Source organism: Crinia signifera, chromosome 4 (genome assembly GCF_055691185.1).
Source record: "Crinia signifera chromosome 4, ASM5569118v1, whole genome shotgun sequence".
NCBI classification, from domain to species: domain Eukaryota; kingdom Metazoa; phylum Chordata; class Amphibia; order Anura; family Myobatrachidae; genus Crinia; species Crinia signifera.
In genome coordinates this window covers 190,610,607-190,735,173 of record NC_139220.1, presented here as the reverse complement: position 1 = coordinate 190,735,173, position 124,567 = coordinate 190,610,607, and the positions used below count along the sequence as shown (strand labels likewise).

At 43.5% G+C, this 124,567-nt stretch overlaps 1 protein-coding gene across 3 annotated transcripts; it reads left to right on the top strand.

Moving 5' to 3' along the window:
* Nucleotides 1–66,697: 66,697 nt before the first annotated feature.
* Nucleotides 66,698–115,769, top strand: LOC146072490 (protocadherin-15-like). Of its 3 annotated transcripts, none has more exons than XM_083179715.1 (17): nucleotides 66,698–66,937; nucleotides 73,961–74,062; nucleotides 76,209–76,417; nucleotides 76,562–76,621; nucleotides 78,870–78,962; nucleotides 81,405–81,491; nucleotides 84,074–84,184; nucleotides 88,161–88,331; nucleotides 90,287–90,377; nucleotides 94,115–94,221; nucleotides 102,606–102,806; nucleotides 103,086–103,217; nucleotides 105,551–105,629; nucleotides 107,878–108,071; nucleotides 112,318–112,338; nucleotides 113,467–113,728; nucleotides 115,105–115,769. In XM_083179715.1, exons 2-17 carry the CDS (start codon nucleotides 74,002–74,004, stop codon nucleotides 115,497–115,499), a joined length of 2,274 nt encoding a protein of 757 aa, XP_083035841.1. In that variant the 5' UTR covers nucleotides 66,698–66,937; nucleotides 73,961–74,001; the 3' UTR covers nucleotides 115,500–115,769. The 3 variants fall into 3 exon arrangements, with proteins under 3 accessions (XP_083035841.1, XP_083035843.1, XP_083035842.1); XM_083179717.1 differs by having other exon boundaries at nucleotides 115,140–115,357; XM_083179716.1 differs by lacking the exon at nucleotides 112,318–112,338 and having other exon boundaries at nucleotides 66,699–66,937.
* Nucleotides 115,770–124,567: the final 8,798 nt, after the last annotated feature.

Here is a 124,567-nt window from a genome sequence, read left to right as displayed (position 1 = left end):
CCTGGTTCCCCGAGCACGTGATTGGATTGAGTGTCCATCGGAGAAGCTGACACACACACGCAGATGGAAGATTTGGGAACAGATAACGGCAGAGATTAATGAAGTAGCGCCACAAGTTCGTGAGACGGACCATGTGAAGAAGAGGCAAGTTGTTTTGTGATACATGTGCCCAGTAATAGCCAAGTAATGATTGAATTGATGCTTAGATGGATTTTGCAAATGGCCCGTGAGGTTGTTACGATACACAGACATTATTGCCATGTTATTTCGTTGAGAGTTAGAGTAGGGTGATTGTGAATGTGTATTGTAACGGTTGATATCATAGTTGCATGTAATATTATCTTTTGGACATTAATCACATGTCGTAATATGTAGCACAGAGCAATGGCTGCAACAGCTAACATCTGGAGTGACATGTATTAATATGTCAACTTACATTGCAGGTGGCAGGACTTCAAAACCAACCTGAAGAGGAAGATGACCAAGCGGTGGGAACACAGCCAGACATCTGGGGCCGGGCCCATGCCATCAGGGCTAGAGCTCACCCCCCTGGAGTTGATGGCCGAGAGCTGTATATCAGTTGAGGAGATCAGGGGGGTGAGCACGATGGATAGCGAGGCCCCAGCTGAAGTGTTTGCGTCTTTTATTGAAGGTAAATATTGGTCATGCCATAACCTTGTGCAAGTAATTATCTTAGAATGTGTCCTAATTGTGTTTATCTTTTTCCACAGACACCCCACCGCTTGGTGACGACTCTGCTCAGGAGGTGGAGGAGTCCGTGCCACCTGGCCCCAGGGGTAGGCCTGTGCAGCAGCAGCCATCGGCCCAAGCCGATTTGGCCGCCTTGGCCAACATGCTTGGGGACATCAACCAGCAGGGAGACTTGGCATCAGAACGGATGCATAGGACCGAGGAGATCCTGGCGAGCTTGGTCAGCACCCAGCAGGCCATCGCTGCGAGCATGCAGGCCATGGCTGAGTCACATCAGGCCATGGCTGCAAGTGCTCAGGTGCTGGCCGAGCAAGCCACCCGCCAAAATGATCTCCTCCTCCACCATAATGAGCTTATGGTGGAGCTGGTTACCAGCAACAGGGTCCTAATGTCATCCGTTTCTGGTGCATTACCACCGGCAACACTCCCTGCTGGCAGGAGGGGTAGACCAGCCAACCCCTCAACATCATCTGCTCCACCTGCCCCAGCATCTGCCCGTGCCAGAAGAGCTGCTGCACAGGCCAAGGAGCCTACCAAGGCCAAACGTGGTCGCAAATGAACTTGTGGCTGCATTAATCTCCACCGTTATGTGGTCCCAAATCTTCCATTGTGCTGTGTGTGTCAGCTTCTTGTGTCCAATCACGTGCTGAGGGTAACCAGATGAGCCCTTGCTTCATATGTCCTTTTTGGTGCCCCTGTTGCCCTCTTTTGCCTGCCATTACTGTCAGCTGTACTTGAAGTGATGGCCATGGTACTATCTTGTGAAGTCCCCGGTTGTGTTCCAAATGATTCTGCTGATGGTGCATATGAGGCAGCTGCAGGTTGGCCTGCTGCAGAAGGGCCAGGTGTAGGTTGCCCTGCTGTAGAATGGTCAGGTGCAGGTTGCCCTGCTGTAGAAGGGCCAGCAGCCTCCTCATTTCCCACTGGCTGCATGTGCAGTGGCACATAGGAGGTGCTGGAGTCCATCTGTGTGCAATTATATTTGTTTTGTATTATTATTTATTTTGGTACATTCCTGCCATGTTGTTTATTTTTTGGATTTTGTATTTTTTGGTCATTGCATCACAGTGGCATTGACTGTGACATGTATAGAAATAAATTTGTTTACTTTACCAAAAATGTGTGGTTTCATGAGTACATGTCGAATACACATGTGTATTGATAGTATTAATATTCAGTCATGTCCATTGTTAGCAGTTTTAAAGTGTCGGACAAGTACAGCATATGTGGGTGATTAGTAAGGTTTCCTTGAAGCAGCAATGGTTTCAATTAAAGCACTGACAAGCGGCCTATTAGTGAGTAATGAGTAAAGGAGTCGATTCTATTGGGTTCAGGTGTTAATGCTTGTAGTCATTAGGCGGTACGTTCGCCTACCGCATGAACGAGTGGTGTCCGCAAAGCAATAGTACACTTGTGGACACCGCACATTTCTGCCCTTTTTGATCGCGTGCATTCGGAGTGGTATCCGAATGTACGCCCCCCAACATAAGTGTACTCCCCCGTGTCCGCCCATGTTTCCGCCCCGTTTTGCCCACTTTGAAACTACGCCCATGTGTCATTCCGCATGACGCCCATAATACGCCCATATTTCCCGACTGATTGCGGGGAACAGTTTTGGACGGGATTTGGCCGAACTGGTACGGAGTCAAGGCGTGGCACATGCGCGTTGCGTTCTCCACGCATGCGCAGACGCCGTAAAGACGCGATCCGAAAGTATGCGGTAAAGTACGCGTCAATCAGAATAAGGGCCATTGTCACAGACATGAAATCACAGATGTCATATTGCAAAATCCCCTGTTAATGTCTGCCTGGACCATTTGGCACCAGATAAGGCATACACATAACTTGAATAGCCATCATTCCCTGTTTTTACCATTACTTTCCAACCCTGAATTCCAAGCTGGACAAGGATCACAGCCTTTTACATTATGGAAAACTAAAGGAATATCACACGTTAGAGCCTTAGTGGATGCGACGGCGTTATCCCCTATGAAAATACAAGATCTAACAAAAAAATACGCACTACCTAAATCTCAGGCATAAGCTATGTATCAGGCTCAACACTATGCTACTTCAGTCCTTAGACATCTCTCAGCTCAAGACCGGACCAATGCCTTAGATAATCTCTTATCTCGGCCTACCTCAGGTAGATGAGCGATATCTACAAATTACCAAATTTTGCACGTACCAAGGGATATTGGCACCATGCATACGGGCATATACGGGCAGTACGGATGGTGTAATGGTTAGCATTACTGCCTCACAGCACTGAGGTCATGGGTTCAATACCCACCATGGCCCTAACTGTGCGGAGTTTGTATATTCTCCCCGTACTTGCGTGGGTTTCCTCCGGGTACTCCGGTTTCCTCCCACAATCCAAAAATATACTGCTAGGCTAATTTGTCTCCCAACAAAATTAACCCAAGAATGTCTGTGTGTGCGTGTACATGTGGTAGGGAATATAGATTGTAAGCTCCACTGGGGCAGGGACTGATGTGAATGGTCAAATATTCTCTGTAAAGCGCTGCGGAATCTGTGTGCGCTATATAAGAAACTGCTAATAAATAATAAATAAATAAATATCCACTTGGTTACAGATCTTCCCTCAATCCACTATTAAACAATTACTACGATCATTTCAATATTCATGGGAGACGCTGCCTTCATCCATGTATAGGGAAATGTTCTACAATATCTTTCATAATGGTTACCTCTCCCGGCACAGACGATATGTAATGGGTATTTCTGACACAGACTCTGCCTAAAGTGTGGCAGACCAGGTGTAACATTTAAACATTCAATGTGGGACCGCCCATTGATTCTCTGTTTTTGGAAACAAGTACAGGGATTCTCGGTGACAAACTTATTGAGTAACCTCCCTTTGACGACCGAATGGGCACTTTTGGGTGCCTTTTCTCCTAATGTTCCAATCTTGCCAGAGAGCAAAAATGCTCATCATATCGGCAGTGGCCCGCAAATGGATTCACGCTGAGCCCCCAACTATCCAATTGTTTAGACTAGAGCAAAACTTTTTTCATGTTTTTCACATGGAGTGGGTGGAGACCTCCCTCCAGAAGGAAAAATACACAGAAAAATTCTTTCAAATATGGGAAGGTTTTATTGATTCACTGTCCTCAGATCTTAAAACACAGATCTACAAATGCTTCCGCTCCACTCAATGGTACGAGACCAGAGTTCTTTTGGGGGATGCCCCGATTGATCTTCCTAGGCCTTGTTCATAGATTACGCAGTGTGATCCTCCAGCCATGTCATGTCCATCTGAACTCATTGTTCCGTGTATTATGACACACTAACAGCCGTGGTTTATCAACTTGCTAATTGAATAATTATCACACTTGTATATTTATATATGTGTATGCAATTCAAAATTGGTATTCTTGTGATGCTCAGTCCTTGAATAAAAATATTTTGAAAAAAATAATAATAATAATATATAGGTGAAGTATCTGAGTTTAAAGCAGGCATGTCCAAACTTTGGCCCTCCAGCTGTTGTGAAATTACACATCCCAGCATGCCTTGCCATAGTTTCAGCATTCCCTAATAGCAAAGGTGTGGCAAGGCATGATGGGACCTGTAGTTTCACAACAGCTTGAGGGCCATAGTTTGGACATGCCTGGTTTAATGCATTTTGCAAACTTGCACGTAATTGAATTCCCCTGTTACTCATTTTATCAATTAAGGTACCAAAAGGAACAATGCATCCAGACACCCAGAATACAGGTTGAGTATCCCTTATCTAAAATGCTCTGGACAACAAGCATTTTGGATGAGGGATTTTTCCGTATTTTGAAATATATTTTTTTTCCATACTTACTTAGTCCCCTGGTGGTGACCCGATGGTCCCCCGATGTCCACGGTGTTCCCTGTCCTTCAGGATCCTCTTCAGCAGCATCTCCAGTCCCAGGGGTGTATCGCTCGAGTGCGCGGGAGCACCAGTGATGTCACCGTCGCGCCCACGCACTCATGCTATGCACCCCTGGGACCAGAGAAGTCGCTGAAGAGGATCCTGAAGGCCATTGTGGACATCGGGGGACAAGGTAAGTATGAAAAAAAGGGTTTAAGGGGGGAAACACCCCCCCCCCCCCCCCAAAAAAAAAATACCAACCCCAAAATATTCAGAAATACCATGGTTTTGGGAATATATCAGTTTTTGGAATACACAGATAAGGGAGACCCGACCTGTACCGACACTAGCATTTTATATAGCCGTTTCTGTTGCTAGTCTGGGTAAAAAGCTAAGGACATGTATATGCTATGGTTGCCCTGTGACATGCATTGTAGCACGCATCACTGTGCTTAATCTGTGACTTTATGCCAATTCTTTTCCAACATATATACTAACCCTATATACCCACTGTAGCTGCATTCTATATGAAAACTTGTATGTGGCTAAGATGAAAATAAGATCTGAAATTCAGGAAAAAGTACAAAAGTATGAGAATTGCTTCCCACAGCGGAACATTTAACCATGCCGTGCCTCATTATATCAGACAAAAAGATAAGGGGTATATGTGTGAGAAGCAGAGGATGCAGGAATCATTTACAACCAGCCTGGTTTTGCCTTGTAAATTATTGCCACTTTAAAAATCATCATGGTTTACCAAGTGTTATACTATATGCCAATAGTTATATTTTGATTTGGGGCCATGCTTATTATTGGCATTGTCATTTGTATGGTGGAAAAGCCATTCATTGTCTTTTTTTTAATTTTTATTATTTTTGGTCTAGAACTGTAGTTTGGTTCACAATCAACCTTTCATAAGGAAATGTGAACAGGGTGTAACATCTGGACCTGCTCTGTCTCCTGTGAAATATCAGATGCTGTGTGGTGGAGAAGGGACTTATGTGAGGTAGGCGAGTAACACTGTAATGTACACTTTGGCTGTGTGCTAGACAATCAACACAAACACAGCTGTGTGTGTACAGAGAAGAGTGACACAGCCTCACACACACATGTCATGACCTAGTCATGTCTTTACAAGTCTAGAGCTGCTGTGTGATAATCTGTATGTGCCTGTGTAACGAAAGAAATCAATGACATTGTGCTCTTTGTGTAAAATGAGTAACTTATTGGTGTGAATAATGTTTTTTTCTAGTAAAGCATTCTGAGTGTGTGCCATAAGCAAGTATTATCCAGGGACAAGATGCAATAGATTTCTATGTAAAAATAACATATAGTTAAAATTACAACCTGAAGTCACTTTAGTTAGTTGATTGTTAAAATATCTAGGAAAAATGCAATAATAGAGGCAAATAAAATAAAACACATAAAAGTAGTATAACCAAGGTTGGAAAACGATGGAACTCTGGCTCATAAAGCAAAACTTACTGTAGGTAGTGATACCAATGTAACCTCCATCTGTTCCCAGTTTGCTCTTAAAATTAAGTATATGTGGTCTGCTGCATGCATACACTGCTTATATGCCATTCATTCAGCAGCTGATGTAGGAGGCAACAGTGGCATTTCTAGGATCCTACAGTACAGTACATATGATTTGCATTGGGGTCCAGAGAGGCCATGTTTCACCTCTGTGTAATAGACAGAGCAGTATTCCTCATGTTTGCTGCAGGTGCCATGTGTGATATACACATATATAAGTGCCACCTAAAGGACTAAAACAGGGGGCATAGGTCCCTAAAGCCCACGCTTGGTCAGCAAATGGACTACCCCGTCCACTTGTGCTATGGACTTTGTCCATGTTCAATAAAGTTGTGTAAGAGAGGGGAAGGAGGGGTTAAAGGCCAGGAGGCGGGGGTTAAGGTAAAGAGCGCGCGGAGTGAAGAGAGAGGAGAAGCAGGGAGTGTGTGGCTGGCGGTACCTGAAGGCAAGGGAGAGCTGGATGATCGGCCGCAGACGGGGACGCCGAGATGGAGTGACGCTGGCGCATCACAAGGTGCCCAGATACAGCGCAACCCAGCACCGCAGGGTAGAAGGAGAGAGGCGCCGAGAGGGGGCGGGACATCTGAAGCGGCAAGAGGAGAGAGACAGCCGGCACCTGAAGCAGCCGCACGCAGAGAGAGGGAGCCGCTGCTGGCGGTGATTGACAGGAGAAGAGCGAGGGGAGCCGCGCTCCCAGACCACTGCCTGAGCCGCGGCAACAGCAATAGGGACGCAAGGCATGCTGTGGAGAGAGTGACAGCAGGCGCCCGCAGCAGAGACCGGCAGAGTTGTGGCCCCCACAAAATGTGAGTAATTGAACCCAAGGGGGCACCCAGCGCACCTTACCCTGCTAGAGGACCACCCACCTACTGTAGAAAAGGATTACATAAAGGATCAGCCTAGTCCCCGCAGAGACCCTTGCATCCCCAAGGACTTGCATATCCCCAGTCACAGAAACCTTGGGCTGTTAAGGAGGGGCCTCCATCTTGAGTTATGTCGCCCCTGCCATACCTCTCTGACAATACAGGGATGAAGAGACTGACTGGGTTGGCTGGAGTTGTTCAGGGAGCACCTGCAGGACATTGATACGCTTAGTACCGGATAACAGCCCTTCAGTCCTTATAGAAGAATTAGTGGAGATTACCGTCCTATAACCAAATTGACTGCTAGTTTATACCCCAAGGACTGGGCTCTATTGGATGCTGACAGGAAGGGGACTGCTGCAGAAAGTGTCAGTTGTTATCCCGTTTGAACAGACCCCTGTGGATTACAAATATTCAGTACAAGTTTATAGTCCAAAAAAGGCACTGACGCTTTGGGATCTCTGCAATAGACTCTAGACTTTTAAGGGGTGATTGAACTTTCCTCTCCCAGGGATTCCATAAGGACTAACGGTGATATCACCCAGGTACAACCAGTGCACTATAAAATATGTATTATTGCGCAATAATAATTCTGTTTATCTTTGTCTATGCACTAGTAATTATCTGTGTTGTTTTGTGCCGATGTGATGCTAAAGTTATATGACGTTGAAGGTGAAGCATAGGCAGTTTTTATAAGATATAGAGGAGAAAGTGATTTATACTATTAGTCGTTTAAATTTGTTAGCTAAGGCCAGGTTAGCCAGCCAGGTAGCGAATTATTTGACTGTCATAATATATTACTTATTGTTCTTGAAAGCGCAGGTTGCCCGATACTGCGCAAATAAAGTGTTAACCCCTTCTGAACCACTCTGAGTCTCCTGCCTCCAATCCTCAACGACACAGAAGAAGCAGTACCATTCGAGCAACAACACCGTAAGAGGAAGCACACCATTATACACCACCTGTGGTTATCACACATGGAGTTTTATTGGGGGGTAAAATGTCCCTGTCACTGGTGGCATACTGGAATATGACTTTTGTTTTTGTTTTTTTGTTATTTTTTCCAATTTTTCTGCTCATGCTCTTCAAGACTTTAACTACTGTTGTAGCGTAATAAATAGTATACTGAGTAAAGTTGAGACTGGATAAGTAACATAGTAAACAAGGTTGAATAAAGACATTTGTTCATCAAGTTCAAACGTTCTGGGGGGGGGGGATTTACTAAGATGGGTGTTCTATTACAGATGGGATGTTGCTATGGGCAACCAATCAGAATCTACTTATTTATTTAGCTCCTTCTAGATGATAATAGATAAAATCTGGTTGCCCATAGCAACATCCCATCTGAAATAGAACTCCCATCTTAGTAAATGTACCTCTAGGTGTGATAACCTCCCCCAGGATTATACACTAGGAATCAATATTTGGTTAACTACTAAGTTGTGTTGGCCATATTTTGCCTGCTGTTCTCTTCACTAGACCGTATTGTATTTGCCACTCTCTGGAAGTGCAGGGGTCTTGTCACTGTCACCTTTTGCTTCTTCTCAAGTCAATTAATGCAGCATAGACCGTATTCAAAGCACTTTACGGTATAAATCACATCTCTGCTGATGTGGGGTTCTGTTTTTACCTCACCGAGTAATATCTCTAAATCTCCCATTTCCAAAAGGTCATGTGATTGTCATAATCCAGTGTATAACAAGTCTATATAAGAAATGAAACAAAAAAAAAATGCAGCAAATATTAGTGCAACAATAGTGTATATCCTAAAAACGCAGGGGTCCAGATGTACTAATCTTGAATAGTTATACAATGGAGAGTAATAAACAAATAGCAAATCAGCTCCTAACTGTCATGTTACTTGGCTGTTTGAAAAATGACAGTTACAAAATGATTGATGGCAGGTTGTTCTTCACTCTCCATTTTATCACATTTCAAGACTAAGGGTGACATTCTATGGGATGAGATCTGCGTTTTTTGGCGTTAATTAGACCACAAAATGGCGATATCGCATTTTTCCTTCAAATCACCAATTTTATGGGATGCGCTAAGGGACTGAAATCGCATATTATGTGCGTTAAGGTATGCGGACTAAAAGTGCGAGATTAATTCGCATTTTTATCGCATCCAGATGTTTTCGTACAGAACAGTATACAACTCGCTTATTTAATGCAATGCGCATTTGCAAATCACATTTTTTAGGTGTCTAATTAACGCACTTATTTCAGACCAGGTTCTGTTTGGCGAAGTAGCCAGAACCCTGCACAGATCGCAATGTTCTGTGCAGGGTTCTGGTGTTAAAAATAAAAAAAACGGTTAAAATAAAAAAAAAACGAGCGCGGGGTCCCCCGCCAGAGTATAACCAGCCCCGGGCTCATTGAGCCGGTGCTGGTGACATAAAATCATGGTCCCCGACAAACCAGCACCAGGCTCAAGGTCCGGCGCTGGTTCCCAAAATACGGGGGACAAAATGACTAGGGGTCCCCCGTATTTTAAAACCCAGCACCGGACACAACCAGCCAGCAGGGTAATGCCACAGCCGGGGGAAACTTATTATATAAGCTCCCGCGGCCAAAGCATTAACCCCCTGGCTGGTCAGCATGGGCAGGGGTCCTGGGGAAGTGGGGACCCCCCCAATGAAGGGATCCCCCCCCTCCAGGACTTACCAGCCCATGCTGATAGTCCGGGGCTGTCCCCGATGCCCCTGGGCGGTGGGCATCGGGCTGATGGATTGTGTAAAAAAAAGAATAAAAACTATTGTTTTTTACTGGCGAACTATGAGTCCCAGCAAGCCTACCCCGCATGCTGGGACTTGGAGAACCACAAGTCCCAGCATGCGGGCCATTAAAGGGCCCGCTGGCACTTGTAGTTCAACAGTACAAAAAATAGTTAACAAAAACACACTGACACACTGTAAAATAAAAGTTTAATACACACATAACACACACACACTGATACTTACCTACCTTGAGCCCGTAGGTCGGTCCCTGGATCCTGGGTCCGGGCTCTGGGGCTCCAGGGCAGAAGAGTCCGGTTCCGGGGCCTTGGTCCTGGTTCCGGGGCTGGTCCTGGGGTTCCGGGGCTCCTGGGCTGAAGAATCCGGGGTCCAGGATCCGAGGTAGTCCCCAGTGGTACCTAAGAAAGCAAATCCTACTCACCTTGTCCCCGGCGACGACCTCGGCATCCTCTCCGGTGACAGCGCTGCTCCCATCTGGTACCCGGCTCGCAGGACTTTGACAGGCGCAGAGATGTTTCTTCCTCTGCGTCTCTGGACAGAATGATTTCTGGCCAATCAGGAGCCGAGAAAGTCGGCTCCTGATTGGCCAGAAATCATTCTGAATACAGACGCCGAGGAAGAAACATCTCTGCGCATCTAGAGCAGAGATGTTCCTTCCTCGGCGTCTCCAGTCAGAATGATTTCTGGCCAATCAGGAGCCGACTTTCTCGGCTCCTGATTGGCCAGAAATCATTCTGTCCAGAGACGCCGAGGAGGAAACATCTCTGCGCCTGTCAAAGTCCTGCGAGCCGGGTACCAGATGGGAGCAGCGCTGTCACCGGAGAGGATGCCGAGGTCGTCGCCGGGGACCAGGTGAGTAGGATTTGCTTCCTTAGATACCCCTGGGGACTACCTCGGATCCTGGACCCCGGATTCTTCAGTCCAGGAGCCCCGGAACCCCAGGACCAGCCCCGGAACCAGGACCAAGGCCCCGGAACCGGACTCTTCTGCCCTGGAGCCCCGGAGTCCGGACCCAGGATCCAGGGACCGACCTACGGGCTCAAGGTAGGTAAGTATCAGTGTGTGTGTGTTATGTGTGTATTAAACTTTTATTTTACAGTGTGTCAGTGTGTTTTTGTTAACTATTTTTTGTACTGTGGAACTACAAGTGCCAGGGGGCCCTTTAATGCCCCGCATGCTGGGACTTGTGGTTCTCCAAGTCCCAACATGCGGGGTAGGCTTGCTGGGACTCATAGTTCGCCAGTAAAAAACAATAGTTTTTATTCTTTTTTTTACACAATCCATCAGCCCAGGGGCATCGGGGACAGCCCCGGACTATCAGCATGGGCAGGACCCCTGCCCATGCTGACCAGCCAGGGGGTTAATGCTTTGGCCGCGGGAGCTTATATAATAAGTTTCCCCCGGCTGTGGCATTACCCTGCTGGCTGGTTGTGTCCGGTGCTGGTTCTTAAAATACGGGGGACCCCTAGTCATTTTGTCCCCGTATTTTGGGAACCAGCGCCGGACCTTGAGCCTGGTGCTGGTTTCATGAAATCAAGGGGACCCCGATTTGTCGGGGACCCTGATTTTATGTCACCAGCACCGGCTCAGTGAGTCCGGGGCTGGTTATACTCGGGCGGGGGACCCCGCGCGCGTTTTTTTTTTTAAACTTTGCGCTTTCCTGCAAACGTGCGATTTTCAGACATGAAAATCGCACATTTTCAGGACTAAAGACAGCGCACCAATTCGCCGCAAATCGCACCTCTTCGCACCTTTTCAGCCTCCAAAACGCATCACATTAAATATGCGAATTATGACTGAAAAGTGCGATTTCAAAAAGTGCGATTTGCGGCGATGTGGTGCGCTAAAAAAAGATGCGCATTTAGGTAAAACCATAGAATGTCACCCTAAAGGTGCTCATACACATTAAAATTATTGCATACAATATTGTATACAATATCGCATCTCATCGCATCTCTCCTACCTCCAAGTCTGTTGTTACCCAGTTTGTTTTATCACTGTCTACTATTGTAAAGCACAACGGAATCTGCTGCGCTATATAAGAAACTGTAAATAAATAATAAATGAGATGAGATCTACAGTAGTACAAAAAGTGTGCTGCACATAATTTTGTACTAGACCTCATCTCATCGCAAAAGGAGATGCAATGAGATGCGATATTGTACACAATATTGTATGCAATAATTGTAACGTGTCTGGGCATTGTTCCCATTGGTGACCCCCAATGTCCAGAAACTGAGGTTCAGCTGTTGTCCTCTGTTCCACCTTGGAATAAAGGGACCAAAGCTGTGTGCCACAGAGGGCGATATAACAAATGCTTTTAAACTGATTTCTATTGTTGCATTATAATATTAAATATCTGATTTAAAAAGGAATGTCTGCCCTATCTTGTTCTTCTGTTCTGTTTCCTCCTGACCAGTAACATTCGGTCAAAGGAATGTCTATGGATTGCATTTGACAGAGAAGGAATAAGAGGAATTCCTGTATTATTATTTCATTGCTATGGACCCCTATTATATGGTGACTAATTCTCAGTCACCATATACCAGCAGATGAATGGTTTTCCCAGTGATGTTGCAGGAGCGCGCCGCAGCACTCACCGCTCATCACCGGAGCATACACACTGGGTGGCTTTGAGCTGTAAGCCACTCAAACCTGCTATTTTGAGCGATTTTCAGTGTCGCCCAGTGTGTATGGGCCTTAAGCTTCAAAAGAGATTAAATGGAGAGTGTTTAAACAACCAACCCATCAGCTACTACCTGACATTTTTCAAACACAGTCTACACTCTTCATTTTATCACTTTTGAAGCTTAGTGCAGTGGGGTTCCTCCGGACTCTTGCGGGGGTGCATTAGGTTGATGGTCCAGGACCAATGCAAATTACTAATGTTCATTGTAATAGCCAAAACTAGTGCTGGTAGCTGCCAATCATGAACTGTGTGGATGAACAGAAGTGAAGCCTGTCCCTCCACACATAATTAAACCTAAGGATGACATATAACAGAATTTATTTAATTTCTTTTATTTTTTTATAAATTTCTCAATAAGAAACTTTTATTCTAGGGGTGCCTTCAAAAAAATTCTGATACTCCAGGGTGCCATGATTTAAAAAGGTTTGGGAACCTCTGGTTTAATGTAACTGGCCCTGATAGAGAGATAAACGACATTGCTTTTTCAAAGGTAACATACAGAATGAACAAAATAGCTTGTAAACCACCTGTAATATAAAGCTGACAGAAGTCAATACTACTAAATATTGCATATAAACGGATGTGGAAATTGGCTATCAGCGATGGAAGGCAATCCACCAGGGTATCGAGTAAATTAAGCATATTTAATATCCCTGATCTCCCGATGCCACAGTTGCAGAAATGCGGGATTGCCACAATCTATCGCTGGTGTATGGGAGGCATTAATGACTGAAGTTGATAACGCCTGTTCTAGAATATTATTTAATGCTGAAGTCACATTTACTATCATGTCAGATACAATATAGCCACAAGTGCAAATTTAATTCAGTTAAATACAAACACCAGTTGTCTTCCCCTTTAGAAATCAAATGCGATTTTTGTTTCTGCCATTGGGCCTGATTCAGAGTCACTCGCAAACATAGGCGAATCTACGGGGTGGTCCGGGGGTGCACCGGACCACCCATTAGCCCATGTTGTAGCTGAGGGATGGGGCTTTCCAACGAGCCCAGCCCCGTGTCTCTAGCCCCCTGGGAACCAGAGATACCGCCAGGCAAAGATGGAATGTTTTCCCTATAGGATAACATGGGACCCCGCTTATTCCGACCCCCACCCAGTTCAACGGCTGCCAGTTCCCCCTTCGGCATCACTGAAGCTCGAGGCTGAACTCAGTCGAACCCAAATCGCCGGGCCTTCAATCTGATACCAGGCTGGATCCATATGGGTTAATTGGTTCCAGAGATATTGAGGTTAAACTGTTTTTTTTTTTCATTTCTTAAATGTCATTTCATGACTGTTTATGTTCTTTGAGGGCAGATTTCTCTGGAACCAAACAGCCCACGGGACCAAAATCATTCGAAGCCAACTCAAAAGTTCTTCAATATGATACTGGTCTCATGTAAATGGGTCAGTTGGTTCCGAAGATATAGCTGGTTGGTTAAAGGGGGGTAGAGAGAGGGGAGTGGTTGTCTCTCCCCCTCACACCAGAAAATGGGACCATATTCCCAGGTAAATCCCTGCATTTTCTGTTGTGAAAGGGGTATTATTTCAAACAACCATGACCTGCAGTACTCTGAATACAGCCGGGCAGCCCTCTACTCTCTGCCCAGCTGTCAATAACTGTCACCCCTGCAGCTTCCGCTCCAATTCTTCTCCCCGCTTTCACCTCAGCCCGCCCCCTTCTTTAATCATGTGGTGCCGCTGCCCGGCGTGCTCAACCGACGTCACACACAACAACAGCTCGCACAATATTTCAAATGTCCACTCTGCTAGAGAGGACACCAGGAGGGTAGTGGGAGCGTGCTCTGCGCTTCGCTCTGCTCCTCTCCCCATAGAAGCAGCTGCACCGTTCTCCATCTCTCCCTGCAGCTGCAGCGAAGGCTCATATAAAAATTTACAGTAGGTGGCACTTTTGGGGGCATTGCTTAAGGGACGCTACAAGTGGCGGTATGTAGGAGCATTACGCATAATGTGTGGCTTAATGTGTAAGGGGCATTACGGTGTGCAGCATCATGTGTAAGGGGCATTATGTGTGCAGCATCATGTGTAAGGGGCATTATGTGTGCAGCATCATGTGTAAGGGACATTATGTGTGCAGCATCATGTGTAATGGGTACTATGGTGCGCGGCATCATGTGTAATGGGTAATATGGTGTGCGGCATCATGTGTAATGGGTACTATGGTGTGCGGCATCATGTGTAATGGATACTATGGTGTGCGGCATCATGTGTAATGGGTACTATGGTGCCATCAAGCAAGAACCCCCTAATAATGAGCACTTAGGTAAGCAGCACTTATGTGGCAAATATGTATTGGGCATTACAGTTTGTTATATAGTATGTAATGGGCATCATGATGTGTGGCACAATGTGTAATGGCCATTATGGTGTGTGGCCTTATGTGTAATTGGCATTATGGCATGTGGCTTTATGTGTAATGGATATTACGGAGTTTGCTAAAATGTGTAATGGGCATTACTGTGTATGGTCTAAAGTGTAATACCACACCCCTTTTTGTGATGCCACGCCTCCTTCCCATGAGGCCACATCCCCTTTTTTCCACGCGGCTACGCCGCGCAACGGTCCCCCTGCTGTTATGTCTAGATCTGGGACCACCCATTACCATAATTCTAGATTCGCCTATGCTCGCAAAGCCATATGCACTGCAGGTGGGGCTGGAGTTACATTTGGGTGATGGTGTTCAAACTGAATTCTTGATTGCAGTGTAAAATAAAGCAGCCAGTATTTACCTTGCACAGAAACAAAATAATTCACTCAACTCTAACTTACTCTGCACATGTTACATCTGCCCCACCTGCAGTGCACATGGTTTGCCCATTAGAGAAAAAACTTGCTTTGAGATAAACTCTGAATCAGGCCCATTGTCTTATTGTTTAAAAAGAAATACCAAAAAGGCTGGCGCTATTATACCTGGCAAAACAAGAGAATTATTTAAAATCTCAGGAGCAATCAACCATTTAACCCACTGCCGCTGTTCTGCGAGGAGTTTGCTCGAACTACCCAAGGGAAAGGTAGATGGACAAGTCACAAATCAAAACTACGCAAGGGTCAAAGGTCAAATGCTAATACACATTTATTAAATTAAGAATATACATGTAATATACCCAAATAATTTATAACATTAAATCATAAAACCTTGGTGGTACCACGCTGGTTAAAAACAAAAAGGATAGGTCAACACATCATGCAAAGCTAACACATTCCTTACAAGTATGGCAGTTAGTAGCACTTTTGAAGTTGTTAATATTGCAGCAGCATTAATTGTTAGTATAGAAATGCATATAATTAGCTGAGTAAGTCCAAGGTTCATATGCAGTTGTAATAAAGTAAATTGAAATGAATGTTCTGGGTTAGTATTTTGATAGACTCTAGCCTGTTCGTTTGTATTGTATTAAGATGCAGTAATTCCATCCAATACCGGCATACAGTTATACTTGATTGTCCTTTATTAGGTCTGGCCAGACATGAATGAAATGGTACCTTAATATTGCCACGGTGTCTCGCTCTCAGCGGCTTTCTCAAAGAGATTGTGTAAGCGTCAGAGTACACAATCTCTTTGAGAAAGCTGCTGAGAGCGAAAAGCTGGTGGAGAAACGCGTCAGGTACATTTCCCTTTCAGTTTGCACTTATCACCAACCGCATCTGACTTCTATTGACCACGGCTCCAGCATCTACAAAGAGCAACTTCTTATAATATATCAGTCACATTAATAATTTATATACAGTGGAAGGGGTATGGATGTTATCAGCCAATCAGATGCAGCTACCAATCATCATTAATGCATATTATGGACACTGGGTTGATCATCTGCAAGAGATGCTGCTACTGATAGACAGTTGTATGCATAAGATGCAATAAAATCATCATACAAATGAAAGTATATGTCTCTTTTTGTGTGAATGCATAGTACCAAAATAAATGTACAGCTCTGCATGTGCGCCAATTCTCCTATGTTACTCAAGGACAGAGTTAAAATAACTCTAATCCTAGTGTATGGTATATTTTACATAGTGCAAAAATATCACATTAAAATAAAAATGTTATTGTATTGACGTTAGTAGAATTATCTGTAGTTTATGTGCGTGGGAGGAAAGAGTGGAGACGAGTAGCTGATAAGAATAACTATTTTCATATGGAAGGAGGATGCAGGTGTTGCTTCCTGACACAACCCTGATCCATGGAAAGCCAGCCAAAAATATTTGTGAAATAGTACACCGTCTAAAGATTTCCTTGATGTGCACTGATGGAGGCTGCTTGTTCACAAGGCTGACACTTTCCTGCTGGTTCGGTTTGAAATCCTGTCAGTCAGGACCAGCTTCAGATTCTAGAGCCCCTAGGCAGCTGCCTAGGGGCTCTAGAATCTGGGGGCACCCCTGAGTCTTAGGGGGAAATTTAATAAGGACAATTACAACCAATCCCCAGTACAAACAGGATCAGCCTTGTTCGGCCTGAAAATATGGCCTGAGAACTAGGCATATTTACTAAGCTGCCGAGTTCTCAGGATTGGTATTTGTCGTGGTCGAAGTCATTCATATTTGGCTGCCAAGTTTTCTGCCACACATTAAATTATCCGTGCATGCGTCATCAAAATTTGGATGGAAAATGTGGTGTATTTTACATTCGTATTTTGAGTCAATTCACAGAGGAATACAGCAGTATGAATGATCGTGAATTACACAATCTGATAGAACTTTATGGCCATTTATGGCCAAGGTCGATAAATGGCCCAGTCATTCCTACAGCCCGAATTAGGCTGAAATTGCCGTTCGTAAAAACAGCAAATCAGCCGAATTAGGCTGATGGTAAATTTTGACGGAAGCCAGGTCCCAGGCATAATTAACATCAAATGGGTACAAATGGGTGCATCTCTGATTCAGAGATGGACACAATGTGCATGCACTGCCCATCTGCTGCTATAGTCTTGTGATGGTGGTCTCAGTCAGGCTTTATTCACATTGATTGACAGTCTTGGGTGTAACGGTGGGTGGCCATTCAAACACAGGCCTGATTAAGGGATCGGTGTCACAGCTTCAGAGCTATTTCTAGATAATCTGGCTCCCAATGAGAACACTTAAAAAGGTAACCCCCCCTTAGAAATTGATAGTAATTCCCCTTGCACCATATTGCACCTCACTCAATAATGCTCCTTACCCTATATTATGCCCCACATAATAGTGATCCTTGGCCCATTTTATACCCAAGCAGTAATGCCCTGGGTCTTCACATCATATTATGCCATCAGTGGTTCCCCCCCACCACCATGGATCTGTGGCCCCAGCACTTCCTGCTCTGAAATGCTATTAAGTGGTTGTTCCAAAATGGCCACAGACTCCTCTAAGATCCTTAACAACTATCTCCTCTGAGGTTACCATTTTCAGAGGGACATTTTCTATTTTTTTTTTTTTAAGGAAGTTTTATTGAATATTTTTACATAAAATATACAGACACCACACACCAAAAAGTATCACACAGCAAAATAAGCAATTTTGGGTACTTAAGTATTATCTGGGCTCCCATGTTAAATGCACCCCATTTTTTCATACCCCTACTATCCAACTACGCATGGAGTTGATTTTATATAGTGTGGCGAGCGCAGCGAGCCACCGTGCCCGAAGCGTGGAGAGCGCAGCGAGCCCCGCGAGGGGACGCAGTCTCATAAGAAAAACGGGAGCCCAGATATTACATAAGTACCCAATTTTGTTGTAAAGGAATAAACTATGATACTAGCAATAAAGTCAACAATGATGTGATGTGTTAAAATTAACAGCGGATTTACGCTTTCAGCTACATCAAATAAAGTGAAAAAGGAGGAAGAGGGGGAGACAGACAATAGGGACACACAAGGGGGGAAAAAAGGTAACTGGTAAGGAAAGCAGCAATGGTACATAAGCATGTGGTATTATGGTGTAATAGTATTAAGTTCCAAGTTAAAGTTTCTGCACAATAGAGTAAAGCTGTGAATAGCTCATAACCTAGTAGCAATTTGCTGAAGCAGGTTCCAGGTGGTATTTTCAAACAATTGCATGACATGGTCTTGAGTGTGTTTATCTAGAACATTTATAAAGAATTTCCATTTTTCATAGAATTTTTCAACTCCTCCTTCAACAGAGGGACATTTTCAATAGTATTCCAAATGGAATATGAGGCAGCTGTTTGAAGCCCTGTAAACTGATAAAGTGGTGAAAATTCGGTGATAAAGTGGAAGGTAATAACGCACCAGCCAATCATCTCCTGTCACTTTTTAAACACAGCAAATTGGCTGGTGCGTTATCACGTTCCACGTTATCACTTTACCATGCTTAATATATATCTGCTCCATGTCTGCAGCACTGCCCGTGGCCACAGGTGCCCCATACGATTCCATGGCTTGCCCAGCCCTAGAAATGGCCCAGCATCTCTTGCAACTGCGATCCCATAAGTAGTTAACTTTGCTTCTGCGTCTTACTTTAGGTGGCCGGTGGGCATACCAGTACAAATAATGGCAGCGGAAACATTGGCATATTTTTGCACAACCACTGTATCATCTATCTATCTATCTATCTATCTATCTATCTATCTATCTATCTATCTATCTATCTATCTATCTATCGAGTGTGAAACCACATATTTATATAACACATGCATAAATACAGAAGGTAGTAGACTAGCTTACGAAGCTTTATCTGTGTGCTGGCTTACTAGTACAAGATAACAGATGTGACAGCATTTGCTACAATCCAGTCTTAATCACTAATAGTTTGGTAAAAATTAATACTACAGTGTACAGAATCTAAAGTAAATGTTATAAGACTGCTTGTCCGAGCAAGTGTTGTTTAGGAATAGTATTGAAGGCCTGCATAGGGCAGTGGTCGGGGAAATGGTGGTACCCAAATGGGGTAAACGCTGCTGAGACACAGCCCGGCATGCATATGAATCTATATGCCTTGCTGTGTCTCAGCAGCGTGACCGTTCCTGCCCGGTCCACTGTACTTCCCTCCTTCTGCTTGCCTGACAGCCGCTCATTACATATGCATAATGCATATGTAATGAGTGGCTGCCCTGCGGGACGTCAAGATGTCAATCCGCTCGGCGCTCGATCAAATATGCACAGGAGGCAGAGTGTAAAGTATGCTGGGGCAGGAAGAGTCTGATGATGCCCGTGTCCCCGCCATTTCCTTCCTTTCAAATCAAGGGGGTAACGTCGGCGTATCTAAATATATTTTGGGGTAAAGTGTAAAACAAAAAATTCCCTGACCCCTGGCATAGGGGCTGATTGGGTGCATTTAAGGTTTTTGTGTTAAAACATATAGGGGACCACATGAAAAAGATTTTAAAATAAAACTGCTTTTGTCTAATTAGCCTTCAATATTAAATTGATGGTCTAGAATTGATGAAATGATAGTCCTGGAGTACCATCAGCTGAAATTGCTCATACAAATGCTGTATAAGCGTCTTGAGTCCTGTTGGAGAAAGTGCGCTATATAAATTAAACTTACTTGCTATATGGGCCAAGTGCAGACTAGGATTTCACTGTGATTTTTACTTTGCTTCTAATAATAGCAGGTCTGGCAGAGTTATTCAGGCTAAAAAGCCAAAAATGACAATAAAATACGGTTAGGGCCTAAATACCAGAATTGCCAGATTCTCAGGCAAGGCCTGAGGGAAATAAATCTGATAATGAAGGAAATATGGAAAAGGCAGATTAAGGGTTGTAGGGTCGGCCAGGTAATGGTTTTGTTCCTGATATCATTTGTTCATTATTATTTGTACTAAACCCACACTATTATTATTTGTACTAAACCCATATTGTCACTAAATCCATATTCTCACTTTAATCATACCTCCCAACAGTCCCGATTTTAGCGGGACAGTCCCGATTATCAGGGCCTGTCCCGCTGTCCCACCCGCGGGCGGCAGTGTCCCGCGGTGTGGGGGGGCTGTTGGGAGTCCCCCCTGTCAGCTGCTAAGCAGCGGGGAATAAACGCTGTGCGCATGCGCACAGCGTCTATTCCTGCAGCCAGGGGGCTGGGGGCATGGCTAGAGGCTCACAGAGCCTCTGGGTCATGCCCCCATAGCGGCAAAATGGGGGCGTGGCCTCGCGGGAAAGCCACGAGTATAGACCACGCCCCAAATTAGGCCACGCCCCCGAACATTTAGACACGCCTGCGGCGCGCAATAGCAGCGTCCCGCCTGCTGGGCTGGTAAAGTTGGGAGGTTTGCTTTAATATTCTTTATTTATTTTATACATAAAAAAAAACACAGATAATAAAATATACATAAGTACAAATACATGACATACATACATTAACATACATTTGCAGGTCAACATAATTAAACTTTTACAAGTTTTACAGTTACAATCAAGTCCATTTTATACCAATTATACCATGGCATCGTTGCTAAGTTTACAATACAATATATTTCAATAATTCATTGGCCTATACAGGTTGAGTATCCCGTATCCGAATATCCGTTATCCGAATTATTCCGAAATTCGGACATTCCAGAAAGTGAAAAAAAATTTTTTTTTTGCTAAAAACTCACTGGGGACATATGTAACAGCATCACTGGGGACATGATATGTAACTGGCACTATATATGTGCAAGACAATGATTGCTTGGCATTCAAATTCAGTGCTGAGATAGTACACACATTTTGTTTCACGTTTTGAAACCTTGTTTTTTGAACAATTAAAATATGTTTGTGTGTATTTTATGTGGTAATAAAATATATTTGTGTGTATGTTATGTGTTTATACAGCATAAATGCAAGATACTTCAAAATACATCATTGAAATATTAAAATATTCCGAAATACGGAATAATCCGTTATCCAAAATTCTCCTGGTCCCGAGCATTTTGGATACGGGATACTCAACCTGTACCTTCCTATCTGACTATCTTTAAATACCATCAGTCCAGTCTGCGTATTGCATACACCTACATTATTCAATACATGAGTGACATTATTTATTCAGGGTGTGTGTCGCGGCCTATCAGTCACAGTGCTCTAACGAAACTGTGCAATTAGTATAGTATATGTATACAATTAATATAATTAATTAGTGCGTGTCCTGTAAATAAATTATTTAAAAATTCAGATATGTTATTTTAAGATTTGTCCAAATTACCAATTTTCATGCATTAATTCTCGCCTGCATTATCGTAGTCGGATTAGCATCCTAGCCCCTTTAATTCCACCCATGTGCACTCACTTATACTTGCGTAAAAAAAATATATATATATATATTTATATTCTAATTATGTGTATATATATATATATATATATATATATATATATATTATTTAGTTTATGCATTTATATATTACTTTAATTACCCAGTGACTGTGATCAATTATATTTATCTATTTTATATAAATTTTGCCACCCCCCTCCCATCTCTAAATTAAATTACACTGACTGGTCTGGTCCCCCATTCTATGAGTCTACCACTGCTTCACCTATTTTATAAAGAATAGTATTGCACCATTTCTTGTATAAAACTTATATATTTTTCATGTCTAATCACATCTCTCACCAGTATTATCCATTTAATTCTTTCTGGTTGACTAGGTGAAAACCAAGTACCTGCTATGACCACATCAGCTAAGGTGATCAAACTAATAATATACAGTTTTTATAAAGTTGTGCTGATTTGTCCCCTCCTAGTCCAAGCCCAAATAAACATGCCCTAGGTCCCAGTTGCACTATGTTGGGGACAGTGGACCTGACATGATTCCATATTTCCTCCCAGAACCTTTGCACTCGAGAACATTCCCAGGTACTTGTGGAGTATCACGGCTCCCATCGTATGGCATCGTATGCCATATGTAGTGTGTATTAAAGTTGTGAAATGCCCCCAAATGCCATTTTTCATAGTGCACCACCCCCACTATCAACGTCAACCCGAAGCGTGGCGAGCGCAGCGAGCCCGCGAGGGGCGGCGGTACGCGTCCTACGACCTTTTCATACCCCCACTATCCACGTCGGCGTGGAGTTGAGAACAGAAAGTGTGGCGAGCGCAGCGAGCCACCGAGCCCGAAGCGTGGCGAGCGGAAGCGGATACCTGTAAAGCCCGCGAGGGGACGCGTATAGCTGTGAAGGTATCCGCGTCCGCTCGCAACGCTTCGGGCTCGGTGGCTCGCTGCGCTCGCCACACTTTCTATTCTCAACTCCACGCCGACGTGGATAGTGGGGGTATGAAAAGGTCGTAGGACGCTTACCGCCGCCACTCGCCACGCTTCAGGTTGACGTTGATAGTGGGGGTGGTGCACTATGAAAAATGGCATTTGGGGGCATTTCACAAGTTTAATACACATTTCAATGCATTTTGATGCATTTCAGTGCAAAATCGGGTGCGATCGCATCGCATGCGATTTGATCGTATGCGATGCGATTTTAGCATACGATCAGCATACGATGAAGGTCGTGGGAGCCGTGATACTCCACAAGTACCCATTCCCATATTAGATGCCACAATCCCGCCCCATCCTGTGCACATTTTGGGCATCTGGTATTGTTACTTATACTAGCCTTATAAAGTAGTAGCGGGGTATGATATGAAGTGGATCTGCTGATACCTAATACAAGATGTAGCATGTCTCATTAAGCCTAATATACTATTCCAATTTTCCATTGATAGCGGCTCTATATCCAACTCCCATTTAATTTTTAACTGATCTAACAAATCAAGATGTTGGTTTACGTTAATTTTAATATATAGTTTAGACACCTGTGCTCTATTACTCATAGTACGTAGCATTGTATTGATAGTTGATGTGGAAATCTCTAAAATATACCCACCAAATTGTTTATATATTGCGTGTCTCAACTGTAAATATCTGAATAAATGATTATTTGATCACTTTGCAATTGAATAAATTACTTAAACTGTCCGTTATTATATAGCTGCCCTATTTCAATTAAACCTTTTTTTTTTTGATGAATATTATCTACAGACAGGCTTTCCAACTCATTATATTTCTTATTAAATCATATGGGAGATTCAGATTCCAGACCTGTCCACTCCCATTGTGTGTGCTAGTCTCCATATCAGAACTACTGTAGCATTGGGTGAATCCCACTTAAGGGATGCCCAGACAACAAAAAGTGTATCGGCAAGCCAACTTCTCGACTTCTCATATATATGACCTATGCTGGAAGTGTATAGCTTTAGACCAACAATCAAGGGGTTTCCTAAAGTTGCAAAATGACTTTCCTGAATTGGACATGAAATTAATGTTGACAGCCTATCAGTCTCTAAATAAAAGCCTAGTGTCTACCTCCTATTTGGAGAGGCACCAAAAGCTTTTGCACAGATCCTATTTCACTCCGAAACTTAAATTCCTCACTGGAGGTGCCCCTGACGCTAACTGCTACAAATATGGTAGTCCAAACGCAGAAAGAGGGGGGGGGGGGGTGAACAATTGCACTGGCAGTGTTTATAAGGAAACCCCTTTTTCAATCAATATTCATAGACTTTATTATGTGGGGTGTGCTGTCACTTCAACAGTAATTTGAGCAATAACAAGGGAAGAGAAGAAAGACTGTTATGTACGTGACGCACTGTTAGGACAAGAAAAAATAATAAAATGTAACCTTTAATTGTTTATTTTAAGATTTGCGACATATAAAAACAATTGCCAAGGAGGCAAAGAGGAAGAAACAAAGTGTTTTTAAAAGAGGGGATATAGATCCTCTCAAATTGAACCCCAATGTCCTGTTCCCAGTGTAATTGCTAGATTAGGTGCGTGTTGCTGTATATCTTACAGTGTGTACCCACTCATGAAATGAACAAATCTGTTACAATTTTCACTTAAGTTACTTTTGTTTAATATTAGTTTATAACACAGATTGCTCCCAAGGACTGTGCAGATAAATTAGGACAGCAAAGTAAATATGTCTGTTTGGTCCTTCTAAACATCAAAAAAGGGTTGCCGCCTAGTATCTGCACAGATATTGCGCAGTGTGTAGCACAGTCTTAAATAATAACAGACTACGGGGCCGGCTGGTAGTACACGTGCCGTATTTCACATCTAAAGTGTACCCGTTAGATCTGATATTGGGAACACAAATCGGCTGTTAGTGTTCTCCACCGTTTGTTTAGTTCCTCTCCGCAGGGAAAGTGGCTTGTACGTATGCCACTGTTCCCGGCTGTGCTGGTAGTGCGTCAGTGTCTGTGGGGAGATCACAGTCAGTGGTGAGGCTGTGATTCTCCAACTCGCAGACCCACGTCATGCTCCGTCACTTGACACTGCGCCTAACAGAGGGACGCACCGGCCGGGTGCTGTATTTGCACTGGCGTGCTGTAATCACATCTGAGTCTTGGGAGACCGTGGTCAGGTTCTGACCCCACAGCTCCTATCAGATGCGCCCTCTGTCAAGTGACGGAGCGCGACGCGGGTCTGCGAGTTGGAGAATCACAGCCTCACCACTGACTGTGATCTCCCCACAGACACCGACGCACTACCAGCACAGCCGGGAACAGTGGCATACGTACAAGCCACTTTCCCTGCGGAGAGGAACTAAACAAACGGCGGAGAACACTAACAGACGATTTGTGTTCCCAATATCAGATCTAACGGGTACACTTTAGATGTGAAATACGGCACGTGTACTACCAGCCGGCCCCGTAGTCTGTTATTATTTAAGACTGTGCTACACACTGCGCAATATCTGTGCAGATACTAGGCGGCAACCCTTTTTTGATGTTTAGAAGGACCAAACAGACATATTTACTTTGCTGTCCTAATTTATCTGCACAGTCCTTGGGAGCAATCTGTGTTATAAACTAATATTAAACAAAAGTAACTTAATTAAGTGAAAATTGTAACAGATTTGTTCATTTCATGAGTGGGTACACACTGTAAGATATACAGCAACACGCACCTAATCTAGCAATTACACCGGGAACAGGACATTGTGGTTCAATTAGAGAGGATCTATATCCCCTCTTTTAAAAACACTTTGTTTCTTCCTCTTTGCCTCCTTGGCAATTGTTTTTATATGTCGCAAATCTTAAAATAAACAATTAAAGGTTACATTTTATTAATTTTTCTTGTCCTAACAGTGCATCACGTACATAACATTCTTTCTTCTCTTCCCTTGTTAGTCCCAACGCAGACCTGGTACACTGTATGTGGAACTGTACCATCGTACAGACTCTTTGGTCTGAATTTCAAGAATATATTAAACTGACCCTTTGTATAGATTTCACCATCTCCCAAGCTTGGATATTCTGGGGACGGTATTCCTCCCCGGACCAGAAAAACTTTTCCCCAGGTACTCGTTTATTACTTGTCAAACTAGCAGCGATGATCAAAAAAACTATCTTGTCAGAATGGATCTCCCCGACACCTCCTCAATGTCCTTGGCCTTGCCTAGAATATCTAATTTGTTCATGATGGATTGGACAGAAATCTCAATCCAAAAAGAAAAAATGACTGCAAAATTTTTTGACACTTGGTTGCCATATATCCACACCCTATCCCCCCCTCTGAAAGCTGCCCTTAGAAAATCTTTCTCCAATACCACTTGGTACCTTACAGAATCTCTGAGTAGGGATCCTCCCTTCTGAAATGTTTGTTGATAATTGCTATATGAATGCACTGTTGTGTTCTAAGTTGTAATGCTGATCACACAAAATGCACTGTCAATTAATTATGTATGTTTCGATCAACTGGTTTTATCACTTTTCTTACTCGCAATGTTTTGTATTTTATTGATTTCCTGTCAATAAAATAAAAAAAAATGTGTATCGGCAACTGCCATACACCTGTTAGAGGCCGCATCAGCGGCGCTTGCCCGGCGCAGCCGGGTCCTGCAGCGCTGGTCCGTCCATTGCTAAGCAGCTGGGATGACGCGTCACTGCCGGTCCCGAACTTCCGGTCCAGGACGGCGTCACGGCAACAGTTGCTAGACGCTCAGCGCATCTCTCCCTGCCAGCAGCACCTCTTCTCCAGTGGTTGCCTAGGTAACGGGGAAGCCAGGCTGGTAATTAGCCAGTACACCTGTGGCAGCATGCAGCTACTCTCTGTTACTAAACAGGGGTGGACACACAGGAAGCAGCCTTTATAAGGGATTCATTTGGGCTGCTCCAATACCAATATAGAAGTGTTTGGAGACTGCTCTGATCATGCAGTTATATCTGGTCCTACTGGTTAACCTCTTGATACCTGAATCCTGGGAAGCTACCTCTGGCTACCTCCAGGCTGCTCATTCCCTTCTCCCCTGCAAGCAAGTACCATCTAGCTTTTATTATACTGTTTATTGGCAGGGAGTTTAGCAGACATTCATTGTTAGCTGTGTGAGGTCAGCTTTGGGCCTGTGCTTAGGCCACACAGTTCCATGTATGTGCAGTATATACCTTAGTTATTACTGTTTGTCCGTGTCTCTATAAATCTGCGTTTGCATTTATTCTTGTTATTAGTCATTGCACCTTGTCTAAGTCTTGCTCATTTTGTCATTGTGCAGTGCCTCAGTTAGCCTGAGTTTATGTATCCCAGTCCTTGATTCTTGTACCCCTTCTTGTCTCGAAGTCATGTTGTTTAGTTTTAAGTTAGTTTCTGTAGGCAGTGTAGTTCCATGCTTGCTGCTCCCTACCTATAGCTGCCTGGGGACCTTGGGGTTAAGTCTACACTGCCACTTGCCGACGTAAGACCAGGCAGCATACAGGTACAGGTAGATGTATACAGTCTTATGGGAAAAGGGCTGTTATTGGCTAGAAGGCTCGCTTGTGTGCTCTGTGGACCTGGGTGGCTACCCAGTCCAGTATCCATAGTGGTCCTGCCCTTTCATCTGTTCCATCACCCTCCAGGCGTTCCCCAGGAAAACCCTGCTAGGGTTCACCATCACTCCCTGGTGCGTGTAACAACACCCCCGTTCTTTTAGAAGAGCTTTTGTTGTTGGATCTATTTCATTATTAACCCATACTGCCAATGCCAGTTGAGAGGCTATATAGTAGTTATTAAGATTTGGTAGGGTGAGCCCTACCTTTTCCTTAGGCTTATATAATGTTCTAATCACCACCCTTGCCTGCTTATTTCTCCATATAAACTATTTCATCATTTTCTCTATGGCTGTGAATACCGTTTTGGGAATATATATTGGTGAGTTTTGCCAGATATAAAGATATTTTGGCTGCACAATCATCTTAAACATATTTTTACGGCCAGTAACTGTAATCTGTAGTTTTCTCCATATATTTATTTTTTCCTTGAACCATGCTGTAATTGGTTCAACATTTAGTTCTACATATTCATTCATATTTGGAGTTATCCACATTCCCAAGTAGTTAAAATTGAGAGTCCATTTTATTGGGTATAGGTCTCGATGCTTCTCGAGTATTTTCCCCAATAATGGAAGCATCCCTGATGGGTTCCTCTCTTATCCAAAGGGTTCTGAGGTGTACCTGTTTATTGACACCCTTGCAGTTGGGGAGGCATATAACAACTGAATCCATTTAATAAAACGTGGTCCAAATCCAAATTTCTGGAGCACCGCCCATAGATAATCCTAGTCAACTGTATCAAAGGCCTTGGCAGCATCCCGGGATACCACAATGCCCCAGAGTCCTGGGTACTGCCCCTATGCAGGTGACAAAATAGACGTCTCAGATTTTGGGTTGTAGTTCTACCTGGCATGAATCCAAATTGACCTGGATGTATTATCGATGCAATAATAGAATTTAATCTGACAGAGCTCATTGTGGACAGTATTTTAACATCTGTATTCAATAATGAAATGGTTCTTTATGAGTCCGGGGAGAGAGGGTTCTTTCCCTTTTTTAATATCAAAATGAACACTGTCTCCACCATTGTAGGAGGGAGAGAACCCCAATCCAGTTAAATAGTTCCGTCAAATAGGGGATAAAATCTCCATATTTCTTATAGACTTCCGAATGGATTTCATCCCTTCCTGGAGACTTAGACATGGGAAGGGAAGAGATAGCTGCCACTACCTCTTCTTTGGTGTAGCAGCATAGAAATATATTTCAAATACTGCCACAACTCCAACTCGGTACACTTATCACCGGACCCATATAGCTCTGCATAATACTGACGAAACACCTCCACTATGTCCTTACCCGTATAGTATATCTTGCCCTGTGAATTCTTAATACTGGAGATAACATTACAACAATTCTCCTCTTTAGCCAGAAAAGTAATTTGTTTACCCCCCATCTCAGATTGACAGTACTGATGGTGTCTACTAAAATATTCCACCCACTCCTCTTTTGCATCTATCATTTTAGTCTTACCACTTAGTAACCTAAAATTCATATATTCCTCATCCAGCTGGTGGAATTTATTTTCTAACTCGTTTTCCTTTATTCTGCTGTTTTACATCTGATTTTTTTTTTTATAAAAGATCCTCTCACCACAGCTTTCATAGCGTCATGTTGTATTTCGAGATTGAGGTACATATTATTATCTTCTACATAGTTTTCCCAATCTGATTTCATTTCCTGGTTTGCATCTACAATGTCTAGCGAGTATGGATTTAATTTCCATGCTCATTTTCCCCTATCCTGGTTCCGATCAATCTTCAAATGTACTGGAGAGTGATCTGAAATTCCCTTGGATAGATGTTCAACTTTAATTATTGCCGGGTCCAATATAGGGGATATCAAGGATAGATCTATTCTAGAAAAAGTGTTGTGCGTGGCTGAATAACAAGAGAACTGAAGAGCTCCTTGATTCCTGATTCTCCATATATTTATCCAGCCTATTTCTGTTATCAGTTTAGAGAAGGCAGTTGGTTGAGTTCTGTCTGGTACAGGTATATGATCTCTACTTGCTTTCCATCTAATAAATTTATTACACATTATATTATTAAAATCCCCCATACACATCACCGGGGTTTCTGGAGTTCCTGAAATAAATACTGTTGCATGCCGCATTACATCATTGTTATATGGGGGAGGGACATAGACCACCATTATATACATAGGCTTTTAAGAAAACAAATCTGCCATATGGGTCAATCATACTAGTTTCTACTTGAAATTTTGTAGATTTCTTTATCAAAACAGCAACGCCTCTGGCATTATTAGTAAATGTTGAGTGAAACATGTGGCCTATCCATGGTTTCTTTAATGCTTTTGTCCTATCCCCATGCAGATGCGTCTCTACCAAACAGTCAATGTCAGCATCATATTTCCTGAGCTGGGACATCACTAAAGATCTTTTTATTTTATTATTAAGTCCCCTGACATTTCGGCTCAGGAAACCCACTTCTTTTAGCCGATCACTCATCTTTATCTGCTAATCCAATCCAGCCAAGATGTTTCATATATATTACTTTAAGCATTAGACATATATTTGTCTCACTTTTTTTGGTGACCTGCCATGCATACACAGGGGTGCCAAGGGGGGGTGGGAGCAGTTACAGTTTACCCGGGCCTGCGCCTGTCAGGGGGGCCCTGGTCTGGACACAAGTTTTTTTTTTATTTGGTGGAAAGTGCGCCGGAGTCAGCTGTTCAGCAGCGGCATTGGAAGTGCGGATGTGGGCAGACGTGGGGGCAGCAGCATCACAGAGGTCCTTCTGAGCGTTGTTCCGCTCTCCGACTCCAGGGCCTGCCACGTGACTTGGGAGTTTACCGTGGCTCAGCAAAAGGAGGATACTTAGAGTAGGTAGTCCCTGGGTGCTGGGAGGAACTGGGTCAGAGAGAGGCCACCTCCCGCGGGAGTACCACACACTCCACAGAATCCAGCCCGCCCCGCTCCCCATATTCCCACCCCAGCAGGTGCCAGTGCCATGTTTCCAGCCCAGTAGTCCCAGACCTGGTTCCCCACCCATGTGCGGCATAACGTATAGTGAGCATTATGGCATATGGTATAATATGTAATGGGTGTTTGACATGTGTAATAGGCATTACGGTGTAAATTTTTGTCCCTGTATCCACCTTGGAAGCAGTGGCGTAACAACAGGTCCACAGAGGAGCTCCGTCCATGGGGGCCCCAGGAAGTTGTTGTACCGGGGCCCAGGATTTCTCTTGGTGGCCCTGTGCATACAACAAACTTAAAAACACATAAACAACATATAACATCCCTCCCAGTATATCCTTAACCCTTAAGGTATACCTATCTCCCAAAACCTTGTCCATTTTACGTATAAATACTATTTTCCCCTATCGGTTTCCATGGCTCTAATAGCACATGGAGACTCCCTCCTTCGTTCCTCCTATTTTCCCTTTCCACTCCTCCCTTGCTAATATTTATATCCCTGAAGAAAAAAAATAGTTACAAAAAATTTACGAATATCCAAGATTACTGTTGCCTACATTGACAATAAATCTGATCCTGTTTCCCAATCAGACTAAAGCCCCCCATACACGGTCCGTTAATCGGATCCGTTGTGTGCTTAAACAGCACACATCGGATCGGATCGCATCCCTAGTGCATGCAGTGTGCATGCACTACGATCCGATCCGATGTATAGCTAGTACAAAAAGTATGTGCAGCACATACTTTTTGTACCGTACTATGTGATGCGCGGGAGCGCGCATCGCATAGTACAAAACGGAGCCATACACAACGGACCGTGTATGGGCTCCTTTAGATTTCTCTCTTCTCTACTGGCGAATACGCAACAGTCTGTCTAGGTGTTATCCACAATCATATTTAACATATCAAAATATTATATGCTTATAAAAGAAAGAAAACAAGGGAAAGATAAGAAGAAAAAAAAATATTTATATCAGAGATACAATTCGGATATATTCCCCCTAGCAGAATCCAGGAAACTGAAAAAACCTCCTTGAGGGTTGCCACCGATTCCTGGAGATTCCCGGAAATCTGGGCAACCCTAGGTACACACCATGACGATATGGCCCAAAATGAGCCAATTTAGATACAATCTCGACCGCTTGTATGTAAATCAGCCACGTTTTGGGCCATTTCGCTGCCCTTTTGATGCGATCCCGATCTGATGCGCAGCCCCGCGGGTCGGTCGGTCTTTTCTAATACCCTACCTGCTGCAGGTAAGATCTCAGAAACGACCATTGTAGTGGGTGCGGGTCGCGATCAGATCGGGCCTTTTTCTGTGCCGGTCGGCAGCGGGTCGTACGTTCCGGTGACCGACCCGCTCACGAACAGCATCGTGCTGGTGTGTACTGAGCATTAGATTGAATGTTCACTATTTGAGAGGAAAGGGTCTCAATCTTTTTTGTTAGAGGGGTAGTGAAATCCATATTCTCAATGCAAACATTAGTAATGGAAACAATATCGGAACTTGTGGGTTGTGTGCCCTGTTGCAAAAATACAATTTGGGCTCCCCCTCCGCAGTGTGTAAAAGGGAGAGGTAGAGGGTGAATGGAAATGTTCTATTTTGTGTTTAGCTTCATTTGAATTTAACATCACAGTAGCAAACTAAATGTACAGTAAGTTATAATTGATGTTAGAATGTTAAGTACAACATACAGGTAAACCTTGGATTTTAGTGTGAACACGCTGGAACTTGTTTTATAATACCATTCCAACACTGTCTATATTTAGCAAGATATTCCCATTAAAGTGCTTTTGTTACATTCCCATAGTACCATGCTGCAAACAAATCACACTGCCGTTAGTAATATGAAAATTAAAAAAATGAGCAGAAATTTGTTGCTCCCTGGGGCTAGCATTCTGCCACGCTTCCAACCTTGGAGAAATCAGCACATAGCACCACCTACAGGTTGAGAGAGCAACATAACATGCTATGTAAATGTTTCGAATAACTATATACCAATTATAGATATATTTCTGTCAGGTTTAGACTAGAAAATATATTAGAAAGATTGCCCTTATAACAACAATAAATCAGCAGATGTTATCTGAATATGTGCCTCACCCACAAGTGATTCCGAATATGAACACTGCAACCAGAGATTAAAATGAATGTTTACCAGCGCTGTCCAAATGTATCATAGTATGAGTTTATCTGTTACACCCACATTACACTAAAGACAGTAACATCTACTGAAGGCAGGGAGCCATGCAAAGGTCTCTACAGGATCATCCAGCCAGCGGGCCGGCTGTTGGACGGCTCTACTCTAGATTACTTCATTTATAAAAATGAAAAAGTGGTTGCTAAATGGGATCAGATCTTTTGGCTTCACAGAATGTCCATGCAGTTACTAACTATATATGTTTATACTAGGTGTTTCATCGCGCACTACGGGCGCTCTTCACACCGTTGTAAGGGGCTATGCCCCATCAAAGTTAGAAATATATTTTAATGTGAATTATGTTTGTTATTTGTGGATGAATGTGTTTAATTATGGGGTGGGGGGATGGTGTTGGCTGGAAGGCGTGTGTTGGGTTAGGAAATTTTGGTGGGGTGGTGTATGATACTTTGGCTAGGTGTCACCGTGTAGAGTGCAGGTGTTGGTGGTATAGTGGTGTAAAGAGAGTGTGTGTGTGTGTTATTATTTTGGGGTGGGGGTGGTGTTACCAGGAAGGGGTGTGTTGGATTGGATTCCGGGAAAATCTAGGAGCCAGTATGAAAGTGTAGGAGGCAGACAAATTAAAAATAGGGACAGTCTGCGCCAAAAATTGACAATGTAATGCTTATTACACGTCACACACCCATTACATACTATACCACAGGCCATAATGACCTGCCTCTTTCGGGAAGGGTGTATAGTATGTTTACACTCAAAATCATATGTATTTCAGATTATCCTTTAGTTTCAGCTATTATATTCTGGTTTACGATATTGTATGTAAAGTGTTACAACTTTTAGAAGTATACCCAGGCTGCCTTGCGCACAAGTTCTGGTCACCACTCCCCCGTTTTTGCATAACCACCTTCCCACTTCTATACGTAACTCCTTCACCCCTCTGGCCAGCTGGGCCCTCCATCAGGATTACTGTAGGTCTGTGACATCTTTCTAGCATTTGGTTGCGTGCACCGGATCCCACTCTGCACACATGTTGGAGATGGGACAGACCATACACAATTATTATATAGAGGGTATAGGCTATTTGTACTACAGAATAGGGTTAATGTACTAAGCCTTGGAGAAAGATAATGTTGAAGGGAATAAAGTACCACCAATCAGGTCCGTACTGCCATGTTACAGGCTGTGTTTGTAAAATGGCAGGAGCTTATTTGCTGGTGCTTTATCTCCATTAACTTTATCTCTCTCCAAGGCTTAGAATATATACCACATAGCAGGTTATTTTTGACCATACAGTTGGCTCGTATAACTGGGTCCGGTCATTGGTGGGTCCTGCAAAAGTTCAACAGTAACTTTCAATTTCTTTTATGGCATCAATCTATATAAAAATAATATGAAAGATAATGAAAAGATAAGTGAGTGAAGAGAAAAGGCTATTATTATGTATCCTAATTATCAAAAGTAATGAACAAATCACAAAAATACAATAATTACACAGAGCAAAACAGTGAACAAATGTGGAATGTTAAAATCTAAATTTATTTGAAGAAAAAAAAAAAGAGATATTTCCAGCTATGGATTACGGTGAAAACTACATATATCTTCAGCGTAGCCATAAGGGCTCAATGGAGAGAGGAAAAAACCTATATGTCTCATTGAACTGTGTAATACAGTGCAACGACAGCAGGGAGAGTACTAACCAGAAGTGTTCAGGCTAAGGTGCAGAAAATGCTGTCAGATTGTGATTTGTGTATAATTCCAAGGTGTATATTAACTTAAGCTTCTAAAAATGAAAAAGAGGTGATGTTGCCCATAGCAACCAATCAGATTATGTTTATCCTTTCTCAATTGCATCCTAGAAAATGATAGACAGAATCTGATTGGTTGGTATGGGAAACGTCTTATAATTTTAAGACGCTTTAGTAAATTTACCTCTAAGGGGGGTATTCAATGTAGGGTCAAGACTGTCGGGCTGGCCCGACAGCCGTGACCCTGTCCAGTTCTCGGTCTGCTCAACAGAGATTTTGCTGGTGGGATTCAATGTCCCATCAGCCGAGCACATAGAAGGGGCGTGGCCTTGAGAAACAGCCAGAAATAGGCGAGCTGCAGCTGGGAGATCATCAATTCCCAGACATTCTCGGCAGAATGTACTGGACTGCTTGTGAAGTCGGGCACGTTCTGCCAAGATCCCTGTTCAATGCTGTCGGGGAAGACAGCATTGAATATGGCCTCGCCGCCATTTTTCCCATTGGGAATGGCGGCGGGAGATTGAATACCCACCTTAGTGTCCCAATGTTCCAGGATCCAGTTGAAAACCTGAAAAAAAAAAATAAGAGTGCCATTTATCCTGGGAATTTGGGCCTCACCTGAGACCTTCAAAGTTTACTGCACCAGGATAGTTGCTGACATGAGGCTACACCCAGGCTGAGTGGAAGACAAACTGTACTATAATTCTCAGAGCCAGGCAGGGCCGGATTAAGCCTTCGGGGGGCCCAGGGCACTTTAAACAGAGGGGTCCCCTTCCCACTTGTCATTACTGGCCGCAAACTGCACAGGGAAATATTACACTGTCAAAACACAGAGTAAAGGCAGTATAAACTTTGGTCATTGGGTAACTGCAGGGGGGGATATATATATATATATATATATATATATATATATATATATATATGTAGGCAGATACGGGCACTCCAGGAAACACAAGCAGCAACAGCCCGGGTGCTGCACTCAGCAAGATAGCATACAGGTAGGGGTAGTGGCACTCCAGGGGACTTTTGAAGAAATACACCAACACAGTGAAGTTTCCGTCGTTTCGGATTTTACTCCGTCTTCGGATTTTCCTTGAAGACGGAGTAAAATCTGAAACGTCGGAAACTTCACTGTGTTGGTGTATTTCTTCAAAAGTCCCCTGGAGTGCCACTACCCCTACCTGTGTATATATATATATGTATGTATGTATGTATGTATGTATGTATGTATGTATGTATATATCTCAAACAATATCTCTGGAATAAATAGATTTTCGGTCGCCTGTAACACTAGGTCTTCTACTAGTAAGACCTCCACAATCCAAATAACCCCACAATAGTGTTATATGGCGCCCTTAACTACTTTAAACAATAGGGTTTATTCCTGTCTTTCCTTGACCAATTTAAACACAATAGAAATGTTCCATTATACATAAAACATTTATTTTTACAAGCATAAAAAACAATAAAACAAACTTATCGCAGTAATTCTTGTCTTTGGTAATGTTATTCTTTGATTGTAGATGTTATCTAGTACCCGACACGTTTAGTCTAATCAAGAGACTTCATCAGGGGTATGCCGATAGTTTTGTTACAATCTTAGATTAACTTTATGGTGGTATAGATTGAATAAGCCTTCACACCAGAAGATTTTTTTGATGGATTGATTAATTAGTTTTGTCTGTTATTAGGAGCTCTTTGACTCACTGTCTTTAGACGTAAATCCTTATGTGTCCATTTTTTTATGGATTACTATCAGGAATGTACCTATTATATAGGGTTATATTCACAATATGCAGTTGTTATTCACTCCTCTATACAATCATATTCCCGAGAAATCAATATCTTTGAATAAAGGATACCACCCTCAATGGTTCCTTAGATAGTTGGTATACAATCCCACTTTTTCAGGATAGTGTCTAAAGCAAGATATGTTGGAGACCACTCCTTGCTAGACCTGTGCCTGTGTGCTCCTCAAGGACCCAACTGCAAGTGAACTATATATATATATATATATATATATATATATATACACAAGCAGGTAGGTGCGGAACTTGATTCTTTACACTAAAACAAACGACAGTACAGTGTCATAGTGATCAATGTTTCAGTGCTCTTTAATGGCACCATTACAAGGTCGCTGCTGCTGTCCTCCATGGGCTTAAGAAGAATATGAGCACCACCAAGCAGAGCTCAGCACAAGCCTCTCAGCCTCTGACCTCTTGTGTAAAGTCTCATGGGACTTAGTCAACTACATAGTAATTGTTAGGGTCCGGGGACCCCCTTGCCACCCCTACCTCCGTTGCCTCGAACCGGGATTGGCGGACGTGTGCAGAGAGCTAGGCTTCACCAATAATAGCCGTGTCCGAAGGAGCCAGTTACTCCGGCTCCGACCCCGATGCCACCTGGTCTTATGAGAGGACAACACGGCCGCCAAGGCTAGCAGAGAGCAAGGGTGTAACTAGCTAAACCCACAGAAGGCAAGGAGGCCCCGGATACCCAGTGAGGAATACCCACGGAGGAACTATACAATAGTACGTGATAGATCCAGGGGAATCCAACTAAACGTAACAATACGGGAAGGTGGTATGAATATATATATATATATATATATATATAATAACTGTAATGGTAGCAACAATGCTAAGGAGATGGTAAGCTATCACAAAGAGGATGGCAACAATGCCAAAACAGGTGGAATATAGTAACAAGAGAAAACAGGCAACAATGCACTAAAGATGGAATATAAAGACAATACAAGAAAAGGCAATGCTCTGGCAGAGATTTAACTGTAGCAGGACAAGGATCACGGCACTGGGCACAGCTCGTGACGTCTGGGGACCAGGAACACTAAGGCACTCAAAAGAGGATTTCCAAAGCTATAACCGGCGTCTGTTCCCAGCAGACGCCGGCTATTTATTCAAAAAGTGCCGCCTCGTTTGTGCTGACGTCAGCCGCGCTGACGCCGCACGTGGCCGGCTGTTCAGGGAGGTTGCCTAGCAACCTCCTGACGCCGGGCCGCACGAGGGAGGAGGCGCGGGACGTTGCTAGGCAACGCCCGACGCTGAGCCGCACAGGGGAGGAAGCTCGGAACGTTGCTAGGCAACGCCCGACGCTTCCCTTCCAGAAGATGGCGGCGCCCGCTGTGTCCAGCGGCTCCGGCGATGCCTGCTAGTGGCGATGCACTCGGAGTCGCCTGGCCTCTGCAGCGGCACCCGCCGTGTCCCCTGACAGTACCCCCCCTTGAGGAGAGGTCAACCGACCTCCAGCCCCTGGCTTCAATGGGTTTTGTCTAAAAAATAACTCTTTCAAGGACGGGGCATGAAGATCCTTATCCAAAACCCAGGACCTTTCTTCAGGGCCGTAACCTCTCCAGTGAACAAGAAAGGACAAACGACCTCGGGTAATCTTAGAATCAAGAACACTATCCACTACAAATTCCCTGCGGCCCTGACGAATGACCGGTGCTGGCCTGTAAGCACAAGGCCGAAAGGCAGGTTTGAGTAAGGAAGCATGAAATGTGGGATTGACCTTTAAAGAACGTGGAAGCAGGAGACGGAAGGCCACAGGATTGAGTCTCCTTACAATCTTATAGGGACCAATGAACCGAGGACCCAATTTCTTCGAAGCTTGATGGATGTTGATATTTCGGGTGGATAACCATACCCAGTCTCCAACCTTGAAAGAGCAAGGTCTCCTGTGACGGTCGGAAAAGCGCCTTGCGGCCATGGTCGCAGAGAGGAGAGCCCTACGGACTATAGCCCAGGTACCTCTCCTACTGGTCACCCACCTGGGATTACCTGTTCTGGCGGGAACAGGATCGAAAGAATTAGCCCGAGGATGGAAACCATAATTACACCAGAAGGGAGACATCTTGGTGGCAGAATGTCGGCCATTATTATAGGCGAATTCTGCAAAGGGTAGGTTCTCCACCCAATTCTGTTGGGATTTGGAGACATAGCATCGCAGGAACTGCTCGAGTGTTTGATTAACCCGTTCCGTCTGCCCGTTGGATTGTGGGTGATAAGCGGAGGAAGGGCTAAGCTTAATTTGTAATGCGGAGCAGACTGACTTCCAAAACTTGGCAACAAATTGGACACCCCTGTCTGAAACAATATCTGAAGGAAGGCCATGCAATCGAAAAATGTGGCACACAAACAAGGAGGCCAACCTTTCCGCGGAAGGTAACCCGTTCAAGGGAACAAAATGTGCCATTTTACTGAATCTATCTACCACCACCCAGATGGAGTCAAAACCCAAAGACTGTGGCAGATCGGTTATAAAATCCATGGAGATATGTGACCATGGCCTCCTGGGTATCGACAAGGGAATCAACTGACCTATAGGAGGACAACGGGGAGATTTATTTTTGGCACAGGTGTCGCAAGCAGACACCCATTCCTTGACATCTCTCTTCATGGTAGCCCACCAGACAGCCCTTGATAACAAAGATAACGTTTTATCAATGCCAGGATGTCCCGCAGATTTACAATGGTGAAACTCAAAAAAAATCTTTTTGCGGAGCTCTAAAGGAACAAAGAGTCTACCCTCTGGAACGGCCTTGGGAGCGGAAGCTTGTGCCAAAATGACTTGATCCAGAAGGCTGTGAGTAAACCCGGCAATGATACAAGAGGAAGGAATAATAGGTTCCAGCTGTAAATGAGGGTCTTGGACCGCAGAGAAACTTCTCGAAAGAGCATCGGCAACGACATTTTTTGACCCTGGCCTGTAAGTAATAATAAAATTAAATCGGGCAAAGAATAAAGTCCACCTTGCCTGCCTGGCATTAATTCTCTTGGCCGATTGAAGGTATGCCAGATTCTTATGATCGGTAATGATAGCAATCTGGAACCTAGCCCCCTCCAGCCAATGCCGCCATTCCTCCAAGGCTGTTTAATGGCGAGAAGTTCCCGATTGCCAACGTCATAATTACATTCAGCTGAGGAAAATTTCCGGGAAAAAAAAGCACATGGATGTAAAAACCCGTCCTGCCCATCCACCTGTGAAAGAACTGCCCCAATCCCCACCTCTGAGGCATCCACCTCCACAACAAAGGGCAATTCAGGATTGGGATGCCGCTAGACCCCGGCAGAGAGAAAGGCTGCCTTCAACCTCTTGAAAGCATTAACAGCGGCATCGGACCAGACCGAAGGATTGGCGCCTTTCTTGGTTAATGCAACTATGGGAGCCACAATATCGGAGAAAATGGAATGAATCTCCTATAATAGTTAGCAAATCCTAAAAACCTCTGAGTGGACTTGAGGTTTGATGGTTGTACCCAATCCTTGATGGCCTGAAGTTTTATTGGGTCCATTTGAAAACCCCGGGGAGAAATAATGTATCCCAGAAAAGAAATACTCTCCACCTCAAACTCGCACTTCTCTAATTTAGCATATAAATTGTTCTCCCTCAACTTTTTGAGAACTGCGCACACATGCAAGCGGTGTTGTTCCAGAGATGGAGAGAAGATTAGGATATCATCCAAATACACTACGACAAAAAATTCCCAAAAACTCCCTTAAGACGTCGTTAATAAAATCCTGGAAGACAGCAGGTGCATTAGCGAGGCCGAACGGCATTACTAGATACTCATAATGTCCAGTATGTGTATTGAACGCCGTCTTCCATTCGTCACCTGCTTTAATGCGAATTAAATTGTACGCACCCCTCAAATCGATCTTAGAAAAAATGGATGCCTTACGTAACTGATCAAAGAGAACTGAGATAAGTGGAAGAGGATACGAATTTTTAACCGTAATGGCATTGAGCTGTCTAAAATCAATACAAGGGCGCAAGGAGCCATCTTTCTTTCCCACGAAAAAGAACCCGGCTCCGACGGGTGACTTAGAGGGCCTAATGAACCCTTTTTTGAGGTTCTCCTCAATGTACTCCTCCATCGCCTTCTCCTCTGGAAGAGACAAGGAGTATAGTCGCCCCTTGGGAAGTTTGGCCTCAGGAATCAGATTAATGGCGCAATCATAAGGTCTATGAGGAGGCAAGACGTCTGCTTCCTTCTTGGAAAACACATCAGAGAAAGAAGTACATGGTTCCGGTACCCCAGGAACTGAGGGAGTCACCATGCGGACTGGAAGAGCCAGACAATTATAAGTACACTGCTCACCCCAACTTAAAAGCTCCCCTGATTGCCAATCAAAACGTGGGTTGTGCAACTTGAGCCAGGGTAATCCCAGCACTACAGGTGTAACAGGACTACGAAAAATAAAAAAAGATAAGAGCTCAGAATGGGTGACCCCAACCTGGACCTGTAGAGGGACGGTGCGATGGGTAATGACTCCGCTGGGCAAGCGATTGCCATCTAGGCCATAGACAGAAATCTCAGGTGACACGGGTATGAGAGAAATCCCCTGTTCCTGAGCTAATTGGGAATCAAGAAAATTACCCGCAGCCCCACTATCAATAAATGCTTGGCCCTCCCACCTATGAATCTCAGAAGAAATACCTATGGGAACTAGGAGAGAATTACCTGGAGATACAAGAGATAGGCCTGACAAGATGTCTCCCTGCATCCTCAGGCCTTGGCATTTCCCGGACGCTCAGGACAAGAATTTACCAAGTGTCCCCGAACCCTGCAGTACAGGCAGAGGCCCTGGGATCGCCGTCTTGCCCTCTCCTGTGGAGATAAGCGAGTTGCGCCCAGCTGCATGGGTTCCCCAAGATCGACTGGGGAATCCTCGGGAACACTGGGCAATGGCACCAAACCTGCACCTTGTTCTGAACGTCTCTCACGGAGCCGGCTATCCACCCTGATAACCAGCTGCATGAGATCGTCCAAGGAAGTCGGTGCTGGGTACTGGACCAAGGAATCCTTTATCTGGTCGGACAGCCCAACCCTAAATTGGGAGCGTAAGGCCGGGTCATTCCACCCAGAATCATTAGCGTATCGCCGGAATTCGGAGCAATATGCCTCTGCCACCTGGTGACCCTGTCTAAGGGACCGGAGATGAGCCTCCGCTGCGGCTGCCTTATCTGGGTCATCATACAAAATCCCCATAGCCTGGAAGAAGGCATCCACAGAAGCAAGAGCCGGACTGTCTGCCTTCAGACCAAAGGCCCAAGTCTGTGGGTCCCCCTGGAGTAGTGAAATTACCAACCCCACTCTCTGTAGTTCAGACCCGGAGGAGAGGGGCCGTAACCGAAAATATAGTTTGCAGCTCTCTCTAAAATTAAAGAACTGATGTCGGTCCCCAGAGAACCGGTCGGGAAGATTCATCTTAGGTTCCTTCACAGACACAGCCATGGCAGGAACTGCTCTGCGAACCTCCTCCTGAGACTCTACCCTGATGGTGAGATCCTACAACTGCTGAGTGAGGTGGTGGATCTGATCAGCAAAAACCTGAGCCGGAACCCCCGCATTGGGATCCATGCTACAAAGAAACACACAACCACCGTAGATGTGAAATGGTAGTGTTATTTTTGGCCGGTTATAATGTTAGGGTCCGGGGACCCCCTTGCCACCCCTACCTCTGTTGCCTCGAACCGGGATTGGCGGACGTGTGCAGAGAGCTAGGCTTCACCAATAATAGCCGCGTCCGAAGGAGCCAGTTACTCCGGCTCCGACCCCGATGCCACCTGGTCTTATGAGAGGACAACACGGCCACCAAGGCTAGCAGAGAGCAAGGGTGTAACTAGCTAAACCCACAGAAGGCAAGGAGGCCCCGGATACCCAGTGAGGAATACCCACAGAGGAACTATACAATAGTACGTGATAGATCCAGGGGAATCCAACTAAACGTAACAACACGGGAAGGTGGTATGAATATATATATATATATATAAAATAACTATAATGGTAGCAACAATGCTAAGGAGATGGTAAGCTATCACAAAGAGGATGGCAACAATGCCAAAACAGGTGGAATATAGTAACAAGAGAAAACAGGCAACAATGCACTAAAGATGGAATATAAAGACAATATAAGAAAAGGCAATGCTCTGGCAGAGACTTAACTGTAGCAGGACAAGGATCACGGCACTGGGCACAGCTCGTGACGTCTGGGGACCAGGAACACTAAGGCACTCAAAAGAGGATTTCCAAAGCTATAACCGGCGTCTGTTCCCAGCAGACGCCGGCTATTTATTCAAAAAGTGCTGCCTCGTTTGTGCTGACGTCAGCCGCGCTGACGCCGCACGTTGCCGGCTGTTCAGGGAGGTTGCCTAGCATCCTCCTGACGCCGGGCCGCACGAGGGAGGAGGCGCGGGACGTTGCTAGGCAATGCCCGACGCTGAGCCGCACAGGGGAGGAAGCTCGGAACGTTGCTAGGCAACGCCCGACGCTTCCCTTCCAGAAGATGGCGGCGCCCGCTGTGTCCAGCGGCTCCGGCGCTGCCTGCTAGTGGCGATGCACTCGGAGTCGCCTGGCCTCTGCAGCGGCGCCCGCCGTGTCCCCTGACAGTAATTAAGACTGAAAAAAGGTTAGTCCATCAAGTTCAACCTATCTAACTTGTAACTACTGACTTGAGTAAGTCATATCTATGGGATTCCCTTAGTGGGCAAAAATGTATCCAGTTTTTGCTGTAATCACCCCCACCAGCAATGAGTTCTAGAATTCCATTGCTCTAATTGTGAAGAATCCTCCTCTTAATTCAGTTCGGAATTTATTTTCCTCGAGCCTCAGTACATGCTCGCGTGTCCTAAGTATAGGCCTGTTACTGATCAAATCATCTCCCAGTTCCACATGATTCCGAATTCTGTATTTGAACATATGATGACCCCCAAGTCCTTCTCTAAAGCAGAATTCCCTATAATAACGCCATTTAGCCTATAAGTATCTTGTTCATTTTTGTTCCCATAATTACTTTACATTTTTCAATGTTAAACTGCATTTCCCACCTTTCCAGTTTATTTAAGTCACTTTGTAGTGTTTCCACATACTCTCCTAAGTTAATTACCTTACTCAACTTTGTGTCCTCCGTAAATATGGCAATTTTACTCACTATGTCACTTCCAATATCATTAATGAATATATTAAACAAGGTGGGTCCCAATATTGAACCTTGCGGGACTCCACTTTGGACCTTACCCCAGCTGGAATGTATGCCATTTACCACCACTCTCTGTCCCAGATTGTGCAACCAGTTTTTTATCCAATTACAAATTTTATCTCCTAACCCTAAATTACCCAGTTTCATTAATAACCTTTTATGAGGCACCGTGTCAAAAGTTTTAGCAAAATCAAGCAGTATGAAGTGAGAATAGAATAGTGTGGCGAGCGCAGCGAGCCACCGAGCCCGAAGTATGGCGAGCGCAGCGAGCCCCGCGAGGGGACGCGGATACCTTCACAGGTAAACGCGTCCCTTCGCGGGCTTCCCAGGTGTCCGCGCCGCCATGGACACCTGGGAAGCCCGCGAGGGGATGCGTATAACTGTGAAGGTATCCGCGTCCCCTCACGGGGCGCGCTGCGCTCGCCACGCTTTGGGCTCGGTGGCTCGCTGCGCTCGCCACACTATTCTATTCTCACTCCACGCCCTAGTGGATAGTAGGGCATGAAAAGGTCGGAGGACGCGTACCGCTGCCCCTCGCGGGCTCGCTGCGCTCGCCACGCTTCGGGTTCATGTTGATGGCGGGGTGGCGTCAACTACTTTTGGGGGGACATTTCAATGTTCAGGGGTGTTTTTGGCCCATTTACTATTGTTCCTATGATAATTTGGCTAAATTGAGCCATTTCACATTGTTTCCTATGGGAAATCGAATCGGATCGCATCGCATCGTTCAATATCGTGTATGTGTACGATGCGATGCGATCCGATTTCATTACGGTGCCGTACGTAGAAAACCTGGGCACCCAGATAGGAAACAAGTACCTAATATTTTCCCTTCAATGGATGTAAGGCTGACCGGTCTATAATTTTCAGGGTTAGTTTTGCTACCTTTCTTCCATATTGGTACTATGTTAGATAAGCCCCAGTCCCTTGGTACCGTCCCCGAGTTTATTGATTCCTCGAATATCAGATATAACGGTAGTGCTATGACAAAACTCAATTATTTTAGTATCCTAGGGTGTATATTGTCCGGGCCAGGAGATTTGTTACTATTTAGGTTCTGTAATCTATTTTTGACTATTTCCTCACTCAAACATACAATTTGGGAGCAATAAAGAGCCGAGCATTTAATCTTCCCCTGTAAATACCAGAGCAAAAAATTCCCATGTGCCCATGTTATGATAGTGCTACTATGTGGTATAATATAATTGGAGTTACACTAGTGTGGCTACACCCCTTCCAGGAGAGGCCAGACTAATCTCCTGGTCGGGGGCGGCAACAAGGCGACAGACTCGCAAAGCCCGGCCCCCTTTTCACACAAACACCGCGATTCGCGGGTCTGCGAGTAGGGGGCGGGGCTAAAATCACGCAAAATGACGTGATGTGCGTCATTTTAGTATAGGAACTTCGGCGCTCTACCCCTAAGTAAAGGATGAATAAAGAAATGGGCTTGATCTCAAAGGAGTTTTATTGTGCAAAAAAACAGCAAGGTATTGTGGCGGTGATATACACTGATCAAAATCAGATATATACAGTGAGTTCAAAGTTGCACGTTAGAGATGGAAAGTTTGTGCTTGAAAGTCTGTGTCACAATGCTGTGACACTTGATGTGAGTTCTGAACAGTCAGGGCTGGCCTATCCGGGTATCCTGCTGAAGATATCCCCTAGGGCTCTCTAGCTATGTCGCTTCTGGTGGTATGCTAGTTGGGACAGTAGCTAGTCTGCCTGGATGGGGTTCAGTCAGTGGGTCGGGGCGGTCAGGAGCGTTCTGATAAGTGGGGGGAGGGGGGGGGGATTTGTTACCCAATTCAATTCCTTGAGCAGGCGGCTGAATTGGGTGAGTCTTATCCGGAGGCAAGTGTAACGGGAGTAGATGCAGTACGTTGGTGGGTGGTGAGCGTCTGTGCTGGGTGGCACCGGAGGACGGCGTCCCTTACCTCGGGTGGTGCACCCGCACTGTCTGCGTCTCGATCCTCGTCGGCGGCTTGCTTCTGGTGCTGGGCGCTGGTTGTTCCGGGCTGCTCCTGCAGCTCCGGTTCCACGGTGCTTCTACGTCGGCTGGTGTGACTTCCGGGTCGGGCGATCTCGCGAGATCTCGTCCGCCGGGAGCGTACCTGGCCAGACGGAGCTCCGTGTGCTCTACTACGGGATGTGGAGGAGACTTGAGTGTGGGAGAGTGTTGAATGTGATATGCCTCCAACGCCTTCTTCCAGGGTGCGTCATTTTAGCCCCGCCCCCTCTCCGCAGACCCATGATTTGCGGTAAACGCTAGTAATACGATCAGCGGGGAAAGGGGGTGCAGGGGCTCTGGCCAGCAAGCGGGAGACTTGCCCACCTTTCCGGGAGGTGGACCCAATTTTCAGGACCCTCACGGCCATTCCGGAAGGGTAGGCAAGCCTGGTCTTAGATCCTCTGCTTTTCTCAATCTATACCACATCTCTTGGCAAGCTAATCAGCTCTTTTGGATTTCAGTATGATCTGTATGTGGATGATGCTCAAATCTACCTATCCTTGACCTATCACCATCTGTATTGGGCCGTATTACTGAATGTCTTTATGCAGTTTCATCTTGGATGTCATTTCGCCCCCTTAAACTGAGTATTTTAACACAATTATTATATTTTCGCCAACCTATATAGTTACCAACCAAATATCTCTATCACTGTTAAGAACACAAAAATAAATCCTACCGCACAAGCTCGCTGCCTAGGCATCATACTTGAATCTGAACCGTCTTTTGTTCCCCATATTCAATCTGTCTCACAATCATGCTTTTTGCCGCATGTATGAGGAGCAATGACGTGAAGAACCCCCAGAATCCAGCTTCCTAAGCACCTGCCTAAAGCTGCCTCATGGAAGAGCCAGCCCTGGTAATAGTGATAGGAGGTCAGTGTTTGCATAGAAGGGTCCAAGTGGTATCCCTTTGCTGCTGCTTCAGTGCAGCAGCCTGTGGCTAAGTACATATATGGTATTTTTGATAGTGAGCTTTATTTTATCTCTGCTCGTCATCTTTTGATGTATCCATATATAATTATTTTTACACAAACCCACATGTCAGTATCTATATTTGCCTTGTGGACTTTGTCCACAGCCAGGGACATCTGTTACACACCCCCTCATTCTCACACATTCCATAGTATGACACTGATGCTGCTTCCTGCCCAGGGGGAAATCCAGCAAGGAATGCTAACATCCGGTCCTGCTCTGTAACTACTACATCTCTTTCATGTTTCCCATAGATGTACAAACTGGAAAACTAGCAATTCAAAGAAAGATTATTAAAAAGATTGTTAATAAAAAAACAAAAACAAAAAACAACATAATACACCAAATTTAATAAGTACAATTATATAAACCGAACACTACATTGGGTCTGAAGTCAGAAAGGTTTGACATTTTTATGGTTAAAATGACAACACTAATGTCAACCTAGTTATAATGCAGGGTTGCCTACCCTCCCGGAATGGCCATTAGTCTCCCGAAAATCCCCCACTGTGCCCCCCGATCGCGGCCGTCTTCCCCTAACGTCGGCATTTAAATGCCGCAATCCACGGGTCTCAGAGGAGGGGGCGGAGCAAAAATGTCACAAGTGCATCATTTTAGCCCCGCCCCTCGACACGCTCAAGCCCCGCCCCCAGAACTGCTGCTTCTCCAGTAGAGGGGATTCTTAAAAGCGGCAACCCTGTTATAATGTCAACATTTTGATTAGGTTTAGGGCTACAGCCAAGTAATAAAATGAAGTTCTTAAGGCGACTTGCATATGGCTGTGGCAATGTAACTTCCTGATGGAACCATTACTTTATGTACATTGTGCTACAGTGCCAGCTGGGCAGCCTAAAGCCAACTTTTCCTTAATAAACCACAAGCATTAGACCCTACATGCCAGTTATGTTACCTTCATTACATGCACATGGGCAGTATGAATGGTGAGACTCTTAGCACTCATACATGTGTGTTTAGCAGAATTACAAGGGGAGCTACATGTGTATTAGCCTAGGAACTTTTAAACTGGCCATGCGCACGTCACAAAATTCACACCACAACTGACATACTCTATACTGTATATATAATTCTTACCTAGAATTGTGCCTTGTTCTATATGCAGTCAGCAAATGCAAGGATTATACTTAAAAACAATCTGGGACAGGTGGGAGGGGCGCTACTCCAGGCTGAAGGAGTTTCCAGAGTATTAGCATCTTTTCACAGCACCCCTAGAATAAAAGTTTTTTATTAATACATTTTGGAAAAAAAAAAATTAAGTAAATTGTAGCTTCCTGCCATCCTTAGGTGGTGTATAGAGTTGTGCTTCTATTTGTTTTATGATTAGCAGCTACTAGTACTGTATGGTTTTGGTCCTAGACCACCAACCCAAGGCACCCTTGCAAGATCCTTATGGCACCCCAGGGTGCCTTGGCACACAGTTTTGGAAATATTGCTTTAGATAATTGTCCAGACAATCCATATATCCTAGCAGGTGTACCCGTAGCAGTTTCTTTAAGGACACTTCAATTTCTCAAGAGAATATACAGCATGAAACAAACTTACATGAGCTTCCAATCACGCGTGCACATCAAGGTTTCTTTGTCTTAGGATGATGACGGACCCAAATTGCAGGTAAAGTATTTATTTGCACAACAATCCAGGTATTCCAACATGGAAAAAAAGGTTAAAAAATAGTCTCAAGCAGGTGGGTGGATCACTGGTGGCTGTTATCCTCTGTCCTGGGTATGCTGCAGACAATGCCGGACAGGAGAGGAGAAGCTTGTGTACGCCACTGCAGGTCTGTCCTCACGCTGCTTGTAGGATGCGGCCAATCAACGCGTTTCAGATAGTAGTCTATCCTTTTTCAAGATGTGCCGCTTGAGCTGCTGGAAGTGCTTTTAACAGCAGTCTATTACGTCATGTGACCGCAAGCCGGCCAATGGAAATTTTACCTATGTCCGGCTTCAAACATTTAGGGTACACACTAGGCAATTTCTTAAAATTTAAACATTTAGGGTACACACTGGGCAATTTCTTAAAATTTAAAATTGGGTACACACTAGGCAATTTCTTAAAATTGGGTGACAATAAAAAAGTGAGTGACTTTTAAAATCAAATAAAATATCATATAAAATAGTAAAGAAGTGCGTTATACATAGCAGCATATTTGTTTTATATTTAGCAGCATAGTTAAACATATTGCACATAAAATAGATACAATATTGCACACAACCTGATTAAGCCTCCAGCAGATTAACACATAGATACATTAACTCATATATGAAGCCGGACATTTCAGAAGGGGGAAGAAAATGAGAGAAAAACGGTGGATTAGTATGTTTTTTTTTTTTTTTAAACACATTTTATTGGTTGGAACACAGCCAAAGCGAGCATAATACGCTACAGAGACAAAAATCGGTCTAAGAAATATAAGCATTAAATCAGTCTGCATTACAATAATGGCGTGATCCAGAAAAAGGTATTTTTCATATATGTATGGAGAGAAGGAAAAAAGAGAAAGTAGAGAGATAGGAAGAACTCGCAAGGGCAAGGTGGCAGGTCGCCCTGTTGAGGGGTGGATATATATATAGTTTAATATAACATTTTAAGCAGTAAAGAGAATAGGGGTTTGTGAAAGTTTAGGAAGGGGGGGGATGAGGAAGAGAGAGAGAGAAAAAAAAAAAAAAAAAAAAAAAAAAAAAAAAAAAAAGGGGGGGGGGGGGGTGGGGGGGACAGGGAGGCCTCCGTTATCAAGAGTCAAACGGGGAGGGGGAATTCTGAGAGGCTAGCCATGGGGACCACACCTTATGAAAGGATTTGAGGGAGTGGCGAATGATCGCTGTCATATATTCCATTTTGTAGGTGTACCACACTCGAGAGAGTACTGCTTGCAATGGGGCGGGGGAAGGTTTTTTCCAATCAGCCGCTATTTGGCAGGTCATGGCTGAAGAGATGTGTCGATGTAATTTATGCTGGTGGTGTGTTAGCATGGGTGGTTTTAATGGGAGAAGGAAGTATTTTGGTTCCAAGGGGACAGCAACTCCCATCATGGCTGAGATTAAGGTTGCTACTTCCCTCCAGATACTGGCGACTTTTGGGCACGTCCACCAAATATGAAGGAAACTACCCTCTGTGAGACAGCCCCTCCAGCACCTATCTGATGTGTCAGGAAACATCTTGTGCAATTTGGTTGGGACATAGTACCAACGATAAAGGAGCTTGTATACATTTTCTTTGATTCGAACACAGATGGAGCTGGAAGATGCATAGTCACGTATTTCCTCCCAGTCTTCATCGTCCAGAGAGAGACCTAAGTCTCTTTCCCAAGCTGATTCATGTGGGGCTCGGGAGGAAGTCGGACTGGTGTCTAGGAGGGAGTAAATTGTGGAGATTAGGCCTCTGGATGATGTTCGTTTCCAACAGATGTATTCAAAAGATGTGAGGGGTCTAGATGTGAGGGTGGGGGTAATTTTAGCATGGAAGTGCCTTATCTGTAGGAAACGAAAAAAATCCATGTTTGGAATCGCCGTGCCCCCCCGGACCTCAGAAAACTGAGGAAAGTTTGTATCAACTGCGATGTCGTTCAAATAATAAATATTATCCTTCAGCCAACTAGAGAGGGAGGAGCGGCCCATACCAGGGGGAAAATCCGGGTTGTGAAACAGCGGAATTAGTGGGGAGGGAGAAGGGGCTAGCTTATAATTCTTATTAACCCTGTCCCAAACGGATAGGGCGTGAGAGACTACCGGGTGGGATGTAGTCGTACGCGGGCGTTTGGGTTTAGGTAGCCATATCAAGGAAGACGGAGTCGAAAGCCCTAAATCGTTTGCCTCAATAGTCACCCACACCTTTTGCGCCCCCCAGGGGTTACACCATTGGACGATCTGGGACAACCTGGAGGCATAAAAGTATCTCCGGAAATCCGGGATCCCCAGACCGCCCTGACTAGAGGGACGTTGGAGTAATTTTAGCCGTATTCGAGGGCGCTTTTTGTCCCATACAAACTGAGTAGTTTGGTGTTGCAACGATTTAAAAACATAGAGGGGAATGTTTATTGGTAGGGTCTGAAATAAATAAAGGAGGCGTGGGAGGACAGTCATCTTAACAGAGTTGATTCTACCGATCCATGAGATAAAGTAGGAGGACCATAGGGTCAGATCGGTCTTAATGCTATCTAATAATCGAGGGAAGTTAGCCTGGAAGAGTTGGTGGTGATGATGGGTCAAGTATATACCGAGGTATTTGATCTTCTTTCTACCCCAATTGCATGGAAGCAAATCTATCAAAATGGGCTTAACATGCCCTGGAATATGAAAGTCAAGCACCTCGGTCTTCTCTACGTTAATTTTATAGCCCGAGTGTAGGGAATATTGCTGTATTTCAGAAAGGAGAGGGGGGATGGAGCGAGCTGGATCGGCCAGGGTCAGAAGCACATCATCTGCATAGAGTGCAATTTTATGCTCTGAGATACCAGAGGTTATGCCGTGGATGGAGGTGTTACTGCGAATCCTCGATGCCAGGGGCTCCATAACAAGGGCAAAGATGAGAGGGGAGAGGGGACATCCCTGGCGAGTACCATTCGATATTCCGAAATGATCTGACATAACTCCGTTGACAGAGACCCGAGCAGCCGGCGCCCGGTAAAGTGCTTTGACTCCTTCAAGAAAGGATCCCGAAAAACCCATCCTCTCTAGGACTGCGAAAGCAAAGGACCAGGATATACGATCAAAAGCCTTCTCTGCGTCTAGCGCCAGGACCAGAGAAGGTTGCTTTTGCTTCTGGATAATGTGGATAAGATCTATCGCTCGTCTCGTGTTGTCCGACGCCTGGCGACCCGGAATGAAACCGACTTGGTCCGGGTGCACCAGGAGTGGGAGAAGAGAGGCGAGTCGGTTTGACAAGATCTTAGCATAAATCTTTAGGTCCACGTTTAATAATGATATCGGCCTGTAATTTGCACAACTGGTCGGGTCTCTGTCTGGCTTCGGAATCAACACTATATCCGCCTGAGTAGCTTCGGGAGCGAAGGAAGCACCTTCTAGGATGCCATTAAATAGTAACGCTAAATGGGGGGCCAGTTCCTTTGCAAAGAGCTTATAGTATTGAGCAGAAAAGCCGTCGGGACCCGGGGCAGCAGAGGATCGCATTGAACGGATCGCAACCACAATCTCTTCCTCCGTTATCTTCGCATTTAGTGCAGTTAGATGTGATTCTGAAAGTGTGGGCAAAGAAGTGTTGGCCAAGTAGGAGGTTAAAGCGACATTTTCAAGTTCAGGTGTGTTTGATGCCCCAGTTAAGTTATAGAGGGAACTATAGAATTCACGGAATTCCTCCGCTATTTCTTGGGGATTGTAAGTAAATGAACCCAATTTTGAGGAGTATATTTTATCTATAGACCTCATTGCCTGTTGACGTCGAAGCTTATTGGCTAGGAGTGAATCAATCTTATCTGCTTTATCATAAAAGCGTTGTTGTAATTTTTTAAGAGTGTTAGCAGCACGGTGAGACAAGAGTGCGTTCAGTTGACCTCTGAGAGCGTCTATTTGTGTTAATAAGGCAGAGGTAGGCGTGAGTTTATGCTGATCTAATAAGGAAACAATTTGAGATTCTAAAGAATTTACCTGTGCTGCCCATTTCTTCCGAATGGAGGAAACTTTAGAGATTATCATACCTCTAACTGTCGCTTTATGGGCTTCCCATATTGTGCTCGGGGAGAGGGTTGGAGAGGTATTCTCCTTGAAATAGGTAGTGATAGCTGATTTAACCTCCGATATAGAGGAGGGGTGTATCAACAGAGAATCATCTAGGCGCCACCGATAAGCCCTAGGGGGGTTTTCATAGAGGTTTATGTGTATATATACCCCTGCATGATCTGTCCATGAAAATGGAGTCATGCCCGCCTCCTTTACGCAGGGAATTAGGGAGGAAGAGATATGGAGCATGTCAATTCTGGAATAATGTTGATGTGGGGCTGAAAAATGAGTGTAATCTTTGGAGTGTGGGTGCTTTAGCCGCCAGGAATCACATAAGCCATAATGTTTTAAAGCTGCAATGAGAGTGCGTGAAGCCTTGGGGATTGCTGACACAGAGGAGTGTTGGGGTGGGGAAGATCTATCTAAGAGTGGGTCAATAATGGTGTTAAAGTCTCCACCCACAATTATTCGGCCCTGTGCAAATCTGCTCAGACGTTTAAAGAAGAAGTCAAAAAATTGGGATTGATCTTGATTGGGAGCGTACAGAGAGACCAGGGTCACAGTCAACGATCGTATAGTTCCAATTACTAGAATGAATCTCCCATCTGGGTCGGAAATTGTTTTGAGCGGGACAAAGGGTACGTCTTTGCGAACTAGAATAGCAACTCCCCTTTTTTTGCAATCTGCCGACGCAAAAAAAGTTTGGGTAAACGAGCGGCCCTTAAGTTGGGAGTGAGCGCCAGAGAGGTGTGTTTCCTGCAGGAATACAATAGCAGCGTCCTCACGTTTACAAGCTCCCAAGAGGACCGTTCGTTTTTTGGGGGAATTCAAACCGTTGACGTTTACGGATAATAATTTAAGTGCCATAGTGAAGTGTTACCCAGCTAGTTATGGAGAAATCTAAATTACCACTGGGGAGGGGAGAGGAGGAGGGGGGAGGCCGTCCCAGGTGGGGGGAAAGGGAAAATATAAAAAGAAAAGAGGAGCCACCAAGAAGAAAGCATAGAGAAGAGAAAAGGACTTGAAAGAAAAAAAGAGAGCGCCCATGTGGGCAAGAACCCTGAGAAAGAGGATCCCGATTAGGGAACGCTACTAATACGAACAACGTAACATATATTCTAAACATTTCTAAAGGGAACATGGGGGGGTGGATGTAATACAAGCGGAGTTAAGACCGCCAGGACCTAGGAGAATCCCTAGCGTTGGGAATCTATGTTAACTGTAATAACATGCAAGAAATTGGTACATCAACATATAATGGACCTAAGTGTAAAACAGTGAATAGAATTATGAAAACAACAAGAATATACTTCACCCGAGAAGTGTCAATGCTATAAGCTCAAACAAGGAGCTTACAAGAATTTGGATTGTCGTGAGTGGAACCAAAAAGTTCAGTTGGGCTCGCTGTTTTCAATCCTTTGGCGGGACACCCTTGACCATTCCGGAGATGGAGGGGATGGTCGTTGTGGTTTAGGAGATGAAGATCTCGTGTCAATCCCTGTAGAGGAAGGTGGAAGGAGATCCAGCTTGGCCAATAGGGTTTGTCCTTCTGATAGGGACTTGACGTTGTGCACGGAATTATTGGATTAGTATGTTTTATAGTTACATTATATCAGCCATTTGTATTCATAGTCTACATTTAGTCCGTTAGGGACCATAGTATTCATAGTGAATATACATTTCATTTCCATTCTGGCTAATCGTTCTTCTACATCATTTTGTCTCCAATTTGCTTTAACAATTTTGATGCCACAAAAAGATTTTAAACCTCTAATATCACAACTGTGCTTCTCCTTGAAATGTAAAGACACGTTATGCAGTTCATGCCCTTTTTTTATGTTACGGGCATGTTCTGCCAAACGGTCCTTGAGGAGCCTACTTGTACGTCCAACGTACTGTTTACCACAGTGACATTCCAATAGGTATACCACATTTTTAGAATTACATGTCACGAAATCATCAATGGTAAAATTTTCATTATTGACGTTAGATTTGTAATCCGTGACTTTGGGTGTAGTCTTACACACCTTGCACATTGGACATATACCGCAGCGGTAGAAACCCTTTGACAATACCCTGGTAGTTCTTTTGGGTACACTCTGGGCACTTCTAACCAGGATATTGCTGAGGTTATCCGCCCTGCGGTATGTAAATTTGGGGTGAGGTCCCACACACTCTTTTAATAGAGGGTCTTTAGTAAGGACGCCCCAATGTTTACTTATGAGTTTTTCCAATTGTGTGTGCTGGGAGGTATATTTGGTGATAAACCTTATTTCCTTGTTTTCTTGTTTATCTTTTTCCTTTACTTTGGGAATAGTGGCATCACGGTTTTTGTTATATGCTTCCTGTATCCAAATTTGATCATATCCCTTTTGGTTAAAGTTGCTCTTCATCTCATCAGCCTGAATTTCATAGTCTTCTATATTCGTACAATTTCTTCTTAACCTGTAGAACTGACTGGATGGGATGCTTTTTATCCAGTTTGCATGATGGTTGCTCTCACTGCTTATGTAAGAGCAACAATCTGTAGGTTTTGAATAATTTTTTGTACAAACCCTTAAATTATCTACAAAGATTGTGAGGTCAAGAAAATTGACAGAGGAAGGACTGATGGTGTAAGTTAGTTCAATATTTTGATCATTATTGTTTAGATATGAGCAAAAATCTTTGAGGGAGTCCTGACCCCCCCTCCAGACGAACAGGAGGTCATCGATGTACCTGACCCATAGCACCAGGCTGGCACTCCAGGGGTGGTTGGACCAAACTTGTAGGTCCTCCCACCTTGCCATGAATAAATTAGCATAGCTGGGTGCCAGCCTGGTGCCCATCGCCGTCCCTGCCGTCTGGAGGTAGAAGTCTCCCTCATACCAGAAGAAATTGTTATTTAGTATCATGGCAATTCCTTCCAGGATAAATTCTTTTTCTTTTTCATCATAATCAGCCTTAGTGAGATGATGTTTAGTTGCTTCAATACCATGATGGTGCTGGATTATGGTATATAAAGCTCTCACGTCGGCAGTGACTAGGAGGTCACCCTCCTGCCATGCCAATTCCGAGAGCTTCTCTATCACAGTGGCAGTATCTTTAGTATAAGATTTGGTCATTTTTACCAATGGTTGAATTTTATGATCTAAAAAGTGTGACAGGTTGGCGGTAATTGATCCCACCCCTGCCACAATAGGGCGGCCGGGGGGGTTCACTAGGCTTTTATGAACCTTCGGCAATATGTATATTACCGGAACCGAGGCATTTTCTATTTTAATATATTTAGCTTCCTCTTCTGTTATATTGCCTTGAGATAAGTATAAATTGATGAAAACATCCATCTTTTTTTGGATCTGGGCAGTGGGGTCACCTCTAAGTTTTTTATAGGTCTGTTTATCTGCCAGTTGGTTGGCAATTTCCCTATGATAGTCTATTTTATTGAGGATTACGACCCCACCGCCTTTATCTGCAGGCTTTATCACTATGGTCTCATTATTTTTTAGAGTTTTTATTGCCTTTCTTTGGTTCAATGTGAGATTATTTTTCTCTTTGCTTTTAAAGGACATTTTATTGAGATCCTCTTTTACCAGGTTCTCAAACACGTCTACATAGCTGCCTCGTTTATGCCGTGGAAAAAACTTAGATTTACGTTTAAATACATTTATTTCACCTATTTGGGTTGGATTTAATTCTTTATTATTTTCAATAAAAAACCTTTTGAGTGCTAATTTTCTCACAAATTTTTGCAAGTCTGTGAAAACTTCAAACTTGTGTTAATCTGCTGGAGGCTTAATCAGGTTGTGTGCAATCCTCCACCAGCGCTCAATATATATAAGATGTTACTTCCCTTTTTATACGTGTGCTTGCTCCTTTCAAAGGCTGGTATCACTGTTTAGCTCTTTCCACTCATCAAGGTTTACATGTAATAAGAGCATATAAATTTCATAGTGTATACCATTTAATTATTGCACACAGAAAAAGATATGACCGCTATGGGCACCAGGTTCGCCCCGAGTTATGCCAATTTATTTATGGGATACTGGGAGCATGACAAGATATGGACTAACAATCCTTTTGGGGCGAACCTGGTGTCATGGACCCGATACATAGATGATGTCCTGTTTTTATGGAAAGGGGGAAGGCAACTTTTAGATGATTTTTGTGTATATCTTAATGCCAATGATTTTAATATTGAATTTTCATTTGATGTGAGTGATGTGACAGTCAATTTTTTGGATATAACTATTTATGTAGAAGAAGGTCACCTAAAAACAAAAACATATACAAAGCCCACCGATTCCCAAAGCTATATCCATGTCAATAGTTGTCACCACAAGAATGGGTTAGATTGCATCCCACAGGGGCAATTTAAGCGTATTAAGAGAAATTGTACAGATGAGGAGATTTACAAACTACAAACTGCAAATATGATGACCAAATTCACGGACAGTGGATATAATTTAAACACAATCCAAAAAGATATGGAGAAAGTGAATTTGGTACCACGAACTGCCCTTCTACAAGATAAGATACAACCCATCCAATCAGAGAGAACGCAATTTGCTTTCATCTCTGATTACAATTGTCACCATAAGAAAGTGGAGAGCTCCTTTAGGAAACATTGGGATTTACTCAGGAAGGACCCCATTATAGGCCAAGATCTTCCTGAAAAACCATCTTTTATTTATAGAAGGGCTGCCAATTTAGGTAGCCAACTCACTTCAAGTATGCATGGTGCCAATATAGTGAGACGAGAAATCAGGACAAAAGGGTTCCACAGATGTGGGACCTGTTGTGCCTGCATCAATGTAAAAGGAGAAAGAAAAGTGGAGAAAATTTCCATTAACGGCATTGATCACCAAATACGCGAATTTATAACCTGTAATATTAAGAACGTCATCTATCTTGTTGGTTGTACCTGCAACTTATTTTATATTGGGAGAACATCTCGGCCTCTAAAAATACGCTTGAGTGAGCATATTAGAAATATAAAAAAGGGAGTTGAGACACACTCACTCTCCCAACATTTCAAAGAACATCATGGCAGTTCCCCCAGCCACATAAAAATATTTTTAGGGTTAAAATATGTGGAAGGACACTGCCGCAGGAGGGACATAGATGTGCAACTTGCCAAACTTGAAATGCAGATGATTTATAAATACAACACTCTCAAACCTAGTGGCATTAACTCAGATTTTGAGTTAAAATGGTTTTTATGATTGGTTTTAACAAATTGAGCTTTTAAGGTATTCATTTCTGCACCTTTTTATTTCTAAGGTATTCACTCCGTTATGCCCATAGTATGTAAGGGCGGAAATCAAATATGGACTCCATTCAGAAGGCAATGAACTCCGATCATGTGTGCCGGAGTGTGGTCACATGACCGGAGCATAATGATGGATGCCTAGATCACCAGGCAACAGGGACGCAACGGCTCACGTGGTGCGCGAGATCCGGAAGTGAGAGATCCGGAGACCGTGCTATACGTGCCGCAGCAAGGAGTCAGATGATGCGCGACACCCGGAAGTGGGACGCCGGAACATCGCGTCACACCCACAGGTGTATAATCTCTATGGACAGTATTTAAACGGACTTGCTTCTGATACACACACACCCAGCCTTGAAAAAGGACCCAGATAGGGTCCGAAACGCGTCGGCAGGCGAGAACAGTGGACATCCTGATGCGGAGGTGTGGAGCCAGCAGCAGCATCTGAGATCCAGGTTGTACCCGGGCCGCTTGGACTTTCCTATGCATGCGCACTTTGAACTGCAATAACAGTTCACATACCATCTGGTAACTACACTGCAGCACTTTATTTCCATTGCACTCGCCACTTTATGGATTGGATTTCATTGTGTGTGTTTTTTATCATTATATTGTGAATAGTGTGTTTTCTTTGTGATCGATTGTCAATTTTTTCTGTATGTGATTATATCTTTTTCTGTGTGCAATAATTAAATGGTATACACTATGAAATTTATATGCTCTTATTACATGTAAACCTTGATGAGTGGAAAGAGCTAAACAGTGATACCAGCCTTTGAAAGGAGCAAGCACACGTATAAAAAGGGAAGTAACATCTTATATATATTGAGCGCTGGTGGAGGGTTACCCCAACCTTTGTTGTATTCACTTGTCTTGCTTGGGTGTCTGAGATACACCCCAGGGGTTTCCATACCTCAGCTGCTAGTGCGCACTTGGGAGAATACTCTAACCTTTTTTTGTGAAGGTTGTGTGCAATATTGTATCTATTTTATGTGCAATATGTTTAACTATGCTGCTAAATATAAAACAAATATGCTGCTATGTATAACGCACTTCTTTACTATTTTATATGATATTTTATTTGATTTTAAAAGTCACTCACTTTTTTATTGTCACCCAATTTTAAGAAATTGCCTAGTGTGTACCCAATTTTAAATTTTAAGAAATTGCCCAGTGTGTACCCTAAATGTTTAAATTTTAAGAAATTGCCTAGTGTGTACCCTAAATGTTTGAAGCCGGACATAGGTAAAATTTCCATTGGCCGGCTTGCGGTCACATGACGTAATAGACTGCTGTTAAAAGCACTTCCAGCAGCTCAAGCGGCACATCTTGAAAAAGGATAGACTACTATCTGAAACGCGTTGATTGGCCGCATCCTACAAGCAGCGTGAGGACAGACCTGCAGTGGCGTACACAAGCTTCTCCTCTCCTGTCCGGCATTGTCTGCAGCATACCCAGGACAGAGGATAACAGCCACCAGTGATCCACCCACCTGCTTGAGACTATTTTTTAACCTTTTTTTCCATGTTGGAATACCTGGATTGTTGTGCAAATAAATACTTTACCTGCAATTTGGGTCCGTCATCATCCTAAGACAAAGAAACCTTGATGTGCACGCGTGATTGGAAGCTCATGTAAGTTTGTTTCATGCTGTATATTCTCTTGAGAAATTGAAGTGTCCTTAAAGAAACTGCTACGGGTACACCTGCTAGAATTTCACTGTAAGTCAGTTTCCATTAGACACCAGAAAGGATCTGATACAGAAAATAGAAGATCCCAAGTGATAAGAAAAAAATTTTCACTACTGCGCTAGTACTTTGGAAAATTCTCTGTATTGTATATGTCTCAAATTGGGTTAGGGCGTTAACCCTCTCCATAGTACACAGCTGCACCTCATCCAGCGCTGGGTTCTCACAAAACCTTTCTCTCTGTGAATTCACTACACGCCCTGTGTTGAATCCAGCAGCAGGATTTTTGGGTATATGTTATTGCAGTCATTTATGCTATTTCATTACACCTAATCTCCACCAGTGTCCTTTTAAAAAACATGTTCTCACACCGCAAAACTAGAGTGGAATGTATCCGCACCCTTTTTGATAGAGAAGAGAATGATGCTGATTCAGGCGATGAAAACCTGGACAGTATTATGTCAAAAATAGAAAAACTTCTCATAACGGAAGGGAAAATATGGTGGGAGATAGCGACACTCGAGAGATATTTAAAAGAAAAACTAATTCCTAGAGGATTAAAGATTGATAAAATTCCCTCTTTTTTAATAGAATCAGAAGCTTTTAAGATAGAATGGCAGAAAATCTTAGACACCTGCTCGATGTCCCTAATGGAACACATCGTTCAAGAAAAACAAAGAACACTTAAAGTCACAAAGCAGGAAATTGAAGTCCTATATAGTCTAGCAAAGCCGTTTAATAATTCTGAAGAATATAAGGAATTAGAAAAACGTATCACATACAAAGTAGAGAAAAATGAGAAGGATTTAAAGAATAAAAAACAGAAGAAATATAATAGAGATAAAAGAGAAAAGCTTAATGACAAAGAAAATCTGCAGGATCCCATACAGAATAAAGAAAAACTGCAAATTATCCCAAACAGAAAGAAAATTACTATAAAGAAAAATACACCCAATACTCCCCAAAATAAAAGGGATAATAGAAGATTTGAAGGTAGAAGGGAAACTTTCAAAGAAAAAGTACACCCTAATACCCCCAGACATCACCAATTTAGATCTAATTATAAGGTCAGAGAATATAAAGAAGGTCCCCATACTGCATGGAGAGAGAGGGAACATAACCATAAAGAATCCACACATCTGAACCAACAAACAGATGAGGTGGAAGAGGATCAGTGGTATGATTCTCCTGAAATTAGAACTAATAGAAGACAGTGGAGAAATAAAGAAACAAATAGGGATTATTTTTTAGAAAAACGCCCCCAAAGAAACCATTACACGTGAAGCATTACCCTAATAAAAGGGGAAAAAGAGCAGGATGTAAATTGGGTTTGTCCAAAACCAAAAGAAATAAATTAAAGAAACAAAACCCTAATTACACCCACCCCGATCAGCCAGAATGCGATAGCATCTGCCCTAACCAATCTGAGACTGATAAATCTAGCGAAAAAGAAGCCAGAAGTATTTCTAAGATTTATAATCTTAGTGACTACACCCTCAGTAAAGATGAAAAGGACCTCCTTGAAAAAGGATTAAAATTCTCACCTTCTAATAGGACAGATAAGTTTGAAGTTTTCACAGACTTGCAAAAATTTGTGAGAAAATTAGCACTCAAAAGGTTTTTTATTGAAAATAATAAAGAATTAAATCCAACCCAAATAGGTGAAATAAATGTATTTAAACGTAAATCTAAGTTTTTTCCACGGCATAAACGAGGCAGCTATGTAGACGTGTTTGAGAACCTGGTAAAAGAGGATCTCAATAAAATGTCCTTTAAAAGCAAAGAGAAAAATAATCTCACATTGAACCAAAGAAAGGCAATAAAAACTCTAAAAAATAATGAGACCATAGTGATAAAGCCTGCAGATAAAGGCGGTGGGGTCGTAATCCTCAATAAAATAGACTATCATAGGGAAATTGCCAACCAACTGGCAGATAAACAGACCTATAAAAAACTTAGAGGTGACCCCACTGCCCAGATCCAAAAAAAGATGGATGTTTTCATCAATTTATACTTATCTCAAGGCAATATAACAGAAGAGGAAGCTAAATATATTAAAATAGAAAATGCCTCGGTTCCGGTAATATACATATTGCCGAAGGTTCATAAAAGCCTAGTGAACCCCCCCGGCCGCCCTATTGTGGCAGGGGTGGGATCAATTACCGCCAACCTGTCACACTTTTTAGATCATAAAATTCAACCATTGGTAAAAATGACCAAATCTTATACTAAAGATACTGCCACTGTGATAGAGAAGCTCTCGGAATTGGCATGGCAGGAGGGTGACCTCCTAGTCACTGCCGACGTGAGAGCTTTATATACCATAATCCAGCACCATCATGGTATTGAAGCAACTAAACATCATCTCACTAAGGCTGATTATGATGAAAAAGAAAAAGAATTTATCCTGGAAGGAATTGCCATGATACTAAATAACAATTTCTTCTGGTATGAGGGAGACTTCTACCTCCAGACGGCAGGGACGGCGATGGGCACCAGGCTGGCACCCAGCTATGCTAATTTATTCATGGCAAGGTGGGAGGACCTACAAGTTTGGTCCAACCACCCCTGGAGTGCCAGCCTGGTGCTATGGGTCAGGTACATCGATGACCTCCTGTTCGTCTGGAGGGGGGGTCAGGACTCCCTCAAAGATTTTTGCTCATATCTAAACAATAATGATCAAAATATTGAACTAACTTACACCATCAGTCCTTCCTCTGTCAATTTTCTTGACCTCACAATCTTTGTAGATAATTTAAGGGTTTGTACAAAAAAATTATTCAAAACCTACAGATTGTTGCTCTTACATAAGCAGTGAGAGCAACCATCATGCAAACTGGATAAAAAGCATCCCATCCAGTCAGTTCTACAGGTTAAGAAGAAATTGTACGAATATAGAAGACTATGAAATTCAGGCTGATGAGATGAAGAGCAACTTTAACCAAAAGGGATATGATCAAATTTGGATACAGGAAGCATATAACAAAAACCGTGATGCCACTATTCCCAAAGTAAAGGAAAAAGATAAACAAGAAAACAAGGAAATAAGGTTTATCACCAAATATACCTCCCAGCACACACAATTGGAAAAACTCATAAGTAAACATTGGGGCGTCCTTACTAAAGACCCTCTATTAAAAGAGTGTGTGGGACCTCACCCCAAATTTACATACCGCAGGGCGGATAACCTCAGCAATATCCTGGTTAGAAGTGCCCAGAGTGTACCCAAAAGAACTACCAGGGTATTGTCAAAGGGTTTCTACCGCTGCGGTATATGTCCAATGTGCAAGGTGTGTAAGACTACACCCAAAGTCACGGATTACAAATCTAACGTCAATAATGAAAATTTTACCATTGATGATTTCGTGACATGTAATTCTAAAAATGTGGTATACCTATTGGAATGTCACTGTGGTAAACAGTACGTTGGACGTACAAGTAGGCTCCTCAAGGACCGTTTGGCAGAACATGCCCGTAACATAAAAAAAGGGCATGAACTGCATAACGTGTCTTTACATTTCAAGGAGAAGCACAGTTGTGATATTAGAGGTTTAAAATCTTTTTGTGGCATCAAAATTGTTAAAGCAAATTGGAGACAAAATGATGTAGAAGAACGATTAGCCAGAATGGAAATGAAATGTATATTCACTATGAATACTATGGTCCCTAACGGACTAAATGTAGACTATGAATACAAATGGCTGATATAATGTAACTATAAAACATACTAATCCACCGTTTTTCTCTCATTTTCTTCCCCCTTCTGAAATGTCCGGCTTCATATATGAGTTAATGTATCTATGTGTTAATCTGCTGGAGGCTTAATCAGGTTGTGTGCAATATTGTATCTATTTTATGTGCAATATGTTTAACTATGCTGCTAAATATAAAACAAATATGCTGCTATGTATAACGCACTTCTTTACTATTTTATATGATATTTTATTTGATTTTAAAAGTCACTCACTTTTTTATTGTCACCCAATTTTAAGAAATTGCCTAGTGTGTACCCAATTTTAAATTTTAAGAAATTGCCCAGTGTGTACCCTAAATGTTTAAATTTTAAGAAATTGCCTAGTGTGTACCCTAAATGTTTGAAGCCGGACATAGGTAAAATTTCCATTGGCCGGCTTGCGGTCACATGACGTAATAGACTGCTGTTAAAAGCACTTCCAGCAGCTCAAGCGGCACATCTTGAAAAAGGATAGACTACTATCTGAAACGCGTTGATTGGCCGCATCCTACAAGCAGCGTGAGGACAGACCTGCAGTGGCGTACACAAGCTTCTCCTCTCCTGTCCGGCATTGTCTGCAGCATACCCAGGACAGAGGATAACAGCCACCAGTGATCCACCCACCTGCTTGAGACTATTTTTTAACCTTTTTTTCCATGTTGGAATACCTGGATTGTTGTGCAAATAAATACTTTACCTGCAATTTGGGTCCGTCATCATCCTAAGACAAAGAAACCTTGATGTGCACGCGTGATTGGAAGCTCATGTAAGTTTGTTTCATGCTGTATATTCTCTTGAGAAATTGAAGTGTCCTTAAAGAAACTGCTACGGGTACACCTGCTAGAATTTCACTGTAAGTCAGTTTCCATTAGACACCAGAAAGGATCTGATACAGAAAATAGAAGATCCCAAGTGATAAGAAAAAAATTTTCACTACTGCGCTAGTACTTTGGAAAATTCTCTGTATTGTATATGTCTCAAATTGGGTTAGGGCGTTAACCCTCTCCATAGTACACAGCTGCACCTCATCCAGCGCTGGGTTCTCACAAAACCTTTCTCTCTGTGAATCCATATATCCTCCTTACCTTGGTAATGTAGAATAGCAATGGATAGAGCAATGTGAAAGGCACTAACATAAAGGTCAGTGGCGTAACTATAGCTCTGCAGCCCCCGTGGTTGCAGGGAGACGCTAAGCAAGTGAGGGCACCGGGGGAGCTGTGGGGCTATTGTTACCCACTGCCATCTGCCCGGGACCTGCTCTCCCAGCTCTATTTTGGCAGCGACCTCCTCCCCTTACCACTCGACATAATGCCACCGCCGGTACCTGCTGCATCAGCGCATCAATCCCGGCTCTCCTGACTCCTGCTAATGAAAAGTGACATTTAGAAAATGGCTGCCCCTATACTGCAGACCGTTTTTGAGGAAGCTAGAGGAGGTGGCGGCCTCCTCTAGCTTCCTTAAAACCGGTCTGCTGTACGGGGCAGCCATTTTCTTAGTGTCACTTTTCATTAGCAGGAGCCGGGAGAGCAGGGAGAGCCGAGACCGCAGACTGATGGACTGATTTGGCAGGTACCGGTGGCGGCATTATGCCGAGCGGTAAGGGGGGGGGGCGCTGCCAAAATTAGCGGCATGGAGTGCATATTTAATAGTTACACCACTAATAAAGGTAAAGGTAACATGTAGAATAGCAATAGGACAGAGCAATGTGAAAGGCACTAACATAAAGGTAAAGTTAACATATTCTGATAAAATTGCAGCAGAGCAATCCAAGCATTAATTTTCTTAACATGGTGTGCAGTGTCGGACTGGGGCATGAAGGGCCCACCAGGGGAATGCAGTGCTAGGGGCCCATGCTTAGAGCCTTGGCTAACCATTAGAGAATGCATGGTCTGGGTCCTTTGATAAATATATATAGTAAATATGCTAGTGCATGTTTTATAATGTAATAGATTAATAACAGCAACGCCCCGTAGAAAAAAAAAACCTAATATTTGTATATTTGCATTGCACAGTCTGGAACCTGATTCCCAGAAGATGTGGTGTGGTGTTTCTACAGTATAATGGGTGCAATGTGTGTGGTGTAATGTGTGTGTAAGCCCCTAGGTCAGGAGGGCCCACACCATACACACCGCACCCATGTTTTATTACTTATATTTCCAGAGTCCCGCATTGGGAGCCGCAGCAAAATGCCAATGGAGAGAAGGCGGCCCATCCAGAGTCTGCATATGAGTCCTCTCCTCCCCTGCTACAAGCCAATTCTTTACATGCATTTGAGTACAGGTTGAGTATCCCGTATCCGAATATCCGTTATCTGAATTATTCCGAAAACCATACATTCCAGAAAGTGAACAAAAATTTTTTTTTTTTTGCTAAAAACTTACTGGGGACATCTGTAACAGCACTAATGAGGGAATGATATGTAACTGGCACTATATATGTGCAAGACAGTGATGGCTTGGCATTTAAATTCAGTGCCTGAGATTGTACACAAACTTTGTTTCATGTTTTGAAACCATGTTTTATGCACAAATAAAATATATTTGTGTTTATTTCATGTGTTTGATGTATATGTACAACATAAATGCAAGATACCTCAAGATATATCATTGAAATATTAAAATATTCCGAAATACGGAATAATCCGTTATCCAAAATTCTCCTGGTCCCGAGCATTTTGGATAAGGGATACTCAACCTGTATTACCTTTTTACAGCAACATCATTTTATATTCTATTATATATCCTTCTGATCTTCTAGTGCTCGATGGCCCCTATTCTACTGTATGGCAAACATCTTTTAAATCAGAAACTGAAGCCAATGTTTCTGGCGTCAGCAGGTGGCAGTCTTGCTTTTTGACCTACTGTTGTTTATTACATTCACTGTAAAATTATTGGCTTACAAAGATATACACTAGGCATATCTTATACAGAAAATACATTTTACCAAATGTATCATGATTGTTACGAATATATGGCCTAATTCAGATTTTTTTATTATTTATTTTATTGTTATTTTATGCAAAACAGCGGATTTTTTTCTTACTGCACATGACAATGAGCGGCACTGCGCATGCACAGATTTGTGACCTGATTTACGATGATGGTACCGATGTTTCAGCAGTTATATGCTGTCAGCATAGGCGTGCACAGCAAATTTTATTAGGGGGTGCACTGTCAAAGGGGTGTGCCTAGCACCACCTATTGGGCATGTCTAACACCGCCCATTGGGTGTGTCTACCACCGCCAATCAGGCGTGTTTACCACATCTATTGGCACTCACTACAATATAAAACATCTATTTTACTCTGTGTAACAGTACACGCAAAAAAAGTAAAAAACTTATATGGATGACACTGGTATGTAGTGATATGACAATGGTCTAGTACAATTAACAATGCAAAACACACATAATTAATTGATGGGCGCTTCTTTTAATGGAATACAGTTCTAAAAAGCAAAAGTCTTTGATAAAAGGTATTGCTAGCGGCAGGGAGATGTTCATAAGGTTGAGTGGGCACAGCATTAGGCGGTGCCTGTGCACCCCTAACACTCAATGTGCGCACACCTATGGCTGTCAGATGGAAATTAATACACAGCAATGGACATCCCTATGCTAAATTGAGATTCTGTCCTTATTAGTATATAATTGCAAATGCGTACAGAAAAGATAGCATCAGCAATACCAAGAACATTCATATCTAACTCAGGTCACCTGTGGAAATTTAAAATGTGACAGTTGGTGATGCACAGTGCACCGACTGGGAGACTTGGAAAACCTCAACCGTTAAGGCATGTACACATGCTTCGTTCCGGCGGCTGACGATACCATCTCGATATCAAAAGCCACCAGGACCCGACGGGTTGCCGGAATCGAACAGGAGGGAGGACGGGGGAAAGGAAGGGGGATGCTGCATAGAGACGCATTATACTGCCTTCAATCTTGCAGATTGAAGCAGAAATAGATTTGCCTGCCAAGTCTATTTCTGCTTTTGATTCCGGTGCTGCGGAGCCGCGCATAGGGAACAAATCTGCATCGAAGGCAGCTAACACGGTTAAATTCAGTGTTTTTTTTAAATTCAATCTGATTTGATTTTGCTTTTGCCCACTACGAGCAATGTGCATAAGTTCTCCCCCTTGTCTCCATTTTCACAGCACTGTGCATAGTTATTCATCTAATACTGCATGACCACTACCAGCAATGTACGTAGTACGTCTTTCTTGTCTTCATGTTGACTACCAGCAATGTGCTGATGATCACACTGATCCCAAAGTGTGATTATCACACTTTCCTTACTTTCCTCTTGCTCACTGTGCACCTTCCTCCTAGGCTTCCATCCTCCTCTTCCTCCTCCTTGGCAGATGCTCTCCCCTCCCCAGGTTGGTATTACTTTAAGCTCTCTGAGCTCTGTATCTTCTTTCTGCTTCTTTCTCTTTACAGCCCTGTCCAAAGGCCTGTCTGACCCTCCTAAATAGTTATGGATAAACCCACATTGTGACCAAGCAACCATGCAAGGGAAACCGAAAGACTGCCACCTTCACCCAGGTCATTGAGAAGTACCACAGTAAGTATCTAACATGCTCCTTAGCATAGTGCACGTCTTACTGTAGCTAGATTTCCGTGCAATTGTGGTTTTTTATTTTATATTGTTTTGTTTTGTTTTGATTACCTTACAGCACACGTATTTATTCCTCAATAAATGTCATGGCAGATGTGTGAGCAAGTGGTTTTCAGTCATTATTGTTAATACATTAGAATTACATTACCCTATCTCATACTGTGATAGCAGAAAACTATCTAATATTTCCAATAAGTGGATAATATCTAGCCAAGAGTAAGGTTAAAATAAGTTACCACTGCCAAAGGGTCATCTTAAAATCATGGCATCATTTGAAATAACGGTATTTAGTTGTATTATAATGTACCAATACTGTATGTACAATGGGGCACACATTTCTTCAAAACTGACTGCTGAGATTATGGGTCCAATATATTAATCCTGAACTAGAGATAAAGTGGCCATGTTACAGGCTGTTTTTGAGAAAAGGCAGTTAGGAGCTGATTGGTTGGTCCTGTATCACTCTCCACGTTATCACTTGTTAAGGCTTAATACATTTGGCCCAAAATTTGGTGCTGTGCGGTGTGTTAGGTGCTGGTTTATAGGTTTTGGTTGAATAATATGCAATGTCACAGATTTGTGCTACCATTATGTTGCATGGACAATGCACTGATACTAATTGTATATGCACTAATATACAGTATGCAATTAGTAACACAAAGGGCAGGCCTCCTGATAAAAGCTGCCCCTTGCAATGCTCTGTGGTGCCTGAATTTGCAGGTCTGTGACTCGGGAGTCCCACTGTGCATGTGCAGTGATGCCAGCAGCAGCGGGGCATGCTGAGAGGGATATTGGATTCCTCACACAGAACTAGAGAGAGAAGCCCATAGGCTTCTATGGGTTAACTCCAGCTAATAGCTGGTGTCACCCTTCAGTACGGAGTCCCAGAGGAGGGGCTTTAATGCATTTGGGGGTTTTACCTCATTTCTTCTTTGGTGTATCCCACCCATCTATAAGAAAATCTGGTGAGGAAAATAAAGCCTAATAAGGAATAAATCTAAAACTGTAAAAGTAATACTAGGCCTGATTCAGAGATGGTTTATATACTTCAGCTGTAAACGGTAATAAATAACAATACAAATAGTAGATAAAGACAGTTCGGCACACAGACAGCTGCTCTGTGCCAGTTCCCACACCATGTTTAGGGGTTTGAGCATTTTCAGGTCTCCTTCTGTGAGACCACTTACAGTGCCCCCAAGAAGCAGCATGATTGACATTATGGGGGAAATGTACTAAGCTGTGTATTCTACATCACATGTGATGGTGCTATGGGCAACCAATCAGATCCATGTGAAGTAGAATACACATCTTAGTAAGTTTCCCCAATGTGTCCATTTAGGGACAGGCCGCATTGTCTGCATCTCCAAAGGGGTGTCAGCCCTGTTTCCTGGGAGTGATGAGGTCAGTGTCAGTGTCTTCTGTTGCAGACTTACTGGCCTTAGAAGGAGGCAGCCATAAGCTTAGGTTTAGTCAGCTGGCCGATGCTGCCACCATCCCTACTGATCCATCAACCCATCCCTTGGATCTGAGGTGCTGGCAGGAGGTGTCTCTTGCAGGAATTAGCATATTGTCATACTACAATTGCTTTGAAAGATGCAGCTGCTGTAAAAAAAATGATTTATATGACCCTATAATGAACTAACGTATTATCCTCTGTGATATTAGGAGGCATGTTCTAATACATGAACTTTAATCACAGTCATACAGTTCACAGTGCAATTTGTAATACAGATATAAAATAACTGTGTAAAGTAGAACATTTATTTGTTTATATCAATCTGGGCTTTTACACAAGAAACTAAAATCAGCATTAAATAGTAAAGGAGCCCATACACAGTCCGTTCTGTACTATGCGATGCGCGCTCCCGCGCATCACATAGTACGGTACAAAAAGTATGTGCTACACATACGTTTTGTACTAGGTAAACATCGTATTGGATCGCAGTGCATGCACAAGGCATGCAATCCGATGCGATGTGTACTTTAAAAGTACAAAACGGACCGGCAAAACGGAGCGTGTATGGGCTCCTTAAGATTGAAAAGTGTAGGTGTAGGAGTCAAAATTGAAAATAAATACGTAAACTAATAAGACCCTGAATGCAAAATATTTAGTTCTTCTGCTCTAATGCTCAAAATTTCCCACCATGGCTCACTGGCTTGCATGCTACCAGTTTACCTTCCATGCATCAGAGTGTTGTCCACCTCCCTTCTACAGTAACCCTGTTTTGCCATTGATCACATGAACAAAGCCAGCCTAGAGATGATCTTGTCACACACGCAGGATTCCTATGTGTCAAGCTCGGTCAACACACAGGAGGGAAGTGACAGGCCTACAGCACTAAAGATGCTAATCCCCAGGATAACGAGTCATTAGTGACAGCATCAATCTGTGGGCAGCCTTTCTGAGATTATCACAGAGATGTAGTATACTGTGCACCTATTGAGGGCCCTTCATTAGACAGCATTCAGATTCCCCGGCCCCAAAATACAACATGCACGATCTTTGAATGCTCCCATCACTTAATGAACTAAACATTAGTTCTAGGCATAAGGTTAGCTTCACATTTAAAATCTCATTGCTGTCATAATGGTCTACATTCACAATGTAGACATTATGTCAATACAGATATTCAGACCATGCCCAGGACAGTAGAGATCCTGACCAGGCCCAGGAATATCTCTGGGGTATGGCCTAATCCCAGGAGGGTTGGCCATGCACCCTTAAAATAAAATACAGAAAAATAGTACTTTAAGTACTTCCCTGGTCTCACTGCACCCCAGCACACAGCAGCATATGCTGGGTTGAGGAGAAGAGCTGCTGCAGCTCCTGCTTCCAGATAATGGGGTGAAGACCCCTACATCAGACCTGGGCCCAGGTAATTAGTAACCCCCCCCTTAGCATCCTTGACCATGACAATATTACACTGTCGTTATTCTGAATGTTGACATCATATACCCATCCTAAAGCCTACAAATAAACCAGTATATGCAATGATGTGTATCTAAAGGGGCAAAATCGAAGAAAAAGCATAAGGGCTGATGAGAATTGGATGCATTTGATCCCCAAAACGTAGGCTGTATTTAAATTTACTGAAAAAAAAAAAAAGCAATTGCACGTATATGCAAGTGACAACTATTGCAAGATATAACTCGGGTGAATTGGCGTATTTATAATGGGTGATGCCCTTGAGTCCCATGAGGGCCCACACCGCACACACTGGACCTATTTGTTAAACACTACCCTCTGGATTCCCGCAATAGTAGAAATAATGCTGCGTAAACAAGCGCATGGGCCTCCGCCTCTCTTAAAACGCCCCTGCTTGGATGGCACCTGCAGCGTAGTTGCATGCAGGTATATTTTACACACCCACTTACGCCCATATTTGTATTTGTTTTGTATGCAGAATACACATTCGCTATTAGGCATCAATAAAACTTCAAAATACTTCTCTAATACAGAAGAATCGACTCCATGTTTAGCATTAGATAAAGAACAAGAACAAATGGTACTCTTTACTTAGAAGGGCGCCCACGATTTTGATCGTGGGCATCGTTAGTAAAAAATCTCGGGCATCTCGGGCATTGAATGCACTAAAAAATCGGGTGCGATCAACCGACGAGATGCCCGAGATTTCCCATAGGGAACAATGTTAAATGTCTCAATTGACCCAATTTTTCTGTTCAATGCCTCAATTGACCCAATTTTTCCATAGGAAACAATGTTAAATGGGCCACAGAGGCCAAATAGGCACCCTGAAGTGAATAATGGCCACCCGAATTGTTAACGCCACCCCACCATCAACATCAACCCGATGCGTGGCGAGCGCAGCGAGCCCGCGAGGGGCGGCGGTACGCGTCCTACGACCTTTTCATACCCCCACTATCCACGTCGGCGTGGAGTTGAGAATAGAAAGTGTGGCGAGCGCAGCGAACCACCGAGCCCGAAGCGTGGCGAGCGCACGCGGACAGCTGTGAAGCCCACGAGGGGACGCGGATACCTGTGAAGGTATCCGCGTCCCCTCGCGGGGCTCGCTGCGCTCGCCACGCTTCGGGCTCGGTGGTTCGCTGCGCTCGCCACACTTTCTATTCTCAACTCCACGCCGACGTGGATAGTGGGGGTATGAAAAGGTCGTAGGACACGTACCGCCGCCCCTCGCGGGCTCGCTGCGCTCGCCACGCTTCGGGTTGACGTTGATCGTGGGGTGGCGTTAACAATTCGGGTGGCCATTATTCACTTCAGGGTGCCTATTTGGCCTCTGTGGCCCATTTAACATTGTTTCCTATGGAAAAATTGGGTCAATTGAGGCATTGAACAGGAAAATCGGGTCAATTGAGACATTTAACATTGTTCCCTATGGGAAATCTCGGGCATCTCGTCTGTCGCATCGCACCTGATTTTTTAGTGCATTCAATGCCCGAGATGGCCGAGATGGGCGCCCTTCTAAGTAAAGAGTACCGAACAAATAACAGTTAAGCTGGCCATACAGCTACAGATTATTGTCCTGGTACATGTTTTGGCTGGTGCATGTTTCTATCATCATCTACTATCCACCTCCAATTAATATAGCTTTTTTAGGCATATCATCTGGGTCCCAATCTGCATGTGTCTGCAACTGCATGAACATGCATTTACCGTTTTTTGGCTTTACCAAACCAATTCCCTTCTGCCCATGGTTTAAAGTGGTCCTGCAGAGGTAGTAAAACTCTCCTCTGTCACCGACCCTCCTACTCCTCATTTCTTCAATTAGGCAGAGCCCAAGCCAGTGCCAGGGTTTTCTGCACCCCCTGCAAACTATACATTTGTGCCCTATCTACCATTCATTATAAAGGGAGAGTGGTCTCACAATAAAGGAGTGAGGTCATACAGTAGTGCCCTTATTCTAATTATGTCAGGCAGTAGCACAATCATGTTCACATTACAATGCATGTAGTGCCTCTTACTCACGTTATGACACACAATAGTACGCGCTTATTCACATTACATCATTCAATAGTGCGCCTTATTCATGTTACGCTACATAGTAGTACTCATTATACTTGAATGCCACACAGTAGTGTTGCTTATACACAATGTCCACAGTAGTATTGCCATTTACACATAATGTCCACATTAGTAGTCCCACTTATAAACATATCTGCCTCGGTCACTCCAGAAGCTCACTGCACATGTGGCACGAGAAGAGGTTAGGGTGTTACAGGGGCCAAATAGATCCCTCTTCACATTCACAACTTGTACCTCTTTCCCATAAGAAGGACCTTGGCTCCAGGAACTGACGTTGCTACAGTCAAATTCCAAAAACTTTCCATTTTCAGAGTATGATGAATTAAGAATTAGAAAAGTATTTGGAGGAAGAGGTACTGTAAACAGGAGATATCATTGATATATTTTACTTTACATTTTAAAAGAATGGGTCCCTTAAATCAATCTTTCAAAAGTAGTTTAAAATATGTCTGCTAGACTTCTAAATTACTGGACTGGAGAACAGTGTATCCTCTTTTGGATCGTTCCCTTTGCACTAGTGGGTGGAAAGGAGATTCCACACAAAAGTGAATCCATCAATAATCTTGCTCTACAAGATGGAACTATGCAAGTAAAAGTACTTCATTAAGAGGATTCTAGTCCTTCCTTTAGCCAGTTTGCTAGAAAATAGTTTGACATATAGGCAGGTATTCAATGCCGGTGCGAGCGGCCGGCGATGGGGTTAAACTGCGAGGATCACAGAAAACCAGTGATCCTTGCAGTTTAACCCCCGCGCCGGCCGCTTGCACTATGCAACGTTCCGGGGGAATCAATCCTCGCAGTCACAGAACGGCGAGGATTGCCCTAAACTGCGAGAGCCGAGGCTAGTGCAGCAAACTCGCTGTAATTAGCCTCGATTCTCGCAGCTTTTGGAGGCACATTCGCAAATTCCCCCTCGCTCAAAAAATGGAGCGAGGGGGAATTTGCGTATGAGGGGTGTCAGTTGAATACTGACAGGGTGAGCGGTGACTGCGAGCAAAAAGTCCTGCTCGCAGTCACCGCTCGCCCACGGCATTGAATATATGCCATAGAATCAGAAATATAGCCTAGCATCTCCTCCTAGTTCCCATATCTATGTTCAGGAATGCTGAGAACATAGGGTTTTCCACGAGTTGCCATAATTTTGAGGACCATGATTAATATTAAGTAAATTAAAATATAATTAAAGAAAGTATTCTTTGTGTAAACCGTAGAACAACCGGCAGCACTACATCTGACAGTGACGGTAGAAAAAACTCATTGCTGATTACAGTAACTGTTTATGTGGGTTATGGATTAAAAGTGTCTAAGTATACAGTCAATAGGTTGCCATGCAGAAGGTCGGCATAGACAAACGTTCTACATACACTCGGTTGACATTGATGAAAGGTTAACACAAGCAAAAAGTTGATATGGAAAAGGAGGATATATGAAAATATCACCATGATTTTTTCAGGGGGGTTTTGGTGTCAATGTCAACACCTGAGCATGTGGACCGCAACAAGTGTACCATATACCCTTGCGTGGCTCACTTCTCTCTCCAAACTTCAAGCCACTTTACCATTCCCAATCATCCATGTTAATAGTAACGTACGAAGAAGTACAAAAAGAGATTACTCATTGTCATGTTGGCCTTTTGCTTGTGGTGACCTTTTGCCAATGTCATCATTGTGCATGTCCACCTTTTGTTAACGTTGACATTTCGGTTTCGACCTTTCATCCAGACACCGTGTAGGTGACACTTTCACTGTTTAGCAGCAGTTTTTTTACTATTCCTTTCTATTTTTGTGACGTTCTGGATAATGGGTTTCTACATAGAAATTCTTATATGTGTATTGTCAGGGCAGAAGAAGATCCTTCTAAATAGCATTTAGTAAGAGAATTCTCTTCTTACTATGATGAAAGCATTACAGTTTTTCATGCAGTCTTTACGTACTTTTACTTTTATGTCATCCCCCATATTGCTACAGGCTCTCAGCTTTGGAGCACTGGATGTAAGAACACCTTAGCCATGCGTCCTCCTTCTGAGATACTCCTACTAACCCTCAGCCTCACATTCCAGGTGACCTCAGGTACTATTGTATGTTGTTTGTATGGTGATGATCAGCAGGCCATGGATAGAAATGTATTCAAATATAGCAAGATGATATTTCACAAAGATTATGGCCAGTGACAAGAAATCTATGCATTATTCTGGTCAAAATTTCATTTTGGTCATCGCATACTCTAACACAGGGGTTCTCAAACTATTTTGCTCGGGGACCCCGTCAGACAATACAAATTATTACAGAACCCCAGCATGTTACCACAGAATGGCCACCACATGCAGTGGCGTAACGAAAAATGTTGCTCCCCCCCGCCGGGACAATTTCGCCGCCCCCCCCCCGGACAATTTAGCCGCTGCCCCCCGTTAAAAGACCCCCCTGGGGAGCTGGCAGGGGGGTCCGTGCGGCGCGGAGGTACCTGTATTCAGGGAGAGCCTGAAGGTCCCTGCGCCTGCGGCGCTGAGTATGATGTTGCTGGGGTCCCTGCAGTGAAGTGGAAATAACGCGCTATCTCCGGCGGAGATAGCGCGTTATTTCCACTTCACTGCAGGGAGCCCGGCGGCGGCAACATCATACTCAGCGGCACAGGGACCTCCAGGCTCTCCCTGAATACAGGTACCTCCGCGCCGCACGGACCCTCCTGCCAGCTCCCTGCTGCACCCACAAGCAGTGGGGAGCTGGCAGAGAAAAAATAGCGCCCGCAGACCCCCGGCGCCTCCCCGCCACCGCGGGGGCTGCGGCCTTATAGTTACGCCAGTGACCACATGTGTGGTCAGTGAAATGAAGTGACCGCTATTGTAATAGGGAGGCAGTGGCAATAGGGAGGAGAGCATTGTCTGGGCCCTTGATGATGGTTAACCTTGGCACTCCAGCTGTTGTTGAACTACACATCCCATCATGCTCTGCTACAGTTTTGCTATTTGCCCATGCTAAAACTGATGCAGGGCATGCTGGAATGTGTAGTTCAAAAACAGCTGGAGTGTCAAAGTTAGCCATCACTGGTCTGGGTAAAAAGCCATGCACGTCTGTCCATCCTCAGCATCCTGAAACACAGAGTAGAAATCTTAAAATTGAAAAACAGGGATACACAAGGTTATTGCGATATGAGAAAATTCCTAAACATGTGCATTTTGCATTTCTGCATGTTAAAATAGTAACAGATACTGTAATATGTAATTTCCACAGATAAAGGTATCCAGGTTTATGTAAATATCAAATCCCCAGAACCTAACATTGGGCCCGATTCAGATCTGTTCGCTCTGTTGCGTATTTGCCAGCAGCTGCCAGGTCAAACATGCAGCGCCAGGGATGTATAGTTCCTTATTCCTGACACGCGAGATGATGATGTTGTGATGATTAACAACTAACCAATCAGCTCCTGCCTGACATTTTTCAAACAGAGTCTGTGACATGACAGGTAAAAACTGATTAGTTGGTTGTTTATCACTCTCCATTTTATCATGTTTGAAGCTTAGTGCATCTGGCACTATACATCTTGATGTATTCTGTGTGCATAAATCTATATATGTGGGATTGCATGAATGTGGGAAGGCATGCTTTGCGTGTCGGGCTGCTGTCTAGTCCCAGAATGGCTCTGGATAAGGAGATTATGTTACAGACAGATTACATACAATTATGTAATGAAACTAAAGGGAGGTGGCAGTTTACAAATCAACTAAAAGTACGTGTAACATGCGAGGTGTAAGATAATGGGAAGGATGACACAATGGCAGATTGCCTCTAATGTGAATTAAGAATCAAGGTTTATGGGGATCAGTGGCCAAAGTATTTCCCTCTGATTGTTTTGATTTGAAGCAAGAAGTGCCTGAATGTGGCCATAATTAATAATTATATATGTAATATCTGGATTGTTGTTTGACATCTACAAAGACTTTAGGATCACCGGGGAAAATTTACTAATATGGGCGTTCTATTGAAGATGGGATGTTGCTTATAGCAACCAATCAGATTCTATCTATCTATTATGTTCTAGAAGGTGCAAAATAATAAACAGAATCTGATTGGTTACTATGGGCAACATCCCATATTCAATAGAACGCCCATCTTAGTAAATGTACCCCACTGTCTTAATTAATGCCGAAAGCAAGTTTTATTTAGGTGTCAACACATTTAAGTATCTAAACAACATTTCTGTCACCTTTCTGCTGCTCAGGTGATCAGTGCTCTGGCGGCAGCAATATCTTCACAGAGATACTGGAAAACAGCCCAAATGGGACTTTTGTGGCTAACCTGAGCATGTTTGGTGACCCAGTAACCAGCACAGTAAAACTTTGTCTGAGTGGCACAGATGCTGACTGGTTTTATCTGGATGGGAAAAATGTCTGGCTCAATGTGTCTTCTGGGAAAACACTGGACAGAGAGGTAATGGAGAATCAGTATCCTGCAGCTAATACTCCCATTGCACCCCAATTTGTGGGATATCTTCAGCCAAAGAATGACACATCATATGCAGAAAGTCATTTTATGGGACTGTACATTAGTGAATATCCTGTGCTGTATTTGCAGGTTTTGGACTCCTCGGTTCTCCTAGTGACACTAACGTGCTCCGAGGAAGGATTTGCATCGGTAACTACATTTCTGTGATGCTATTATACTGCATTTTTTATATATTTATGCAACCGATATAGTATGTGTAAAATAGCCTAATATTAATTTAAGACAATGCTTGTACTGTATTTGATGAAAAGGTATGTCATGTCTGGAAAACATCATTCATAAGAGAAGTGATATCACATGTGGCACGCCTTATTTTTTAACATGTTCAGTGAAGCAATCTATAATTGGAGATTTGTGCTTAGCGGTGTGTGTTAAGCGATTTCTCTTGAACTTCCCGACAGTGGCATAACTAGAGAGGGTGCAGGGGGTGCACTCTCTATGAGGCCTGCGGGCTTCAGGGGCCCCGTGAATCTAGCAAGCCACCCCTCTTCAGAATGCTGTTATTTTATGGAGTTCATTACTGGCACCGGCTCCTGAGTTGCTCCGGACTCCTGAGATGAAGGGGAGAAAGCAGCCACAAGCAGCGCCAAACCACCCAGCAGCAACAGCAAGCTGCACTCACCTTCTCGCCGGCTGCAGCGCAGGCCCAGCCAGCCAGAAGCAAACTTAATCCACTCCCTACCCCAGTGGCAGCAGCAGCAGCGCCAAACCAGCCGGAGGCAGCACTGGATCCTGCACCCCGCCCTACTGGCAGCAGTGCCACTGGCAGCATACATAGGGCCAGATGTACTAAGATTGAAAATTGATAAAATGGATAGTGATAAACAGTCAGCCAATCAGTTCGTTGCTGCCATGTCACAGGCTGGAAAAATGACAGGAGCTGATTGGCTGGTAGTTTATCACTCTCAATTTTATCACTTTTTAAGGTTTAGTACATCTCGCCCATAAGGAGATAGCAGCAGCACAGTGGGGACCAGTGCACAACCCTCAATTCCCCCAAATGGTTGCAGCAGTATGAGGTGTTTTGTATTTAGTTATAAGCTGGCGCAGGAGTAGTGTCTGCATGGAGTCATTGCCCTGCAAGGTGGCGGTGCTAGTGGTGTCAATACGCCATGGTGCAGGGGTGGGATGTATAAGTGTATGGAGGCAGCGTATGGATGAATGGATGGATGACAGCAGTAGTGTATGTATGAAAGTATGTGAAAGTCAGTGTATGTATGGGTGTATGTATGTGAATGTCAGTGTATATATGGGTGTATGTATGTGAAAGGAAGTGTATGTATGAGTGTATGAACCTGCTGTATATATGTAAGAGGCAGTGTAAATATGTACTGTATATATCAGAGAGGCAGTGCATGTATGTACTATATAGCCCCCAGCAAGTTTATTACCTGCGATCAGCGATCCAGGGTAAAATGATACCTCCGTAAGTGTGGAAAAGAGACCGAAAAAGGACAAATTTGAAGGAATAAGAGAGGAAGAGAGGAAGAATGATGTTAATATAAGAGAGATGAGTTAAATAAAGTCATTCCTCACTCACAAACAAAATCACAATGAGTGATTCACACAGATCTTACTCTGGGACCCCATCAGACAATAAAAATAATTACAGGACCCCAGTGAGTTACTGCTGAAGGTCATCATGGGACGTGTAGACAGCAGACAGCATTGTGGAGGCACAAAATGATGGGAGGAGTCTAAAATAACAGATAATTCAACAGACTTTTCAGATTCCTTGAATCCCTGACTGAGATTAGAATAGTCATCAGCCTGATGGTCAGTAACCTGGGATCGCGACCCCATGATGAGAAGGTCAATACCCACTTTAGGGTTCAGGACCCACAGTTTTAGAACCGCTGATCTAGACAACCTACCAATCGGATACCATAGAGATCTTCCTTCATACTGCTACCTGGATGGAAAGTAGTATTAACTAATATCCTGGCATTATCCAAATGATTTATATTTTATATTTACAATTTCAAATGGAATAATAAACATAATGTAACACTGAGAGGGCTATTTCACACGCTCCGGCTCCTGCCGGGCGGCGAAACCCTGCACGGCCAAGAAGCCATGCCTCACACAGAAGTTTTCAATGGTGGGGATGGCCACAGCCCGGCAGCCGTCCCTTCCAGTGGTGGGATCTGGCTGCAACCGGGCGGGCCGGCCGGCCGGCCGTCTCATGTGAATGGACACAATCGTGTCCATTATTAACTACTGTGTGCGGCACGACATTTGGCCATGCAGGGTTTTGCCGCCCGGCAGGAGCCGGAGCGTGTGAAATAGCCCACAGCCACATAATACTTCCTCCTCCACCCATGTTTTTCTTTACATCTCTTCTAATGAATACTCTGTATCTGTCTCCTATTTCTAGGTCCAGTATAGGATAATAGTCCAAGTCCTGAATGAAAACGACAATATGCCAAGCTTTTTGGAACAGTCAGTGTCTGTACAGAACATCAGTGAGGTGATCTTTAAGTATAGTCTAATACTTTGTATTATATTATATTTTTAAGCTGTCCACACATGCTGTAATTTTACAGCCACTGGTATAGCAAGTAGCCCTAGCACCTGGCGGAAGCACCTCCTCAGGTGCCAAGCCCTATCATGGTTAGTAAGCCAACATACAATAGGTTGATAACAATGATGTGCCTCAAGGTTTAGAAGGACTAATCTTCCATCAAGCAACAAACATTCAAAGCACTGTGTAAATAAGAGAAAAGTAGTAACAGTGCTATACTGTATGTATATGCAACTCATTTTACATCTCTGCTCCATCATCCATCTTAAGCCCCATACACACTAAGCCAGGGGTTCTCAAACTCAGTCCTCAGGACTACACACAGTTTGCGTTTTCCAGGTCACGCGGCAGGTGCACAGGTGCATTCATTACTCATTGACACATTTTAAAAGATCCACAGGTGGCGATAATTATTTCACTTGTGATTCTGTGAGGAGACCTGCAAAGCATGCACTGTGTGGGGTCATTAGGAGAGAGTTTGAGAACCTGTGCACTAGGCAATATAACAAACTATATTTGGCCTTTCTCAGTGATCTCGTTTGTAATATTGCTTGTCATTAATGATGCACGCTCCCACAGGATCTTAATGATGTCCTCTGTTGTCTGGACATACAGCTCAATTTCACTATATCCTCAATGGCTGCGTATATGGAGTGGGGACAGGATGATGCCACTGAACGAAAGATTTTGTAAAAAAATGCATGTTTACCATTTCCATATTGATCCTTTGACCATGTCAACCTTTTGACCATGTCGACCTTTTGGATGGCGACCTTTTGACCCTGTCGACCTTTTGACGGATACCACATAACATGTGTTGTTGGATGTTACCCTCCTATTTCTGCAAGTATATGGGGTCTACTTACTAAGCCTTGGAGAGAGTTAAAGTGAATGGAAATGAAGCACCAGCCAGTCAACTCCTAAATGTCATTTTTCAAATGAAGCCTGTAATATGGCATTTAGGAGCTGGTTGGCTGTAGGGAGGCCAATCCCGGGATCCCGGGATTTTGACCAAAAATCGGTGGGATTTGAATCTCAGGATTGAAGCTTCCAATCCTGGGATTAGTACCCCCATGCAAAATCCCCCCCCCCCCTTTTAAGCCGGGCAGCGCTAAGCACCTGAGTGTATGGCTCAGATGCTGCCTGGCTGATAGCAACGACCCCCGGCAGTGCCACTGTTTGGAACAGTGTGCTGTAGTGCAGAGCCGAATTTCCCATTAGGCACGTGAGGCACCGGCCTAGGGGCGGCACATGTTTGGGGGCGGCACTTGGATGCCTGTGATAGTACTGTCAGCCCAAAATGTACCAATAACTGCAAAATATCCACTGTACTGTACTATATTCCATCTTAAATAGAGTGTAAATGGATAGGACATGCAGATACTGCCCCTATAAACTGTCCTACTTAGTAAACATTATTGTTGTGCTTAGGGGCGCCCTTATCCCTAAATCCGCCCCTGCTGTAGTGGCATAGCGGCGTCTGGGCCACACAATGTGACCACTAACATCACATCATGCTGCGCAGCGCAGCCACCACCATGCCTGTCAGCACACTGTCCCGAACACGGTCGCCCAGCCACCCCTTGCTCTGCTGCTTCCAGCTGCCCACCCACCCACTGGAGATGGTCCTGCTGCTTTCTGTTACCCGCGCCGTAAGTGACAGTGCAGGGCAGGGGGGGATGGGGTCATATTTTTTATTAGGGAGGCCAGTCCCGGGAATCCTGGAATCGATCATTTTTCAATCCCGGGATTTAAAAAATGCCCTGGGATTGAAATCTCCAGGTACTTTATCACTCTCTGAGGCTAAGTAAATAGACCCATAAAACCCCTGCCTTAAGCCTATATGGTTTTACCACATATCTGGCCATAGTCTAAACATCATGTCAATCTAATATCCAATGCGTTTCCCTTACCCGACCTCTATTATCTTCTGAGACATGAAACTCTCTAGTGTAGAAAGCGACAGTGTACTGATCCATGTAACAACTGAGTGCTCCCTTGATATTATTTATTAATGTGTATTTCTAGTCATTCTTATAGAAATCTATCAAGGCTATTGGGGCAGCACGGATGGTGTAATGGTTAGCATTACTGCCTCAGTGCTGAGGTCATGGGTTCGATTCCCACCATGTTCGATTCCTACCAAATATACTGGTAGGCTGACCCTAGAATGTCTGTGTGTGCGTATACATGTTGTAGGGACTATAGATTGTAAGCTCCACTGGGGCAGGGACTGATGTGAATGTTCAAATATTCTCTGTAAAGCGCTGCGGAATATGTGTGCGCTATATAAGAAACTGTTAATAAATAAATAAGGCTGCATGGTCAATATGGATATGAAAATTCAGATATGATAACCCTTTTCACACTCAGTAACTCTTTTGTCAGCTTGCGGAAGTGGATTCTGTAGTATTCACTGCAATGGCCACGGACCGAGATGGAGATACTATAATGTATGTTATTGACCGATCTATGGTGAGTATGACCTTTGGTTCGCTACAGCTAATGTTGTATTTAACATTTCAGGGCATAAAAATCCCCTTTTTCAAGGTGTACAATGTACAAAATGACAAACATACCATTTAAATACTATCTAAACCTAGTTCCCCCAGTGTGTCGTCATGTTGCCTAGCAGTAGCGCACGCAGGGGGGGTTTCTAAATACCCAGAAACCCCCCCAGGAATCTATGGACCCTAGACTGAAAGCTGAGGGTCCCCTCTTTCCATGGGTACAAGAATTTTAAAAATCGGCCCTCGGGAACCGGAGATATCTGACTTCAAAGCAGTGGTCCCCATCCAAGCCTGTTAATTGCTCTTTCCAGTCAGATATTTCAGTGTCTGTCTGACTTCTGAGGGAATATTCCAAAAGCTGGGACTCTCCCCCTTTGATGCACACTAGTAGTTTGTCTCTACTGTGCCCAGAACCAGAGATATCAGCCTTCCAGCAGCTGGTTACTGCGCCAGCTCCACGCTCCTGGTATGTAGATTTATATACTTGTTGGCAAATTGCTCTGCCTCCTGAACTCTGATCCCCTAGTACAATTTGGTAGGTGGGATTCTCTAGTTTTTAATTCCATTAAAAGCTAAGAAATCTAGTTCTGGGAACTGGAGATATCTGCAGTCAAGCAAGCTGTCCTCCCACCAGAAAATTATGAATAATAAGCCCACTCCACTATACACCCCTCCTCTGCGTATTAAACATACTCTACCACCCTGGAAGTTATGTATCAGGGCCCCTTCATTCAGCCAAATGCCCCCTTCTCCCACCCCATCTCCCACCATCTGTGCAGTAAAGGGGTAATTAGTAAAAATTACTGATCCAGGCCCTACATGCTGAGCGGTTGATATAATACACCCGGTACTTGTTTCCTAGCACGGCCACACCGATTCTAATCTGGGGCATCGCAGGTAAAAAATCTGATCGGTCGCATCGCATGCGTGCTAAAAAATCGCATGCGATGGTCCCGACGCGATGCCCCCGATTTCCCATAGGGAACAATGTTAAATGGCTCAATTTACCCAAATCAACAGGGAACAATGTTAAATGGTCCAGAAACCCCCCAAAACACCCCTGAACAGTGAAAAGGCCCCCCAAAATGAGTTAACGCCACCCCACGATCAACGTGAACCCGAAGCGTGGCGAGCGCAGCGAGCCCGCGAGGGGCGTCGGTACGCGTCCTCCGACCTTTTCATACCCACACTATCCACGTCGGCGTGGAGTTGAGAATAGAATAGTGTGGTGAGCGCAGCGAGCCACCGAGCCCGAAGCGTGGCGAGCGCAGCGAGCCCCGCGAGGGGACGCGGATCCCTTCACAGTTATACACGTCCCCTCGCGGGCTTCACAGGTGTCCGTGGCGACGCGGACACCTGTGAAGCCCGCGAGGGGACGCGTTTACCTGTGAAGGTATCCGCGACCGCTCGCTACGCTTCGGGCTCGGTGGCTCGCTGCGCTCGCCACACTATTCTATTCTCAACTCCACGCTGACGTGGATAGTGGGGGTATGAAAAGGTCGGAGGACGCGTACCGCCGCCCCTCGCGGGCTCGCTGCGCTCGCCACGCTTCGGGTTCACGTTGATCGTGGGGTGGCGTTAACTCATTTTGGGGGGCCTTTTCACTGTTCAGGGGTGTTTTGGGGGGTTTCTGGACCATTTAACATTGTTCCCTGTTGATTTGGGTAAATTGAGCCATTTAACATTGTTCCCTATGGGAAATCGGGGGCATCGCGTCGGGACCATTTAATGCTTATTTAGCCGCATGCGACGCGACCGACGCGATTTTTTAACTTTTCAATGCATTTCAATGGGAAATCGGGTCCATCGCATACCACTATTAAGGGCACAAGATCAATGCGATTGTGGCCGTGCTAGGAAACAAGTACCATACACCCTACCACCCGCGGGACATCAAAGCTTCCGCTCATAGCACTCCCCACCCCTACCGCTGGAGGATAGGTAGGGGCCCCAATACATTGCTATGCCTAGGGGTCTACACTGCTAATACTTTAACTGACCCGGTATATACTGGGTCACCTAAGTGTCCATCTCCGTGCTTTGCTCCGCCGCTCTCTGGAAACCCCCTTCTGAAAATCCTGCATTTGCCCCTGCCTAGCAACGGCATCCTCTCATAGCGCTGTCAGAGGTGCCGGGCTGCTCCGTGCGAGGGGGCTGCTTGCCTGCTTCTGTTAAAACAGTGGATAAAAATATTACAAAGACGTGAAACAAACATACATTTTTAAATACATATATACTACCCAAAGGGCCTTATTCAGATCTGAGCTCAGTACAAATTTGTTTGGAAAATGCGCCAACCATGTGCACTGCAGGTGGGGCAGATGTAACCTGTGCAAAGAGAGTTACATTTGGGTGGGGTGTGCTGAAATCTTCATGGTACAAGAAAGTCTGTTGGCAAGCAGAATAATTCGCTTTACGTGGAATTATATACTAATGAAATCAAGTGGTACTTTTCAGATTCACAAATGATAAAATGATAGATCGATAGAATGAAAAATATTTTATATCTGAAATCTTAGTGGCTTTGCTTGTTTGTTTTATGTGTAGAGTGACTACAAGTACTTTCACATGGATCTCCCAGACAACGGTAAAGTACTACTTTCCAGGCCTTTGGATTATGAAAGCATACAGGAACTGGAGGTCGTCATCCATGCCGTGGTGAGTGACGTTACTACTGCTGTACCCTCTGTTCTTTTACGGTTTTGATTTCAGACTGATTGTTAGATTTCATTTCTCATGAATATATGCATTGTTTGACTGGAAATCATTGTCTTGGGCACTAAACACTGCTGTTAAACAGGATATAATCCTTAGGTGTCCCCCTCACACTGCCAGTAATCACATTTAACTACTGTATAATCTTCTGTAATAGTATTTACCATAAACCATTTCACACCACTGACCAACCTGAGTGAGTCACTGGTTTTGGCTGGGTCAGAATAGGACTCTCCTTCTATAACCCTTGAGCTCCCAGCTTAACATCCTGATCTTACCATACATGAGCTCCATCCTTTCAAAGATGTGGCAGGTAATGTATAGTGGCAGAGGAAAAGCACTATACAGTATTACTACTTATATTTTGGCCTTCTGTATGTGAAGCAGAAATAGAACAGCAATAATACCCAGGGTGCCTTTGACATGCAAGAATAAGCCATCAAGGTGACATACTGTAGTGTATCAGCCGATAGAAACAGTATAATTACTAGATAGCCCGCTAATGACCACAAGGTGATTGGACGGCGTGGTCATGCGCCATCTGCCTATCAAACATGAATGGAGAGATGCTGTACTGTCATGGAGCAACTCTGGATGTAGCTTGGCTTATGTGCTCCAAGAGGGGGGAGCAATAGGTAATAATTACCCTAGGGTTGCTATATTGTTTTTAAAAAGGGGTAATATTCACAGGGATCTCGTCAGAGCAGTAAACCTGCATCGCACACTATCACATAAACAATGGTAAAATGGTAAACTGGTAACTATATTGCCATGAAGGCAAAAATATACATGTCATTTGTTCACGTTTGGACATTTAAAGCACATTTAAAGTTGATGATGTATCTTTTCTATTTGCATTTTTATTTAAATATAAATGAGCAAATGATGAAGTTCCCTCACTTTCATTTTGCTTTAGAGACTCATTATACGCTTTGACAGGTGTAAAAAAAATCACCTTCCGAGAGGTTAAAGAAGACTAAACTACAATTTTATTTCATATGGACCATAATGTCAGATGCAATTGTACAAAGCAGCAGTGATATTTTTATATGGTAATAAAACAGGAGGGGATTGGAATAAATAATGAGTAACTAGGGATGTCCATTGTTGCTTTTGCCATAGAAGGCAACTGGCCATCGATAGTGTATAACTATTCAATGGATGACCATCTATTTTTTTGAATATCAATGGTCATCTATTGGCCTGTGGGCCAATCAAAATGCGGGGACGGGGCTTCACGGGTGTCAGGGGCGGAGCTATGATCCATGTCCCGGCACTTTAGGGAAAAAGCAAAAACAAAGCTATTAGTTTAAGCTTTGCATTGATGGTGGGAAACCATCTGGTTCTCCCCCATCAATGGCAAAACTATTCGACATCGGTCATAAACCATCGATGATTTATAATAATCAATGGTCGATGGTCATCCAAATGAGTAACCCTATTACACAGCCTGGCCGCCGAAACTCGATTGCAGAGGCCAGGAAATCCCGTCAGAAAAATGAGACCTTGATTTGGCACTCCCACAAAGAGAGATGTCATGCCTCCATTTTATGAAACGGAGCCCACAGCCACGCCCAAACAGCTGCAGACTATAAGTCACATGATGTCCACAGCTCTTTTGTGAGCAAAAAATGCAGGATTCATTCTACACATGTGTGGTGTACCGAACATCACTACATTGCATAATTTACCTTATAGCAGTGGTTCCCAAACTTTTTTGAATCACGGCGCCCTAGAGCATCAAAATATTTTCAAGGCACCCCTAGACCAAATGCTTCTTATCAAGATATTCTGATATATTATGATTGGCAGCCACAAGCACTGGTTTTGCCTGGTACATTGACCATAAATAATATGAATTGATCTTGGTCCAATAACCCAAGGCACCCCTGCAAGTGTCCGGAGGCACCCCAGGGTGCCTAGGCACAGTTTGGGAACCACTGCCTTATAGTGACAAGACATGAATCAGGCCCAGTGAGCATAACCATTTCATTATTGGCCGCTTTAAATTTCTTAATAAACAAAGTCATTGGGTATTTTACCAGTTAATTGACATCTTCTCTTTGTGTGTGGCATACTTAGATAAATATAATTTAGAAAAAAAATAAGCGCATAAATGCAAAATAGGATTTAATATACTGTAAATGATGGGAAACAGTATTTGAGTAGACCCAAGACCAAGTTTCCATTTACTACCATACAGAGCCTTTTTGCAGGAGACTAACATATAATCTAATTTAAAATGACTGTGTTGGTATTGTGTGCTTTGGGATACCGCCATTAGTCTTCTGACCCCCGGCATCCCAAGAGACAGGGATGACAATGCTATCCTGTATGCAGTGGTCATTTACAGTACATCCATTGGCAGTGGCTGGGAGGGTGCCAAATGCCCCTGGGCTAGTCCTATTGTTTGCTCATTGATCTAGGTGTGTGTTTGTACATGTGTAAGTAAGGCAGACTAGATGGGACATGTGGTTCTTATCTGACATCAAAATTCTGTTTCTGTGCTTCTCTACCTACGTTCAAGTGTTTCGTTGCCTGTAACCATGTGTGCCTCTGTCCCTATACTTGTGTACCTCTGTCCCTACCTATGTGTGCCTTTGTCCCTACCCATGTGTTCCACTAACCATACCCATATGTACATCTGTCCCTACTCTTGTGTTCTTCTGACCGTACACACAGTGGCGTAACTATACCTCCGCAGCCCCCGCGGTGGCGGGGGGGCGCAGAGAAATTGGGGGCGCCGCCGGGGGGCTGCGGAGGTATAGTTACCTGTGGTCTTCGTCTCGCCCGGCTCTCTGCCGGGACCTGCCTGACGTCACGGTCCCGGCCGGCTCCTGCTGCAATGAAAACTGACTATTATAAAATGGCTGCCCCCATACTGCAGACAGTTTTCTGTCTGCAGTATGGGGGCAGCCATTTTCTAAGAGTCAGTTTTCATTGCAGCAGCAGGAGCCGGCCGGGACCGTGACGTCAGGCAGGTCCCGGCAGAGAGCCGGGCGAGATGCAGACTGCGGGGACAGGTAAGTGTAAGAAGGGGGGGTCAGGTTAGGTGGGGGGGTGGCGGGCGGGCGGCGGCGGCGGGGGTGTTCGAGGGGGGCGCCGAAAAACCATCCGGCGGGGGGGCGCTAAAAACTTAGTTACGCCCCTGCGTACACATGTGTGTTTCTGTCCCTGCCCATGTATGCCTATCCCTACCCATTTGTGCATCTGTCTGGTTGCAAAGGCAAATTCCTTCTCAAATGAACAAAACCATGTGCACTGCAGGTGGGGCAGATATAACATATGCAGATAGAATTAGATTTGGGTGGGGTTTTACTTCAAAGTGAGATATAAATTGCAGTGTTAAAATAAAGCAGACAGTATTTTCCCTGTACAGAAACAAAATAACACCAAAATCTAACTCTCTCTGCACATGTTACATCAGCCCCACCTGCAGTGCACATGGTTTTGTCCATTTGAGAAGGAATTTGTCTTTGCGAGTGAACCAGAATAAGGGCCATAATCCCTTCAAAGGGGCTAGAGCCAATAAAATAATGGATATACACACTTAAATGCTCGCTCTATGGTCTGTCTTGTTCCTGTAGAAATGTATTGCCGGCATCCAGGCTAAAAACAGGGGAAGCTGGTCTGTAATCATTAGTTGGTAGACTGAGTTTTAAAATGACACTGATAAATAAAGGAATTGTATGAATGGAAGTTTATACCAGCGGACTACTCACAGTACCAATGGACACAGAGATTGAAGGAAGCACTGTGATCCGTAGGAGTGTAAAGCCGCTGATGGCACTTAGATCTTGCATTTCCTACCTTTCCATCAATCTATCCTTTCAGTTTTTACACTTTGTTAGTTACAATGATGTGAGTTTTCAGGGGTGGTATAGAATGTACATAGATTGATTAACTTTGTATTTAACAGGAAATGACAACCAGAGAGCGTCAGCGGACCACAGCCAGGGTGCGGGTCATTGTACTTGATGGAGATGACCAGTACCCCCAGTTCCTCCCTTGTCGCTACATGTCACACGATGGTCTCAGTGTCTGTGTCAGCCCTATCTACTTGGTGAATATAACACAAGGAGAAGAGCAAGTGAGTGTTGGTGGTTGCTCACCTACTGTATTGGTGAATGTTCAGCTACTTATCTGTAAATACATTTGGCCTCATCTCTCAAGGCCCCCATACATTAGGCCGACTTGTCCTAGGGACAAGTCAGACCCAATTTACCTGCGAGCCGCCCGGCAGCTCCCCGGGAGGCTCACATACAATTTGGCACTTGATGTGCCATTTTTTACATGGGATAAATCGCATGCGATTTATCCCATGTAAAAAAAAACCCCGGGGAGCTGCAGGGCGGTGAGGAGTAGTGGGGGCGGGCAACGGCGGCGGTGGTGGGGGCGGGCAGCGGCGGCCAGCGGTGGTGGGGGCGGGCGGCGGGTGCGGTGAGCGCTGCTGACCTGGCTGGGCAGTGTACTTACACATAGCAGCAGCGGGGACGGGACGCGTAGTGGCGGCTATTAGATTTTTAAAATATTTGTCAAATGACCGTCCGCTCTCTGATTGGCCGGAGAGCTCTCAGCCAATCAGAGAGCGGCCGGTCATTTGACAAGTATTTTAAAAATATAATAGCCGCCACTGCGCTGCCCGTCCCCGCTGCTGCTATGTATGAATGGGCAGCCTATGATTGGCTGAGCGCTCTCTCAGTCAATTGCTGACTGGCTGAGCGAGCGCTCAGCCAATCACAGCCCGCCCATTCATTGTATGGGCTTTTTTTTTTTATTCCGTACTGACAGCTCCCGCCGGCTCCCCCTGCCCGGCTCTATGCCGCCTGTGTCCCCCGCAGCGCCCCCAGCCCCCCTGCTCCCTCTACCGCCGCGCTGCGCCGCCCCACTAGGTCCCAAGTCGGGTGGTCGGACGTGCAGCAGGTCCGACCACCCGACGCAGATCCGATGCGCACGGGACCGCGCATCGGATCTGAGGGGACATCAAAACTAGCAGATTTTGGTCCGATTTCGGCCAGATCCGACTGATCTGGCTGAAATCTGACCAAAATCGGCTAGTGTATGGGGGCCTTTACACAAGAGGGCAAATCCAGTCAGCAAGATAAAATTTGTACCTAGACAAACTATGTTGCAATACAGCAGATACAGGTCATTTTATATGTATCATAGATACACTGAGCTTCTTTATCTGATGTTGTATTTAGCAAAGCTTATGTTGTGTACACACACTTCAATTTGCTTTAGATTTGATGTTAGATTCGATTTTCCATTCGATTTGGCATTAGATCTTTCCATTAGATTTGACATTAGATCTGTACTTTTGCATTCGATTCATTATCTATTTTAAGGTGTGTACACACGCATCAATTTACTTTCGATACGATTTGCTTTAGTTTTCCCCAATTCCACCCCCTTTCGATTTGGCCTTTGTTTTCCATTGGGTTTCACACATGATCTGCATTTTTTATTTATTGTATTCGATATTGATTTTGATGTGCATTCAAGGCATAGTGTACATATTCCATTTACTGGATTGAATTCGATATTTCCTTGCTTGCACAGTCTATTTCTCTTTTCGATAAAACGAGATTGTGCATCAAATCAAATTTCTGCTATCTATTCATTGCCACGAGCAGCCACATCTCAAAGGTTTCTATGGGGGTTGCAATACTGACAGATTTTGCAGAGCTTTGTCTTCCCGATATTGGCCCCCACTGCTACCGCAATTTTCATTTTGATTTTCAGGAGCCTCCCGGCCATTCTAGGACGTTAGGAGGTTTTGAACCTGTAAATGTTTTGCTCCTGTTGCCCTAAATCCATGTTGACCTTTTAACTATTGACCTTTAGATCCTGTGGACCTATTGCTGTCCACCATCTGGTGAAGACTATTAACTGTCTATGTAATGTCTGTCCTTCAAGCCACACCCAGTTCTGAATTGCATTTGTTAGCTAGTTTACTAAGTTATGTCCAATGTTGTTGAAATATGTTAATTTAGGTGAAGAACAGATACGCATTGACAGTTCTCTTTTCGTTTGCATTGTCAGACAGGGCCACTTGTATTTTCTCCTGGACCTATATTTGCTGAAGATGGCGACAAAGGAATAATGGCTCCAATCTCATATTCTTTCCTGACAGGTAAAATATATAGAAGAAACATCACACACACACACAGGGCCAGTGCTAGGGTGTCCGGCGCCCTCCTGCAAACCATACATTTTGCGCCCTTTCACATTGCCATTGCAACAAGTTGCAGCCCAATTGTGGGAGTGTATGCAACATGTGATCCTATGGAGGATCTCAGGTGCATGTACATGTATGCATACACCATCTCAGTGCTGTGTCCGCAAAATGTTGCCGGCACTAAAGGTGCCCATACACATGAGAATAGCATACGTTATGGGCTAGATCGCATCGCATCACACGGCATGAATGCAATGTGTGTGCGATGCGATCTGAAAAGCTGTACAAAAAGTATGTGCAGCACTCGTGACTGAGGGGGAAAGGAGGGGAGAGAAGGAGGAGATGGAAGAAGAGGGGAGGAGATAGAGGGGGCGGAGTGTTGAGGACTGGCAGTGGCACTGGCACAGCACACTGAGAAGAGGGAAGGAAGGGGAGGTGCCGCTGCCTGTTCGTCATTTGATTGACAGCTGACAGGCGCAGGGAGCAATGGGTAGGGAGTGGATCTGGACATGACATGTCATCCAGGCATTTACAGACAGCGCTACATGCCTCAGCGCAAGTGTCCGTGAGGAAGAGGGGGCAGGTCACAGGAGGAGGACAGTGTGTGTGCGGTGCAGGGAGCTGCTCAGCCTTTCCATACTGCCACCCGCTGTCAGACAGGCACTGCGGGCGGCGTGCAGGAGGCAGTGCCAGCGAGGGCTGAGGCAGCTTTAGCAGAGCAGGGTGGGAGACAGCGCCTTTTCAGCATGCCACCTCCCAGGAGCTGCTGAGAGGGTAGTGCCGGCCCTGCACACACACACACACACACACATATATATATATATATACACTTGTGTTGAGGGTGCCAGGACCAAGGATGGACTCACCACAGCCAGCGTGGCTCCAGTGATAGCAGGGGACTGCGAGCTGCTGCTGTCCGTTTGTGGCTTCCAGTGCTTGCTCTTAGCTCTTCGGTAGCAGAAAGGAAGGACGGACCCAGGAAAGAGCAGCCAGCGCAATCACACTGCCACCTCCCACCTGTTAAAGTCAGATGCAGCAGCGTATTTATAATAGGTGCAGTGTGCGAGATGCATACGGGCCCATGAGTTCCAGGTGGGCCCGCACCACACACACTGCGTCCATTTTTAAATACTTACCCTCTGGAGTCTAATGACGGAGGCAGCCACACTATCTTCCCAGCGATCTGCACATGTGCAATGGAGTCTGAGCACTTTAGTGTGGCCAAAGTATGGTGAGCACAGGGAGCCATGCGAGGGGACGCGGTACACTTATACGGTTTCCATGTCGACATATGTCGACATAGACAAAAACGGTGAACAACTCATGTCAACCTTATTCATTTCGACCATGTCTATGTTGACCATAAGCTTTTTCCACAATTTCAGTGGTCAACGTAGACATTGTCTACGATTTATACTGTAACCAATTCTTCACTTACAGTATTTTTACATTATTATTTAATATTATTATTATTATAATTTTATTTATAAGGCACCACAAGTGTTTTGCAGCGCCGTACAAAGGAACAGTACAGGGAGACAAAACTTAGCATAACATTGAATAAATAACAAAAAGAGTACAAATAAAGAGCGCCACAGTTCAATACACATTACAGCTTAAATGGAAGTAGTGAGGACTCAATCAACGTACTATAAGAGGCTTGAGGCCAATGATGGAGATGAGTATGCGGACGCAGAGCGTTTGAGTATAGGAGAGCTGTGAGTGAAATGTGAAGAGAAGAGGGCTTTAACAACAAGAGGGAAGAGGGCCCTGCTCGGAGCAGCTTACAATCTAGGAAGGGGAGACAGACAGATTACATGAGGTGCAAGCAAGTGGGTGGTGGCTAGATAGCAGGATGTAAACAGGCAAGGGGTCGGAGAACCAACTAGTTTATGCAGGGCTAGTTTATGCAGTGGAAGGGTGCGCTTTGATGAATAGGTGAGTTTTCAGTGCCCGTTTGAAGCTTTGCAAGGTCGGGGAGAGTCTAATGGAGCAAGGGAGTGCGTTCCACTGAAGGGGTGCAGCATGGGCAAAGTCCTGTACTTTAGCAGTGGAAGCAGTGATGAGGGTGGCGGAGAGACGACAGTCATCGGCCGACCGTAGAGGGCGGGAGGGTGTATGAATGGAAATGAGGTTTAAGATATATGGAGCAATGGAATTAGAGATGGCCCTGTATGTGAGTGTGATGTGTTTGAAGAGAATTCTGTAGGGGAATGGGAGCCAGTGCAGATTTTGTTGAAGGGGAGTGGCAGAATTAGAGCGGGGCAGGAGAGGAAGATAAGCCTGGCTGCAGAGTTGAGGACAGATTAGAGAGGAGCCAGTTGGGATCGAGCGAGGCCGGTGAGGAGAGCATTGCAGTAGTCAAGCCGTGAAATGACCAGTGAGTGGATGATAAGCTTAGTTGCACTCCGTTAGAGAAAGGGCCTGATGCGAGCAATTTTGTGTAATTGGAACATTAAACAAATATAGAGGAAAAATACAGTTATACAGGGCCACCAAGGGGAAAGGGGCCCCCAGAAGAATAGGAAATTCTCTTGACTTTTGCTACACTCCTCCCTTGTCGTCCACTGAGCGATAGTCGGACGATGACCTCACACTGCCCCCCAGCTAGGGCGCTCTGGCTGCTCTCTCCCAGAGAGAACAGTCAGGAAGTCACCAAGTATGCCTCTCTGACTTCTAGAGACATACTTGTATAGCTATTTTTTTTGCATTGATTGATCTTAGTGTAACATCATTACATGTTAAGTTTTGCCATTCTGCAGCATGACATTGAAATAAAATCAAGCTAAAGTTGGTAGCCATATGTCCAATGCAGACTCCTGCCCACTCAATCGGATTAGTATTTGATTTCTGGTCTGCATTGCCACACAACAAGTAGAAGTACATTTACTACGAAGTGCTTTTCAAAGTCAAATCTTCATCAATTTTTCCTGCTAGTTTAAAGGGGAAAAAGTTTCAAATAGAAAATCAGAAGGGTGTTGAATTTATTATTTCCCCTTTTAATCTAGTGCTCAAAACATTGCAGCTTTGAGAACTGCCACTTAGTAAATTTACCTCTTAGTATTAAGAGGCAGAATTTTGAAGATCAAACATCATGCGATCCCAGAGATCACAATAGCATAAGATATAGGCAAGCTTAAGGATTTAAATACAGCATGTTTTTCTGAATGCGACTGCAGTGTCAGGGCTCGCACATGCATGCTACTGTGTGCAGGCATATGCAGATTACTGAAAATCATGTAATAGCGATATTCATAATCTACGTCTGTTACTAAATTAGGTCCATAGTCCATGGGCGGTATGGACCCAATGCCGCCGGCTCTGGAGTTTCTGCGGTGAGGGTGTCTGGTTTTCAGCAAGGATTGCTGGAAACCAACCATCCTCACCGGCTAACCCCCTAGCCGACCGCTCGCCCTATTCTATGCTCTGGGGGAATCCTCACCGTCAGAGGATGCGAGGATTCCCCCGAACGGTGAGTTTTGCTGCTAATGCAATGAGCCCGCTGCATATAATGGCGACCCTCACTGTTTTGACAGCCGCACTCACTGTTTCGACCTCGCTGAAAAAAAGCCAGCGAAGTGATAATGGCGAGTGCAGGGGGTCAGATAAAAACTGACCCGCGAGCTGTGACGGTGAGCTATCGGGGCAATGTTATTAGTTCTATTAAACCAATTTCTTTCATTACTATTCAGGTCCTGACAGTGACTTGTTCCAGATTGATAATGTGACTGGATCTGTCTCCCTGATACACAGCCTGGAGAGCAAATATAGCCATACCGTCTTTAATCTGAAGGTCATGGTAAGTATTATCCGCTTTATTAAATGTACTTATTTAATAAAAAGATTTGATTAGGGAGATTTATTTCTTTTCTGAGGGAGTTTATTTCCATTTCTGAAGATACACTTTGAATGTTATAATGAATATTATAACATCGGCCCAACTCACACTGGGCAGTATTCAATGAGAAAAGTTCTCCGTGTTTTATGGAGAAGTTTTGCTTTTTTCGCCTTGGACGGAGCATTTTGCTCTCCAAAAGCGAGCAACCCTATTCAATGTGAAATATTCTCCGTCTTTCTAAGTGATTTTCGCCGTCTCTCTCCGTGTAGAAATTCTCCATCTTTTGATGGAGAGCTGGAATGTGAACTTTTAAACTAAAAGGGTTTTTTCTTTAATTTTGGTGTAAAAAAATCAGGTTTTTTTTTTCTGTGAAGGGGCATGTTATTTTTATTCATGTGCTTATAGCACATGAATATATATTTAATTAAAAAAAATATATATATTTTTTCATTTTTTTTTTTTTTTTTACACAGTGCAGCCAGCAGGGGGCCGGAGCGCTCGAGCCGCTCATTACATATTCATATATTCACTGCACCCGATCGTTAATATGCACGAACGGGTGCAGTGAATACTGGGTCCCCCGCTGGCTATAGGGGGGGGGCAGCCTGTGCTGCCTGGGTCCCGGAGAGCCCCCCTCCCCTAAACATTCCTCTGGAGCAGCCAGGGAGACTATAATCTCTCTGGCTGCTCCGTCCCCCGGCTCCCTGAAAGCTCCCTGCCGCGGACGCTCGTCCGCTGCAGGGGTTAAGACTCGCCGCGAGTGGCGGCGAGTCTTAACCACATTGAATACAGGGAGCAGGAGTGGCAGCGAGCCCTCCGGAACACGGAGAGTGCATGGAGAGCGAAATAAAACGCTCTCCATGCACGGAGAACTATGACATTGAATACTGCCCAATGTGGTGATTGACAACATTGCACGGATGTATCAGTTATAGCATGCAGGGACAGAGCTTGCGAGAAAGTCATATTAAAGAGATAATTGTGATACTGAGAAGGGATGATCTAGATATGCTAGCTATTACAGAGACCTGGTGCACTGAGAATCGGGACTGGGACATAGCTATACCAGGATACCATTTATATAGGAAGGAGAAACGTCGGAGGAGGTGTAGTATGTATGTGAAAAAAATCAAAACATAAATCCTACTTTAATACAAAATATTGAAGAAAAAACTGAGACCCTTTGGGTGACCATAGAAATGGGGACGGAAGGACACTATTCACACTGGGGTGATCTATAGACCACCAGGCCAGGGGTAAAATTTGGACAGGAACCGGTTGCTGCATATCACTACAAATTGCATCGAAGGGAGAGGTCATAATCATGAGAGACGTTAATATACCTGTCGTAGATTGGGCGGGGTCTTTGGCAATTTCACTACATGTGACAATTTTTTTTTTTTTTTTTTTTTTAATTCAATAAGTTTTTATTGATATTTTTAGATGCATATCAAACAAACATACCAAACATTAACAGAAAAAAAAAAAGAATCAAAATTAAGTACAGCAAAAAGACATGACGATCAGGTTGGTATATAGCAATCGGGTCTACAAGTATTACAGTGGTATAAATTGCAAAGAGTACAATAGGGTGTATGGCTCCTTCTTCTCATAACGGAGAGTTCTCCCGCTATATAGGCATATAACACTACATTTGTGTATATTGATGAATCACCTCAACCGATACGGTATTGGTGCGGTCATCATAAGCAATGTTACAGAAAAAGTAATCAAACGCTACTACCGTACATGTTGCCTCGTAGTTGAACCTTCGGTGTCAGGGGGTAATTAGTCTCAGTGGGTCTGGCCCAAGCTCTCAGCCCTGGAGTGGCAGGAGTTTAGCCATCTAGACCAGTGGTTCCCAACCTTTTTTATCTCCCGTACCCCTTGATTAGGCTTTTCATTTAGGAGTACCCCCTCGTGAAATTTTTAGGGGGCGTGGCCTAAAAAGGGGTGTGGCTTAACAGGGGCAAGTCATACTGGCAATGATGAGAAAAAAAAAAGTGCAACAATGCCCCACAGTGCCAGCAATGCCCCACAGTGCCAGTAACAAGTATGCCCCACAGTGCCAACAATGCCCCACAGTGCCAACAATGCCCCACAGTGCCAGCAATGCCCCACAGTGCCAGCAACAAGTATGCCCCACAGTGCCAGCAATGCCCCACAGTGCCAGTAACAAGTATGCCCCACAGTGCCAGCAATGCCCCACAGTGCCAGTAACAAGTATGCCCCACAGTGCCAACAATGTCCCACAGTGCCAGCAACAAGTATGCCCCACACACTGACGCTGTCATGCATACATACTACACACACTGACGCTCTCATTCATACATACTACACCCACTGCCGCCCTCATTCATACATACTTCACACACTGCCGCCCTCATTCATACACACTACACACACTGACGCCGTCATACATACATACATGCATACATACTACACACACTGCCGCTCTCATTCATACATACTACACACTAGGGCGGAGTGAAAGAACTGAAATTGAGAAATTCAAAATCGGCTAGTGTGGAAAAGTTGTGACTTGACTTGAATAAGAAATGTGCAAAAGCATTTTGATCTGAGTCAACATCTTCTGTTCTGGCAAGAGGCCTGAAGTTTCACTTTTTTGGTTAAAATGACGAAAACTATGAAGATGCTCCGATCTAGTTATAATTATGTCAGGATGTCTTAGAGTGGTTCATTAATATACTTTAGCATAGTAAAAAACAGTACGAGCTTGTCCTAGTGCAAAGTGACTGACTTTGGTGGGAGAAAAAATCCCTAATAATTGACCCATTTTCATGGTCACAATTGTGAATATTGTGTGTTTTCTCCTGAAAGTGTTTATAATAGAAGAAGCACCAATACTCTAAATGGAATTTCGGTGACACTGTGTGAAATATAACACTGCATAATAGCCCTTAATCAGAGCTGATCCCAGTACAAATTTGTTCTCAAAATGGGCAAAACAAATGCTGCATTGCAGGTGGGGCAGATGTAACGTGCTGAGAGAGTTAAATTTGGGTGGGGTGTGTTGAAACTGAAATCTAAATTACAGTGTAAAAATAATGCAGCCGGTATTTACCTTGCACAGAAACAAAATAACTCACACAAATCTAAAGGTGGCCATACATCTACAGATCGATTGTCAGATTGGGCTGGTTGGAACAAACAGCTGGTAATATCTGAATGACAGTTTTTCAGCATTTCAAAGCAAATGGTTAACTGTCATTTGCTCTCATCTTTTACCAGGATTTTGTTCCAACCAGACAGATCGGACAATAAATCTGTAGATGTATGGCCACCTTAAATCTCTTTGCACATGTTACATCTGCCCCACCTGCAGTCCAGCATTTTTTTGCCCATTTTGAGAACAAATTTGTACTGCGATCAGGTCTGATTAAGGGCCATTATGCAGTGTTATATTTCACACAGTGTCACTGAAATACATGAAATTGGATTTATGCTGCTCTCTTTGCAGTGCATATACAAAGATAGACTATCCTGTGTATATAAATAAGAAATAACTGTTGCAGTCTGTTATTGAAAAACAGTAACTGTTACAATAAGTATTACAAGTTAAGGCCCATACACACTCGAAGATTTTCATTTCAAAAGACTTTGCCAAAATCTTTGATAGATATGTCTGTCACCAAAGTAGTGCGTACACACTGAGCTATTTTCCCCAAAGAGCAAGAGATTTTCAGGAGGTGGAAGACTTTGCTGAAAATCTTTCATATAAAATGCTATTAACATCATGGGCGGGGTTTGAATTCCAAGGGTGGAAGCAGGGGCCATATTATTCTGTGTATTTCTGTAATTAGGGCCTGATTCAGAAGTGAACGCTGGGTTGCATATATTCGGAGGCGAGTGATCAGGTAAAAGCCACCCCACGACACCCCACAAGGATCCGAAATCTCACCCATGAATGTTTTTCCCCTTGTTCACAGCGCCATGGAGGCCGCTGGCAACTTCCAATGGCCAGGGAACGCCTGTATTTTCTGGTGAACTCCCAGAATATGGCGGTGGCACCCTCCAATGGCCACTGCTGTCAATCAGACAGCAAACGGGCAGAGATCAATCACAGGTGTTCACTGCCTGTGATCGCAAAAAGGGCTTGATCCACACCTGCGCATGTGACAACAATGTATGCGTTACCACCATAATATACATTGGTGAGGCAGTGGCGGCAGTAATGCATACATTGCTGGCCTGCGCCTGCAATGTATGCGTTACTTACCGCCGACACTCCCCAACGCATACATTGCAGTGGTGCTGATATGTATATACAGTATATATTGTGAACATCTTCACATTGGTGGCAGTGGTGCAAAAAAAAAAAAAAATATATATATATATATATATATACACACACACACACATTATTAAATATATATATATATGTATATATAATATATACATATATATATATATATGTATAATATATATATATATATATGTATACATATATATATATATATATGTATAATATATATATATATATATATGTATAATATATATATATATGTATACATATATATATGTATATATATACACATATATATATATATATAATATATATCAATAATATATACACATATATATGTATACTATATATACATATATATACACATAGTGGGCTAACATGCTTTTATTGATAGTTTGCCAGCTAGTGCTGGCGCTGCAGCTACCGCGGACCAGGGGAGCTGGAGGAGGACCCGTGAGTGCTGCTGCGGCAATGTATCTTTTCTCTCCCCCTGCTCCGTATTGTCACGCCGCACGGAGCAGGGGGAGGCAGCGGGCGCCGGGAAGGGAGCCGGACCGGGTCCGTGAGTGACACGGTCAGTGACAGTGGAGAAGGGGGAGGGAAATAGGCGGCGGTGGCGGTCCGGGCTGACTGGGCTCCATAGTGAGCAGGGGGAGGCGGCGGGGCGGTCCGGGCTGAAAGTGGTTAATCTTTCAGCCCGGCCTTGCGTACACACATAGCGATGATGGATGGAAACCATCCATCATCGCTAGACATGCTGGTAAAACCAGCCGACGTGGGACCTCGTTAGCGATGATGCGGGAGCGCGCATCATCGCTAATCTATCATCTGTGGGCCATACACACTAGGCGATTTTCAGATGAAAATCGCTCAAAACAGCCGTTTTGAGCGATTTTCAGATGAAAATCGGCAAGTGTGTATGGGCCTTAAGTGTAAACTGTCTAATGTATCATTTTACATATCACTTCTGTTTATTGACAGAAAAACAGTGTTGCATCCCCTATACTGGGAACATGATTGGGCTGCATTACAGCATATAATTATGCCAAAGATAAGCCAATATATTAACTGTTAAATACGTTGAAGTGTATTATAATGTAATAAATTGTAAGCTTGCAGCAGGGCCCTTTAACCCCCAAGTCTGTCATTACCCAGTTTGTTTTATCACTGTCTACTATTGTAAAGCGTAAAGGAATCTGCTGAGCTATATAAGAAACTGTAAATAAATAAATAAACAAATACATCTAATGTTTAGGGGAAAAAAAACAAGAACATTGATTCAAAAAATAACAGGTTAATCATTCTATGAGTGGTGTCCAGCAGTACATATATGCCAATCACTGTGTTCATTTCTAGGCAGCAGGGCCATCTTAACAGCAGTGTGGGCACCTGGGCAAAGCAATGCAATGGGGCCCTTACCCATTCTCCCCTCCTAGGGGTGGGGGGTGGTATCAGCAGCAGCTTTGATGTCCCACGGGTGGCAGAGGGTGCTCTATCTTCCATTCACCATGTAGGACCTGGAGCAGTAACTTCTGCTAATTACTCCTTTACTGCACAGGCGGTGGGAGGGAGAACACTAATGTGTGGAAGGGGGCACTGAGCTGTATGAAGGGTCCCTTGTAAATGACTTTCAGGGAGGTAGGGGGTGTTTTATACACAGGGGACGGTTGGATAATGGAGTGGGCTTAATATTCGTCATTTTCTGGTGGAAGTGCAGCTTGTTTGACTGCAGATATCGCCATTATCTGGAAATAGATTTCTTAGCCTAGTATAAAAACCTAGAGTTCCAACTTTCAGGAGGTGCTGGGAACTTGGGTATCAGAGATCAGGAGCCAGAGCAATCCATTGACAAAAATATAAAACTACACCAGACAGGGAGAGAGCATCTGCAGTACTGCTCCTCCCTGCTTTGTGGCCATTTTTAATCAGGGCAAAACGCTGCACCGCTGAGGTCGTGGTGGCGCTGTCCGCGGCAGCCCAGCCTCCAGCGACCTGTCTGACTGCCGCGGCCGCCATTACAGGTCGGGCCGCGGCGTACCCCCCAGCGTGTGGACGCGTACCCCCAGGGGTACGCGTACCACAGGTTGGGAACCGCTGATCTAGACCATATGGAGTGATACTCATGTGACAAATTTTTTAATTCCTTACAAGGAGAATCCCTCTAGCAATTGGTGAAGAAGCCCACTCACAAAGACTCAATATTAGATTTAATGTTTTGGCACACACCAGAACGATTTGGCCTCAATTCCCCCAATTTCGATACAATCTCGACCGATTGTATGCAAATTGGGCATGTTCTGGCATGTTTTAGATCCCATTCCGATCCAATGCGCGTCCCTGCTGGTCATTTGGTCATTTTGCAGATCCTAGCTGCTGCAGTCAGGATTTGAAAATGACCATTCAACTGGGTACAGATCTGAATCGGATCGTATGCAGATCAGAACAGATTGTGTGCTCCAGCAGATCCAGACCATCGTACAGTCGTCTCACGATCAAGATCGTTCTGGTGTGTACTTAGCATAACTCTCTCAAATGGAGACAGGGTATCAAAAACACACACACACATTATATATATATATATATATATATAATATACGGGCAGTACGTATATATATATATATATATATATATATATATATATATATATATATATATATATATATATATACATACAGGCAAAAACGGCGGTACTCTCCAGACTTGTTTTCAAGGATTAAAAGAAAGCCTTTATTGATCCTACGGCTATGTGTGCAAGAAAGGACATTTTAATTGTATATGTTTTTTCTTTATTAATTTCTGTATTTTATATATCTCCCAGGTACCGGGATCGGTTGCCTGGATACGGCGTCTTGACTACCCACCAAGCCGCGTGCCGCGCTCAGCTCCTCCAATCAGCATCTACATGCTGTTTCCAGCTTAATGACGTTTACATCCAGCGTTCCCTGCTGGCGCCGAACTACGGCGTGTCCGACACACTGGGGTGATTACCCTTATGCTGAAAATCCTGCTATAGCAGGTGGAGATAGGAGCGGTGTGCAGGAGGTGATGAGTCCAGCTGCCTTTTTTTAAATCTAATGACAGGGGGCGGGTAATGGGGGTGGGGTTTACTGTTTTAAAAGTGTGTACTGTTCATTTGCCATTTGTATGTCCTTGAGAACGGGGAAACCCGAAACGCCGTAGGATCAATAAAGGCTTTCTTTTAATCCTTGAAAACAAGTCTGGAGAGTACCGCCGTTTTTGCCTGTATATCTACCCTGGTGCTGCTATCACCATTGGATGGTTACCCCAGCAAGTATTTGGACTTTTTGAAACAGAGTGCCGGGCCCACCCCTGCTACTATATATATATATATATATATATATATATATATATATATATATATATATATATATATATATATATATATATATATATATATATATATATATATATATATACGGATGATGTAATGGTTAGCATTACTGCCTCACAGCACTGAGGTCATGGGTTCGATTCTCACCATGGCTCTAACTGTGTGGAGTTTGTATATTCTCCCCGTACTTGCGTGGGTTTCCTCCGGGTACTCTGGTTTCCTCCCACAATCCAAAAATATACTGGTAGGCTAATTGGCTCCCAACAAAGGTAACATAATTTGGGGGCTATTTTTACATTACTAAATTAATGTTAATGTGTTACTTATGTGACAATAGAGGCCAAACAAGTATATTAGGTTCCCCAACACTGGTCTAGAACATATGTATAAAACAATGTGTCATGCTACTAATTTATACTATACAAGACAATGGCCCAGATTCTCTAAGCTTCAAAAGTGATAAAATGGAGAGTGATTAAAAGCCAGCCAATCAGCTCCTACCTGCCATGTCACAGACTGTGTTTGAAAAATGTCAGAAAGTAGCTGATTGGCTGGCTGGTTATCACTCTCCATTTTATCACTTTTGAAGCTTAGAGAATCTGGCCCAATAACACAATTTACAGAATTCTACACAAAGCATTGCAGTCTAGTCTGAGGTCTTTTATTATTCATTGATGTGTTACTTTGCATATATAGCAGTGTGTTATCTGCATTAATTCACTACAGGCCGCTCAAGTTGGTGACTCCAGAAAGTACTCCTTGGCAGAGGTAAAGGTGCGAGTGCTAGCCGCCAACAAGCATGCACCTCGTTTTGTAGCTTCCCAGTACCAGGCATTCGTGCAAGAGGATAACAACCCTGCAGCTCTTGTCAGCACATACAATGGGCGTGTGCTCTCACTCATACCTTCTGATGGAGATTTCCCCAATGTAAGTTACACACTCATCCAGATACCTCTTGTCTCCTGCTGCAAATTTTACCTAGTACTTCACATTATAGTAAGTTAGTTAGAATAAACTACGTGACTTGGTAAAAGTTTATTTATCATGTACTCTGCAGTATTTTTAGAAAAATAAGCATGTGAAGGGATTCATCATAAAATGTACCTGCTATTGCCAGAAGTACATCAGATTGATCTTGCCTCTAACGGAACTAGTTCTTCACATTGCATTTCCTTTTTTTCTTACTCAACATCTTTTGGATTTTAGGGAACCAATCCCCAGATCCACCTTATTCTGTCATCTCTGCCTAAGCACAGCCAACTATTTCAGATAACACAGAGTGGCTTACTCATAGCCAGAGCCAACCAACTGCAGGCAACAGAAACATATAATCTGAAGGTAAGTACCGAAGTAGGTTATACAGAATACAAACCAAGCTAACAATTCTCAGGTATGGTTAGATACCTGTATATACTAATTATGTAGTAAACATTTAGAGGTTTATTTGCTGTGGCTTGCAAAAGGGTGGTGGGTGACTCACCGACAGTCGGTATTTTGACGGTCGTTTCTCAGACATCACAATCCCTACTGTCAAGAGCCCGACAGTCAGAATCCCAACTTACAGATGTTATTTGAGCCTTAATGCGCTCGCCACCCTGTCAGGCTCCGGACAGTCGGTATTCCGATGTCGGAGAAACGACCTTTGGAATGGCAACGTTCGGGGACTTATACCATGCCCCTTGCAAAAGCCCCCATCTTCCTTCTATGTTTAGGCACAATATGTAATTGCCACTGATTTGATTAGCGAAGCACCCTGGGTTGCCCTTTTGAATAGCTGGCTTAAATAATGCATCCATTAAATAAACAAGTATTTACATTATCTACTTGTTAGCCTGGGTAGTGGGTCCATATCAGAGCGATGTGCTGACATGCAAAGGGACCCTGCATCATGCTGTTTACACGCACTAGTACTTTGCAGAGAACAACAGTTCAATGTATAATACAATGCTACATCCTACTGCAGTACAGTTCAAAGTTCATATAGGGCATCCACACCAACTGCCATTCCAAACTGACTAACTGGCAGTTGGTGGGGCTCCCCTATTTGAATTTTGAACTGTGCTGCAGCCCTCCTCTGGAGCCGCCACTGCATCTTAAACAAGATGGTTTACCGAGCTGCATGATGTTGCATGCAACAGCAGGAACACGCAATCACTGGTTCACCACTGACAGATCCGGACAACATGTCCTTACGGTTTGGCCAGAAACAACGCATCCTGTTGAGTTTGTTCCAGCAAAATGGTCAATCCCTTTCAGTGTAATGAACTTGCTGGATTTAATCATTGCGATAGTGGCCACACTTTACAATAGCCAATATACACACAAAGTTTTCACAGCCCCATGGGACTCCTAACTTTACATTGGATTTTCAAATATAAATATGCCCATACAGTACACTGCCTAATTGTAATCTCTATAGCAGTGACTGTCAGCAGTGGAAGAATTGAATGATGAGTGTCAAAACGGTCACACAAAACACCAATTACCAACATACATGAGCAATTGCAATGGGGAAGCCCATACATCAGCAATGGTTTAGTGCAATCATCACTAAATTGTCAAATTCCCCAATACATCGCTTATGTATGGGCAGCTTAACCCCTTCAGTGGTGTCTTTATATTTCAAGCACTCCTTCGAGGGTGGGTTTTTAAACTATGTGATGGCCTACTATGAAGTGTAGGGGGATTGGTAGGCACACTTGGAGGTTCAATACTAAAATACACTGAACATTTGTGGAATCTTGGGGTTGTTCTGGACAGTGGCTTGACACTTAATCATAAGGTATCAGCCACAATCAACTCCTCATTCTTTCATCTAAGGAACATAGCCAGAATCAAGCACTTCATTCCCCCAGAAGATTTGCCTACAGTTATATATGCATTTGTATCATCACGCCTGCAATACCCTCTACCTTGGGCTCCAACCAAAAGAATTGCACTGCTCGCAGATGATACAAAATGCAGCCACATTACACTATTAACAATACCTAGAATCTGCCTGTAGAGCTTGCAGCTTTGCGCTCCAACTCTATGGAACTCTCTACCCTGCCCAGTTCGAGAATCCTTCAAAAATAGACTCAAGACTTTCCTGTTTGCTCAAGCATTTCACTAATATCCACTATTATGCTTGTTTTGTTTTGTGTGCTGTAAAGATAAATGTAAAGCACTTTAAGTCCTATTGGGAGAAAGGTGCTATATGAACAACATTATTATTACTATTATTATATACTCATATATGTTATAACGTGTGTAATATATACACTGGATCAATCCCCCAGGGTTTTTTAGCTATGGTCGCAGCATAGACCATTACTCAGTTAAGACCCCCCCCCCAGGTCAATATTAGTTGAGAAGGCAGGCTTAACACTGTAATAGTTTATGCCAATCCTCCCGTGCTGTGCAATCAGCGATGGCGATCCCCGGAGTGTCATTGCCAGTGTTCTCTCTCCAGAGGAAACTGGCTGTGACAGATCGCTCAGCACACATCAATGTTGCATCACTGGGTGATGAGCAATCTGTGCTTAACTGCGTCGCTAAGCGTAGATGCTCAGTCACTCCGTGTGTGCGACGCATTAGTAATTATTAAGTATTATTCAAAATGTTACTGCGTATGATTGAGAAGTGAATATTTGATAGATGTCTTAATTCTGCTATTCCTGATGTGCTGATAGATCTCTGCAAGAGATGAAGAGTCTGGAGAAACTGATAACTGCACTGTCATTGTGAAGGTCTTGGCACATGGGCAGGCAGGTAAGAAATACATTATGCCACAAGTCTATGGGCCAGATGCACTAAGCTTGAAAAGTGATCAAATGGAGAGTGATAAACCACCAGCCAATCAGCTCCTCCCTGTCATGTCACAGGCTGTATTGGAAAATGACAAGTAGTAGCTGATTGGTTGGTGGTTTATCACTCACCATTTTATCACTGTTCAAGGTCTAGTACATCTGGCCTTATGTAACATGTACATAAACTATTCCCAAAGATCAATGTTCAATTGTCCAGCCTCCTCAATTCTTTGTCTGAAAATAATCTGATCTGATGAGCTGTATGCTCTCTGGGGGCCGGATGTACTAAGCATGAAAAGTGATAAACCGATGAGTGATAAATCACCAGCTAATCAGGTCTTAGCTACATGTTACAGGCTGTGTTTGAAAAATGACAGGTAGGAGCTGATTGGTTGGTGGTTTATTACTCTCCATTTCATCACTTTTCAAGGCTTAGTACATCTCACCATGGGTACTGAATGAAAAACCTGATCTGAAGAACCACATAAATGCTCCAACTACACAGCAAGGTTTAACCTGACATTTCCTGCTGATGGTATACTTGTCAGCCTCAAACTGGTATTTGTTCTGTCCAGAGATCTGACAATTACATAACAATATATTCTTCCTGTTTGAGATTTTTTTGTTTGTAAGTTTCTGTTTATTGTGTACTTTAGCTTAAATAGGGTAACATCATCTACAGGGCCGGCGCCACCACTAGGCAAATCTAGGCATTTGCCTAGGGCGCCGGCCACTGGAGGGTGGCATTTTGCCCCCCCCCCCGTGCCGCCCGGGTACCTGTCCTGCGGCGCTGTGTATTTAAAGCTGGCGGCGGAGGCAGCGAGGGTCCCTGCAGTCCATTAGAAATAACAAGCGCTATCCGCCGGGCTATGCGGAAGCGCTTCTGTTGTGAAAACACTGGCAGCACGGCGCACGCTGATCTCAGCCAATCAGCGTGCTGCCAGTGTTTTCACAACAGAAGCGCTTCCGCATAGCCCGGCGGATAGCGCTTGTTATTTGTAATGGACTGCAGGGACCCACGCTGCCTCCGCTGCCAGCTTTAAATACACAGCGCCGCAGGACAGGTACCCCCCTCCCTCGGCACCGGACAGCGCCGCAGGACAGGTACCCCCCACCCCCGGCACCGGACAGCGCCGCAGGACAGGTACCCCCCCCTCCCCCGGCACCGGGGGAGGGGGGGTACCTGGGTACCCCCCTGGGGTACCTGGGTACCTGGGGAGCTCCGGTGCCTTGCACCGGCCCTGATCATCTATAAGCTTAAAATGGTAGTAGTAATAATAATATTGATATTAATAATAATACTGTATTCACTATTTAATCCAGAATTTCCCCCTTTGTATTTTTTTTTCCGTTAAATCAACATAAACATTTTGGCCCCAATTTATTTTATACTCCAGGACCACGGGCCCTTGCTTTATAGAGAATAAAGCTGCATTCTGAGTATGGATGGAATAAGGGCCCTCTCACTTTACTGAAGCCATAGCGCTGCCTCACACAATATTTTTTCATGGTGCTTCATTGTCCAATCGAAAGCCTTGCCTGTGTGATACTGACCAATATGATCACAGGGGCAGGTGTGGATTATCTCACAGGCAATGTCTAGGTAGTCAGTCAATAGTTTGACACCAAAATGTCAACAATGACAAAAGTCGACATGCTGTAGGTCAACGTGTATTAGGGAGACAGTAACTAAAGGTTAACATAAACTTGACATGAGATTTTCACAGTTTTTTTAAGTCAATGTCAGCACCTGAGCGCTGGGCCCGCTTTGGGTGTGATGCCTTGCTACGTTACCGATGTGCTCTTTTCCATTCCCAAGCGGAGTCCGTGAGGATGTGAAGCATGAAAAAGTCAAAAATTTTAAAAAGAATCATGAAAAATGAATGTAAACCTTTCAAGTGTTGCCATTGTCATGTCGACATTTTGCTTGTGATGACCTGTTCTCAATGTTGACCTAGTGCAAGTCGGCCATTTATCAGTGTATACCATTCTGTGTTGACCTATTGACTATCTACCTAGACATTGTCTGTGTGCCATTGGGACACCCTCAGTGGCTATTCTAGTGAATGATAACCCATCAGTATGTGCTGCTGATTTATATGCTTTGAAAACAAACTAACAAACTAGAAATGTGACGTCAGAATGTAAAGATTGCTGCCTAACATGTTACTACCTGCTTGGTTTGTCTAAACAGCTGTTTGTTTTCTTAGCCCCTAGGGACCCATCAGAACCACGGCCCATGTTTACAGTGCCAGACCTCCCCATCGTAGTAGGAGGACTTGGGGCGCTTATGTTATTATTTGGGGTCTTGCTGTTCCTCTTAATACGGCTAGTGAAGAATCATCGACAGCAGCAGCAGCAGATGAGCCAGACATCACTTGTTACAGAGAAGCACCCCAGTGTGGTATGGCCTCTGACAGAATATTATGGGCTTTTTATTATTTATAAAAAAAATTTAATATAAAGGTACTTGTGTATTATCAGGGCGCCCAAGATTTCCATCGTACAACATAGTTTTGGTCACATCGCATTGGCGAGATAGTGTGGCGAGCGCAGCGAGCCACGAAGCCTGAAGCGTGTCGAGCGGACGCGGATTACTTCACATGTAATCTGCGTGCGCTCACCACGCTTCGGGCTCGGAGGCTCACTGCGCTAGCCACACTAGTCTACCTAAAATTAACTCCATGCCGACGTGGATAGTGAGGGTATGAAAAGGTCGGATGACGTGTACCGCCGCCCCTCACTCGCCACGCTTCGGGTGGCCGTTGATAGTGGGGGTGGTGTTAACAATGGGGGTGCATTTAACATAGTAATCACCCATCAGGGTGCTTGTACAATTTAATATTGCATCGCATGCCATTTCTAATGGCATGCGATGCAATATTTTATCGTACAGTGCGGGTCTGTGTTCCCGAAAATCGAGTCCCATCGCATCCCTTAATTAGTGGTATGCGATGCAATGGGCGCCCTGATAATACACAAGTACCAATATAAATACTAAATTCTGACCCTAACTAATGAGCTTAAACCAGTGTACTACTATAATCCTATTGATTGTTAATGTTTTCTCATGTGCTCTGCAAATATATTGCTCTTTTTGATAAATTCTACTACATGTAAATGTACAGGCAAATCCAGGGTCAGAGCATATACAAAAATCCTATTATTAGGGGCCTGATTCTGGTTCGCTCGGCAAGCTGCGAAGATCGCAGCTTACAGAGCGCCAGAGAGGCCACCCTGCTGAATACCCGCCCGCCGCTACCGTTTCGAGGTTGTGAGGGGATGTTTAACTAAGTCACATCCCCTTGCATGCCACCGCTGCAGGAGAAATCATTCAATGGTCGCCGACCGACGAATGATTGCTCATGCCTTGTAAGTAAAAGTCAGTCTCAACTGACTTTCATTTGTGGATGGCGGGACGAAGACAGGGCGGGCGGCTGACATTGTGTAACATCAGCCATCTTCCCCCGGCCCGTCTGTGTACCCATGGGAATGCCCAGCATTTTCATGGGGACACCCATAAAACACTAGGCGTTCCCATGGCCCAGCGCCGCCTCCGCCTCTCTCCCTGCTGCGAAAGCAAGTGAGTAACCCACCGCAGCAGTTCAGTCAGGGTTTGCACATGCGTAAACCCCGACCACTGGGGCAGGCTCTGAATTCGGATCACTATGAGTGATTCAGAATCGGCACCTAGATGTCTGGCCAAAGCAGCCTCTGGGGGCTGCAAGTTTGATCAGGATAACTGCAAACAAAGCTCCATAGCAGTATTGACATACTACCAAAATGTATTTTGCTCTAATGGTTTTAGCTATTATTGGGCATTGCCCCAGGTCTAAATGGTATTTTTTGATTATTTATACTTGATGATCCAATGCTGATTGATCAGTATGCAGACCGTGCACAACCACTTACTATCATGTGCTTCCTACATTTCACTATAACATGCTATAATCTACAGTATAGCACATTCTATATCAGGCAGAGGGGTTCATATTATAGAGATACGTTATCAATGCATGTTGCAACACAAATCTAGATTCATCAGACCACACAAAATGTTTCCAATATTGAAATGTCCAGTTGTGCTGGCCTGTGGAGCTCGGTGTGGTCTTCAAGAGTTGATGTTCAGAAATGCTCACATGCATATTGCTAATCAATAGCTGCAGGTATGCAGTGTGGCTTTGGGGCATGTGCCGTAGCAAATAATCATTCCACTGCATACATCTCTGAATCAGGTCCTATGTCTGAATTTTAAGGGGACCAAATAAGGGGAATCTTGGTCATATACCCAAAACATTTTTTTAGAAACATTATTAAGAGTGCACTGCAAAGGGGTCGTCAGCATCTGCACAACTGACATTTCCCCCCTCAGCAGTGCTACAAAATACAATGTTCCCTTTAACAGCTGACGGAGGCCCCTGCCATGCTCCCCCAAGAAACCTATGCCCAGGTAATTATTACCTTCCCTCCCCCTCTCGGCTGCTTTGTCTATATCTGCATGAATTCATGCAATAAGTCTCTGCCAAATGATTGGCTGATTAGATATTTGCATAATAAAGTGGCCTCTGAATCTGTGCCTTCCATGGAATTATGAACAATGATCTTTATTTTTTGGGTTTATTTAGCACAGATTCTGTGCCTAATTTCTCTCTAGTTTCATTACAAAAGGAGAGCTCTCTTCCCATTGAAATTAATGTCCATGATCTTTTGAACATTTTAATCTGTCTATTTTTCTATACATATGCCTGATTAGGTTTAGCTGCCACTGGGACATTCCTGGAAATAGTGTAACAATTTTTATGGACCATGGGGCCATTCATTATATAGGTAATGCAGGAGATTGACACATCCTGCTAACCTTTCTGTCCCCATCTGGCAAATCATCCACAAATTAATCAAGATCCAAATATACAGCATTTTCTAGACAGGTAGAGGCAGTTCCTTGACCCCCTCACTATTTACGACAGTAATGTGTTGTGGTCAGAGCCAGCAATACACTGTTTTAATGCTACTGAAGTAAAGAAGCGAAGTAAAAGTTAGAGGACTTGCAGGGACAGCGGATTATGGGGGTTATTCAGACCTGATCGCTGTTGTACAAATTCTTAAACCGATCAATCATCGAACGACTGCGTATGCATACAGAGCGTAGCGCACAAGCCCACAGACAAAAATCAACGATTACTTTTCACAATCCCTTCACAAACTGACTGACAGAAAGCCGCCATTTGGTAAATGCTAGTGGTCCCGAGCATTTCGGATAAAGGATACTCAATCTGTATTTGCAGTACAACTGCAGAGTACTACTGTGGTTTGCATTTTACAAATATCATACAGCATTGATTTGCATCTACTCTGGTCAGAAAATAAACTCATTCACATCAGTTTCTGCCCCGTTGGAGCTTAGAGTGTAAGATGGAAATTTATCAAGCAATCGGATTTGTACAATATTTCAGAGATTTTGTATAACTATAAATTTACTGAGCGGAATCCAGTAAATCCAGCGAACCACCATAAAGACCAACAAAAAAAACCACACTTTATACCAGTAGTTCTCAAACTCAGTCCCCAACCTCCAACAGATCATGTTTTCCAGGTCACTCGGAAGGTGCACTCATTACTTACGGACACATTTTAAAAGATCCACAGGTGGAGCTAATTATTTCACTTGTGGATCTGTGACAGAACCTAGAAAATGTGCACTATTGGGGAGTTTGGGAACCACTGCTTTAGACCAAAAAAACACTGGCCCTTATTCAGTACAAATTTGTTCTCAAAATGTGCAAAACCATATGCACTGCAGGTGGGGCAGATGTAACATGTGCAGAGAGAGTTAGATTTGTCTGAATTATTTTGTTTCTGTGCAGGGTAAATACTGGCTGCAATATTTTTACACTGCAATTTAGATTTCAGTTTCAACACACCCCACCCAAATCCAACTCTCTCTGCACATGTTACATCTGCCCCACCTGCAGTGCACATGGTTTTGCCCATTTTTAGAATAAATTTGTACTGCGATCAGATCTGAATAAGGGCCACTATCCCAATGTTTTTTCTATTATATACAAATTTACAAAGTGGTAACAAATACAATGATGTTCTCCCTCCAAAATTCCCACTAAGCAACAATAAGCTTTACTAGACAGAGCACAGTTTAGGGTCCCTGTCATAGTACCAAGCAGACCTAGGCCAGCCACTACAGAAATATAAACAAAAACCACATACACATTGCTACTTACCCAATAGGGATCCATTCATTTATGACAAGCTACAGCAGATCCTACCAATGAATTGTTGTGTGTTCTGACTGGTCAGTGTAGCTATGCAACATTACTAACCCATCATGGGATCACATTGGGACCTAAGTTTATAAAGTCAAATACAGGGAGAATGCACAAAGACCATACAAATGGGCCATAACAGGATTGGACCTCAGAGTTTTGAAGCTGTAATGCTAATCTATAGACCATGATGCTTCCGAAAGTTAACAGGGTTTGAATCACTGAGGTTGATAGCAAATTTTGAACTTATGTAAAACCAACATAAAATAATTTACTGTAATCATCCAAGTACCCAGTTCTGACTGAGTAACATGTTTCACAACTTTGATAATTTGACTGCTGATTTCTGTTTTCCTTACTGCTGCACAAAAGAGCTTAAGGTGGTTTCAACCGGTGAGTCTCAGGGGGAGATTGAACACATAATTGACAGTAATGTATTTTCTGCAAATTAATGTAAACTTATTAGACAAATTCAGATTTTGGTGGACACATAAGCTTACAGTATTTTATATGCTTACATAGTTGTACATTATACACTTAAGGGCAACCATTGTAGGAGTTCATGAAACGGTTGACCCACACTTACTAAGCCTCCACCATAAACCTTACTGTGGGTTGCAGCTGATTGGTTCTTTGCTACTGTCAATGGGAAACAGGCTCAAAGAAATGAGGTGCCCGATGGAGTATCATGCAAATGCCAGGCCACATAGCAAACTTCTCTGGGGATCAGGCAACACATGCCTGGCCCTAATCCCTAAACAGAATGGCCTAATGATTTCAAGAGATTGTTTATTAATCTATGGTACCAAAGAGAAGTTCAATCTATCTTCAAAATTGAACCTCCTCTTGGAAAAATATAAACAATATTTCCAGAAGTGTTTCAACTTGAATGCCATCGCGGTGCAAACCTGGCAGCGAATGGGTAATTCACAGACAAATAAGATTTGTTAGGTAAGGAAACTACAAAAAGTAACATGACAGCACCAATTTCAATACATTTCCCTAATTTTAGAAATGGCAGAATTAGCCACTTCTTTCAATGAGCTGTGTTCTACTTTATTTTTTGAGGACGTGCATAATAATAATAATAGCCAATAGCCAATCAAACGTGTGCAAATTAAAAAATACAATCATCATCCTGGGTGTTTCATTATCTTCTACAATCACTGAAGACATATTTAAAAGGAAAAAAACTCAAACTAAATTATATTTGCATCTTTCAATTATAAATAAAAAAAAAAACATCTATGTATAGAGTCATCTTCTCAAGTTGATCATTAAAATATGGAAGGCGTCAAACACCTCTTTATTCACTGTGTTGTAAAATGCCAGCCTTGAGTATCCTAAATGTGCTACTGGGCTCTGATTGTCTTCCGGCATTCCTAATTTAACCCAGCTACTAAATAAGAATTTACTAATTGATGGAATTCCATAAGGTTTAATTATATATGTTTTTGAATGTATGAAAATAAAATGAGATTTATGAAATGCATGATTACTACAGTATGTCATTCTTGACAGGTCAATCCCAGCAAATCGTCACCAGAGCCAGAGGAGCAAGGTTACCAAAATGCAGCTTACAGTGAGAGTCCTGGGGAAGAGAGCCCTTACAACGAGGAAGATAAGGGCTTGTCAGCTAGCATGCAAAGCAAGACCAAAGAGCTAAGCAAGATGGATGGGCAAGCAGGGAAACAGCAGAAGAAGATGCCAGCAGTAGCAGTTATCTCTCCGGGGAACCAGTGTACAGGAAACTCTCCATGCAGAAGTACACAGGAATTGCCAGGTATGCCCCCCCCCCCCCCCCCCCAGCTGTCAATAGAAGATCATCAGACTATCCTATCTATTATTACTGTTCTTTGCTCCCTCTAAATGTAAAAGTTCCAATGTGAGCAGGGTCGTATTAAGGGCCTAATGGGCCTGAAGCTGGAAATGTTCAAGGGCCAATTATGAGGGAGGAGGTGAGGCCAATGCCATGTAAAACTCGTGCACTATAAGCCCCAATGTCTCCCTAAATATATAAAAGTACAACGATTGCATAAATGTGTCAAATAAAAATACAATTTTAATATGATTTATGGCCAACCACGTAGCCAGCTGGTGTCTGTCTGGTGATCATCATGCTGTCATAGTGATGGGCCTATTTTTATGTGGAATCCTGGAACTGCAGCTCCATACACCCCATTGTTAATCCCGCCCTGAATGAGAGGGCTGGTACAGTACACAACCACTACAAAACAACAGCAGTTAAAAGCAAAGCAAAGATCTTCTACTTTGTCCGTGCTCCTAACCAACCATTCCCAGCATGTTGTTAAAGCCTCGCTTAAAGCGTAGTATACTATAGGGCAGGAGTGGCCAAACCAGTCCTCGAGATCTACCAACGGTCCACGTTTTCCAAGTCACCTAGCTGGTGCACAGCTGTAGTCATTACTGACGGTCTCAATTTAAAACATGCTGCATTGATTCCTACTACAGATCCACAGGTTGCCTGGAAAACATGCACCGTTGGTAGATCTTGAGGACTGGTTTGGCTACCCTTGCTATAGGGGAATATGCCCCACAGAATTAAATTTCATTGGACCAAGTGTTAATGCAGGTGATTGCTTAAGCAATGTTAAAATGGAGTTACAGCACAGTGAACACTTGTCAGAAAGTGTGTACATATTTATTTTATAATAAATATTAAATTAAGTTTAAAGAAAGCTCGATTGTAACTCTTTGTGCCGGATGACTGCCGACAGTCGGGAACCCGACTGACAGGGCTATTCTCCCTTGTGAGGGTCCATGAACCTGTGGCGAGTGAAGCAAGCCACTGAGCCCTCAAGGGGCTTCTTTGCGCTCGCCCGCCTGTCGGAGCACTGGCAGTCAGGATTCCGATGTCGGGATACTGCCCATCAGTATCCCGATTGTTGGACCGCCATACCACACCCAGAAGTAGGCCTTGAAGTTATGCATTTAATGTATCATTATTTCCCATCTTACATTGATATATTATGTTGGAAGACCAATTTCTCTGCCCCAATGATCCCCAACAAACTGGCATGTTAAATGTGCCACCAGGTCAGTGCAATAGATATATACCTTATGAAGGACAGTCTGAGGATGTAGCATTATATTTAATTATGTGTGCCCTATAAATCCCAACCCTCTCATTTCCTGTAGCTGAACCTTTGAATAGAATGCAATGTACCCACCAGGAAAAGGCAGCACCCATGGAACTCCAATCAAAAAAAGTGGGGATCACCCAGGCCATGGTGGTCATGGAAGTACTGGACAATAGTCAATTGAAGCCTCCACCAGTGGAAAGCAACAGCTGCAAACTCCAACCTGCTACTGATCCATCCTGTGATCCCAGCAGTGAGGTAACCGAAAGGCAAGATAATTCAGGGGTATGGCCTGAACCCCCTCCACTCTCCAGGCTGCCTATTGTTGTGGAAGTAAATGAGGAAGTGGTGGAACATGATGGGGAAATGAATGTCCCTCATCCACCGATGGGCAGTGAGGTCATCACTCCAGGTTCACTTATGCAGTTGCTAGAAGACTCTATTGAATGTTAAATACTTTTTGCCTTGTACTGTCCCCCATCAGTGTTTTACAGCTATTATTGTTCTGTGGACTATAGAAGGAATTGGAGATCATCTTCTTACATCCATTCAAACCAATGCTACTAATCAGACAGCAATGAGGAGCACTCTCTGCATCATTAATATCAGACAATGTGCAATACTTATCTGTTAAAATAATAACTCTCTTCCAAGCACAATGCAATGGTAAACAGAGCAACACTCTTACGGTACCTCTCTGTCTCTGAGAGTCATATCTGTATAAGCAATGTGTGTCAGAAAAAAATATATACAGTATGTATGTATGTATGTATGTATGTATATATGTAGAAATTCGGTGTGGCACTCGGCTATAACGAAAATATGACAGTACAGTGTCGGTTTTGTACATCAACGTTTCAGTACTCTTTAATATCGACACTATCGTCAGGATCCTGATCCTGACGATAGTGCCGATATTAAAGAGCACTGAAATGTTGATGTACAAAACCGACACTGTATTGTCGTATTTTCGTTATAGCCAAGCGCCCCACCGAATTTCTACCTACAACCGCTTCACTAAGCTGTGAAGGCACCGGCGACAGCTATCCTGTTTCCAGCATGGAGTGCCAGTCCTACAGTTATATATATATATATATATATATAGAAAGAATGAGACAGGCAGCGGCACTCTTAGGAAATTTTCAAAATGTATTTCAAAAACGTGACCAAAACCAACGTTTCGGGGACTAGCCCCTTTGTCAAAACTTTGTCCCCGAAACGTTGGTTTTGGTCACGTTTTTGAAATACATTTTGAAAATTTCCTAAGAGTGCCGCTGCCTGTCTCATTCTTTCTGCAATCCTGATCCAGAAGGCACCTAGGTCCATTGTATCGTTGGTAGGAGTGCCGGACCGCAACCACTTACCTATATATATATATATATATATATATATATATTTTTTTTTTTTTTTTTTTCTAGGAAAAGACAAAGGCGGAGCGCTCCATAGTGCAAGTATTGTTTTTTATTGAATAAAAAATGTAATAGAAATTCACATGCAATAGAAATGGGTCACGTACCACAGCGGGCGGTTTTCACACACCGCTAATGTATCTCGCATGAGCCTCAGGCGGCGTAGTTGGAGAGGTTACACTCACTCAGGAACGATCAGCGCCAGGCCACGCCCATACGCGTTTCATCACGTGGACTTCGTCAGAGGGCTGGCCTGGCACTGGTCAGCACTCATTAAGTAGCGTCACACTGACATCATGTGATCAGACATGTAAATTTCACTTTAAACTTGCTGGAACTCAGCTATTTTATACAGGTTGAGTATCCCTTATCCAAAATGCTCGGGACCAGGAGAATTTTGGATAACGGATTATTCCGTATTTCGGAATATTTTAATATTTCAATGATGTATCTTGAGGTATCTTGCATTTATGATGTACATATACATCAAACACATGAAATAAACACAAATATATTTTATTTGTGCATAAAACAAGGTTTCAAAACATGAAACAAAGTTTGTGTACAATCTCAGGCACTGAATTTAAATGCCAAGCAATCATTGTCTTGCACATATATAGTGCCAGTTACATATCATTCCCTCATTAGTGCTGTTATAGATGTCCCCAGTAAGTTTTTAGCAAAAAAAAATTTTTTTGTTCACTTTCTGAAATGTATGGTTTTCGGAATAATTTGGATAATGGATATTCAGATACGGGATACTCAACCTGTAATACTTCTAGTTTCTGTTTAAAGCCTTATTATTTACCAAATGTCTCACTGAATCTTGTAAAAATAATGTAGAAATAATGAATAAAACAATAATGTCAGTTGGTGACGCCACCCAATACATGTGTGGGAAAACAGTCCGTGTACAAAAAATACATAAATACATGTGGAGTTCCTTTACAATTTCACAATTTTAAAAAACACACAAAAAGGATTAAATATAACACCTTAAAAATGCTTATGCAATTTAAAAAAATTAAACTAAAACTAAAAAACCGGCATCTCATATATGAAGCTTCGTATTATAGTGAGCCAATTAAACTTAATTAATAGCAGCAGTCTCAAATCTAATCTGCTCCAGTTGTAGTGGAGAAGTCTATAAACTAATACACACATACCAATGCTTTAAAATACAAGAACAAGCAAAAACATTTAAAATACATTAAAAATACATTAAAAGTACAATGAGAAAATACAAAATTAATTCTCAATAAATGCTTCATGTTATTCTTATGTCTACATAGACTTGAAAAACAATTTTATGAAACGAGAAAAATTTGTAATCTAAATAATTGTTGCTGTCAACGGGCTTGAATTATGTGTATGTCTCAACATTCAGACAGCATGTCTCAGACAGCAACAATTATTTACATTATAAAAGCTGTCATTATAATAAATGGAAACAAAATCTTCCTTATTCTCAACTGTACCGTCTGAGACGCAATTGTAGCTCTATAACAAAGTTTGAAGAACAAGCGTCAGTGTATATAGAAAGATTTAGAGATAAAGGTTATTCTAACGGCATTATTATGTCAGCCCTGGATAGAGCCAGGAACCTTGATAGAAACAAACTGCTGGAGTATAAAAGTGAAACTTTAACAAATAACAAAGGTGCCCCGTTTTGTCCTTTTGTTACGCAATATAATGTACAAAATGAAAATATCAGACATATTCTTAACAAGTACTGGCATATTGTTACCATGGATCCCATCTTGAGAGAAAAGATCACCCCCCCTTCCAGAATTGGTATTTAAACGAGCTGAAACGCTCAAAAATAAACTTGCACCGAGTATGTTGCCATTGGTAACAGAAGGCAACACAGGAATGGTTTTTGACTCATCTAAACCGCAAGGTTTTTTTTCCTGCGGTAAATGTAAGATGTGCATGCATGGAAAGTCCGGGTTAAAAAACTTTGTGACTGAGAATGGAAAAGAAATAAAAATTAAGAGCTTAATAAATTGCAATACCTCCTATGTTGTCTATGTTTTGAAATGTAAGTGCGGAAAAATGTATGTGGGAAAAACCAAAAGATGTCTAAAGATTAGAATATTGGAGCACTATAGGAACATAAAAAACTGTATTGAAAACCATAGTGTTCCCAGGTATTTTAAAACCTGCCAAGCAAGTAACCCTCAGGGGATGACGTTTTTTGGTTTGGAGCACATTAAACTGGATATTAGAAAAGGTAACAGAGACCATATGCTTGCGAAAAGAGAATCCTTCTGGATTATAACTCTGAATACCCGTATACCTTATGGGTTAAATGAAGGGTTGGAAATGACCCCATTCCTAACATGAGAAGCATAAAAAAAACCTCCCCCGCTATATTATCCTCCTCTATGTCTATTACAAATTTTTCTCGTTTCATAAAATTGTTTTTCAAGTCTATGTAGACATAAGAATAACATGAAGCATTTATTGAGAATTAATTTTGTATTTTCTCATTGTACTTTTAATGTATTTTTAATGTATTTTAAATGTTTTTGCTTGTTCTTGTATTTTAAAGCATTGGTATGTGTGTATTAGTTTATAGACTTCTCCACTACAACTGGAGCAGATTAGATTTGAGACTGCTGCTATTAATTAAGTTTAATTGGCTCACTATAATACGAAGCTTCATATATGAGATGCCGGTTTTTTAGTTTAATTTTTTTAAATTGCATAAGCATTTTTAAGGTGTTATATTTAATCCTTTTTGTGTGTTTTTTTAAAATTGTGAAATTGTAAAGGAACTCCACATGTATTTATGTATTTTTTGTACACGGACTGTTTTCCCACACATGTATTGGGTGGCGTCACCAACTGACATTATTGTTTTATTCATTATTTCTACATTATTTTTACAAGATTCAGTGAGACATTTGGTAAATAATAAGGCTTTAAACAGAAACTAGAAGTATTATAAAATAGCTGAGTTCCAGCAAGTTGAAAGTGAAATTTACATGTCTGATCACATGATGTCAGTGTGACGCTACTTAATGAGTGCTGACCAGTGCCAGGCCAGCCCTCTGACAAAGTCCACGTGATGAAACGCTTAGGGGCGTGGCCTGGCGCTTATCGTTCCTGAGTGAGTGTAACCTCTCCAACTACGCCGCCTGAGGCTCATGCGAGATACATTAGCGGTGTGTGAAAACCGCCCGCTGTGGTACGTGACCCATTTCTGTTGCATGTGAAATTCTATCACATTTTTTATTCAATAAAAAACAATACTTGCACTATGGAGCGCTCCGCCTTTGTCTTTTCCTAGAAAATCTGTGACCTGTGGATCCAGGTATTGCGGGAGCTGCCGGTTTGAAAGCAAAAGACCTAAAGTGCATTTGAAGTTTCTTCTGGGACTTGTAGTTCCTCATCAATTATTAAGGACTTGCGCACAGGATATTTGTGGTATATATATATATATATATATATATACCAGAATATAGAGAGCGCTAATGAACCTCCACCTTTTGGAAGTGCAGTGTATCAAGGTGTGATCATACACGATGCAATAGTCTATTAAAACAAATACTTTTTATTAAAAGATTTTTCTTAAAAGTTTCTTTTTCTTGTGTTCAAGAATTTCTTTCAAGTAGCCAACCCAACGCGTTTCGCCTTTTTGCAAAGGCTTCCTCAGGGGTTACTTTTGATATGCACCGAACAAATGCCGGGCAGATACTTGTGCACAATGGCTGTCTCAATCAAAGATCCCACAATCTAGGATTAGTAGACATCCTATTCCCATGGTTTAGGGTATGGGTCTCACTTAAATTCCGACTCAAACGGATAAAAATAGATGGAAAAATCGTGTGCGGAGCAAAGACCACTTCATGACGTTCCACCCTCAAACTCGAAACACAAAAGTGGGGGGGTTTCAGAATTCCCCAACAATAAAAGGCCAATTCCTGGCGTTAAACAGACCTCCTGTGTGATTTCCTGATGATCTGTCTGGTGGAAATCACACAGGAGGTCTGTTTAACGTCAGGAATTGGCCTTTTATTGTTGGGGAATTCTGAAACCCCCCCACTTTTGTGTTTCGAGTTTGAGGGTGGAACGTCGTGAAGTGGTCTTTGCTCCGCACACGATTTTTCCATCTATTTTTATCCGTTTGAGTCGGAATTTAAGTGAGACCCATACCCTAAACCATGGGAATAGGATGTCTACTAATCCTAGATTGTGGGATCTTTGATTGAGACAGCCATTGTGCACAAGTATCTGCCCGGCATTTGTTCGGTGCATATCAAAAGTAACCCCTGAGGAAGCCTTTGCAAAAAGGCGAAACGCGTTGGGTTGGCTACTTGAAAGAAATTCTTGAACACAAGAAAAAGAAACTTTTAAGAAAATTTTTTTAATAAAAAGTATTTGTTTTAATAGACTATTGCATCGTGTATGATCACACCTTGATACACTGCACTTCCAAAAGGTGGAGGTTCATTAGCGCTCTCTATATTCTGGTACCTACTTTTCTCTTTCATCTCCCGCTAACAGGGGAGATCTATAGAGTAGCTGCTTTTTGGTGGCGCACTGGGGGTCATTTTCTCTATTTATATATATATATATATATATATATATATATATATATATATATATATATATATATATATAGATATGTAGACCAATGGTGCGGCACTCACGACACTTGCAGAGATACTTGACAGCAGCCAGTAATTCACAACGTTTCAAAATTTCTTTTGTCTTCAGGTTAAAATACAATACAAACACTGACCTTTATATACCGATCACCATGTCAGTGTTTGTATTGTATTTTAACCTGAAGACAAAATAAATACATTTTGAAACGTTGTGAATTACTGGCTGCTGTCAAGTATCTCTGCAAGAGTCGTGAGTGCCGCACCATTGGTCTCCATATTGCTGCTTTATTGCTGTGAAGGCACCGACCACATTTACAAGGCTGTTGGGAGTGCCGGACCCTGCTACCTGCTATATATATAGATAGATATTATAGATATATACACACACACATATACAAATACATACATACATATGTATGTATACCTCACTTGGGGGAAAAGCACCTGTTGCCCATTTTATAAATTATATCATTGCAAGTCCAGTGAAGTAATGCATCTGAAACAGCTTTCATAAATAAGATGAATTGCCTGTCAGCGCTCGCTCCTATACACTGATTACTCAGTTTCTGTGTTCAGCCAACTATTCTCTTTCCCATTTCACCATCAGGGCATATGCCTCCCACTTAGAACATAAGCCCTCCTGTGCAAGGCCCTCTTACTTCATTCTATTTTGGAGGGAGATTTTGTTCAATTGAATTCTAAATGGAAAGCCTTTTGGAGTGGAGAGTAAAAATAAGTTTGTTTGTAAAGATGAGCCGAGCATCAGCACTGAAGACAGTCTGAAGTGGAGAGAGGTGGGAGTTAAGGAGGCCACATAACAGGAGGTTACAATAGTCGCGTCTAGAGGTGACCAGTGAGTAGCGGAGGGGCATTTTTGCCTCCATGGTGATAAAGGGTCTGATCCTGGAAATATTTTAAAAGTGTTAAGGTGCCCATACACTAGTAAGATTTATCTGCAGATCTGGCTGGTTGGAACAAAAACATTGTTATGGATGAGTGACAGTTTGGCAGTTTTCCATCATTTCCAAGCAAATGGTCAACTGTCATTTGCTCTCATCCATAACCATGTTTTTGTTCCAACCAGACAGATCTGCAGATAAATCTGCGTGTGTATGGCCACCTTAAGTCATAACTTAAGGTGCCCATACACTAGTAAGTTTTATCTTCAGATCTTGCTGGTTGGAACAAAAACATGGTTATGGATGAGTGACAGTTTGGCAGTTTTCCATCATTTCCAAGCAAATGGTCAACTGTCATTTGCTCTCATCCATAACCATGTTTTTGTTCCAACCAGCCAGATCTGAAGATAAATCTGCGTGTGTATGAGCACCTTTAAGCCTTGGTGGGACTGTAAATGAGTTTTGAAGGAGAGGACTGTGTCAGATTTGCAGAAGAGAAGAGGTGGAAAGGTTGTTAGTAGACATCAGAGGGTGTATAAGTGTATGAAAGACCTGGGATGTCCATGCCGAAAAAGCAGAGTGACAGATGGAGATATGAATGGGGAAAGATGTTAGGGATTGAGAGGCAGGTATAGGTATTATAGGCATTGTGATATTATATTAAAAAGAGCTAAGACACTCACCTGAGATAACATAGAGAGAAAACAGTAGAGGCCAAAAATAGAACATTGGGGTAATACCTACTGTGAAAGAAACAGAGAGAACAGCCAGAGTGGTATGAGAACATCCAAGGGGTCATGCAGAACAAGGGAGTGAGGATATAAAGGATGAGAGAGTAGTCCTCAGTGTCAAAAGTGGTGGAAAAGAAAAGGAGAATGAGCAGAAAATAGTGGCTCGTAGGTTTCACAGCAAACAGGTCATTACTAACTACTAAGGGCGGTTTCTGTGGATTCAGAATAAAGTAGGACAAGCAGGTAGTGAAAGGGACAAGACATTGTAAAAATTAAAATTTTAGGATATTGGAGGCATAGCAGAGAAGAGAAATGTGGTGGTAATAAGAGGGAGTTCCAGGGTCAAGGTTTTTTTAAGAGAGGGACATGCTTCAATGCACCAGGGACTGATGTCTGACAATGGGAGAGAATGAGAGGAGGTGAGATGCTATGTGATCAACAATGGGGGTGGAAAGAGAGATGGGTCAGATGAAAACTGAGAAGGAAGTCAAAGGTTGTCCATTGAGAAACTCCAAGTGATAGAGGGTAAGGAGTTTAAAAGGCACAGAGCAAAGTGGGGGAGGAAAGTTGTCATGCTTTGGCGATAGGGGTGAAAAAGATGACAGCAACACATAGGTGAAAGCAGTAGAAGAGGCGAGATATTGATTCCATAACACCACAACACCAACCACGACGTATAAGGGAATTAGAGGGCACCATAGGAGAGGCCGTGGAAAAGTTAGTTTATAATAAACTAATTCAGCATTCTGTGATGACTGGCATATAAAAGTAGCTGTAAAGAAAAACTCATTGGTAAGAGCTGTTTTGTTACCAATAAATCTGGCAGTCTAGAGTGTGAAGTAGAGAGGGACAGAGTGGAGGGGAAAGATGTGAATGAGATTGTCAAGGTTCAGTTGCTGAGGCAGGGTGGTCTGAAGGATGGGGTAAAGGAGGAAGTTTAGTATGCCAATGTTTTTACTAGCCACAATGCATTATTTACTCTACCCTTCATTCCATTACTCCAAAGTCTACCCTGCCTTTAGCTGTAACATTATGGGCAGTATTCAATGAAAAAGTTCTCCGTGCATGGAGAGCGTTTTATTTCGCTCTCCACGCACTCTCCGTGTTCCGGAGGGCTCGCTGCCACTCCTGCTCCCTCTATTCAATGTGGTTAAGACTCGCCGCCACTCGCGGCGAGTCTTAACCCCTGCAGGGAGCAGGGAGCTTTCAGGGAGCCGGAAGCAGCCAGAGAGATTAAAGTCTCCCTGGCTGCTCCAGAGGACTGTGGAGGGGAGGGGGGCTCTCCAGGACCCAGGCTGCACCCCCCTATAGCCAGCGGGGGACCCAGTATTCACTGCACCGTTCGTGCATAGTTACGTTCGGGTGCAGTGAATATATGAATATCTAATGAGCGGCTCGAGCGCTCGGGCCCCCTGCTGGCTGCACTGTGTAAAAAAAAAAAAAAAATGTAAAATTTTTTTTTTTTTTAAATTAAATATATATTCATGTGCTATAAGCACATGAATAAAAATAACATGCCCCTTCACAGGAAAAAAAACCTGATTTTTTTACACCAAAATTTAAAAAAAAAACCTTTAGGTTCAAAAGTTCACATTCCAGCTCTCCATCAAAAGATGGAGAATTGCTACACGGAGAGAGACGGAGAAAATCACTTAAAAAGACGGAGAATATTTCACATTGAATAGGGTTGCTCGCTTTTGGAGAGCAAAATGCTCCGTCCAAGGCGAACAAAGCACAAATTCTCCACAAAACACGGAGAACTTTTCTCATTGAATACTGCCCTATGTTATATCTCATGTTGATGCATATTTCAGCAGTTGAAATAAATAAGATCATAAAAATTCAATATTAATAATAATAATATGC

Coding starts and splice junctions, on each gene's coding strand:
- LOC146072490 (XM_083179715.1), top strand. CDS start 74,002: ATGCGTCCTCCTTCTGAGATACTCCTACTAACCCTCAGCCTCACATTC. Junction 112,339..113,466: donor GCTTAAGGTGGTTTCAACCG/GTGAGTCTCAGG, acceptor CATTCTTGACAG/GTCAATCCCAGCAAATCGTC. Junction 113,729..115,104: donor AAGTACACAGGAATTGCCAG/GTATGCCCCCCC, acceptor CATTTCCTGTAG/CTGAACCTTTGAATAGAATG.